This window comes from Typopeltis vanoorti, chromosome 19, assembly GCF_054136105.1.
Source record: "Typopeltis vanoorti isolate ZY-2024b chromosome 19, IOZ_Tvanoo_1.0, whole genome shotgun sequence".
Lineage (NCBI taxonomy): Eukaryota > Metazoa > Arthropoda > Arachnida > Uropygi > Thelyphonidae > Typopeltis > Typopeltis vanoorti.
Genome location: NC_143567.1, coordinates 64,334,689 through 64,453,186, shown reverse-complemented (window position 1 = coordinate 64,453,186; position 118,498 = coordinate 64,334,689). Strand labels below are relative to the sequence as shown.

The following is a 118,498-nucleotide window of genomic DNA, read 5'->3' as shown; positions in this document are numbered from 1 at the left end:
CCATAGACCATGATCACGCTGAGGGTCTCTTTCCTTCTATGTTGGTGTCAATCACCACCTATACTATTAGATCTGCTAATCTAATGTGGTAAAATGGACACCTTTTCCTCATCAGTAGAAAATTTGATATTTATATTAATATATAAATGTAGAAAGTTTTAACTTGGGTATATATTATGGATTCAAGATAACAAGTAAATTTATATGAACTTGGTTTTAATCCTATTTCCCAAGAAAGCAAACAGACCAGAAAGTCAAGTTTGCGCCTGCAAGTACTGCAAGTTTAAGGCAACTGATCCATAAGGTTGTGCCAGTCATGGCAATTCGTGGTAAAGGTGGATAAAACTCCGATCACTTTCCTTAGTATTTTTCCTCTAATGTAACGCACATCCCCTTGCGGAGATAGATGTATGATGCTAAACATTAAAAGCAATGGTCACTACCCATGCCGGTTCCGACCTTTGTTGAGGTCTCGTCAGTGCCTTTAATGTTTAGCATTATACATCACCGCAAGGGGATGTGCTTTACATTAGAGGAAAAATACTAAGAATAGTGATCAGAGCTTTAACCACCTTTACCACGAGTTGCCTCGACTGTCACTACCTTAGAGATCAGTTGCCTTAAACTTGCAGTACTTGCAGGCGCAAACTTGACTTTCTGGTCTGTTTGCTTTCTTGGGAAATAGGATTAAAACAAGTTCATATAAAATTATTTGATATCTTGAATATATAACATATACTCAAGTTAAAACTTTCTCTCTCTCTCTCTCTTTATATATATATTTTTTTTTTTTTTTTGCTTTTCAAATATAGTTCTTCAGTTCGCTATGTTTAAGATCTTTGACTATCGTTTACATTTTTTTCCCGCAAATTTAATTCACAGTAAAGAAGAAAAGCATACGAAGTGGTCTGTGTTTACTTTAGTTAGATGATTTTATAATGAAGATATCAAAATCCAGTAAATAAGTTGAAAATAATTAAATAATTGTCACTTCCATAATACACCAACAGGAGCCTCACCTATTAAATTAACATACAAAAAATTGAATTGTGATTTGACCTCTAAATAGCAATTATGTATTGGCATTCCTCTTCATGGAAGACTATATATTTGGTGAACAATTGATTTAAAGATTTCAAAATTAGTCAAAAGAGTGTCAAATTCAATTCCTTGTCTTTGTTATGTGACATTTCGTGTATACTATTTTTTTTCTATCCTTATACTGTTCGCTAAGAGCGGTGGAAACACATGCGATAATATGAAATTTCATATTACATATTCGGGGTGCTCTGTGTTAAACAAAATTCAATTACTGCACAACAGTAAAACAAAACGTCACATGACTTGAGTAATGATTAAGTGCAAATTGCAAACATGATTTAATGAAATTCATTTTAGGAACTTAAAGAAGTGGAGAGAGCTATAATAATGTTATGATCAAGCCAAAATGAAAAACTATTTCTTAAAAATTTCCATAATAGCACAACTGGGAATTGTGACAAAACTATAAATTATAGATTAGTTTTGCAGTAATTCACTTAACGTATTTTTATTCTCCGAAGGTTGAGGAGTGAAGTATTTTAGTGTGATTTTGAACTGATCTGATCTTATTTGGAAATCATAAGCAAAAGAGGTTTCATATTAAGTGATCATCAATAGCAAAATTGATAGCTATCGATGACCTCAAAGACACTGGATTAAGAGCATGGCTGACATCTGGGACCAACTTGTGATGCTCAGCGGTAGCACTCATTGCATTGTCTGAATTAGTTTCGCTTCTATGAGAGTCTTGAAAAATATTGATTCGAAAATATTGTTAATTCATGTATTTTCTGCTTTGGAGTGTATTTGGTGGAAATTCTTCATAAAAATGTTTTTTTTTTTGTAATTATTTTTTTTTTTTCTATTCCTGTTAAATGCTAATTCATGATCTCGCAACTGAAATTTTTTACTCTCTTTTCTGTCAAAATTATTATTATTATTATTATTATTATTATTATTATTATTATTATTATTATTATTATTATTATTTGAATTACGTTTGCTAGTTAACAGCGAATATAAGATTTCTCAGGCTACGAAAATGAACCAATAGCAGGAGAATATATGGACGCTGTCATAGTGGGCGTGTCTCCTATAAGTTCCGGCTAGGGCCATTCGTAAATACCGGAAGTGTATTCCCGAGCTCTCCTGTCAAATTTCATAACGAACGTTTATAGTTTCTATAAAATCTTTGAAACAATGCTGGATTTAATATCCACGTGGTGATTTTTATAAATTTTGCATCGGCAAAGTGAAGCTTTTTTTTGGGCTTTTTATTTTAGTAAATTATTCATGCTATTTCAGATGAACATTTGCCATAGAAATATTTAGAGATTACACATATAGCAGAGACTAAGCGTCTGTCAGAAAGTGGAGTGAGCTGGTAAGAGATAAGTCATTTATCAATGTAGTTGCTCTCCTCTGTTTTGAGTGAAGCATTTTGAGGGAGCTTTTAGGAGCCCTCAAAATGGATGGTGAGAGGATAAGAAACCATCTACAATCACACATAGTGTGGGTAGAGACAGAAAGCTACCAATCCAATAAGTCCTGAGATAGTCCAAATAGTAGAGTTTGCTTAGTAAGCCTTTGTGCCAGACCTTGTCAAAAGCTTTAGTGATATCAAGTGCAACCACATGTGATTTGCCTATTTTCTACATGGCATTTGTCCAGAGAATCGCTGACAGAGGTGCACCCACGGAGGGGGCCACGGGGCCCTGTTCCCCCAAAAGAAAAAGAAATAAAGACAAGAAAAATTTCCAAAAAATCTTTCCCTAATTAAAATTCATTTGTTTATTTATGTTGTGTCTTCTATTTCTATACTATACTTATCATGTATTGGCGATCACTGCAGATGCTCAGTCATAGGTCGTATGCAATGCGTAGTATGTATTCCTAAATCGTCTACTCAATTGTTTCCCCGAGATTAAATCTTGAAGGCTTCCCACTCTCCCCCAAGATTAAATCCTGAGTGCGCCACTGATGGGTGATGTATGGGAATAGATCTCCTGTTGGTTGTCAGCGATGGCATCTGTACTGGTGGTCGCTTAATAGCCTTCAAGTTAGTGTAGGATTTGAGATTTGATGGTTTTCTTCATCACTTAATATAGGACTGAGGTGAGTGAGATTGTTCGGTAGTTCGATGGCAGGGATCTGTCGCCCCTTCTTTGGAATGATTGAATCGCTGGAGTGAAAAGGGGGGGGGGAATTTACTAATGTCAGTTATGTGGGCATTAAGGGTAAAGTGTGAGGCTACAAGATTAGCTTTTTCTGTGGATGATGATTCAAAAGTCTCCTGGATATTAAAGGACTGGGAATAGTGTTGAGCAAAGGTTACGACCAATTGCTTTGGCAAGAGAACAAAAGGCACGGCAACCATTTGGGAAGACTGCAAGATTCCTGCTTTTTTCCCCATCAAATGCTGTTTTTGAAGCACAGATACTTTTATTGCATCTATTTCGGACTTTGGTATAAGCATTGAAGGAAGATGGAGTTCTTCATTTGAGCTAGTGTGGTATGCTTGATTTTTCATTCGTACAGTTCTGACACATCTTTTGGGGAACCAAGGTTTAGTTAGGTTATGGTAGTTTAGCGATTTTTCTGTGTGAAGAAATCGTTGAAGTGTGAGGAATATATGTTTCCATGCGAATGAGGATTACTTTCGTAATCCTCATTCGCATGGAAACATATATTCCATGTTCGGATTGGAACACTGGAAACAATAGTCCAACCATGGGAATGAAGCATAGAAGTCATGGAGGCTGTCCCACGTGACACTCTTATGAAGCTAAACTACTCTTGCGTGGGAGTTGTTGGAATTGTGATCAGAATTACCCAGAGGGATCACTATGTGTATTTGGAATGGTCATTGGAAAATGAGAGATATAGGGTATTTGGGGAGTGGTTAGGGTTATCTGGTGTTCTGGTTGGCATATGAACAATATGTGTAAGGTTGTTAGTAATGGCAAATGTTCAGCAACTTTGCCTGCAAGATTTTTACAGTTGGAGGAGGTACCAATTGGTGATATGGACATTAAAATCTCATTTAAGAACGATTTCACAGTTGGGAGAGTGGGACTGGAGAAAATCAATATTTAAGGAGAGGAAATTAAAGGGCTCAGAGTGGTAGGTGGTAGTTGTAGAGCGATAGAGACAGCAAATGAACTTGAAATGTGGATGCTCTCTAGCAAGGTATGTTGGAGCAGATGTGTGCACAGACGCCACTCTTGGGTCGAAAGGAGTTAGGCAGTGTATAATTTAGGAAGGTTGAGATTGATAATGTTGGGATAGGTCAGATTTCTGTTTTTGTCAAAAAGGATGTGGGGTTGGTGGACGAAAGTCGTTAGTGGACACTATTAAGGTTGGGGTTGAGTCCAAGGATGTTAGTGAGGTGGATGTGCAAGGTTCTGTGGGAAATATATTTGACTGCAAGGGTCTTGCACATTTCGTATGCATTTCTTGCAGAGTGTTTTTCCTAGTGCTAGAGATGTCAATTGACTTTTGTACTTATTTCACTTGTTTTTCGTTGATGATCCAACTGTTGTCTCCATATCGGCCTGTTTCTTCAAGTTGTCTTCGAAAGTGGCGTCCTTGTTCCCCTGCGCAAATATTAAGTCAGGTCGAGCACTTATGCGAGATTGCGTGCAAGTGTCCTTTAACTTGTTATTTATCGCCGTTATTAATTGGGTTGTGTTTGTCAGTGTGTCACAGGTCACTTTCATGAGACGTGGAAAGTCTGTTCCGTCCTTTCTTTTATTAATGTTCCGAAACATCAAGTTTTCCTCCTCGATCGACAGAGTTCATTAGCGGGGAAGGGTTCACTTGCGATGTGGCGCGGATTGTCGAGTAGCTCTATCATACTATTAATGTGGTGTTAGAGGTTTTCGGCTCATTTGCCTAAGTCCAGTAGCTCTTTAACCGAAGGAAGGCACAGCGAACAGAAGATAGGCTGGTTGAGATTGATAAAAAGCATGTGCACCTCTATTTTTTTTTAAACTATTTTTGCGCAGGAAGCATGTAGCCATTGGTAACAGAAATCGCACAATATACCCTTTTTCTCTCTCCGTAACTTCGATTTTACAGGTGTGGCACTTCAATTGTCGTTAGGTTTGTCGGCGATCGACGGCCCTACGCTGACGAGACACGTTCGTTGTTGGGCTTTACTGCCGCTATCTTTAGTCGTACGGTAGGCATAGCAGGCGTTTTCATGTTTTTTTAATAGTAAGGATAACTGATTTGATGGACAATAGATAATAATGCTCTCACATTTTATGAGAATTCCCCATAAAATGTGAGAGCATTATTATGAAGTTATTTCTTTTATAAACTGTTTTCAAAATTATTTTAGAATAGTTTGTAAACGGAAATAAAATATCAACAAAAATAATAGATATTTTTATTTTTTTTTTAAATTTCTTTCTTTTTTAATTTATTTTTACATTCATGTGAAATGATAATCACTCAGCGTTTTGTTACTGATGTAAGAAATTGATATTTACTCTCTTATTACCAGGAACAAGCTTCTATAAAAACAAGAACAATTTCGCTTAATAACAGTGTTAAAATAATATTTAAAATCAACAAGTGTAAACAAACAACTATATTAATATCCTTCTTCTCAACTGAATGGTGAAAATAAGAGAGAGAGGAGGGGGGGGGGATTACGGCAGTCACCTGAGAAGGGAATCACATCTAGTATGGAGATTTGCATGCAAAGAAATTTAGGAAAATTGAAATGTGATTCTTCTTGCCATATAAGAGCGAATTTCGTTTCGGAATCAACGAAAGTTATATAAGCTTGAAAAGCTTGTCTCGTTTACACTTAAGGATAATAAAGGTATCAGTTTACTTTGGAAAGAGTTCAAGCTTCAATACTTCAAGAAGTACAGTACCGTTTACTAACGAATAGGAGGAATAGAGTATTCTCTGGACAGTTTAATGGCATTTAAAGTTACTCCGAAATTGCTGAAGGAGAGAGAGTGGCATAACAAAGTTGCATGATTTTGCATTTGGGAAAAAAAGAAGGCATTTTTTGAGAAGAAAGTTTTATCTGAACAGAGGAAAATGCCTACCAAGAACACGCAGTGAATGTCTGTAGAAAAAGCTGGTCTGAAAGATTAAATAAGTCATGAAATTCTCAGATTCCTATTCCTTCTGTTGTCAGATATGCAAATTTAGATATGAAAATTGACTTATTTCCAAATGTGTACATCTACATTCATCTTATCACTCAAAATGTAGATTCACAATTGTCTTTAATTACGAGAGCGAATCGAATCATAGAACTAGACTGAAAGATGGAATATTCAGAAGTCTGTGGCTGCTAAATTTGTCTGTTATCTTTTATTATACAATATATGTTTCGTGTTCATCATAAATTTACAAAACCAATGATCCTCGCATGATGAAAGTTATCGGTGTGTGGTGATTGCGTAAGTCACTGGCATTGACATATCCTCAATGCCTTTTGAAGTTAGGAAGATTTTGTGCTTCGACTCATTAATTGTAACATTCATGCATATACTGCTTGGAAGAAGTCAATGGACACACCACGGTGTGTGGAACAAAGAGCCATTTGGTCCATTTTAATTAGATGTAAGACGTCCTTTCTCTACAGGGGCCAGCAATTATATGTTCTTTCTACAAGCGTAAGATAGCGAAGGATGGAAAGTTTGGGCGATTCGTCCTTTAGGCAGGTAATGTATTACTGGTTTGTTTGGGTGCTTCCGTCTCTTGACCTCATTGGACGCATTCGTTTATCACACAGATCTTCAATAGATTTGAGATCAGGACTTGTTCGTGCCTAGTAAAGTATGGCGGCTTTTATGTCCAGAAACCTCGCAGTTTCTGGAGCAATCTCACGACCCTCCTGAAAGAGAAAATGACGAATTCTGTGTGTGTGTGTGTGGTGATTGCGTAAGTCACTAGCATTGACATATCCTCAATGCCTTTTGAAGTTAGGAAGATTTTGTGCTTCGACTCATTAATTGTAACATTCATGCATATACTGCTTGGAAGAAGTCAACGGAGACACCAGCCACAATAGGAAGCGCTACATTGTCCAGGATGTTCAAATACTTCTCGGAGTTTAATATTCGAGGCACCACAAACAGAAGTCCGATGACAACCGGGGAAAACGACGACCCTACTATCACATCGACATCTTCAAATTGCATAGTTCGGGTTATGTAATCTGGTGTGAGATGTTCACCAAGCATTCAAAACAGCCACAGCATTAACGCAAATTAACTCAGCTTGCCATATTTCCACGTCCTACTGCACATGCTGTTTGCACGACTGAAGATGATGCTGCATCTTCATGATGGTTTGGGTATATGAGACCAAATGATGATCCTGGATATTATCCTTCGTTGTACCCTACAGTGACGTTCGGTGAGTGTGATCGGTCTTCTAGTTGATTGTTGATTCTAGTTGATTCTCTGCGCTTCCATCGCAGTATGACATTACTGATTGTTGAGCTCAGATGGTCCAATTTGTCAGGAATTTCTCGAACACATAGGCCTGCAATGCTGCAACTTATTACAACGCCTCTTTTGAACTCCGTCAGTTTCCTTCAAGGAGCAATTTCATCCGTATACAATTGCGCTGACTTCTGTGCAGGGTATTGCTCCAATTGATATCGGCGGCAACAAACAGGTGGCTCATTACATTGTACTCTGCACATTGCCCATCGGGGTATTCGTTATCATCTCTTCAGTCAGTGTACAGGGATATGCATACACTCTCTCCTCAGATAGGCGAAGTTCCAATGGCAGAAGTAAAACGAAATCTTACACATAGGAAAACCTTCTTGTAGTTGTCGTTTATAGTCTGAATATCATAATCATAATCATTTCGAAGGTGATTTATCACGATATTTTTGACTTGGAAAGAACAATTTCCTACGTGCTAAAATGGCTTACACAGAAAATAGAGTAAAGATTTTAATCCTGTTGGTGTGCAAAAATGTTTTGTACACTCGAAGGAATTAGAGATAAGCGAACGTAAGATGGAAATAAACCCGTCCTCACTACTATGATTTGTAGTAGTTTCCTTCTAACGATATTTTTGACTTAAAAAAAAGAACATTTTTCTTTCGTGTTAAAAATGCCTCACACAAAAAATATAGAAAAACTTTTAATGCTTAATAAAAATTTTGCATACCCATTAATAACAGCAACCAACTAATCAATTAAAGTTACCCGAAGGAAAAATGGAAGTTACCCCATCATCACAACGCTGATTTGTTTCAGTTTCCTACTGAAGATCATAATAAGTTTCATTAAAACCTAGTAAATTAAAATAAATATTAATTAAAGTCCTGATCTAAGGGCCTTGATATTTCTGAAAAACATCGTAGCACATTACGTAAAAACAAAGAAGGAATATTTCTAAAGAACTGACAGAGAATCATAGAATGGTACACTTTATAGTAACATCATTGAATAGAGATATCAATCACTGTTTGGTCCTTATTATAGGTAATTTCTCTATAACGTTTTTCCATATATAATCAGGGCCGGCCTTCTCTATAAAGGGATCCGCATGCAAGAAACCTTTTGGGGCCCTGAAATATTTTTCAAAGGTAAAAATTAAAGGACTCGAAATAAACGTATTGTAAAACCTCTTACCTGCAAATGATTTTGGCACAGGAAAACAAAAAAAAAAAAAAACGCATTCGAAATATAACAGGTTAACATAACGTTTACTGAACACAAAAGAAAAGTATTAAATAATTAAAATAAACAAATATTTAACACAAACAAAAGTAACCTGGCTCACCAACTAGCGCACAAAAACTATTTACAATTAATTATTGTTTAAAGTAATAAAAAATTAATTTAAGCACATGAAAAAATAAATAGGTTTACTATTTAGGGGCCTAGTTTTACTAACACGTGTATTGCTTAATATGTATTTATTTAAATATGCGATTTTTTTATTTTTTTTTGCTGTGTCATTAATTATTTCAGAAAAATTACCATTTTTGGCAATTTCCTTTTCGATGCTTAATATAGCAAGTGCATTTAAGCGTTCTTCGCACATACTTGACCCAAGATAATTCTTTATCGATTTTAATTTGCTAAAAGAACGCTCTGCACTTGCTATAGTAACTGGTAACGTAAAGAAAATTTTCAATACAGTTAGCACATTTGGAAATAGTTCATTAGAACTATTATTTAATATTTATTGCAATATGTCTTGCGCGTTATTTACATTTTTTGGTCTAAGATCAATTCTCGTAACAAATCAATTTCCTGGATTAAGTCTTCATTTACATCTTTACTATAATATTTTACAAAATCCCTTGAGCGGTTTTCTAGTTCATTTTTTTCTGATGTTTTTATATCAGTGATTAATTTAAAATAAGAAATAACATTGGGTATATTTTTAAATCTCTCATCTGTTTGTACAATAACAGTATCAATCACAACGTTGAAAAAGTGACATCTAAATTCCTCTACCGGGTTTAGTAAACTTCATCTTCTGCTAGTTCGGAAAATAATCTTTTTCTTTTTCGAATTCTTTTTTCAAGAGAAGTCTTCGGAAATATTCAAGTTTCGTGCTATCATTTTTGCGTCGTCTAAAAATGTGTTAAATTTTGATCTTAAATTTTGGATTTCATTTTTAATTTTATTCACTAAATTAAAAGTAAAGTCAAGAACAATTGTTTTTGCTTGAAATAGTTTGTTGATACTATTAATTTTTGACAATATTGTCAACCACACCGATAAGCTTAAAATAAATGGCATTTCCTGTAACGAATCTAGTAGACTTTTTGCTTTGGATACTGCTGTGTTATCGTTAATTGCACCAATAAATTCTTCTAAGGCATTATAAGTTTGATCAAACTGTGTATACACTGCTTTGACTGCGTCTATTTTGGCTTCCCATCGAGTATCACATAATGGTTTAAGCGTAATATTTAAATGCTTTTGTATAATTTCCCACCTTTTTGTAGATGCAGAAAATACGCAGTATAAACGTTGCAATATTCCGAAAAATGTTTTACAATATATACTACTGGAAGCAGCATCACAAATGATCAAATTAAAAGAATGTGATAAGCAAGGTAAGTAGTATGGGTGGCGGTAGTGACCAGATCAAGATCAAGATAAGATAAGGAATCGTGACGTGATTGGTTGATGACGTCATTGTGTGCATGGCTTCATGGGTGTGGGATGTTTGGAATTTTCCTGTGGGCAACTGTGTCACTGGCTTCTGTTGTTGTGTTTTGGTTCGCGTATGGGATTATGGGTGATGATAGATAAGGATTCGTGTTGTGATTGGTGGTGCACTAGTGACCAGATGAAGATCAAGATAAGATAAGGAATCGTGTCGTGGGTGTGTGTTGTTTTCAGAAGTAGGTAAGTGACGTCATTTGTTATTTGTAAATAAGTGACGTTATTGTTTTGAATGGAAAGTAAGATATATTAGTGGATAAGGAATCGTGTCGTGATTGGTGGGACACTACTGACCAGATCAAGATCAAGATAAGATAAGGAATCGTGACGTGAATGTTTGTTGTTATTGATTTTGGAATGTTTGGAATTTCGCTGCGACCCTCGTTTGTCGGGGACATCACGTGGTGTGTTTGGTGATATTTAGAGATAAGAATCGTGACGTTATGTGTTTGGAAATTTCTGAGGAACATATGTTTCTCTGTGATATCACATGGTATTTTAGTTTGGCTATGGAATTGTGGGCGATGTTTTTGAGATAAGATATCTTAGAACTTTCCCAGAGTGACACACATCCGTCATTGTCGTCATGTTTTGTTTGGTTGTATAAGGATGGGTGTACTAATTTTCCAATACATTTGGGATATTTCTTTCCTGTTAAAGAGTGGGAATACTAAGAATAGAGTAGACTCGAGATGGCATCAGTCTTTCGAGGTTTTCTGAATAATTTAATTATATACTGGTGTTTCTTAAACACTTTTTTTTTTTTTTTCCCATAGCTCATCTGTATTTTTTCTATATTCATATTCTAATCAAGTTCATATTTTATTCATAATTCATCCGGATATTTTGATTTGTCTAAAAGTAAGATCTTAAAGTTCAATAAATAAATAAATAAACAAATCGTGTGTGTATTCACGGTTATTTCAAAACTGTTCTTACTTAAGCATACATACATACATAACACATCAAAGACACTGATTGTTCTTTTAAGTTTACATATTTATTTCACAGATATTATTTACATTGCAATATGCAAGAAATAGGAATTGAATTTACATATATCACCAATGCAAATGGTGTTTTTCTTGGCGTAACATTTCTTTGATGAGACAAGTTTGATTGCCTGATTTTGATACTGCTTCCCAGATAATTATGGCAACTTCAGCCTTCACTAATATTACCAGTACTGCTATAAAAGCAAGTATCCGGCACTTTTTCGATAGTTCTTGATTTTCACCTGCAAAGAAAAAAAAATCATTGATAGTAATGGAAAAGTTAGCAGATTACTATAATCCTAATACAGTAGTTAGTTTTGGAAGTATCAAAGCTTTACAGAAACATACAAATTTGTCACATGAAACCGTGAAAAGTTGGTTAGCAACAAAACCTACTTATGTGAGACATAAGCCCATTAGAAGAAAGTTTAAACGCAATCAAATCAAAGTCCCGACACTTTTACACACTTTTCAATGTGATTTAGCAGATATGTCATCCCTTGCAAAAGAGAATGGGGGTGTGTGTTTCCTTCTTGTATGCATTGATTGTTTTTCCCGATTTGCGTGGGTTCGAACACTGAAGAAGAAATCAGCAGACGATGTTGTTAAGGCTTTCGAGTCTATTTTTAAAGAGGAAATGCCATGTTACATAAACACTGATCAAGGAAAAGAGTTTTGCAACAAGAAAGTTCGTGCATTGTTTAAGAACCATAATATTCATTTCTACACAACCAGGAGTGAAATGAAAGCACCCATTGCAGAAAGATTTATCAGAACATTGAAAACAAAGATCTACAAATAGATGACGTATACTAAAAGTAAAAGTTATAAGAAAGTTTTGCCGACCCTTGTACATACTTATAACCTCACACCACACCGCACTATCGGTATGGCTCCTTCGCAAGTTAACCTTCACAACGAGGATCGTGTTTGGAAATATTTGTACGGAACCCAAGAGGAGACTACCAATCCAAAATTTCAAGTAGGTGATAGTGAGGTTTTAAGTGATGATACCCACAAATTTAGAAAAGGGTATTGGGGTAACTGGACACGAGAATTGTTCACTATTGTTCAGGTTATTAATAGAAACCCTGTAGTATATAGAGTTCGCAGTCGGGACGGAGAGATAGTAGAGGGAACTTTCTATGAACCTCAACTGCAAAAGGCTAACCTTTATCCATGGGTAATGAAATACCAAGTATTTCCTATGGGGCATCCCGAAGTTATTATCGATAATTTCGACTATTCTCCTGGGGTATACTTTGGTATTTTCCATGCAAAAGTGGAAGCACCTACAGATCTCTTTTTACCGGTTTTTCCCATCACAGTTAACGAAAAATTAATCTTCCCCCTGTGTGGAAAGTGTGCTTCCGAAATGGCCCCATTATGCTCTCATACTGACCGATCATTTACAGGTTATTGGTGCAGTCCAGAGTTAGATTTAGCACGTTCTCGTGGTTATAAAGTTGAAAAAAGAATCCAAACAATACTATTTCTCTGACAGTCCCAAAAGATTACAACCTTTTGTTTCCCAAGGAGGCCGCAGGTTTGGGCCTTCTACTGGGTTTTAATCAGATTGGTGTTAAACTGAAAGGTACAATCACAGGGAAATATCCAGTTGATATAAAGAGGGGTGTAGCCGCATATTTTGTTTATTCTGATTTAATCCAAGAACACATAGTTGGTGATACATGTGCACCATTGTTACGAGTTGTTCAGTACAGCACTAAGTGTTCCTTCGTTTTTGCTCAACCTGATTATTATCCGTTACGAAAACAAACATTTCAGTCAATTAGCATTGAAATTCGTTCTGACAGCGGCGAATTGTTCCACTTTCGTGGTGGCAAGACAATAGTTAAATTACAGTTCCGACAAGTGAAGGATGACTGATTATCTCAGATATTACACATTTCAGGCAGGTGGGGCTCAAATGTTTACGGGCCCCCCAACACAGCGTGGGTACGGATTAGGTAGCATTTTCAGAAGTGCCTTCTCCTTTCTAAGTCCACTTTTAAAACCTGCAGCTCAATTTGTCGGTCGTCAAGCCTTAAAAGCCGGTCAGCATATGATAGGAGATGTATTGGAAGGGGTGCCTGTACGTCGAGCCTTTATAAACAGAGCATCAGAAGCTGGGAAAACCATTGCTGAAAAGGCTCAGAGTCGATTACTTCAGAGAGGTCAAGGAAGCAAGAAGAAAAAAAAACGAATACTAAAAAACGCAAGCGAGATGACATCTTTTGCTGAGGATATGATGTCAGAGTTAGATCTTTATTCCCACCCTCGTGTCAACATGTGTGTGGAAAGAAGTTCTTATGTTACCTACCAACCAATATCCAGTACTGACAGTGGAGGTCCTGTGGAATTTTGCATACCAGGTACATCTGAAGAATACTTGGATTTGGGAAACTCATACCTACGTGTTCGTGTGCGTATCACCGACAATGATAATAAACCTATCGAAGATTCTTCAGTTGGTGTTGTGAATAATTTTTTCCATTCCCTGTTCAGTCAAATTGACGTTTTTCTCCAAGATAAACTAGTGAATGTGGCATCAGACACGTATCCTTATAGGGCTTATATTGAAAATCTACTAAATTATGACAGAGATGCTAAAAACACTCAACTCACAAATGAACTATTTGTTAAAGATGATGTGGCTAATGTTAGTGATATGTTTACCAAAAGTGAATGTGGGATGCGTAGACGACAAGCTCGAATTAACCAATCAAAAAGTGTCGAGATGCTTGGACGAATACACGCTGACATCATGCATCAAGACCGGTACTTGATCAATAACGTTACTGTTCGTGTTCGTATGGTTCGCAGTTCTCCCGAATTTTGTTTACTGACTGCAAATGCTGATTCTAAGGCTAAAGTACAAATTGAAGAGGCTACACTTTTTGTCCGCAAAGTCAAAATAAATTCAAAGATTCAACTGGCTCACCTGTCTGTGTTAGACAAGTCAAACATGATATACCCCATCAATCGTGTGCAAGTGTCCTATTTTTCAATTCCCAAGGGTATGTCAGATGCCACACGAGACAATCTGTATCTAGGTGAAATACCATCTAGATTAATTATTGGACTGGTCGCTAGTGATGGATTTAATGGCACTTTCAACAGAAATCCATTTAATTTTCATCATTTCAATCTGAATTTTCTTGTAGTGACCGCTGACGGTATTCAGTATCCCTCACAACCTTTGACTCCGAACTTCAAAGAAAGGCATTACAGCAGGTGTTACATGTCACTGTTCACATCACTAGGTAAATGGAACAGGGACTGTGGTAATGACATTTCTTATGAAGAATACGTAAAGGGAAACGTTCTCTATGGATTTGACTTATCGCCAGATCAAAATGCCGTTGCCCCCCATGTCAGCCTGTTAAGAAGTGGAAGTGTGCGACTCGAAGTTAAATTTGCTCAACCTCTTCCTGAAAACATCACAGTGGTTCTTTATGCAGAATTTGAGTGTACGTTATCCGTAACAAAGGATCGTTCTGTGTTAGTGGACTATGAACACTGAACAATTAGTAAGCATACTAGAGTTAGAACCCACGACGAGAAAAGTGGGTTTAGGAGTTTGTGCTCGTGATGAATTGCCACAATATCCGATCAGAAAACAACAGTCGATGTTCGTCGTGAACACAGATCCGACCTGGTTGCCAGGACAACATTGGCAAGCTATCTATATTAAAGACAAACACGGTGATTTTTTCGATAGCTTCGGTCGTCCACCCGAAAACGATATTGTTAACTTTCTGAATATTAATACTAATAAATGGTATTATAATTCTGTAGCTGTACAAGCTAAGGAATCTGTCGCGTGTGGTTTGCACTGTGTGTATTTTTTAATATTGAGATGTCGTGGTCTTTCTATGCAAAATATTATTAGCAAATGTTATTCTAAGGATTTGTGGTTAAATGATATTGTAGTAACTAATGCTGTTACAGATCATTTACTGAAAATAAAAAAATAATTTAAAAAAAAAAATAATAATTGTTTTTTTTTTTCACTTACCATTTTTTCCAAACCAGTTTCTTATTCCCACGCAGCTTTCGGGGAGATAGAGAGATGAATTTGGTACTCCTTCTTCGAGCTCTCTTGCGGGGAGGGATTGGAGTGGAAGCATTTTCTTCACTGGGACTGGCTGACGTTGATGGTTGATGGAAATGGTTCTGGGTATTTGATTTGTTCAGTAAAGGTTCTGGACGTGGTATTCTATGTTCCTGTTGCTCTCCTTCTGTGAGAGCCAATTGGTTTTTCAACCCTAAATACTTTTGCAGAACATTTAAATATGCTTTTACTTTTTCATCTGCATGTTTATTTCTTATTTTTAAAATAGCACTCATTCCGTCATCAAGTGCATACAATTCACGCTCCTCTGGTGATTGGAGAAGCGTAAATTTTTTAAACATATTCATTTTCTAATAAGTGAAGTCAATAAAGGAACAATGATACTGCCTAATAATGGGAACAGTGCTCCTCCGTGCTGTAAAACCAATTTTCTTCTGGTTATGAAGGGAAGCGATTTGTTACTTAGTGCTCTTATATTTTTTTTTTCCTTCGTAGGCGTGACTTTTGCATGCTTTTTAGTGGAATATTTCCACATAATACATTTTTGCAAATTTCACAGAGTGTGGTGATTTGGCTGGAGGTGCAATGTTTTAAAGCATCACTTGCTTGTTTGGGAGAGGAATGAGATAAGTACTTGATGAGATATTCATAGCGTTTGAGTCTATCAGCCATTCAGGGATAAATACTGTATTGGGTTCTTCTCCTGGCAGAATCCGTGACCTCAAGCGTAAAATATCAGGTGTTTCCTGTCTAAAGTCTAAAACTAAATATGAGTGGGGTTCCCGTGTTGCATCTTTATAAATCTGAACTAACACGTTCGTTTGTCCTGGAAATACTTGGGAAGCTAAATGAGAAAACTGCAAAGAGTCTCGGGGATTTTTAAAAGCAATAACATAATGACTACTGAGAGAAATTGTACGAAAATGTGTACCTTTACAGAATAAATTTTGTGTCAGTAGAATGACACTAAGGTTACGGTGATGTGAACCTTTTATGAATACATCAGCTAGTTCCGTGCTGTCCTTAGCCTGGTGAACCAAATCATCGATTATGAGTAAATTTCTCACATTAGAATCAAATTCAGGTAACTTCAAACCATTCACGAATTCTATATTGGTAAATTTTTTAAATTTATCTTGATTTTCACTGTAACAGTAAACGATTCGTTCCGGTGGTGGTTTGATTAGTTGATTACAATGTTCTATGAGAGACAACACGAATGTTGTTTTTCCTGACTGAGTAGCTCCCGAAATTATACATGTAAATGGATGTATGAACATATTGAAAATGATAACATAATAAGACTGTGATTGTTTTATATAATCAGAGATCATGTAAAAACAAATAGATACTTGTTTTAATATCAAAAAAATCTCCTTGTCAACATTTTTTTTTTATCACAGTCACCATGTAATCATGCCAAGACGACTTTCTTTTTTAATTCTAAGGGAAAAAAAAGCTATTGTGGAATAATAGTAACAATAACATTGATGTAAAAAATTGTACAAGAGAAGGGCGACACTGCAGATCATCGTGTTGGGAAACAACCATGGATTTTTACCTACTAGGTAGAATGTTGTTTAGTTTTCTGTCCCATAGATAGCATCTTTTGCTTATGGGGTATATGAGTGTAAGGAATTATCCTTTAAAATACCCATAGGGAAAAGTGCATGTGTCTGTTGACACTATGCGCTTCGCAAAAGTGTATCCAAATCTTTTTGTTACTGAGGTCGTTTTGAGTTGACAGGTCCATTTGTCTCTGTGGACAGAAAATGGTACAGGAATTTGAATATTTTGTGGCTCACCCCTTACTGCTGCAATCATAGATTCCAGATTAATCTCAGTGGCTGTGCGAGAATTTAAAGTAATGCCTTTGCATTTGGTCACAATCTTACCCCCCTGCGTTCTGTAGGAATAAGATTTGGGGCCTGTGGTAACAAACTCAACAATAAAGTCACCGTCGAGTTCGTCACCTAGCTCCCCAAGGTAGTGACCAATGGACGGTGAGTAATCGCCCGGTTTTTCACTGAAAATGACAGAATCAGTATCTGTGTATAAAAGCCGTCTTTGCAAAGGTTCCATGACCTCGTATAACTTTATCCTACCGTAGGCAGCTACAAATGAGGAGATGACAGCATTTCCTTTCCTATTTTCAGGTTCAGTGCCTTCAATAGGAGAGTAGGCAACCATCATCTGCTCTTCTGAAACTAACCTGGCATCTTGGATAACTTTACTGTTATCTAAAAAAAGTTCTACGAGGTCTTCATAAGAGGAAATCACCTGGGTCTGAGTTCTTAACATTCTCATGCCAAGCCTTCCCCATAGAGAATTCAAACAAAGCTTAGCAAGTGAACGTTTACCAGGGTTTTTACTAATGTGTTCACTATTTAACATAACACCTTCCCTTAGCAAAAACTCGTCTAGATAAGCCTGTCAGTTTTGACCTTCAGGCCATCCAGATGCTTCCTGTTTCAGCTTCAGAAAGGTATCAATATAGTGAGCAAAGAAGTTTTCTTCCCCTTCAAATTTTTGAGAAAAATGCCACACCTCGTAAAATTCAATAACTTTATAACCACGAGAACGTGCTAAATCTAACTCTGGACTGCACCAATAACCTGTAAATGATCGGTCAGTATGAGAGCATAATGGGGCCATTTCGGAAGCACACTTTCCACACAGGGGGGAAGATTAATTTTTCGTTAACTGTGATGGGAAAAACCGGTAAAAAGAGATCTGTAGGTGCTTCCACTTTTGCATGGCAAATACCAAAGTATACCCCAGGAGAATAGTCGAAATTATCGATAATAATTTCGGGATGCCCCATAGGAAATACTTGGTATTTCATTACCCATGGATAAAGGTTAGCCTTTTGCAGTTGAGGTTCATAGAAAGTTCCCTCTACTATCTCTCCGTCCCGACTGCGAACTCTATATACTACAGGGTTTCTATTAATAACCTGAACAATAGTGAACAATTCTCGTGTCCAGTTACCCCAATACCCTTTTCTAAATTTGTGGGTATCATCACTTAAAACCACACTATCACCTACTTGAAATTTTGGATTGGTAGTCTCCTCTTGGGTTCCGTACAAATATTTCCAAACACGATCCTCGTTGTGAAGGTTAACTTGCGAAGGAGCCATACCGATAGTGCGGTGTGGTGTGAGGTTATAAGTATGTACAAGGGTCGGCAAAACTTTCTTATAACTTTTACTTTTAGTATACGTCATCCATTTGTAGATCTTTGTTTTCAATGTTCTGATAAATCTTTCTGCAATGGGTGCTTTCATTTCACTCCTGGTTGTGTAGAAATGAATATTATGGTTCTTAAACAATGCACGAACTTTCTTGTTGCAAAACTCTTTTCCTTGATCAGTGTTTATGTAACATGGCATTTCCTCTTTAAAAATAGACTCGAAAGCCTTAACAACATCGTCTGCTGATTTCTTCTTCAGTGTTCGAACCCACGCAAATCGGGAAAAACAATCAATGCATACAAGAAGGAAACACACACCCCCATTCTCTTTTGCAAGGGATGACATATCTGCTAAATCACATTGAAAAGTGTGTAAAAGTGTCGGGACTTTGATTTGATTTCGTTTAAACTTTCTTCTAATGGGCTTATGTCTCACATAAGTAGGTTGTGTTGCTAACCAACTTTTCACGGTTTCATGTGACAAATTTGTATGTTTCTGTAAAGCTTTGATACTTCCAAAACTAACTACTGTATTAGGATTATAGTAATCTGCTAACTTTTCCATTACTATCAATGATTTTTTTTTTCTTTACAGGTGAAAATCAAGAACTATTGAAAAAGTGCCAGATACTTGCTTTTATAGCAGTACTGGTAATATTAGTGACAGCTGAAGTTGCCATAATTATCTGGGAAGCAGTATCAAAATCAGGCAATCAAACTTGTCTCATCAAAGAAATGTTACGCCAAGAAAAACACCATTTGCATTGGTGATATATGTAAATTCAATTCCTATTTCTTGCATATTGCAATGTAAATAATATCTGTGAAATAAATATGTAAACTTAAAAGAACAATCAGTGTCTTTGATGTGTTATGTATGTATGCTTAAGTAAGAACAGTTTTGAAATAACCGTGAATACACACACGATTTGTTTATTTATTTATTTATTGAACTTTAAGATCTTACTTTTAGACAAATCAAAATATCCGGATGAATTATGAATAAAATATGAACTTGATTAGAATATGAATATAGAAAAAATACAGATGAGCTATGGGAAAAAAAAAAAAAGTGTTTAAGAAACACCAGTATATAATTAAATTATTCAGAAAACCTCGAAAGACTGATGCCATCTCGAGTCTACTCTATTCTTAGTATTCCCACTCTTTAACAGGAAAGAAATATCCCAAATGTATTGGAAAATTAGTACACCCATCCTTATACAACCAAACAAAACATGACGACAATGACGGATGTGTGTCACTCTGGGAAAGTTCTAAGATATCTTATCTCAAAAACATCGCCCACAATTCCATAGCCAAACTAAAATACCATGTGATATCACAGAGAAACATATGTTCCTCAGAAATTTCCAAACACATAACGTCACGATTCTTATCTCTAAATATCACCAAACACACCACGTGATGTCCCCGACAAACGAGGGTCGCAGCGAAATTCCAAACATTCCAAAATCAATAACAACAAACATTCACGTCACGATTCCTTATCTTATCTTGATCTTGATCTGGTCAGTAGTGTCCCACCAATCACGACACGATTCCTTATCCACTAATATATCTTACTTTCCATTCAAAACAATAACGTCACTTATTTACAAATAACAAATGACGTCACTTACCTACTTCTGAAAACAACACACACCCACGACACGATTCCTTATCTTATCTTGATCTTCATCTGGTCACTAGTGCACCACCAATCACAACACGAATCCTTATCTATCATCACCCATAATCCCATACGCGAACCAAAACACAACAACAGAAGCCAGTGACACAGTTGCCCACAGGAAAATTCCAAACATCCCACACCCATGAAGCCATGCACACAATGACGTCATCAACCAATCACGTCACGATTCCTTATCTTATCTTGATCTTGATCTGGTCACTACCGCCACCCATACTACTAAGGTACATAAATTGCATGAGGGTTTAAACTGATTATTCTAGATTGTACGCCTTTATATGTTCCCTTCATATTGCTACCGTTGTCGTATGCTTGCCCTCTACAATTCATAATATCTAAATCAAGCTCACCTATTCTTTTTAAAAGCGAATTTGCTACTCCTTCACCAGTCACATCAGTTACTTCAATAAATCCGATAAATGACTCGTTTATAATTAATTTTTTATCTACAAAATTTACATATCTAATAATTATTGAAGTTTGTTCCTTGTGAGAAATATCAGGAGTACAATCCATTTGGATACTGTAATATATGGCTGCTTTTATATCGTCTTTAATTTTATTAAGGAATTCATTACCTAATGCAGCAATAATTTCCTCTTGAAATCTATGCGCCAAATGATGCACAATTCTTTTTTTTCTCGTATTTTTAATTCTGTTTACATGATCCACTAGCACAGGATCATATTTACTTAATAATTCTATTAAACTTAAAAAATTTTCATTATTCGGCGTTCCTATTGTTTCATGGGATCCTCGAAATGACAGATTATTACTTGCTAAAAATAGAATTACATCTGCAATTATTTGGAATAGTAATTTTTGACGTTCGGTTTCTTTATTTATATTAATTTGATTTGTTCTGTCAACGGTCGAACATAAATTAAGCCTATTTAGTAATTCTTGCCAAGCAACAAAAGAATTAAAGTGACCAACAGAAAGCTCATGATCTCGAATTACAGATGACAGTTTTCTCGGTTTATTAAAACCATATATAAATCGTGTTGATTGATCTTTCCCTCTTCTTTTGGAAAATAATACACAACAAAAGCAAAACACTGAGTCTTGAGCTTTTAAGGAAACTAACCAGCTGCGAAGCTGAGTTTCACAATTTGGCATTTTTTTTTAAATAGTACGATGTAGAAAATGATCTACCTTCAACATTCTTAACGAATCTAACAGATAAGCTTAGGCGTTGCTGGTTATTCATGACTTATTTTTCACGGTATTAACAACACCACAAACACTTTTTTCAACAAGGATGTTTTATTAACGCTAATATTTCGCTGATTTTCAACTCAGCATCATCAGAGCACAACACACATGTAAACGCGACAGTGAGTGAGTGAAACAATATAATTGCAGAAAGACAAAAGATCCAAAGTCCTATTTTTGGCGCCCTCTAACGAAAAAAAAAAAGGCAGCAGTTATCCAGGAGTTTTTCTTAGGATAACCGTCTCCCAAATTTTTGGCAAATTAATGCTTGGCTTCTTCAGGTCGTAAACCTATCGTCGGAAACACTCACTGAAGAAGCCAAGAACGCCCTCAGTTTAGGACATAACTTTGCCATCGCGCCCAAACAAATTCCTAAACTCGAAATTATGATGAAAGTAGAACGGGGTATCCGCGATCTTCCGCCAGCAATGGCCAATAACGTGCGACTAGACATAGCAAGTATTATAAACAAAGCTAAGCCTCCAAAAAGTAATATACCACATAAGCAAATAACTGCCCTAAAAAGTTATACAATAATAAAAATATTATTATTACAAAAGCAGATAAAGGAAATGCAACAGTTATCATGAATAAAGAAGAGTATAACAAAAAAATGCAAGATCTCATATGTGACAATTCTACGTATCAAATTATACATCGAGACCCTACAATGTCGCAAAAGAAAAAAGTCCGAAAATTACTAAAAAAAGTGACATCATGGCCCAAAGAAATCATCAGGAAAATAAAACCAATTCATGTTAAAACACCCCGTATTTATGGATTACCAAAAATCCACAAAACTAATGTTCCCCTACGCCCCATAGTTGATAGCATAGATAGTCCCACATATAAACTGGCCCGGCATTTAGCTAAGTCGCTTGCCCCTCTTACTGGCAACTCCTCTACTTTTGTAAAAAATTCTATCCATTTCAAAACACTGGTTAAAAATCTAATCCTAAAAAATTCAGACATAATGGTTAGTTTCGATGTCACCTCCCTATTTACCAATGTACCACTTATAGACACTCTTGAATTAATCAAGTCTAAATTTCCCCCAGATATTTTTGAATTATTTCAATTTACCATGAATGCAGGTTACTTTACATGGGGGGGGGGGAAATTCTACAAACAGATTAATGGTACTTCTATGGGTTCCCCCCTCTCCCCCCCGTTAGCAAATTTTTACATGGAACACTTTGAAAACAAAATACTTACCACAGCTACATACAAGCCACCAGTATGGTTGCGCTATGTAGATGATGTGTTTGCCATGTGGCCCCATGGACAAGACACTTTGGATGCTTTTGTCACCTACCTAAACAGCCAACACCCTAAAATTCACTTCACAGTAGAAAAAGAATCAAATAACTGGTTACCATTTCTTGACACATTAGTCACCCGCCTGTCAGATGGATCACTATCTTTTTCTATTTACAGGAAGCCTACACACACAGGAAGATACCTACATAAACAATCACATCATCATCCAGTCCAACAGTACGGCATTTTAAAAACACTTACACACAGAGCCAGAGCCATTTGTTCTAACGATACAACTCTGACCACTGAACTCCAGTACCTGCGCCATACGTTCTTAGCCAACGGCTACAATCCCTACAAAATAGAAAAAATACTACATAGGCCCATTACTGTGCCCCCCCACCTAATACACAAGAATACAACATGACCATTTCTATTCCCTATATCAGAGGTACATCGGAAAAGATAGCCAAAGTATTATTGAAACATGGCCTTCGCACCACCTTCAAGCCTCATGTCAAGCTGGCAACTCTGATCCGCTCACCAAAGGATAAACTTCACCCTTTAGCACACCCAGGAGTGTATGAAGTTCCATATGACTGTCACTTGGCCTATTATGGGCAAACAGGCAGATCAGTGAACATCCGCCTGGAAGAACATGAAAGATACATTCGCTACTATTATTATGGCAAGTCGGGACTGGCAGACCACGCTTTGGACACTCCTTCACACAGGATTAGATGGAGGAAAACGAATGTGCTATTTAGGAGTCGTTATAGATCTGAAAGACTATTTTTTGAGTCAGCAATGGCTTTGAAGAATTCTCCCAACCTTAACAAATATGGTTGCATTAATTTGCCAAAAATTTGGGAGACGGTTATCCTAAGAAAAACTCCTGGATAACTGCTGCCTTTTTTTTTTTTCTTCGTTAGAGGGCGCCAAAAATAGGACTTTAGATCTTTTGTCTTTCTGCAATTATATTGTTTCACTCACTCACTGTCGCGTTTACATGTGTGTTGTGCTCTGATGATGCTGAGTTGAAAATCAGCGAAATATTAGCATTAATAAAACATCCTTGTTGAAAAAAGTGTTTGTGGTGTTGTTAATACCGTGAAAAATAAGTCATGAATTCTTAACGAATGCATCTTGATGATGTTGTTTAGGTCCGGTTTAAATACAAAATAATCTAAATTTATTAGTTATAATATTTGGCCACAAACCTGAATCATTTATATTCACTTGATCACTATTATTATTGTTTTAATCGTTATTTGCTGTATCCAAAACGTTTGTATAATCAGACGCATTTTTTTCGACGAATCCCCCAGTTTCTACATTTTCGTTTAAAAGTTGTTTGGAGTTTTCTTCTTCAGTTGAAGTTTGAATCGCAACTGCTGAAGTCGTAGCAATTTCGTTGTCAGATTTATTTTGTAGCCATGAAAACAAATCTACGTGTGACTTTTTGAGATTTTGCTTTTCTTCTTGTTTCTTTTCTGCTGATTTCCTTTTTTGACACGAGAGAGATACTTTCTTGGCATGGACACTATGGGTTAGGCTTTGCCGTTCGAATAAGTAAATAATATTAAATATTTTTATCCCATAAATTAACAAAAAGTTAAATATGTACATACTTTTTACAATATTACAAAATTTTAGAAACACTCAAGAAATGTGTTTATTTTTTTCGTTTGCTTACTTCAGTACTTCAGTTTCACCTTTATCTATCACTATTAACTGAGTTGAAATTAACGTAGTGGAGATCTAATCACGTGCAGACAACACTTCATAATCCTAAATATTGATAATACATTTCACATAGCTTTAAAAATAACTTACCGTATTTACTGGAATATAACAGGTCCTTGCCTGTAACTCGCACCCCTGATTTTACTTAGCGAAAAATAGAAATTGAAAGGTTTCGCGTAACCTCGCACAAAAAAAAGTTTAATGACGTTCACCTCATGGCAATAGTGACTCGCTCATGGCAATAGATCCCGTGGCAAACCACGCGTCCTCCATACTAGCCAATACATCTGCAGACGCAAGTAAAAGCAGGTCGTTTTATTGTATCACTGAATAAGGTACAAACATTTGCAGTCTGAGTAATATATTTCTCAACAAATAGTGCAATTAGAGACAGATGGGATAAAAATGGCACTAACTAATGAATCACATATCCCTTCCCCCAAAAACTGTGCTATTTAGCCACAAGCAAAACACATGCTGCACTGGCAAACACTAAAAATTAGATGTGTTTAGTCTGTCCCCCCCTGCTCAAATGCATAGCAACAATAAAAATCAACAGAAAGTGTTAAAATTCGTAAACGTGTTAAAGCTAGGAAATATATAGTGAATATTGTTATGGCACTTTCAGATATTGAATTTGGTTGAAGAGAATTAGCATTTCAATTAAAAAATTGTCTGCTGACTTTTATCTTTGACTCGCGCGATCTTTTGTTAATATCGCACCAATCATATGCACATATCTTTACTGGCCTAGTACCATGGCTGTCTGTTCATTAGTCATTCGTGAAGGATTGTTCACCAATGACTAATGAACATCCGAAAATCAATGTAAAGGAAATTTGCTTTCCATCTAATAAGTTAAACATATTAATTGACAATAAATACTTCCAATCTATATTTTAATGAGTTACGATTTAATAAAATCCAAATATATATACACTTTAGAAAACGGATATGTTCTTTACGAAACATCAAAAGATATATCAAATGATGGTAAAGGAGTCATGCTACGTCTGGATGCCTGATGCATAATACAACAACTGAACTGGACAAAACTTGCACATCAGTATATCGCGAAGATATATCGATGGCTTGGAAATAGGATGTTTGTTTCTAATTTTCTTATTACTTATTATTATGGAAAAGTTGGTAGAGTTTAATTAATTATTGTTTTTATTTGGTATAGCTGTCCTTAATAAAATTGTATTATATTAGGTTGAGATATGTGTCAGCGAAGATGTTTAAAATGTATTTTTTTATTTAATTATTTTTTAAGATGAGCCCTGGGTTGTGTGCCGGAAAAAAGTCATTGGCATGCCACTTTTGGCAGGCATGTTAAGGGTTGTCCACCCCTGCTCTAGACTAACCAAATATGAAGAATATAATAACTATTTTTTCAACGGTTTCGATAACAGGCCAAATGATATAAATGTGTAACAGATTAGAAAAAAAACTAATGATGAATCAGACATTTTAGCATTTTAGGGTAAACATGTTTGTTAATTTTTATACACTGCATAAATGCCAAAAACCCTAATATAATAGAGAAACACAAATATATTATTATTACCGGGGACCCTAAAATCCTGTCGAAGAAATCCCTTTAGTTATAAGCAAAATTAGAAGAAGAAGAAAAAATACGTTTTTTCTGCAAATGTGTACCGACCGTGCCCACTCGATCGTGGGGTCCGGGTGCATTGCACCCATCGTACCCCCGAGATGGCGGGACGTGCATATAATATAAACTCCTCTCAGTTCCGTAATTTTATCTTTACAGCGGTCTGGTTGGTATGACAAATGTTAATAGTTAACTAATAGTTAACTGAAATATGATGGAAATGCATCAAGTTAGTGACTAATTTTATAATCATTTCAAGCAGTTTTTGATAAAGAGGTGCATCCCTAACACAGTAGTAAGGTGGTCAGGAACTTTGCTTTTCAGAAGCAAATGGGAAGTACCCGATTCGAATCCCACAGAAAACGTCAAGAACCTTTACAGGTTTTCTCAACTGAAGAAGCGTATTCGTTGACCTCATAACGAGTGGCATGTTTTTGATCGTATAAACGGAAAATCTATGAATCGTGAAGTGGATGTGTGTTATTATAGAGTTTGGAATGTTTGGAATTTTGCTGGGGCCCTCGTCTGTCAGGGACATCACGTGGTGTGTTTGGTTCGCTTAATGAATTGTGGGTGTTTGTAGAGATAAGAATCGTGACGTTATGTGTTTGGAAATTTCTGGGGAATATATGTCTCTGTGATATCACATGGTGTTTTGGTTTGGCTATGGAATTGTGGGCAATGTTTTTGAGATAAGATATCTTGAAATTTTCCCAGGGTGACACACGTCCATCATTGTCATCATGTTTTGTATTTGGTTATCTATAAATGGGTGTACTAATTTTCCAACACATTTTGGAGTATTTCTTTCCTGTTAAAAGGTGGGAAGTCTTAGAGTAGTGTCGTGATGTTGGCAGTGTTCAGGTTTTCTGAATAATTTAATTATGCTGGTGTCCCTCAAACACTTTTTTTCCATAGCTCATCCATATTTTCTTTTATATTCATAATCTAATCAAATTCATATTTTATTCATAATCTAATCAAATTCATATTTTATTCATAATCTAATCAAATTCATATTTTATTCATAATTCATGCGAATATTTTGATTTGTCTAAAATTAAGATCTTAAAGTTCATTAAATAAATAAATAAATTGTGTGTGAATTCACTGTGATTTCCAAAGTGATCTTACTTAAATATGCATAACACATCAATCAACGACACCATTTGCTCATTTAAGTTTACACATTTTATTGCACAGATATTATTTCCAATATAATAAGCAAAAATAGGAATTTACAGTCATCACCACTGTCTGTGGTGTTTTTCTTGTAACATTTCTTTGATGAGACATGAGCGATTGACTGACATTGATACTGCTTCCCATACTAAGATATAAATTTCACAGTCAATAACAAAAATAGCACTTGTATAAATATACTCAGTTGATGTTTTCATGATGGTTCTTGATTTTCACTTGCAAAGATTAAAAAAAAATCATTGTGATGGAAAAGTTAGCAGATTACTATAATCCTAATACAGTAGTTAGTTTTGGAAGTATCAAAGCTTTACAGAAACATACAAATTTGCCACATGAAACCGTGAATAGTTGGTTAGCAACACACAGCCTACTTATGTGAGACATAAACCCATTAGAAGAAAGTTTAAACGCAATCAAATTAAAGTCCCGACACTTTTACACACTTTTCAATGTGATTTGGAAGATATGTCATCCCATGCAAAAGAGAATGGGGGCGTGTGTTTCTTTCTTGTATGCATTGATTGTTTTTCCCGATTTGCGTGGGTTTGAACGCTGAAGAATAAATTATCAGACGCTGTTGTTAATGCTTTCTGTCTATTTTTAAAGAAGAAGTGCCATGTTACATAAACACTGATCAAGAAAACGAGTTTTGCAACAAGAAAGTTCGTGCATTGTTTACGAACCATAATATTCATTTTTACACGACCAGGAACAAAATGAAAGCACCCATTGCAGAAAGATTTATCAGAACATTGAGAACAAAGATCTAGAAATGGATGACGTATACTAAAAGTAAAAGTTACACGAAAGGTTTGCCAACCCCCTTGTACCTACTTATAACCTCACGCCACAGCGCACTATCGTTATGGATCCTTCGGAAGTTAACCTTCACAACGAGGATCGTGTTTGGAAATATTTGTACGGAACCCAAGAGGAGACTACCAAACCAAAATTTCAAGTAGGTAATATGTGGTTTTAAGTGATGATACCCCCAAATTTAGAAAAGGGTATTGGGGTAACTGGACACGAGAATTATCCACTATTGCTCAGGTTATTAATAGAAACCCTGTAGTATATAGAGATCGCAGTCGGGACGGAGAGATAGTGGAGAGAACTTTCTATGTACCTCAATTGCAAAAGACTGATATGCCCAATGAACTTCCGGAAGACGTGTATCTAATCGAACAAGTACTTAAACACCGCAAACAGAAAGGAAAGGTTCAGTATTTTGTTAAGTGGCTCAGTTATCCCTCATCGTATAATTCTTGGGTTCGTAGCGAAGATATTTTACTTAACCCTGCCCAGTAACGCCAGTACGAAAATGTTTCCTACAAATACGCAAACGAAATTTCAAGTGGAATTACCACACGAGATCAGACTTAATGTAAGTGGGAAGTTTCTCTTGCCGAAATTCATCTTCCGGGAGAATTTAATAACATCGATTCCGGTTACAATGAGTTTCATATGAAACGTGCAGTTGGAGGAGAAGGAGTAGTCAACAATATCGACAACAAAAACATAACAGGAAATAAAGTTTTCGAAAAGTCTAAAGAAGGATTTTACAAAGTGTACAAGATTGCCAAAGTGTTTGACTCACATCAAACACTTCTTCAAGCAGTGTTCGATGTGAGTTCTGTGATTACAAAAAAATAAGAACCCAAACAACACCATTTCTATGACAGTCCCAAAAGATTAGAACCTGTTATTTCCCAAGGAGGCCGTTTGGGCCATCTACTGGGTTTTTAATCAGATTGGTGTTGTTGAACTGAAAGGTACAATCAGGTAAATATCCAGTTGATATAAAGAGGGGTGTAGCCGCATATTTTGTTTATTCTGATTTAATCCAAGAACACATAGTTGGTAATACATGTGCACCATTGTTACGAGTTGTTCAGTGCAGCACCAAGTGTTCCTTCGTTTTTGCTCAACCTCATTATTATTCGTTACGAAAACAAACATTTCAGTCAATTAGCATTGAAATTCGTTCTGACAGCAGCGAGTTGCTTCACTTTCGTGGCGGCAAGACAATAGTTAAATTACAGTTCCGACAAGTGAAGGATGACTGATTATCTCAGATATTACACATTGCAGGCAGGTGGGGCTCAAGTGTTTACGGGGCCCCGCAATACAGCGTGGGTACGGATTAGGTAGCATTTTCAGAAGTGCCTTCTCCTTTCTAAGTTCACTTTTAAAACCTGCAGCTCAATTTGTCGGTCGTCAAGCCTTAAAAGCCGGTCAGCATATGATAGGAGATGCATGGGAAGTGGTACCTGAACGTCAAGCCTTTATAAACAGATCATCAGAAGCTGGGAAAACCATTGCTGAAAAGGCTCAAAGCCGATTACTTCAGAGAGGTCAAGGAAGCAAGAAGAAAAAACGAATACTAAAAAGCGCAAGCGAAATGACATATTTTGCTGAGGATATGATGTCAGAGTTAGATCTTTTTTCCCACCCTCGTGTCAGCATGTGTGTGAAAGAAGTTCTTATGTCACCTACCAACCAATATCCAATACTGACAGTGGAGGTCCTGTGGAGTTTTGCATACCAGGTGCATCTGAAGAATATTTGGATTTGGGAAAATCATACCTACGCGTTCGTGTGCGCATGACTGACAATGATGGTAAGCCTATCGAAGATTCTTCAGTTGGTGTTGTGAATAATTTTTTCCTTTCCCTGTTCAGTCAAATTGACTTTTTTCTCCAGGATAAACTAGTGAATAAACTAGTGAATGTGGCATCAGGCACGTATCCTTATAGGGCTTATATTGAATACCTACTAAATTATGACAGAGATGCTAAAACAGTCAACTGACAAATGAAATATTTGTTAAAGATGATGTGGCTAATGTTAGTGATATGTTTACCGAAAGATAATGTGGGATGCGTAGACGACAAGGTCGAATTAACCAATCGAAAAGTGTCGAGATGCTTGATCGTGACCGGTATTTGATCAACAATGTTATTGTTCGAGTTCGTATGGTTCCCAGTTCTCCTGAATTTTGTTTACTGGCTGCAAATGCTGATTCGATGGCTAAATTGCAAGTTGAAGAGGCTACACTTTTTGTCCGCAAAGTCAGAATAAATCTAAAGATTCAACTGGCTCACCTGTCTGTGTTAGACAAGTCAAACATGGTATATCCCATCAATCGTGTGCAAGTGTCTTATTTTTAGATTCCCAAGGGTATGTCAGATGCCACACGAGACAATCTGTATCTAGGTGAAATACGTCTAGATTAATTATTGGACTGACGGCTAGTGATGAATTTAATGGCACTTTCAAAAGAAATCCATTTAATTTTCATCATTTCAATCTGAATTTTCTTGTGGTGACAGCTGACGGTATTCAGTATACCTCACAACATTTAACTCCGAACTTCAAAGAAAGGCATTACAGCAGATGTTATATGTCACTGTTCACATCGCTAGGCAAATGGAACAGAGACTGTGGTAATGACATTTCTTATAAGGAATACGTAAAGGGAAACGTTCTCTATGGATTTGACTTATCCCCAGATCAAAATGCCGTTGCCCCCCATGTCAGTCTGTTAAGAAGAGGAAGTGTGCAACTCGAAGTTAAATTTGCTCAACCTCTTCCTGAAAACATCACAGTGGTTCTTTATGCAGAATTTGAGTGTACGTTACCGTAACAAATGATAGTTCTGTGTTACTAGACTATGAACACTGAACAATTAGTACTAGAGTTAGAACTCACCACAAGAAAAGTGGGTTTAGGAGTTTATGCTCTTGATGAATTGCCACAACATCCGATCAGTAAACAATAGTCGATGTTCGTCGTGAACACAGATCCGACCTGGTTGCCAGGACAACATTGGCAAGCTATCTATATTAAAGACAAACACGGCGATTTTTTCGATAACTTCGGTCGTCCACCCGAAAACAATATTGTTAACTTTCTGAATACCAACACTAATAAATGGTATTATAGTACTGTAGCTGTACAAGCTAAGGAATCTGTCGCGTGTGGTTTGCACTGTGTATATTTTTTAATATTGAGATGCCGTGGCCTTTCTATGCAAAATGTTATTAGCAAATGTTATTCTAAGGATTTGTGGTTAAATGATATTGTAGTAACTAATGCTGTTACAGATCATTTACTGAAAATAAAAAATAATTTTAAAAAATGTTTTTTTCGCTTACCATTTTTTCCACACCAGTTTCTTATTCCCACGCAGCTTTCGGGGAGATAAAAACATGAATTTGGTACGCCTTCTTCGAGCCCTCTTGCAGGCAGGGAGTGGAGTGGAATCATTTTCCTCACTGGGACTTGCTGACGTTGATGGTTGATGGGAATGGTTCTGGGCAGGGCCGACGGAAGCGGGCATGCAGCCGCCGCTACGAGGGGGCGCCGGGGCACAGGTCATAAGTTCATTTTTAAGAAACAAAATTTTTATCATAAAAACAAAAAATTCTTAGAATGATCAATATTAATATAAATAAGGCCGGATACACCGAATAAAAATGTAAAAAAAAATTGTATATTGCCGGCTGTTTACAATTTTGCAGCGAGAGCAGGCTAAATGCTTACCTCCAGAATCTAAAGTGAAACAGTGGACGGATTTTATGCGCAGAAACGAATTTTTGCACAAAACATTTGTTGCTATGTAACCATTCATATGGTACTGTAAAAACTCGATTGTAGCTTAAATATTCCAAAGAACATTAGATTCGATGTTTACTTAGGTTAAGTCCAATGTGAACATTGTAAAAATAAACTTTGTTTGTCTCTGTATAGTTTGTTTTAGATGTTATTGTAAATAACACTCTGGAAGTTAACTGTGTATACTGCTTTAATAAGAATATGTTAGAGTGTTAAAAACAAAGGCAATGTTTATATCGCTGAAGCTGCATGTAATAGATCTACATGGCGGCATTAGAAAGATTGTTATTAAAATTTGTTTGTATGAGAAAGGCTTGCAGGCTCTAAGTGTAAACATCTGCTAAGTCAGTCAGAAAGGTTCAAACAACTTTCCGATGGCCGGCAACTTACAATTAAAAGAAAGTGGAGGAGAACAAAAGGCATGCCGAACTTGAAACTTAAGATGAAAGAAAATCATACTGATTCTTTCGGGTTGCCAAACTTCATGCAAGGTCCCAGAGAAGGTATAATAAAAAAGGGACTGAAGCAAACAGAAGGGGCTGCACGGATTAAGAGATTGCTGCAGAAGTAGGGGGGGGACCTGTTCCAGATACTTCCACAGAGAGACAGGAGAGGCTGCCCAGTTCCAGACACTGTCAAAGAGGAGGCAGCTCGGTTCCAGACATTGCTAAAGCTGCCCGGTCCCAGACGTTGCCGAAGAGAGACAGAACTGCTTGGTTCCAAACATCGTCAGAAAACATCCCAAATCCAGACGTTGGTTGAGAGAGGAGTTTTCCGCTTCCAGAAAGGAGCTTCTCAGTTCGAGACGTTGCTAGAGAGAAACGACTTCTAGGCCACAGACAGGGCTTTCAAATTGCCGAAAGGAGAAGTCTCACACGCCGTAGAAGAGAAAAGTTTCCAGTCCAGAGGGATCCTGATTGACAATTGACAACAGTTTCATTTTTCTTGGGGTTGGCATTTTCAGTTTCTTAGAGGCGGCAATTCAAGCTACTTGAGACGTCAGTTGTCCAGGCATTTTCGGAGAGCCCAAGTAGAGGAGAAAAGGCGAGGCAAATTTCCCGAAGTACCTTTGTTCGTAAGTTTTTCTTTTCGCCGTGGGAGAATAATATTTTTCCGGAACTGTACGAGTCCCGCTACCTTCCAAATTGATATAGCCGAAACCAAAATTCTAGATAAAGATCTGAGATGAAAGAATTGCCATAGAACTTTTAGTGAAAGACTTTTGACTAATTGTGAGATGCAGAGCCTTTGTAATTCAAAACGTTTATATAATTCCTCTTATAGTTGTATTAGAAAGACTTTTAAGATATATGTTTAATAAGGTTAAGAAGTGTCCTTAAGAGAATCAATTGGCATGTTAGAAGTTGATATCAAATTTGTAAAGGTAACAGAGAGGTTTAGGTAACCGCTTTGCGAGTAAGCTTAGAGTTTAATAAGTAAAATTTGTAAACTGAGAGTAGATAACGTTTTGTGGTAAAGAAAGAATTTTAAAGTTTAAGAAAAAAGGTTCTAAATTTGCTAAAGAGTTTTTATAGAAGGATAGAGAAAGCAATCTCTGTAATGTTTAAATTCGTGTACATTTCATAGTAATGTAAATAAATGTCATTTGACTTTCTTGTAAACATAGCACGTAATAATATAAACAAGAGAGATTCTGAGAGAGAGAAAGCGCGCACAGCTACATTAGAATAACGGAGAATAAAGTATAAAGTAAAGAAAAAAGACATCACAAGTAATTAATAAAATTACAAGTATACAAAGTTAAAATAATAATAAAATTTTACAATGTCGCAGTAATGTCAGGATAGCAACAGTAGATTTATAACAGTAAGCATCTCAATAGGTTACTGACAGTAGCGCAGTGTGGACTATTGTTTCGTCTCTGTGTTGTATTGTGTTGTGTAATAATTTCTTGTGGGTATAAAATAGAAATGAATCAAAAATTAAAAGAAAGTTATCTGGTGTACAAAATCGTAAGCCTCATGCTGCGAAAGAAGCAGATATTAAGAAACAAACTGGGGCTCTTAATAAATTTGTTAAAATATTAAAATATTCTGACGCAGATTGTAACCAACACGATACATCAGAAATCAGAGTTGAAGAACTGTGCACATCATCCAGTTTGAATGAAAGTACTATTACAACTATTGAACAAGATAACAAGACGCAGGATTTAAGTGAAAAACAGTTAGGAGAAGATTTAGTTGTAGTTGACCACGAAACTAACACAGTGTTAGTCTCTGTAAATTTAGAAGATCCAGGTGAATGGGGAAATATTGATAAAAATTACGAGTTGTTTTAATTGAAATGGGGCCTGTTCAAAAGAAAAATATAATATATCCCAGAGATACATATGGTCGTAAATTTGGGGACACATATTATAACAGAAAAATGGAAAACGGTGAGTTCGTGCCAAGAACATGGCTCATTTATTCCGAAACTTTAAATTCTGTTTTTTGCTTTTGTTGCAAACCTTTCGCACCTACCGAATCAAGTAGTCTTGTAGAAGGTTATAACGATTGGAGAAATGTAAGTATAACTTTGCATAGACATGAGACTAGTTTAGCTCACATGAAAAATTTCTTAAAATGGAAGGAACTTGATAAAAATTTAAAAAACAAAACTACTCTTGATTACCAGACTCAAAGCATGTATGAAATGGAAAAGAAACATTGGACGAGTGTTTTAGAACGCTTGATTGAAATTATAAAATTCCTTGGTAGCCAAAATTTAACTTTTTGCGGATCATCTGATAAATTATATGAAAGGAATAACGGCAATTTTTTTTAATTAGTCGAACTGTTTGCGAAGTTTGATCCCGTTATGAAAATCATGTTGAAAGGGCCCTACAAGGAAACAATAGAGTACACTATTTGAGTAAAGACAATCTGAGTAAAGACAATTTGAGTAAAGACAATCAGAGACTATTTGAGTAAAGACAATCAGAGACTATTTGAGTAACGACAATCAGAATGACAGTCAAAATGAAATATTGGAAACTTTAAGTAATGCAACCAGGGATACAATTTTATTATCAATTCGAAAATCTAATTATTATTCCATAATTTTAGACTGCACACCTGATGCAAGTAAAACAGAACAAATTACCATTATTATTCGCTTTGTTTCCTGACAATGGAATTGTCAAGCTCAGGGAAAACTTTTTAGGTTTTGCAGATATATCAGATTCCACAGGACGTGGTTTATGTGCAACAATAGTGGAACAACTGGAAAAATTGAATATTCCCTTTGAAGACATGCGAGGTCAAGGGTATGACAATGGGACAAATATGAAAGGGTAAAAATATGGGTTCCGAAATTTGCTTTTGAACAAAAATCCTCGAGCATTTTACGTGGCATGTGCTGCTCATACTCTAAATTTAATCATTAACGATGCAGCCAAAGTGAATGCAGATACAATTAGTTTCTTTGCAATTATTCAAGAAATATATAATTTCTTTTCATTTTCTTACAAACGTTGGGCAATCCTTTTAACGTTCGTAAAAAATTTAACATTGAAACAGCCATCAGAAACGCGATGGGAAAGTAAAATTAATGCAATCCGCCCTCTACGATATCAGTTAGGAGAAATTTACGATGCACTTTTTGAAATTTTAAATAATGAAAATTTTAATAAAGAAACTCAGCATGAAGCACAAACGTTATGTGCTAAAATAAAGGACTACGAATTTATTTGTTCTCTTATAATTTGGCATGATTTACTTAACAGAATAAAGCCTGTGAGTAAAATGCTTCAAGACAAAAATGTGAACATTACACTTGCTTTAGAATCTATCGAAAACTTAAATATATTCTTAGAAGAGTATCGATCAGATACAAATTATAAAGAAGTTCTAAAAACGGTAAAAGAACTGAGTGAAAAGGTGAATGGAGAACAAGAATTTAAAACTGGTAAGGAAGTTCGACGACGAAAGAAGACACGACAATTTGACTACGAGCATCATGACGAAACGCCACAATCGCCAGAAGATAAATTTAGAGTGAATGTGTTTTATACACTTCTAGACGTTGCAATGTGTTCGTTAATAGAACGTTTTGAACAACTAAAAACATATTGTGATAATTTCAATTTATTGTATAGATTACTACAAATTAATAACGAAGATTTATGAAAATATTGTGACGATTTAGAGATTCTCTTGATGGACGGCGACAATAAAGACGTAAATGCAATAGAAGTATATGTCGAGTTATGTGCTTTCGGGATATTTTTCGAAAGGATAATTTAAATATTCAAAACCCTTTCGATATTCTTAATTTTATTGCGTCCAATAATTTAACTTTCCCTAACTTTTCAATTGCTTTTAGAATACTATTAACCTTACCTGTTAGTGTAGCGAGCGGTGAACGTTCCTTTTTCCACGTTGAAATTGATTAAAACCTACTTAAGAACAAGTATGTCACAAAAAAACTTGCTAGTTTGGCGTTAATAGCTAAGAAAATGATGTATGTGCGGAATTGACGTTAAGACCATTATTTCTAATTTGGTGAATATGAAATCAAGAACCCGAAAATTTTAATAAAAAATTTCAAGTATATTTATGTAATTTAATTTATTTCTGTTGTTCTGTAAAGATTTTATTTTTTGAATACTTATATTAATATTAATAAAATGTTCTAATTATTATTTCTGAATTCTTTTCTTATTTTCTCATCTATCTTGAGTTCCTTTTATTTTCCTAAAAGATAGTTCCACTTATAAAAATTATTAAAAAATTTTTACAACTTGCTAAGAATTTAGTAAAATGCAAGAATTTTTTAAACTTTAGTTCAAATAAATTTTAACTTTAATTAAAATTCATTTTAATTTTGTTAGCGATTCGGGTCGGCGAGAAGGCTATAATTCCTGTATCATTATATTCAACGATTAAAGTGAAGTGGCTTTATCAAAATTTGCTTTAACTTTTGAGAATAACTTTTGAGAATTTTTTGAATATTCGGGTTTTAATGATTATCCTGCCTAGTCAACACCCCCGATTCGTTACATTTAGCGAACCAACGTGTGGCTGTTTTGTCAAAATTTATTTAAGAAATTTCAAATAATTAAAATTTTTATTATCGTAAAAGAACCACACACGCCTGGATCGTTACAGGGACGCTTATATAGACATTGCATGCGGGAGGCAAAGACCCTAGCGCCGGCTCTGTATATTGTCCCGATTAAGTGTTTAACGCTGATGAAACAGGATTGTTTTGAAAGAAAATGCCAAGTCGAACTTACATCGCAAAGTGTGAGAAAAAAGCAAGTGGGTTTAAAGCAAGCAAAGATCGACTAACGTTGTTACTTTGCAGCAAGCATCAGGAGATCTGATGTTGAAACCCCTCCTAGTAAATCGATTTCTAAGACCACGTGCTCTAAAAGGCAAAGATCTAAAACAGCTGCCGGTAGATTGGATGGCTAATACAAAGGCCTGGGTAACAACTGTTGTATTTACTGAATAGTTCAATAATTGCTTTGTACCAGAAGTGGAAACATATATGAAGCAAAAAGCTTTCGATTTTAAAGTTTTATTAATTGTTGACAATGCACCAAGTCATCCGCATTTAGAACATCCAGATGTGCAGGTAGTGTTTTTTCCACCCAATACAACAAGCATTATTCAGCCATTAGATGAAGGCATAATTGCTACTTTTAAAAAATATTACGTTAAGCACACTTTTCAATATATATTGGATAAACTAGAAAATGAATTATTAACAGTAACTGATCAGCTGAAATTATCAGCTGAAATCATTACGTTCGCACATGAAATTGGTGGAGAAGGTTTTGATACATTTAGCCAGAACGATGTAGACGAATTGCTTGTGGATAATGCCTTAAGTGACGATGATATTATTGGATATCGATTAACTTTAGATATCGTCGAAGATTCCGAAAACGATAGTGAAGCGGAAGAAAAATCTGTCCTCCTCACTGCAAATATAATTCGAGAAGGTCTTGAACTGTGCAATAAATTGGAAAATCATTTTCTTGTTAATGACACAAATTCTGAACGAGCCTTTAAATTCCAACGTGAGCTGAAGAACTGTATGTCTGGATATCGCGAGCTGTATAAAAATTAGTGAAATCATCATCGCGATGTTTAATCACTGATTACATTGTCAGAAAAAAAAATTCAGCACAGAACGAGGGTGAAGCTAATTCTGTTTGTCAAGAACCATTGCCTTTACTTACAGATTTGATGCACTGACTATCTCTTCTGGTGATGAGAGTGATTTTGCACCAGTTCGCAAACGTTGCCAAATATTGTCTAATACCGATGATAATTCTGATGACAAAATGATAAAAAAAATATTACTTTTCAATAAAATTAAATGAATAAAGCTTTAAAACCAACTTAGGCATTCTTATTTTCCTGAATTTTCATAAACTTTTTTATACGATTTTAGGTTTATTTTAATTCATTGCTTCGGTTTTATGCGGTTTAAGAAAATTATGGAACGTATCCCTGATTTTTCAACGTAAGTTAGGCCTTTTTTGTGCGATTTTTTATATGCGGTTTTCTGTGGAACGTATCTACCGCATAAAAAGAGATCCGACGATGACTTAGCTGGTGTATTACGGACGAAAAGGGTTTCCTCCAAGATAGCAGTTTTTGTTGTTGTTGTTGTTGTAAAGCAACAAGGCATTCCAGCTTTCTAGGTTGTTTTTACGGATAAAAATATATTACAAACAATAGTAATAAATTGTTTTCAGAAGATAGTACCGAATGCGATTATGATTATCCCTACCGGTGTATGAATATACGATAACAAATACTAGGATAGGAAAAGTCAACAAATACCGCGATGCGTGATTTAAATTATACGAGTTAGATTCGGTCTAGCATTTTATTTTAGCAAAATACATTTCATGTATTCAGTACAATAGAGTTTCAGTACAAATACATTCCCTCCTTTGAATAGCCGTGAGGCAGTGGCAATGTTTTACTTCAAATAGGTTGGGAAGTTTATGGTTCAAATTTCATGTAAGATATAAGTGGACTCGCTTTAAATGACTTTTGGTTTTCGTTTATAAAGAATCATATAACTTTATTCTTCTCACAGCAACCCAGGTAACTGTTATATCTGATTTATCGGAAGATATAGCAGAATTTAAAATAACAGAAGAGAGAGAGAGAGAGAGAGAGAGAGAGGAGTGTAGCCAAAACGGTTAGCAGTAGTCTTTGTTAAGGGAATGATGGAAAAATTGAAAGTTCTTAGGTTAAAAAAAAAAAAAAAGAGGAGGAATGTGGGGAAGAATGGTGCGCGAGAAAAATGTTAAACAGCAAGGAGATTATATAATATTTCAGTGTTCTTCTGTAGTAGAGTTGCACACAGTGATAGCCTAGAACATAGGTTCCCAAAGTGGGCGGTACTGCCCCCCCCCAGTGGGCGCTGAAGCCTTCTAGGGGGGGATATAGTGGGATCAGAAGCATTTGGGGCGTTCAGGCGGTCTAGGGGTCGATGGCTGTTTTTAGAAGAAATTAATAACATATATTTAAAAATTGATTATTTTCGTGATTTTGCGATTAGATAATCATTTAAAATTTAAATATTGAATTTTAATTCATCTTATTCCCGTCTTGCACGATCAATTTTTTATCAATTTTCTATTTCAATTATTTAATCATTTGAAAATTTACCATGTCAGATAGAAATAAATGTCAATTTTCTATGTCAATGAGAAAATTGAACGTGTCATACAGGATGTTTTAACATCTATTTTTGATATACTTAAAAAATGTATTCATTTTTTGCTATTGTAAAAATTGATCGTGCCATGCAGGCTTTAGTCTATCAACGCAGCAGACGAGTCTTAACTAGTAGTAGTATGCTGGTCAACTATTACGTAGGTAATTCACTCAATTCAGCATGTTTTTGACAGGAATATGGGTGCTTGCAGTGACTTGTTCAAAGCACGAGTACGATGGTATCGCAAACAAGTCAATGCATGCAAGTCGATTCGGGCTAGATTTCAAATCTCTAAATACCAGTGGTTTAGGAATAAGTTTCATTATTTTTTGTGTGCTTTGCCAACAATCATCAGTCGAAAGTGTGATAGATAAGTGGAGTCATACAAAGTGTAAATTAAATCTTTTATTTTGTGAATATTTTTGCAAATTTTGTTACTTTATTATGTCTGAATATAAGAAGAAATGTCGACAGTACAGTATTGAGTTGAGTATTTAAAGTATGGTTTTATTCAAACGGTTATAATAGGGGGCGTTACAAAATTCATGTCTTGCAAAGTGGGCGGTGGCCCGAAAAAATTTGGCAACCTACAGTCTAGAATATAGACCGATTTGTGATACTGTTTAGTAAAATTCGCGAAACACAGAATCTAATATGAATGAACGTTTTAATTTTTAACTAAATATTTAAACCAAACTTACTTGGTTACTTAATTAAAAAAATTGAATATCATAAAAATAAACTTTTATCAAAAATAATTATGGGCTAATTATCAAAGAATAATTATGAGCAATGCAATGAAAAGAAACGGGAACGCTATTGTTATATTCAACAGTCTAAAAACCACTTACTTCTTCTCCATGTATGTGCATTTGTTATGTACTGCATATCTTTGTAGTACTGCATATCTTTTTATGTATTTCGTAGTACTGCATATCTTTCGTAGTACTGCATATCTTTCGTAGTACTGCATGTATTTCGTAGTACTGCATGTATTTCGTAGTACTGCATATCTTTGTGAATCATAACTATCGTTATGATTCACAAAGATATGCAGTACTACGAAATACCAGTAGAAACAGAGATAACGATTTGCATTATTTCTTTGTCGAGCACCTTTCTTATTTATAGAATCATGTGACAAGTAATCAACCTCCAGATGTCTCATTTTGGGAGTTATGGTAATAGTAATAATAATAGTAAGAAGAAGAAAAAGGAGAAGTAAAAGAAGAAGAAATAGAAGAAAGTAAAAGAATAAGAAGAAAAAAGGAGAAGTAAAAGAAGAAGAACTAGAAGAAATTAAAAGAATAAGAAGAAAAAGGAGAAAGTAAAAGAAGTAGAAAATAGAAGAAAGTAAAAGAATAAGAAGAAAAAAGGAGAAGTAAAAGAAGAAGAAGAAAAAGGAGAAGTAAAAGAAGAAGAAGAAAAAAGGAGAAGTAAAAGAAGAAGAAATAGAAGAAAGTAAAAGAAGAAGATGAAAAAGAAGAGAAAGTAAAAGAAGAAGAAATAGAAGAAAGTAAAAGAAGAAGATGAAAAAGAAGAGAAAATAAAAGAAGAAGATAATAGAAGAAAGTAAAAGAGGAAGATGAAAAAGAAGAGAAAGTAAAAGAAGAGGTAGAAGTAGCTATTAACAGGATTTTTAGTTTTTGAACTGAACATGCAGAGAATAAATACATACACATATTGTATGTATTCTCCGCAATGTCATCATATAAATTAGATTATTGAAGAACTAAGATACCTTTCGTGACACATCATTGTTCTTGCCATTTGAACGAATGATGAAAGAATATAGAACACGCACGATTGTCATTAAGTGGAAAACTACACTTTTCTGAAAATTCCAGAAAGTAGCAAACAAAAATAACGTAAAATCTGCACTTTAAAATATAAACACTAAATGATTCGTAAAAAAATTAAAAATATTTTAATCTAGGAGGTGTTTTTTTCCTTTCTTTTTTCCCGTTTACATTCCAGTGAAATGATGTAGATGTAAGAAATTGATATTTACTCTCCTTTTTTCAGAAACAGTTTCACTGAAGAACAGTGATGGCTTTAAAATAATCTTTAAAAATCAACAAACTACATAAACAAATAACTACATTAATATATATTTTCACAACTGAAGAAAAAACGTTTTGGTAAAGTTTTCAGGTAGAAGGTGGTTGAGAGACTGCTTACTTCAACAGCCGTATGACAAGAAATAATGAAAAAAAAAAGAGAGAGATAGAGAAAGAGAGGGTATTTACTACATAGTTGGAAAATTAGAAATTGAAGGTGTGTTTTGCTGTATTTCGAAAATACCTAATTTTAACCCCAGAGGTAGCTCCGATATCTTGAGCATAAAGGACAATGACGCTACAGAAATGCGTCGTTGTCCTTTCATAACATAACACTTCCGTAGTGTCTGAAGAAACTACAGAAGTGTTATGTGTATATCAAGAAAGGATAGCAAAATCAGATCTTGTACGGAGAATTGCACACAATAAAATTTATCAAAATTGAAATCAGATGTTTCTTGGCAGATATAAGACAGAATTGCGTTTTCGAAGCAACGAAAGTTATCCAAGGCTGAAAAGTTTGTATCCTTTACACTGAAGAACGATGAAGTTTAAGATTGCTATCAGTTTGTTTAGTTAGGAAAGAGTTAAAGATTCAATACTGTAAGGACACGGATTCTAAAGAATAGGAGGAATAGATTGTTCTCTCGACAACAAAACTACAGTTTGATCTTCTTGACGAAACGTCATTCAGAAATTGCAGAAAGAGAGATAATGAAAGAGCAAAGCCTTAGGCTGTTGCATTTGGGAGAAAAAAATTTATCTCAACAAAGGAAAATGTGTACCATGAACCCAGAGTGAACGTCTGGAGAGACTGCTGTTGTCATCAGTTGCAAACAGTGAAAGACAAACCTCTATTGAGTGTCTCGAAATAACAAACATGAGCATACAAACTTATCCACACAAATGCATGTTTTGAATTGTTTTGTTTAGCTTGAAAAATATTGAAGAAATTTAGTATCCCGAATTTCAATAAACTTTGCCCAGATATCTTAATTTTAGCTTAAGTGATCATGTTTAGTGGCAAAATAAGAGAAAACAAAATTCTCTATTAATAGATTAATCTTAACACGCATGGACCGTAGATTCAATGGTTGTAATAAGACTATACATGATACTACTATTCAAGAATGGTATTAAGAAATGTACATTTTTATAATCGTCTGGATTGTTGTCTTACTCATTATTGACTTTCGTCTTCGTCCACCTTTCACGCTTCTCACCCATGTTAAAAACGTAACCATCTGATTTACAATGTAACGCAAAACATGTAATTTCCAAAGAGATATAATAATGAGGGATTTTTCTTCACTTCGAAATCTACTCAATTGTTTATCCTTCAAAACGTTGCAATCCGTAAAATTCAAATAACTGGTTTATGAAATGAGTACAAATTGTGTATTTATTCTATAAATCACACAATAGCTCTACTTAATATATTAAATAGTTCATGACATTCTCAGGTTCGTACTGCTGTTTTCTGATAAGCATCAGTATTTATGAAAATTGTGTTATTTCCATAAATATGTCCATCTGTAGTCATCTAATCCTACTAAATTTAAATTCACAATCGTTTTTAATTAAGAGACCGAAAGCAGTCTTACAACTATATTGAGAGACAGAGTATTGATCTTAACAATACTATTGAGCAGTCTGTGGCTGCTAATTTTCGAGTATATTTGGTATATTATCGTCTCGACTAAATGATTTTCATTATGTATTTGATTATAAAATATATAGTTTTAATTTAGATCATAAATGTAGAAACAAATGACCAAAGTTCTTATAATTAAAACTATTCAAGATGTACTATGAATCACCTACAATTATATCGATTTACTCAGATTTACTCAATTGAATCGGCATTTCGCAAACTAGAAATTCATCATTTCAATGAAACAACTACAATAATATAAAATTCTCACGCGTACATTTCAGAGTTCGTCAAATTATTTGCACCCTATTAGCTTCAGTGATCTATTTGTTTTCAATGCAAATGTATTCTGATTTGAAAAATGGGTTAGAAGAACGCACGTTCATTTCTCCAACTGCATTTTTATAATTAGCCACCATGCAAAGGCTTTTTTAATTTTCTGAAACTTTGCTAACTAATAAGTATTCCCAAACCACACATTTTAAAGTATAGTATCACTAGATTACTTATATTTAATACATTTTATTTTTATATTTTCAAACTTTCTTCGTAAAGTCATGTACAAATACGTCACTGCACTTCCATGGTATGGTATCACTGATTGTTGCCCTGAGATGGTTCAATTTTTCAGGAATATCCCTAACACGTAGGACTGCAATACTGCATCCTATCCCAACGCCTCTTTCGAAAACTTCGTCATTTCCCCTTCTCGCAGCCATTTCACCCGAACATGGTTGACAATGACTTGGGCGCACCATATTCCTCCAATTCATATCGACCACAAACACGTGGCTCCTTACATGCACCTTGCGCATTGGGGGCTGTCCGTTAACTTCTCTAGAAACAGTCTACGTGCATACACTCTTTCAAGATAGGCGAAGTTGCCAGGTAGAAAAAAACCTTCCGCATAAGTGAGTCTTCTCCTTATAGTTTGGATTTATATCATCATCATCATCATCATCATCATCATCATTTCGAAGGCGTTTTTTTCACGATATGTTTGAATTGTAAAGAACATTTTCCTTCGTTATGAAAATAACTGGCTCACACGGAACATGCAGCAAAACTTTAAATCCTTAAACAAATTTTGCGTACCCATTACTACGCCAGCCGACCAATCCATTAAAGAAAAACGAAGACAAGAAGGAAGGAAGTCCACTATCTTTACTATGATCGATAGTAGTTTCCTACTACCGATAATAGTAGTTTTCATTAAAACCGAGAAACTATTAAAATAAATATTATTCAAAATCCTGCTTGTTGTGATCGTGGATGTTTGGTAACTTTTTTTTTCTATTTTTCATACGATTGTAATGTCATCATTTAAATTAAATGCGTTGTTTTCACGGATGATATTTTAATCACATATAACTGTGCAGATGTTTTAGATTTTGGTTAGGGTACGAGACGATCTCACACAGCTGCGCACTATAAACGTTGTTACCACGATTAGTTGTACAGAAGGACGGGGTAGGACGTTTTATAAGATACGTGTCTCTATTGCTACTGTAAGTGATGTTATAGTTGAAACGATATTGGTTTGTTATTTCTAAATTTCATCAGTGATCCCTAGTTGTTTCATTTATTTCGTAAATTCCATAATACATGAATTTCTCTACGTTTGTTGGTATCAACCACTTTTGAAAAACTTTTGCAGCAGTGGATCGAAATTTGTTAAATAATGTTCCATGTGTTTAGCCTATTACACACACACACACACACACACACACACACACACACACACACACACACACACACACACACACACACACACACACACACACACACACACACACACACACACACACACACACACACACACACACACACACACACACACACACACACACACACACACACACACACACACACACACACACACACATACGAAGGTGGTCTGAAAAGTTCTCGGCCTCAACCATAGGCGGCAACACTATCGGCCAGATTTTTCTTTTCTAAGTTGGAACATCTGTCATAAGCATCCATGTGAAATTGCAAGTCATTCTATCAAGTAGTTTGTTTTATACAGCTGTCTGAAGCAAAAGCTTTATCTGTATCCCTTGAAATTGATAAAATTGAGTATCGTGCTGTTATAAAATTCTTTGTAAAAGAAGGTTTAATGCCAAAAGAAATTCAACGTTTAAAGTTTATAAAAGTTTATGGGCACTCTTCTCCTCCTTCGTTTTCGACAATTAAGAAATGGGCTGCCCAGTTTAAACGTGGCTGTACCAGTCTTGAAGATGATCCACGTGAAGGATGTCCAAAAATTGTAAAACACCAGAAATCATTGATCAAGTGCACGGTATGGTATTGGATGATCGGCGAGTCAGAGTGAGTGAAATTGCTGAGTCTACAAGAATTTCAAAAGAACGTGTAGGATATATTTTGCATGAAGAATTGTAAATGAATAAGCTTTGCGCAAGATGGATGCTGCGCTTGCTCACAGCAGATCAAAAACTCACTCGCATGAAAATCTCTGAACAGCGCTTGGAACGTTTTTACAAGACTAAAACTGATTTTCTGGGTCGATGTATTGCTGTGGATGAGACTTGGATTCACCAGTTAAACACCACGATCCAAAGAGCAGTTTAAACGGTGGAGAGAAGTCGGTTGTTAAACGTCAAAGAAGAAAACGTCGGTTCCATCAGCAGGAAAGGTCAGGGAATCGGTGGTTTGGGATGCTAAAGGCATTTTGTTTTATTACTTATATTGAAAAGGGTAAAACAATAACTGGGTAATATTATTCCGATATTTTAAACAGACCAGACTAAAAACATTGTGAGAAAAGACCCGGTTTGCAGAAGAAAAAAATCATCTTTCATCAGGACAATGCACCTTCCCACAAAGGTGTTTTGGCAATGGGAAAATTAAGAGATCTATACTATGAATTGTTGGAAAACATCCACCCTATTCCCCAGATTTGGCTCTTTCTGACTTGTATCTCTTCCCAAAACTTAAACTCTTCCTCGCTAGTCAGCGTTTTTCTTCGAATCAAGAGATTATTGCAGCTGTAGAGGGATATTTTGCAGATCTTACTGAGAACCACTACAGGGACGGGATAATGGCGTTGGAACATCGCTGGAATAAATGTGTATATATATATATATATATATATATATATATATATATATATATATATATATATATATATATATATATATATATATATATATATATATATATATATATATATATATATATATATATATTAAAGTCAGTATACACATGAATATATTAGGGATTATGACTTAAACTGGTCAAAAATAACCTCTATATAGTATTACAAACAAAATATAAACTTTCGTCATCCTCTCCATTCAAAAATATTCCCAAAGAAATTTAATCCTTGTATCGATAATTTGCTTGTGAAATTATGAAGTGCGTTACCTAAACATTTTTTCTAACAAACGGCTAATTTGCACCAAACAATCACAAAATATTTGATAATATTTATTCGTCTTTTCATTTTCAATTCCAATCATTGCGTTGGCTGCAATCATTTCCATGAATTAGCAGTGTCCCCAAGTTCTTTGTTATTCTACCAGAATTCCCAGTACACACATGCCCATCGTATTCTATTACAGTAAGAATATCCTCTTCTGTTAACCAGGAAACACTAATGACTGCTAATTCATGTTAACTCGAATAAAATCCGAGCGCCTACATATTTTAATCCATATTATAGATGACCTTTGATTGGAAAAACTCGGATTTTATTCCCGTCCTGGAAGCGAAGAATCTTTCAGATTTCTTTCAAAATAGGATGGATTTGCTATTTAAATAGGGAGAGGTTTTTTTTAATATATATTTTAATCCTGAAAATCCTGTTAGGATAACACTCAACAATTTTCAAATCTAGCATACGAAGCAGATTCGATTAACGGAAATTTCATTAGTAGCAAGCAGGTTATTAAGAAACTAAGTTACAACCCATTGCCTAACAAGTCGTAATCTTCATCCTATGATTCTAACACCCATCCAATTCCAATCCAGATTGTCCACAGGTCACGGAAAATGGGTTTGCGGTGGATGGGAATGCACCACTTAACTATTTCTCCAATGATCGCGTTATCGTTCTTGCAGAGACAATATTTTCCTCCTATCAGCTGCGTAGGAAATTTTTCCAAATTATTTTTATAGACCTATTCATTGAAACGTTAGTATTCCTAAAATTGCATTAACCTTTAGGAAAGGCTGATGAAGATTGTAGTCTCTTAAAGTATTTAGGAGTAAGAATGACATCAAATTCATGTATTAAAGAGTGACGTTTATTATGACGTTGATATACTTTTTGATTGTTTTGTGTCTTTTTGGATTTTACACAATGTAAACCGCATTACCTGGATATGATTCCGTTGATTGTGTTATTTTGATACCGAAACAAATTTAATTTAAATTTAAATTGGTTTAAATTTTAAATGTTAAAAACTAAATTGATAATAAAAAATACTCATTAAAAATTAAATTCGTATTTTTCAGATTTTATATCAGTTATGTAACCTATTTCTATTCACATTTCTTAGACGAATAGAAGACTTAAACGAACATAAAGACAAGTGAGTATTTGTTCGAAGAAAAGTGAATGAAATTTGATAGCTGAATAGTTCAAAAAGCATTTTTGTTTAGTTATAACAGGTTAGTCCATAATACGTATCTGACACAAAGCCATTGTTGAATTTAAGTTTCATGACGATCTTTTGCAGCAAATTTCCAATGCTACACATTAATAATTGCTTTGATAATGACAATTTGAAATCTGGTAACATTTAACTGTTTTTAATTTATTTTAATTTTTTATTTCTGGAGTGAAAGGAATGATTCTTAGATATTCAAAGTCTTATAGAAAGTGTAAACAGAGCAAACTCCTCTTCCGTGAAATCTGAGCCAGACAAAGAACACTCAGGTGAGCTTCTAGTATGTCGTAGAGGTAGAAGCAATTTAACACTACCCTGTTGAATCTATTGCTAAACATAATATGTTCTGTAATTCGGTCAAAAGTAAGTTCCACACGGTATTAAATTAAAGTTTGTAATTTGGTGGCCGTTATGTGTATTTACAGTACGTGTATGCAAAAGTGCAGTAACAGGGCTTCAGGTTATTTCTGTAAGAATCAGTTACAGAAATTACAGGCAAATATGCATTTTAATATGGGATTATTTTAATGTAGGAAGGCTGCGTCCTTCAATACTTAACTTTTCGGCTCTCGTAGTAGTTGCGAATTATACACCTATGAAATCACGAAAGAATTTAAAAAAAAAAAATATCAGTGCGCATGACCATAATATTTATGATATGTTGTCGATTTCTGTTAATTAAATTATTAAAAATTTTGTTACATTTTTCATAAATACGAATTATAATAATAATAATAATAATAATAATAATAATAATAATAATAATAATAATAATTATTATTATTATTATTATAATTGATTTCTGAAATTTTTCCGAAATATTTACACAATTACAATAGTCGTCTTTAGTGACATTCCAACTTGTAATTTTTACAAAATTCAGCACTAAGTGTATTTATGATTCATTTTCTACATTGCATTTCAATTAAAATTTTGATAATAATACTTTTTTTGCATCTATATTTACAACACGTGTTCTTCTAATATTAACAATGAAGATTACACGGAATGTTTGAATAATGCAAATAATAATAATAATCTCAGATAAATTACATACATATGATTATTGCAGGCATTTGTTCGCATGTTTACACATTATGTATAAAATAGCAGTTTTTCTATTTTCATCGTACAGAGTATTTAAATATTTACAATTAATGCATATTACACTTGATTCTCTGTACATTATACTGTATGCAGTTTAAGGCACATTATTTCTTTTCAATATTTTTTTCCTTTGGATACAAATTCATATGCTTTCATATATATTCAAAAATTCCATTATTCATAAAATTCATAAAATCCATTATTCAAAAATTCCATGTAATCTTCGCTATCTGATGTGATCCATAGAATCATATGAGTTGTTGAAGGATAATATTAATATTTTGTTGAATTTTGACGTTACGCGTCAAACTAGATTACATTTTTACTGTTGATATTTTTCCAAAATTTCCAAAAAGCAAAAGGGTCTCATCTACTCCTTACAATGAAATAAAAGGCGTTAGCAGATTTTTTTTCTTTTAATTCCCGGCTACAGCACAACGTACGTACCCTATTTTTAATTTTTTTTCTCCGAAGTCTAGATTTTCGGTGAACTATTTAACATACTTGTTTACGAAAGGAACTCTTTTACATGCTTAGTTCTTAGTGAAGAGGAAGGTATAATAAAATTGGCATTGCGTAAATTTTTTTTATAAAATAATGCTGATGAGAAATACAGATAATTTTCTTTAAGGTTTTGAATATATATTTATTATTTATTTTTTTAACACTGAAATCTAATGCTACTATAGTAACACGTATCTTTTACTGATTTTATTCTTTACAAATAGCACGTTCAATATATCACTCTTATATCTTCTGAAGTATTTAAAGAAAACTGCGAATATGTAAGGAGCTTTAATAAATAGAATAATAATTAATAAAGTGACTTTGTTAAATAGAGAACTTCCTGGAAATGGGGAGATTCTAAAGAGATTGAATGTGATTGACATCAGATATTTCTGTTGCTGTTGTGGTGTTGTGTTTGTGAACGTGGTTTCTCTTTTCTATACGACAAGGATATCCTCAGTTAAACAAAAAGCATTGTTTCTACAGTAGATGCTTAAATCACCTATAACTGTGCAGATGTCTTAGATTGCGTGGCAGAGTGTTGAGCGATGTAGTTGTGCTGCGATATAATTTCACACAGCTAGCATTATGAAATTTGTTACCGCGCTTAATCGTATAGGAGGTGTTATGAGAGACGTGTCTCTATTATTACCGTAAGTGGCTTTTGTTGTAATATAGTATTAAGAAACAACATTTCAGATATAGTAATAGTGGCTCTTAATAGTACGCGGTGTCTTTATTTCTTTTGCTCAGGTTTGAACAGCAATGTTCAACTACACTGATTTTTGTGTGGCTTCATATTGTATCTGTATTCCCTAGAAATAATGATAGACTATTTTTGTTCTGGTTTACATACATCGTGAGCAGTTGCTGGTGAACAATCGCATGCCGTTCCACTCCAAAGTCGCCAAACAAGCTTTTAATTTTTTCTTTCTTTCATTCCATCTCTCTTTGGAAGAGTTTTCTTAATAATATTTTCAAACCCACGTACGTAATTGTCGTTTTAATCATCTGGCTACCTCTCTATATGAACTTGATAAAGATTAAAATCAGTATCTTGAAGAAGAGATAATACATATGAAAATAGTAGAGATTAAAAATGAATTTTTGATCAAACAACATATTCTATATTCTATATACCATATTTTATATGGTATATAAACAGAATATCAACCTTGGCCATTCTCTCCGTTAAAAATATTCATATAGGAAGGTATTCCGTCTTCTGTGGATTTTTGCAATTCTGAATAGCCTCACCTAATTATGTACTTTATCTAAACAACTGCGAATTTACCTCCAAACAATCTCAAACTATTCGATAATATTAACTCGTGTTATTATTGTCATTTAAAAGTCGCTGCAATCATTTTCTGAAATTAGCAATATTTCCACCTTTGTTATTCTGCTTAACTTCACTGAATACTCTGTGCTCATCGTATTCTTTTACAGTAAGGATATCTGTATTCTGGTTAACAGAAGAGGATAACTATCCTCGTCTGTTAACCAGATATCATTAATGACAACAAATTCTACTTAATTTGCGTTTACTAGTGCCTCCATAATTTATTCAACATTGATGATGGCGTTCGGTTAGTAAAATTCGGGTTGGATAAACGAAATATCTTTCAGATCTTTTTTTAAAGGGAGGAGATGACTTAGCTTTTCAAATAGGGAGACATTATTTTATGATGCAAAACAGGCTAAGCCTGTAAGAAGAACACTCGAAATGAACAAAAAATGAATGATGCCAACTTGATAGACCTAAAGCGGGAGTCAGAATGGATCGGTGATGTTCGGTACTCAACTGATTATCTAATTATCCAATAATCCAGTTATTGTTTTTCTTTCTAGGGAAACGTTTCCCTCTTCCTGCTCTTAGATACGAAGGAAAACACAAATTGTTAAAACTCATTAATTGAAACCCACTCTAGTATTCCAAAAATTGTATTAGCTTGGACTCCCAGTGCACTCTACATGTAAGTGGAGTCCCAATGAGGCAGGTGGAGAAGTTTAAAAACCTTGGGTCCATATTCACGAATGATGGAAAATGGGACATAGAGCTAGATACTCGAATTGGCTTAGTAAGTTCAATATTGCGGGAGCTTGGCCGTTCGGTAGTATTGAAGCAGGAGTTAAGCCAGTAGGCAAAGCTGGCTGTCTTCAATAGTCTATGTCCCCATCCTTACCTATGGTCATGAGAGTTGGGTGATGACCGAAAGAATGCGAACACGAATCCAAGTGGCTGAAATCAGGTTCCCTCGAGAGGTTGCGGGGCTGACAAGACTCGACAGAGTCAGAAGCTCTGCAATTCGGGAAACCCTTAATACCCAACCACTGCTTCTCCGTTTTGAGAGATCACAGTTACGTTGGTACGGGAACCTGGTCAGAATACCGCAAGAGAGGCTCCCTCAGTAGGCCCTCTTTGCCAAGTCAGAGGGTGGGAGGCCACGTGGAAGGCCAAGGACTCGCTGGATAGATTATATCCAAAACCTTGGGTGGACACGTTTGGGAATCCCACCAGAACACCTGAGCTTGGTGGCAGAGGATCGTGACCATTGGAAGTTCCTCTTGCAGCTGTTGCCCCCACAACCCCAATTAGGAAAGGTGGGCCTTGAAGTATGTATGTATGTATGTACATCTACTTCTAAATAGAATAACTGAGTAAAAATTCACTGTAATGTAACTTAAATATGGAAAACATTCCAATGACACCGAACTTTGTTCATTTAGATTTACAACTGTATATTGTATTTTGCGGAAATATTATTTACAACTGTATTCACAGAGAATAATTCAGAACATGTAATTACCTACAAATATTTCACAAGTTTTAGTTTACACTCTTAATATTTTCCAATGAGTTTAATATTAAAAATGTCCGTTACTCACCGTTTTGTTTTTCGTTTATTGTACATCAAAATAGCTGGTCACGAAAAATAATCTTAAGATGGGATATCACAGGAAGCACAGCTCCAAAAATATTGTATGGTGTTAGACTCAAAATGATGCCATTCCTGTTTAATGATTTTGTATATTCCTTTGTCACCAGATATACAAACAGTCTCGTATAGTGTTCATAAATGTCCCAAAATAAAGAATGTTTATCGAATTGTATAAAGTCTTGAAAGTCTAATTTAACCATCAAAGAGTTCAGATGAGTGGCTAGAATTCTTCCCATGATTCTGATAATTTTGATTTGAAAAATAGTAAATGACTATCAATGTCGTACATTTTTGGTGAAAATCGCTCAGCTTCTTCGCAGGTATTACAGAAAACGTTGCCTACACCATCTTCTGTTTCATCGATGATTAGTTCACCATCTTGGCAGTTGATAATATTACAGTCTCCTATGCCCAATTCGTAATCTGCTCTTCTTTGTAAGTTTCCAAGGATATCACACCACTGCCTGCATAATCTCTGCCATGTGCTTCTCGATAATTATATCACAATGTATGTATCTTCCGAAATAACAATCAGCTTCCATATTGTTAGAGTTAGGTAGTGTACTTTGTGTCGTGCTTCCTGAAGAAAGAAAATTTCACAGGCTTTTAGGACACACTCATTATATTTCTTTACTGGAGACACACACAACACACAAAATGATCTCTGGCCTGAAAGAACGAATAGCAGTAACTGAAAAATGCACTCGAGACTTGTATCTTATACGATTGTTGACCCTGTTTGTTTCCTTCAAAATATAACAATTGCACAAATGAATCATGGGCATGTTTTCGCATGGTTGTGGATGACATTGAACTGATATTATCCTACTTTGTGAAGTCACCGTGGGTGAAGCTTATTCATCCTTGGCCTAGTCCGGGAAATGTTTGCTGTAGCAAAATTGTGGCATACATTTTTATTTATTTAGAACCATACATATATTTTTGAGCATTGATATTAGCACAAAATCTTTCGTTATGTTTCCAGTAACATGAGTATGTGCACACTGTATCTTCACGTTTGGTCAACCAATATCATTTATATTAATAATTTTTCGAAAACAGTACCTATTTTTCTCTACCTTTGGCGAGTAATATATTGATATTTGCATGTTGATTATATTATCCAATCTCTTAGTTTGTCTAGACTTCAGAGAAAGGGAACCAATGTCCCATTTCAGTTGGTGGTTGTATTTAATTAACCAAGAATTCTGTTTATTAACTTTTCCGGTAATTCATTCCACCTATAGAGTGTTTTTGTCATGGTATCTCTTATAATAATTCCTTTTGAAGTACAAATGTTTTTGGTAAATAAATTTGAGTCTTCATCATAAAGTCATTTCTGAAATGTCGTTTTTTTTTCAAGTATATTTCAACGGTTTTCTACTTTCTTCATCTTATTATGTTATATATTTTTTTCACCACAAATAAATATTTATTTATTATTATTACATCTGAATATTAGGTCTAGTACTACAATTTTCAACTTAATTCCTCTGTTACAACTTCCGAAGATTATACTTTAGACCGATGTGTTTATCTTTTGCATTAGGAAGTGTTGCCAAAAGGAAATGAGACAAACAAGGGATTGGATTCTGCATTTTCGTTTTCTTGTTAGTAAATTCACCATTATCCTGTTCTGTTAATTTCACACTGTTGTGTTAACGGGTGGCACTACGACTTATTAATTTGTACTTGCAAATATATTTTGCATGCATAATTAAACAGAAATCTTTATGTTTCCAATAATCTTTTAATATGTATTAACTGACCATGATATTATAAGCAATTATAATAATGGGTTAATTTGTCGACTTTAAGACTTTAAATTTAACAAGTGTCTGAAGGTAAGATTACCGTATTTCTTGAAAACAATATATGATATCAATGTCAACCATAAAAAAATTGTAAAAAAAATGAATTGTTTACCTTTAAATAAATATTTATTCACTTTAATCGTACCATTCATATTTTTCAGAGGAATGAACTTTCTTTTTTTAAAAAAAAGTGTGCCATTTTTATCAGTTCATAGAACTCTGAGGAATTCACAACTGAATTCACTTTTTGGCATTCAATCTCATTTTGTTTTCATCATTTTGAATACCGCAACCCGTAAATTACCAACATTCGATGTTGGCTTCTGATATGATTCTATATTTCATAAGTCTGATTGCTTATTTTTCTAAATTTTATTTTTAAATCTTGCAATATTATTTTTATAATTGAAACCTCATCAACAACTTTGCCTATTTCAATAACTGGTTTTTCGGAGTGAGCTATGGAATTAACAAATTCTGCAGATGCTTCAACATCTTGGCACTGAACCTCAAAATCACGACTTTATTGTATCCAAAAATGTGATCTGCAGCTTTGGGATTGCTTCCCCTCATTTCTAAATAAGGGACACTTTTCTCATAAAAATTCAAAATCTGCTTTATTTACTTCTCATTCGATATATCTACAGATATAGTAACAAAATTGTCACCATTTAATTAATTTTTGTACTTTATCCATTACAAAAGACACAGTTATGTTATTAGTTATCACCACCGTCTTTTTTGTTCTGCCAAAGGAATAGTATGGGTAGTAAAGTTTTGAAACACGTTTGATTAGTGGTCACATGCTTTTAGACTTTTATCATGTACAACTGTGTGAAAAGAAAATGTACCTTCTCTTTATTTTTTAAAACAATATTGTGAGTTACTAATATTACTTACAGTCTTTTGATCACCCCCTCTGTTCAATTTTTACAGTTATCACTGGCTTGTATTGAGTGACGAAGCAAAGCAGGATTAGCTAGATGAGGGTGATGGGATAGTTAAGAGGGTGACTGCAGTCTTCCGTACAATGACTCCTTCTGCTCCAGAAGACGTCTGGTCAGTAAAGGGGAGTTGAGTAACGTCACGAGCGACATTCCCGTTTGTAGTTAACAAACGTCACTCAAACTGATAAACACGCTGTTGTTATCAGTGTGAGTGACGTCACTCTAACTCCCTGTTTGCAGTTATCAAACGTCACTCTAATTGACCAGACATCTTCTGAAGGAGAGGGAGTATGGAGTTGGAGTTATTGTAGGGAAGGCTGATGTTACCCTCTCAACTATTTGGTTCCATCGCTCATAACAAGTTGGTGATAACTGTAAAATGGAACAGAAGGGCGGATGATCAAAAGGCTGTAAGAGCAAGTAATATTAGTAACTTATGATGCTCTTTTCAAAAATAAAGAGAAGATACATTTTCTTTTCTTTTCACACAGTTGTACATGATTAAAATTTAAAAGCATGTGATTGCCAGTCAAACGTTTATCAAAACTTTATAACCCATAGTATTCCTTTTGCAGAACAAAAATGACAGCAATGATAACTGATAACGTAATTGTGTCTATAATAATGGATAAAGTAAAAAAATGAATTAATTAGTGACAATCTTGTTATTATATCTATAACAGAATAGTATATTTATTCATCAGTTTGGAATTAAAGTACGACTGTAAGAATTTGTGATTTTACAGAGAGACATCAGATAATTTACCCCAAAACATTACTTAAACTCTTAAAAAAGTTGGTATAGAAAATAAAAATGTATCGTACTGTGAAGATGACACAAATACAAATGGTGGGAGGGATGAGAAGATAGGATAACTAATGTTCGTACAAAGTAACAACAAGGAATGGGCAGAAATGTTTAGGAAATGGCTCTTACATTTTCACATTTTGACAATAACAGTAGAAACATCAAAAGAAATTTGCGCGTTTGCTGACATTGAGTACAAAAAAGGTATAATTACACAATACTATAAGATGATTAACTCTGGTACTGCAAAGTATTATTTTGATTTGGATGAGAATGAAATCATTTCCTTTCAGAGTGTGAAATTTCTTACTCCAAACTAATCAGAGACTGTTTTTTAAAAATAAAATACACTCAGTGAATTATTAGCCTCATTTGTTCATGCCAACCTTCAATGTTTTCAAGAAACTGTGTCAATATTTGAAAAAAAAATGAAATTTTAGGAACAGAAGTAACTTTGAATACAAAGAATTGAAAATAAAATTAATAGCCAGAAAAGAAAACAAGTTCATCCCCACAGTTTTGCAAGCAAAAGCTGTCTCTGTATGCCAGCGAATGAGAAGTAAATAAAGCAGATTTTGAATTTTTATGAGAAATGTATCTCTTATTTAGGAATGAGGGGAGCAGTCTCAAAGATACAGAGCAGTTTCTTGGATACAATAAAGTCGTGATTTCGATATTCAGTGCCCAGATGTCGAAGAATCACAGAATTTGTGAATTCCATAGCTCATTCCGAAAAAGCAGTTGTTGAAATAGAAAACGTTTTTGAGGTTTCAATTATGAAAATGATACTGAAAGATTTAAAAGTAAAATTGAGAAAAACAAGCAATCAGATTTAAGAAATATAGAAGTATATCAGAAGCCCACATCGAATGTTGTTAATTTACATGTTGCGGTATTTAAAATGATGAAAACAAAATGGGATTGAATGTCAAAAAGTGAATTCAGTTGTGAGCTGTTCATAGGTTCATGAAGTGATAAAAATCACGCACCTGTTTTTTAAAGAAAATTTATTCCACTGAAAAATATGAATGATAATTAAAGTGAATAAATATTTATTTGAAGGTAAGCATTTTATTTTTCTTTACAATTTTTTTATGGTCAACACTGATGTCGTATATTGTACTTTACTTTATAATTTACTTTTATTCTTTAGAATTTAAAATATAATCTTTGGAAGTTGTAACAGAGGACTTTAGTTAAAAAGTATAGTACCAGCCATAATATTCAGTTGAAAGAATAATAAATAATTTCTTATTTGTGGAAAAAATACATAACATAATAGGGATGAAGAAAATAGAAAACCATTTAAATATCGATGAAAAAAACGAAATTTCAGAAATAACTAGCATTATAGATGCGCAATGTCTTTATGATGAAGACACAGATTTATTTCTTGAAGAAATTTGTATTTCGAATAGAATTATTATCAGAGATAATATGACAAAAACACCTTGTAGGTCGAATGAATTATCTGAAAAGTTAATAAACATAATTCGTGGTTATTTAAATACAACCACCAACTGAAATGGGGTATTGGTTCACTTTCTCTGGACAAACTAAGAAATTGGATAATACAATCAACATTCAATAGCGATATATTCCTCACCAAAGGTAAAGAAAAATAGATAATATCTTTGAAATTATTAAGATACCTGTTATTGATGTGAACAATATTGGTTGATCGATTGTGAAGATATAGTGTGCACTTACTGGTGTTACTGGAAAAATAATGAAAGTTTTTTTTTGCTGATATCAATGATCAAAAATATATGTATTGTTTAAAAAAAATAAAAATGTATGTATCAATTTTACTACAGAAAAATTTCCCACTTCAATGTCACATTCACAGCCATACGGAAACATGCCCATGAGTCATCTGGCAGATGTTTTATCTTGAAGGAAATGCACATGATGAACAATCCTATAAGGTACAAGATTCAAGTGCATTTTATCAGTTACTGCAATTCGTTCTTTCAGGCCAGAAATCATCTTTGTGTGTGTGTGTGTGTGTGTGTGTGTGTGTGTGTGTGTGTGTGTGTGTGTGTGTGTGTGTGTGTGTGTGTGTGTGTGTGTGTGTGTGTGTGTGTGTGTGTGTGTGTGTCCGGTAAAGTAATATAATGAGTCAGCCCAAAATCCTTTGAAATTTTTTTCCTTCAGGAAATGTGCATGTCACAAAACATTCCACAAATTTCTAAAAGGGCGGAAACCGATTGTAATTTGTAAGATACATACATTCTGATGTAATTATTGAGGAACAAATGGGAGAGATCAATGAAACAGAAGATGGTGTAGCTAAAGTTTTCTCTATTACCTGCGAAAAAGCTGAGCGATGTTCACCAAAAATGTACGACATTGATAATCATTTACTATTTTTGAAATCTGAATTACCAGATATAAGACAAAGGGAAGAATTATAGCCACACATCTAAACTCTTACATGGTTAAATTAGACTTTTAAGACTTTATAGAATTCGATAAAGATTCTTTATTTTGGGACATTTATGACCACTATACGAAGACTGCTTGTGTATATCTGGTTACAAAGGAATATACAAAATTGTTCAACAGACAGGGTGTCATTTTGAAACTAACACCATATCAAATTTTTGGAGCTGTGCTTCCTATGATATCAGCACTGAATATTATTTTGTATTACCAGCTATTTTGATGTACTCTAACCCCCCCCCCCCCCCCCCCCCCCCCAAAGCAGTTTTAATATTAAACTCATTGGAAAATGTTAAGAGTGCAAACCAGGTCTTGTGAAATATTTGTAGGTAATTACATGTTTCAAATTTTTCTCTGTGAATATACCTTGTAAATGGTATTTCAGCAAAATAACATACGCAGTTGTAAACCTAAATGAAGTAAGTTTGGTGTCATTGGAATGCTTTACATATTTAAGTTACACTACATTGAAATTTGTTCTCAGTTATTTTGTTTAGAAGTAGATATATAAATACATAAATATCAGTATATAAATAATGATTAATTATTGTAAAAAAAGTTGACATTTAATGAGGAAAAATAATGAACTTTTAAAATCTATAAAATGACATCTGTATGAGATCGCTTGTGCATATTTCTGGTTAATTATGCATGCAGAAATATTTAAGATTTTTTTCTCACTTATTCTGTTTAGACATTAGATATATAAATCCATAATTTTTTTCCCTTAATACAATTCTGTCACTAACAACCCCAAATAGGAATTTTGTAAATGGTGGGGATGGAATGTCACTGTCATCCATGTCTGTTCATATCAGATATAGATGTAAAATACCAAACACACTAAAAAACCAAATCATACTGCTATGTGTTATCCCTACTCTGAAAGATTCATCTTACTTTTGTATAGTGTAGTGTCATGTAGCTTCTATCCTGTATACATGTCAGGATAGAAGCTACATATGCATCACAGTGCATATCTAGTAATTTGGTGAGCATCAGGGACACAACCTTGAAAGCTGAACAAACGAACAATACGAATTGCAAACTAATCGCACGCTCACTTTCCCCATGAGCATCCAGGGAACGTTAAAGAATTCATACTAAAGTATCTAATATGCATTCGATTCGAATTGTTATTTGATTTTTTTCGCTCGCGAAAATCGAAATCCACAGGCAAGAACACAAAATCGCACTGCACGCTGCATGCAGCCTGCAGGCAGTGCTTTGGACAGCCCTGGTGTGAATTAGGGATGACATATGACACACTTAAAATACCAAATTTGTACTGCCACCTGTTGACACTACATTGAAATTAATGCAGGAAATGAAAAACAAATGTGTGTGGGTGGGGGAAACCACCGATATTCAGTATTTAATTATGTTAGAAAAAATGTCTGCCTGTACCTATTTACAAGAAACCTTGAATGTAAAAAATTGTGATGGCATCTCTTGACACTAAACTAAACATTCCTATAGTCTAAATTAGGATGAAATATCACACACTTAAAATACTAAATTCGTACTGCCATCTGTTCACAGATGGCAGTACGAATATGCATAGAAATTAATGCAGGAAACGAAACAAAATTGTGTGTGGGGGGGTGATGGGGAACACCACTGATCTCCAATAGTTAATTATTTTAGAAAAGTTGCCATAGTCGAAATTAGGAATGAATTACCACACACTTATATTGGAAAATTCGTGATATCACCTAAAGACAAATATTCAACCATAGTTCCACTTTCAAGCCAAACACCCAAATACATGACCAAATATCTTCCCAGAAATCCAATCTCTAATCATTACCCATAATGCAACACACGAATCAAAGGCTCACCTTACATCACTAACAGATGGGCACAACAGACCATGTCTCAGAATTCCATACTCAAACCATTACCCAGAATTCCATACTTGTACCAAAAGACATAGCGTTACATCATAGGTGAATGGGTACCCCAGGGAAATTCCAAGGATTCCATACTGTAAGCCACGGTTTTCCAAATTGTGTTCTGCAGAACACCAGTGTTCCACAGAAAGTGAATAAGTGTTCAGTGAAATATTATTCAAAATTAATATTAATATGAGCCTGGAATGTTTTTAAATGCTGTGACTCTAACCTGGTTGTTCCGTTAAAATTTCAGGAATTTGTGAAGTGTTCCATCATAGGAAAAATTTGGGAAATGCTGCTCTAAACATCTCCCATAATTCCATACGTGAACTCATACCCATAATGCACCAATGCAAACAAACAAAAACAGGATACAGATAGATATTCCCCCCCCCCCCCCCAGTGAAATTGCAAGGATTCTATATGTTAATCCTCACCCAGAATGCCCGAACAATTACTCATAATGCACCAATGCAATCAAACAAAAAAGAGGACACTCACAGAACTCATGAATCCAGGATACAGAATACATCACTGATGCATTCCATACATTCCCCATGGGAAATTCTAAGAATTCCATACTCTAACTATCACCCAGAATTCCATTCACGAACCATTATCCATAATGCACCTCTGAAAACAAACAAAAGGATGGCATTCAGACAACTCATGAATCCACAATACAAATGACGTCTCAGATTTTATTGCTGATTTTCCTATCAAGTTTATTAAAGCAGTTATTCAGTTTAGTCCGAGCATCCAGTAGACTTATACTGGATTTATTCATAAATCTAATATAATCTACATCTTCTTCAATTTTGGTAGAAAATAATACAAGTTCCATATCATTTTTGAAGCTTCTTACTTTGACGATGCCAATCGTAAACTCTTCTGATGTTGGGTTGGGATATTTTCTGATGATTTATGACTTAGAATGACTTGAGGACTTAGTTTCTCCCTGTTGAGTATAAAATGAAAAAAGTATGCAACAAAGTTGTAAAATTAATTTAAAAAAAAAGGAACTTTTAAAAGTTATATTTTTATTATATAACATTACATCACATAATGCTCGTTTGTTGCATACATTTATCTAATCGATGTGTATCCATATAATTCACAAGTATCCATTTTTTATATCGTTTTAGCGATGAAGTTCTTAATTTTGGCCTGCATTCTTGGCATCTCTGCAGCTTCCTCCCTCCGCGGTAAGTAAAATATGCATTAGCCTAATTTATTATAAAATAATGAATGTTAACAACATTAACCACCTCTTAATATTTCTAATATTTGTTTCTTGTAGAGAAACCTTCTGTGGGAGATGGAAGAGATCAGAAGCGTCCTAAGCGATCGGTGTAAGTATAATTTTGAATTACTAAAAGTGCATAAAAGGAGTATGAGAAATAGAAGAGATGTCGCTGAGTGACTTGTAGTGTGTTGATTTCTTTTGATAAATGCATACCTATTTTGTGTCACTGTTCAACAAAGGTGACTTCTTCTTCTGCAGCTTGTCCCACTTAAGTGGGGTCGCTGTTAATGATAAGTCTCCTCCACATCCTCCTGTCTTGGGCTGTCACCACATCCAAGTTCCTCGTCTTCAAGTGTTCTTCTACCAGCTCCCTCCATCTCTTCTTTGGCCGCCCACGCCTCCGCCTTCCTTGCACATCCATCTGCATGACCCATCTTCCCACATATTCGTCCTCCCTCCTCATCACATGACCAAACCATCTCAACCTTGCCTCCTGTATCTTCGCTCCTAAGTTCGTAACTTTCACTGTTCCCCTGACATAGTCATTTCTCAGACGATCCTTTCTGGTCACACCGCACATCAACCTAAGCAGTCTCATCACTGCTACCTCCATCCTGCTGATGTTATTTTTCCTCACGACCACAGTTTCCATGGCATACATCATAGCTGGCTTCACCACTGCCCTATAGATTTTGCCGTTCAGATTGATCGGCACTCTCTTATCGCATAGCACTCCAGCCATCTCTCTCCTGTTCCTCCAAACCACCTGCATCCTGCACCCCACTTCGTTTTCAACCCCTCCATCTTCTTCCACTGTTGAACCTAAGTATCTTAAGTCCCTCGCCTTCCTAATGACATTTCCTTCCAGCTACAGATCTGTCTCCTGCCCGCCGTCCACTTTGCAACACATTTACTCTGTCTTACTTCTGCTCAGTCTCATACCTCTCTCTTCTAGTGCTTTCCTCCATCTTTCCAGTTTAGCTGCCACTTCTTCTCTTGAATCTGCACACAGCAAAATGTCATCTGCATACAACATTGTCCAAGGTGTGTCTTCTCTCACCTCATCCGTCACAATATTAAACAGAAACGGACTTAATGTGGACATAAGAAACAGACGGATAATATACTTTGAGAGAATTTTGAATGAGGAAAATGCGAGGACTCACAGAGAAGATGGGCAGCTTTCTGAGAGGATGGTGCAGAACATCAGGAGTGGAAGTGACGGAGGCCATGAAGAGGATGAGGAATGGAAAATCAGTGGGCCCAGACAGGATTCCAGTGGAGGCATAGAAAGCACTGACGAAAGAGAGAATTGACCTGCCGTGGGACCTGTTCATGAAAGTTTGCCAACAGGAAAATATACCCGAGGAATGGAGTGAAAGTACTCTTGTCCCCGTCTACAAGGGTAAAGGGACTCTTGATGCAAGCCAACTGCTACTTGAAAACTTTCTGTCTGTCCCAGACAGATCCGAATACTTGTCTTCTCATTTCTGTACATCTCCTGCACCAACCTGACATATTTCTCCGGCACTTTCTTCTCCCTCAGACACTTCCATGCTTCTTGCCTTGGCACTCTATCGTATGCTTTCTCCAGATCAATAAACACCAGATGTAGCTCCCTTTGTTTCTCTCGAAACTCTTCCATCATCTGCGTAACACAAAGATAGCATCTGTCGTTGATCTACCAGGCATGAAGCCAAATTGTTCCTTTGCAATCTCCACCCCCTTCCTCAATCTTCCATCAAGAACCCTTTCTAGAATTTTCATTGTGTGCGACATCAACTTTATTCCTCTGTAATTCTTACAGTCTTGTGCATCCCCTTTACCCTTGTAGACGGGGACAAGAGTACTTTCCCTCCATTCCTCGGGTATATTTTCCTGTTGGCAAACTTTCATGAACAGGTCCTAAGGCAGGTTAATTCTCTTTTTCGTCAGTGCTTTCTATGCCTCCACTGGAATTCTGTCTGGGCCCACTGATTTTCCATTCCTCATCCTCTTCATGGCCTCCGTCACTTCCACTCTACTGATGTTCTGCACCATCCCCTCAGAAGGCTGCCCATCATTTTCCTCATTCAAAAGTCTCTCAAAGTATATTATCCATCTGCTTCTTATGTCCACACCCTCCATAATACTCTTCCTTCAGCGTCTTTGATCTGCTTCACATGTAACATGTCGCTTGCTGCTTTATTTCTACATTTTGCTAGTTGCTAGTTGGATCGGTGAGAGTCATCTTTATTTTCAACAAAGATGACTCTCACTGATCAAAATACGACAGAACAGTGAAATGTCTTTCGATATTATGACAAACCTGTATGTATGTATCTATGCATTGCACCATTAGATGGTACAAAATTTGTGTCTCCGGTGTATTACTCCCAGTTTCCTTATTGGAATCCATATTACAGTCTTTGACCTCTTTGATCTGGAAAGACTCATATATAAATTCCATCAGTCCTTCCAGAATGCTGTATCTAATTTTCCAAATTAGTGCAGGCATCATGGAATATCTAGAATAACCTTGTTTTGAAAATACAGCTTTAAGGAAGTTTTACCACAGACAGACAGTTTGATATTATATTGGACTGATCATAATGACAACAACTTAAATGGATTTCAAGTCAGCTAGAAAATTATCTTGTTGCCAGTATTATATCAGGTTTGCTTGTAAAGTGAGAAACCAAGTATGTGGGAGGAAATGTCTAGGTCACGATTTTCAGAGTAGTTGATCGAAATTATTCCTCTTTAATGTAGTAAATATTTAATGTAGTAAATATCCAATTACTGTAAATTCTGACTCCTCTTATTTCAACTGCACTTAAATAACAAAGGTGAAAAGTAAGACAGGGACAAATCGACAGCTTACGTATGCGGATCGATGCAACCGGCCCAAATAATTTCAGATTCATTTCCCAAATATAGAGTCTTATTTAAGACCTCAGCATTGCTAAATGACATCTGTTTAGTAGAAAAACACTACTAACCTTCATTTTCCCGTTTTTTTTACATATTGACTTCACGCACGATATATCAAGGGACCTATAATACAACAGTATTCTAGTCGTTCGTTATACTATTATTAATGTTTGTCTTTGTCTAAAAGATAACGTTCGTTCAAATACTATGATATATCATGGATAATGCAACTAGGAGTCGTATTTGTTCATTTTACTATCATGTTAGTTTTTGTCTTACAGAAGTAACTTTTATATGTATGTTCAAATTGTCGTCTGTTTTCTGTTTTTTTTTTTTTTAACTTTTCTTTTCCAGCTGCACAGATCAAACACGCAGAGATGCTGAGGCCTTTTATATCAGCAATACTCGTCCACACATTATTCATTGCTTATTAGAATATCAGATAACCTATACCTAACCAATCGCTAAAAACTATACATATCTTCCTCAGTGGTGTCGCTACTTGTATAGCGTGTTGTTATCATGCAGACATTTAAGCCTACAAAGTGTTATCGATGTTTTCTGCCAAGAAGCAAATCTAGTAGAGTTACTCTCACTCGCGTATTAAGAATATCAAGTGGGAAGATCATTTCTTTGGTTGGATTGTTGCTTTCAGTCGTCAGATATTTGTGACAACACGTTTGCTTCCGCCGAGTAGGCTGTCGAAGCCATTCTTATTCGTATTTAAAAATATATTACTCATTATAATATCCCCTAGAAAGAGAGAGAGAGAGAGAGAGAAACGTTGAACGGCAGAAGTGTTGCCCCTAGAGGCCTCGGTGAAAGGCCAGAACGTTTTGGTGGTGTATCTTCAAAGTTGGATTTAGACTTTATCTTTTATCATTGTACATCCTTTACCATTGGATAAAGTCCAATGATAAAGGATGTAGTATAGGCCGAGATTTTTAGCTTAACTATTTGTGATATACCGAATTTTATACGGAATTGCTTTGGGATACCAATACTAGAAATAAAGCAAACACACGGATATCTTATTTTGGACCAAGTGGGAAATAACAGTTAAGTACTTCAACAAGAAGTATTCCAATTATTCATTCGTAGCAGATGTTTGGATTTGGAGAGTTGACCAATAATGAAATTATGAGAACGAGGACTGGAAATCACAGAGCTAATCCGAGTTTGATACCATTATACTGTAGTATCAATGGATAAGATTGCAAATGCCTGATTGGATAGAAAAAATGAAGGCAAACGAAACAAGTCTAAGAGATTTCTAACTAGTGACATCAAATCTAAGAAATTCTAGGCTTGCTATTTTCAACATGGAATGCTCAGTCTTATGAAAGTATACATGGCACGTCCTATATATTTATATATAATATATATATAATATATATATATATATATATATATATATATATATATATATATATATATATATATATATATATATATATATATATATATATATATATATATATATATATAAATAATTTACAAAATCAACTTCAAAAGAAAGTTGATTTCTCAAAAACTCGTACACAAAAAGAAACCAAAATACCCATAAATGTACACTGAAACAAGCACGCACACATTAGAGACATTTTCGACACATCCTTCACACAGGGACTGCCAAAACAACTTTTCTACCTCCATCCAAAAATACATCTTTTAAAATAAGCAATCTCTCCCACCAACAAACACAACAACTTCCATGGGAAACAGGATACGGACTCCCCCAAGAAATAGCGGAAATACCTAGAACAAACGAAATCGTTTCTTATTCTCTCCCTTTCCTTAATATCAAGTTCTAACATGTTTTCTGAATCTGATGAACATCGCGTGAATTTTCTTACCTGCAATTAATTCGGCAAGAACTTCCCACTTCAGAAAGAGCATATTTTCAGCATGAGCATCTTGGATGACTGTCTTGATACCGTAATCGCTTCCTTCTTTGAGTGAACCAAATGTTTTCAAACATGTATTAATAATGTCTATAGAGTAACTATTTATATTGCTTTTCATGACGTACTCTCTCCGTCATTGGGCACTCCTTTGAGCATATTTTTTTTTACTTCTTATCAGTATGGAAAGCCCTCAACAACGTGGTGTAAACAATATTTTATGGTGTTTTTGATTGCAGTTATTTAATTTTTGATACGTAACACCGTCAACGCAGCAATCGATTAACTAAACGCAGCGTTATCCATCGTCACTAACAGCATTTTTTTTTGTCTCTAAACCGATCGTGTACCAATGCTGATTTGTCTATGTCCTGAGAGTTAAAAAAACATGTAAATGCCGTATGAGATCTTCAAATTCACCTTCTATTGAAAAATATCACTGTTAATATTTTTTTTAATAATTACGGTTTTACAATAGATATTAATAATTTAATAATAATTTCTTAAATTATTAATAAATATTAATCTAATCTATGTATTAATAACAATTGTTAAATAATAATAATAATAATAATAATAATAATGATAATAATTCACAAGGAAGTAATATTAATTACTTACTTGTGATTGATTTTTTTATGAATTATAATAAATAAATATATAAATACTCTCAAAATAACAATCTGCTGTTTTGTTAATTTTGTTAATCAGCTGATTAACAATCAGCAATTTTGTTAATCAGTAATTATATTGGCAATACGTTGACAAAACTCATCCTTTGTTACTTACATAACAAGTAGATTTTCTACGATTCTTTTAATGATTTTTACATTGGGATGTGAAGCAAAAACATTTATAATTCACGTTCGCATTCTGTTATATATTTTTAATGATTTTATTTTTATTTTTTGATTGATTTATTTTTATTTTTAATTATTTTATTTATTTTTTTTAAATATTAAGTTAATTATGATTTGATGCATGATGAAAACAGTTAAAATTTTTTAAAACTCAGAAAATCATGAATATTAAATAGATTTATCTAGTTATTCTGAGGATGTACTATATTTATATTTACTTAAAACGTTTATTGTTCACAAAAAGACTATTCTCCTTTTGGAGTACTCCAAAAGGAGAACAAACTGTCACTTTCTCATTTCTTTCTTAGAAAGGTGGAAGAAAAAAATAGTATGTGTATAAGTATAGTATGTAGTATAGTTATAAGAAAATGTAACTGCTCTTATCTAGGAACTATACAAAACGTACCTTTAGAAATATACGTCGCCAACCAACAAAGATATATACCTGAATCCTAGATATGGAAATATCCTCAGGAAACAAAATTCTCTGACTCTTTTGTGATCACTATAGGAAGAACACTTCCCTTTTATAACCCTCACTTTATTCTTTAAGAACTCCTACCATATCTTGTATACTTTTAAAGCGTACATTTGGTGCTGAAGGAGAACAGTGATTTTTTTTAGAAAACATTGATCTAGTCTACTGAACTGATTCTTTTAATCTAATATTGTTATATATTCCTGTGAAGTTGCTTTTATTTAATGTATTTTATATATCTAAAATATTTTTCATAATATTTTCATTGTCATCGTAACTAAACCCTGTCTTACTGGCAATGTGTTTGAACCTGGCAGCATTACATCGTTCATTGAGATGAAGCTAAGGGACACGCTGGAATATGTGACGGGTAGAGTTGCATCCCATAGCAGAGAACCCAGTGAACATAACGTGAATGCGTTATCAGGAGTAGTGGATATGGTAGGTTTCATTTGAGAAATTCTATGAGAAACCGTAATGGTAACATTCTGAAATATCAAAATTAAAACTTTATTATCTCGCTTTAAGTAAAATAAAGGTTTATACATAAATGCTAATTTAAATAAAAATATTATTTTGATTGTCATTAACAGTGTGTTTGCTTACCCCCCGGTGAAGGCTTTTTAAACCTTAAGCAAAGATCGATTCGAATTCTATGGAGTAAATTCAAAAAGTGGTAATGAAATATTAATACACAGATGTCGTATTGCATGACGAAAATATACATTTACGCACATCGATTACGTTTTTCCAACCCCCCATTGTCTTCAAAGTTTCCTAAACGGATTTCCAGGTACCATGATTGCACTATCTTTTACAATCGTATGTGAATAACTTTCTCTTCTCATTCCTATTTATCAGAATCAACGGTTGGAGAATGCCTGATAACTGATTAATTTATTTATTTAAATTACGGAGTGGAAGAGGAAACGTTTTTCCAAGAAAACCAAATGTAATGTGATATTTTGAAACAAGTAAGGTTGAAAGTGCTTGATATCTCCAACGAGGCATCTCTTCTTGTTTGTTGTTCTGGATTTTATCGGAGGCAAGGAAAAGATAAAAATGGGATTTCTTTCCATGAATCAAGATTGAATTTCAGTTCATGCTGAAATTTGGTTTGAGGAAATCAAACTTTCTGTCATTAAGTATATTTAAAGCATTTAGGTAATGCCCCATTTTGTCAGAAGGATTAGGACATTGCGAATCGTATCATATACAAATGAAGGATATGATAAGATTCTCATCTAGAAGATAACTTCTGTTATGAACAATTATTTTCTATGTAATACTATTATCTCTCTCCCTCTCTCTCTCTCTCTCTCTCTCTCTCTCTCTCTCTTTCAGTAAATCATTTCATTCCTTATTAGAAATATATTATATTATGTGCTTTTATTCTTTTTTCTATTGTTGTCTGCGGCCTTTCCCCACAACATCAGAAAATCTTAAATGATCTAGATTCCTTCTTCACTCTTAAGGAGTGAAGACGTTATGAGTCAACTACTTAATTATCAATTAGCTAATAAACTCGTACATTTTTCATTTTCTTTCATGAACGTTTGTTCGTGTGTACGCAGTAAATATATTAGATGTTACCTTGGGAGTAAGAAAGAAATGGACTCCTTGATTGCGTAAAAGAGATTGTGTGTGTGTGTGTGTGTGTGTGTGTGTGTGTGTGTGTGTGTGTGTGTGTGTGTGTGTGTGTGTGTGTGTGTGTGTGTGTGTGTGTGCGCGTGTGTGTGTGTGTGTCCATTGTATTTTATAACAGTGATGGTGTGTGAATGAAAATCTAAAAATTCGACCTGATTGGCCGAATGATTAGTGAATCGAATCTTCGACCAACCGGATGTTGGTTACGGTCTCCCAAATAAGGCTTGCGTGTTTGTGGTTGTCATTAGTGGAAGATCAATTTCATCCCCCGGGTGTTAGACCATCCTCCCAATAACTGGAGGCCTGAAGTGGTTTAAATCTTCATGTTTGATCTCTAGAGAACGGTTTCTGGACTAAGGAATAAATCATCAAAAATTACAAAAATATATATATGCATATATAAAATCATTAAAAACAGATAATATAATCCTTAGCCCGACCAGAGTACGAATGTATTAAGAGGCTTAAAGAAACCTCGCGTGTGGAAGCTGCATAAACGGAAATGAAATATACCCAAATAACTGACCAGCTGATATTGACTGACGTATGACTTGCTTTTCTTTCGTTTACGAGTTGATCGGTCTAGAATACCGTATTAAACCACAGCGTGAAGCAAAATGAATAGAATTCTCCTCCTCCTAGAACTTTACTCCTCTGTTTTCATATTAGCTTTGCTTGTAGAACAGCATGGGGATGCTTAGACGCTGATAGGAGGGAACTACTCCACGAACAACACAAACTGTAATTCATAGAAATAAATTAAGTTAACGATTGTGCAGGTAAAACCTTCAGTGCCATATCCAGGTTAAAAGATTACATTAGTCTATTGCAGGTCATATATAAATTTCAAAACTTATCAGAGATAGACGAGCATTCTGAGATCATTCAGGAATAGATTTTTCATAGTGATATCCCTCTACTGTGTTAATGAGATTGACCGAACTTCTATTATCTTCTTTAGTCTCGTAACCAGATATTTCAAAACAGATTATAAAAGTTACCCTTTATTCACTTAGTTAAATATTTAATTTGATACATATGAGTTTTTTCCTTCATAATTCTGGTGTCCGAATGCATAATTTTTAATAGTATCAGTTAATGTTTTCTCTTGTTTCATTCTTTTTCCAACTGCTGTGCGCAGCAGTAGGTTAAATGAAACAGATTTAATTACATATCGAAAAATTATTTATTGCAGAGTGTTTGTTTATTTAATTTATTTAAGAAAATTATTTAAAAAAGCAGCGAATTTAAAAGTCAGAAAAATTGCAAACACCTGATGAATGAAATGCAACCATGATGAATGTAACGTCGGCTAATTTGAGATATCTTAACTATCAATGAGAAGCCAATAGAATCACTTAAGTGGTTACCATTAATGCATGAAATATCATGCCAATGTTAACATTAGGGAAGAAGCTTTCCATATGGTAGGAAATTTTTTTTTCAAGTTTTTGATAAAAAAATGGTCAAGTATATTAATTAAAGTCTTACATTCAAATTGATAAAGCACACCTAGTAAACCAAGTACTTGAAGACGTTATTGGATATAACGTCTGAAATTGGATTGGAATAAATAAACTATCGGAGATCTTGCGTGCGGGTTTGTTGAGACAGTGTTTTTAAAAATCCCATTGAATCAGCTAGAAAATTATTTAAAAATGTTAAAAATGCTCGTATGCAAATTTCGTCTCAACTCCTTTACACTTCAGTAGTTAATTAATCAGTTTACCTTTCTATCATTCTCTCGTTCAAGAAAATAGAAATGGTTTATCCAAAGTTTACAATTACGAATTTAGCACTAAACGTGTACATTTATCTATTCACTGCGGTTAGTACAATGTGTATCGCTGCATCCCACAATTGTAATGTATTTCTCGGATTTGAGTATTATTTCAGTTGATTACAATTCTTGTCTTCTAGCATATACAGTTACTTGTATTGCTAAAAGTCATTTATCTAAATACATTGATATTTTATTTTATTTTATTTTAACAGATGGTTCAAAGTTTCAAGACCGCCATGATCCTTCCATCAAGTATAGCTAAACAGTTTGTCCAAATGGGTAACGCAACAGTAGGAAAAATAAGTGTGATGATAGGTTCGGTCAGCACGACTCTAAAGAATAAGCTAATAGAAAGTAAGAAATATTAATAAGGGCTGAATCAATTGGGATTCCTCATTCCTTATAAATAATTGAAATTATTTATATTTAAAAATAACTAATATTCTTTAAATATTGACAAAATTTAATAATTAGAATTATGCAATCCAAGTATTTAAATATTTCAGAATAGAAAGTTATCTATTATTTCGTTATTCTTGAGGGCTTTACGTCATCCTCTGACTGGACCTAAAATGTCTAACTCCGATCCTAAATTCAGAAACTCATAAGAAATGCCAATCGCTATGTCAGAAATGTCAGTGCTCACAGAGATCGCTGTGTAGGCAGACGGATTTACGTGCGCTGTATCGCCTCTCCTGGTTTTATAGGTTTAAAGTGATTTTTAACTCACGTTCTTAATTTGAAAGTGCTGCTATTTAATTCTACTAGTCAAGCTAAAGACAAGGACTTTTAAATTACCAAAATCGGATAAGTAATATTCAAATTCTCAGAGTTGAATGTCATATAGCGAACTGCAGTCACCAACCAACGAAGAACAAAGGATGTCGCCATTTTAAAAATCTCACGATAGTAACGGGAAGAAAGTGTAAAGGTCACCGAGAAGGTCAAGCACAATGACCTGTAAAAAGTGCAATAAGCCACTAATTCAGGGATCGCAGAAAGCAAAAGGAGCCACAAAACGGACCAAATGGCGATGTCTACAATGCCGTGAGAAAACGAACAACAAAGAACAGACACCAAAGTAACGACGCACATCAAGGTAAGGCGCATCCTGATCCTAAAATTACAGATAACATTGATTCATTCAAACTCATTGTGAAAGACTTGTTAAATATACATATGGAACAAATCAACAAAAATTTTGAGGAGTATGGACATTACATACAGTTCAATAACGAGACCTCTGAAGAAATGTTAGGAACCGTTCGAGAAATAAAGACAAAATTAACGGTAGCGATTGAAACACAAGAAACACTCAAGCGCAAAAATGAAGAACTGTTGAAAGAGGTAAACACACTCAAGTGTCAAATGGAGCACATGCTACAAAAAGAAAGAAAAAAAAGGCACTTCAAATTGAGGGAATAACAAAAGAAAATTCAGAAGACTTAAGCAGCATAATGCAACTGATCGGCAGCAAAATTGGAATTCAAATCGCAACCACAGACATCACGTCTATTAACCGAGGTCCACAAAGAAACAAAGAGAGACCGCCACTAATCATCGCTCATTTTACCAACAGAAGTCTGAGAGAGATTCCATTCTTGCAGCAAGAAAGAAAACAAGGCCGACAACAACGATCCTAACTGACAAGAAACTCCCAACACCAGTCTATATAAGGGAACACTGGATTCCATACTTCAAAAATCTTTTATAACAAGCAAGGAAGACAAGAACAGAGAAAACCTACAAGTTCCTGTGGACTAAGGATTCACAGATATTTATGAGAAAGAATGAAAACACTGGTGTTTATATAATTACAAGTGAGTCCGACTTACACACCTACCAATATAAAACACCAACCCTTCACATCCTTAAGAACAAGATTAGAAATCACTTAAAAACTAAATAATCGAGATCTCAAACACAAGCGAACATATCCAGTCAGACAATATAAACTTCAAGTCTTTGACTCTTTGAAGAAATGGTCAGACAACACTTCCACCAATACCAACTTCACTATCGTACACACAAACATAAGAAGTATAAAAAAAAACTGGCTTGCATTAATAACACAGCTGTCCGCACGGTTAGCCTAGTGGCTTTGCGCTTTGTAACCATATGCTTGGGGATGGAGTGTCCTGGGTTGGATTCCCGTCGCCGACGTGAGGAGCTTAAGAATCTGCCATAGCCAAGTTATCCGGTCTTGGGGGTAGACAGCAGGTTTTTTTTTTCAGTTTATCTGGGATTTTTTCATCCCGCAAGCAGGCAAACCGGCCCCCTGAACACACGGATCTACAGCCATAAATACTTAACCACCCATGAGGGGCTCATCTCCCCCCAATAGCGACGGGGAGAAAAGGGAGGAAACTCCATATGAATAAATAAATAAATAAATAATAGAGCTCAACTATACCATGATAAACATACATGCGCTAATACTGACCGAAGTTGCAATAAACGACACAGAAATTTACCCATACAACATAAATAATTACCAAACCTACAACTTATGTCGACCAAACAAAAAACAAAAGAGAAGGTGGTATCGTAGTATTTTTTAAAGAAAAATACAATGTGACTGAAAAACAAACTCATTTCGAGCATACGGAAACACTAATTTTGGAAATGACAAATAGCCACAATAGCATCAAATACACAATAAACACAATATACAGACCCCCAGATAATAATCCACTCAGTTTTCTTCACGAGTTAGAAACATGGCTAAGCGGCATCGAACCCCGTACAACACACAGGCTCATCCTAATAGGAGACATTAACATAAATACTCTTGACCACGCTTCTTCAACCACTAACACATATCTTGATATACTAAGTCAGTACAACATGAACCTACCATCAACTTCCCAACAAGAGAAGAAATATTCAATAACTCACTAACCGTATGTTGATATGATGAATTGACAATAAAATTGTGCATTGATCATATCAACATACGGGCTCTCATCCATACATATGCATCATCAGTAATTAACATCAAAATTGCCGATCACTACTTTATCTCAACTTCATTTTATTACGTTACCCCCCCCCTCCATCCCACCACCACAATAGTCGACGAAACGTGATCATACTAAAGAACATTGTCGATAACCATGTAAAAAATACAGACTGGAATTGCCTACTTAAAATAAATGATCCGGTAACACTATACTGGAATTTTCAACTAAAGTTCACAAATATTACAAAAAAGCAACAAAGCCTACACAGACAGCAATCCATGGATAAATGACGACATACTAAATAGTATTACTATAAAAGAAAATCTATGGAAAAAACTCAAAAAGTCACCCAGTAACACATATTTTCAAACTTTATACCAAAACACAAGAAATCAACTGACATCAAAAATTCGTAGGGCAGAAAGACCCTACTACTTGCAAAAATTAATGAAATATAACGACATGGGCTACACTCAACGAAATAGTAACTCGAAAGAAGTAAACTTCAGCACAAGATTTTATTTCAAAAAGCTTCGGTCAGGACACAAACCAAGAGGATCTAGCAAACTCATTCAACCATGCCTTCACAAACCATATCACACAACTCAAAAAAGACGAACTACCAACGACCACCAAAAATCTACCGACACAAAATCAACAACAATCGATGTATTTTCCACCCATAGCAAAACAGGAACTGAAAGAAGCACTCTTACAACTAAAACCAAAGACCACTCCAAGAATAGACAAAATAAGTCTCACAGACGTTATAACACACTTAATAAATAAATAAATCCAACACTTTTGAAACTCGTGAACAGAATATTCGACACAGGAATTATTCCACAACAACTAAAAACTGCAATAATTACGCCAATATACAAACACGGTAAAAGAAACTACAGACCAATAGCTACAATACCAGTCATCTCAAAACTTCTAGAAAAAATAACACACACCAGACTACAGAACTATTGACAGACGTACAACATCATCTCACAAAACCAATACGGCTTTCAGAAAACAAAAAGCACCATCACTTTGTTAGAAGATATCGTTGACGCAATAAACAAAGCTCTCGACAAAAACAAGTACGCCATCCTTATACTGTTTGACTTAACCAAAGCATTTGACACACTTGAACATGACATACTACTCACCAAACTATACTCAATAGGTATAAGAGGAACACTGCATACCTGGTTCAGGAAGTACTTCTCAAACAGAACACAAGTAACAAAAATAGGTAAATGTCACAAGTAAATATACAAATAAAACCCAGTGTTCCTCACGGTGCCATATTATCACCCACTCTATTCAACATATATATTAACGATGTTTATAACATATCCATAATAAGTCAAATGTTTCAGTACGCAGATGACACCGCACTACTAGCAATCCACACAGACATCCACACGTCTCTCTCCAAAGCACAACAAGACTTAAATGGAATCACAACATACTTCTGCCAAAACGCAATTCTATCTATAGACACCGCTATCTATACACTGTCACACATACCGCTGCATCAACTACAAAATTACCTGCGAATGTCCCGAAATCTAACCTGTAACACATGCAAAATACCTTCGTCTCTATATAGATTGCCACCTTAAATGGACAAAACATATAGAATACCTACATACCAAACTCCGGATCATTGCAGCAAAACTCTTCAAAGTAAAAGACATTATTTCAACTAACATAAAACAACTCCTATATCACGGTATCTGCGAATTCTTACTCAGATAAGGTATAACATTTCTATGCAAACACATCGAACAGTCCCCTAATAAAATTAGAAACATTACACAGTAAAATTGTGTCAACAGTGATTTGGACACCACAAACGCAAGAACCAATATCCGACCAGCACATGGCGACACACAGAATCCTGAGCATTAAAAACCTGAAACGCTACATGACATTAACAAGGAATTACTTCAACATTACCTATCGAAACAACAGAGACACATATCGTATAACACGACCTACAACAACTCTCTACATTCCTACACCCTTCAACAACTCATGCGGTTCTTTTGTGAGATCACACCAGATACCAACGCACCTCAACAACCTACCAAGAAATTTAAAACATATAGATAACTACAGAACATTAAAAAACAAACTCTGGAAAATATACCAACAAAGTTAAGAAACCATTAACACTAATATACACATCACAAATCACCAGCATCCAATGCCTACATTCCATACAACAACATAAATAGTGAAGGCTAAATCCCACTCTCTTCATAAAAGCTAACCCAAGCTTCGAAGTGGGTGGGATTAACTTGCCTCACTCATCTACACGTAATCCTCATTATTAAAAAATTATGTAAATAATGAGTTTACATTGCATATTTATGAGAATTAGAAAATATAATATTTTAATTGCATATGTGTAAATACTGTTGTATAATCACACTTTCTCAAACTTTTGGGGAAAAAAATAGTAAACTACAACATGTAATATTATGTAACTTGCGTAACTCTGAACTATATAATTGTAAATTATTACTGGGATTGTTATTTTAAAAAAATAGCAAAAAAAAACGATGTTATCATCATTATTATTGAAATTTCATTATATGTAGCACTTAGTGCTGAATCTTGTAAAATAATATAATGAATGTTACTCAAGGTGATCATTGTATATATGTAAATATTTGAGAGATCAATAAATTATAAATATCTGATATCTGAAAAAAAATTACGTGTCTTCTTGAAGGAGTTCAAAGATTCATTCTGAATATCGTACGAATAAATAAGAAACAGAATGTTATATACAGTGGATTATGTATATCAACAACGCTTTACAACAAACGTTCAAAATAATTACCTCTTTTCCTTAAAATAATGATAAATGTGTACTTTTTATGCATAGGCTGAAATAAAAACTGTTATAATGGAGTTTATTTTGCTGGAAAAAGTTCTGTATCAATTGAAATAATATCCACTAATGCTTAATTTTTCTTTCCATATAGGTTTCCTGAGTATGGTAGTGTAGATCTAAATCCATGGTCTGGTAAGTTATTTGATTTTTGAATACATGCATTCAATAGATCGTCTTCTTATGTATTAATTTTCTGAGCAGTACTTTATTTATCAATTTTCTCAGGTCGTCCCCCATTCCATGGTCTTATTCGGTCACATTTTATTTCCATTTCATTTTATTGATTGGTAACACTATTTCGATATTAGTTTGAGAGACTCCGTAACTCTATCAGAATAGATGAATCCCTTCGGTCGGAAGAACACTGCGTGAATCCCTTTTAGGAAGAGAAGAATCTTTATCCATGCTTATCAACTGCAGGTGAGTTACCTGGTTTTATACAGAAGAGAAGGGTTTCCTCCTGGAAATTAGGGTTGTTCGCAGAGCAGCAAGGCAATCCGGCTTACTTGATTTTTCTAATACCACAAATATATTACAATCAATAGTAATATACTAATTTAATATATTATCCGGACGGCTGTATCAATATACGGTACACAAATCCTATCCACCCCCACCCCCCTCCCCTGCAGGATTTAAATCATACGAGTTAGATTGGGAGCCTTTCATTTTAGCAAAATGCATTTCTTGCATTCAGTGCAACTTATTCCATTCTTAGTGCAGTCGCGAGGTGGTTTCAACATGGGACTTTAAATCAGGTTGGAAAGTTTAGGGTATATCTTTCGTCTAAGATCCAGAATACTCGTACGCACATTTGTGAACTAACTGGGAGTTTGTTATTTTCTCGGTACAGAAATTGCGAGATTTTTCATCCAAGAAAATAGGCAAAGTGTGTTTAAAACCAGCTTAATTAGCAGAAGAAAATACTGACTTCATTCTCTTAGTTGCTTTGGTAGGCAGTTCAAAAAGACAAACTGATTACAACTCCAGTTATTCAAAATTTCACTCAATTCTTTTGGTCTCTTTAGAGATACAATGATGTCAAAATCATGTGATTAGTATACAGCACATGTACGTCCTATATTCATTTTTGGGACGACCCATATAGCAGTCGGCAACTAGAGGTTCTATAGTTAATGTCTTACATTCTGAAAACCATGAAAATTCATCGGAGCGGAATTATCTAACTAAAACTAAAATTCCGAAGTTCCCAAGCTACCATTGTCTTCTGGACTTTTTCACAATTTATGATGTGAATCATTCAAAAGAGACGCATCCTTTTGTTTTTAACTCAGTAAAGATGCTACTGCGATCTCGTTCCTGTTTGCTAACCTTTCAACGAAGATATCTTTGTCGAACCAGAAAAGTAGAAGCAGAATCGATTACTTCAATGCAGTAACTTCTCATTAAGAAAGACTGAGTTGTTCAAAGATTGACAAATTACTGCTCAAAGGACAAAACAAATGATGACGTTCGTCTGAATAGTTTCACTGATTTAGATCAAATTGCAGGCAGTGCTATGTAATCTCAAACTAATATTAGTAGAATCATTGGATTCGGTGTATAAATTCAAAAAAGAGTATCAGAGAAGGGAACTGTTATAGAATTGCAGGAAAGTTTTTAAAAAAAAAACGCTTGAAGATTCCGTATTACGACATGTGTGGTTTGGAAAATTCAGAATTCTCGGAATTTACTATTACACTAATGCAACTTATTTTATGAAGGTTCCGGTAAAAAAAAAAAAAAAACTGCTACTCCGGTAGGAAACAGACCAGGGTACTTACCCTTAAAGAGATTGAATGTTTCTCATATCACTCACTATATTAAACTATTACTATTATATAAATTTAGGGACACAAAAACGCAAGCGATTTTTTCCCCTTTTTATAAGTAAAAGAATCTAGAAAAAATAATTAAATATAATTTTGTATTAATATATTTGTTTAATATGCCTTATAATTATAAATTATAATTATAAATGGAGTAAAAGGGAAGACATTTTGCACGCCCGCAGAGTACCCACCAGGCATCAAGACATCAAGCCAGTTATTATTCAAATAGAAAGCAAAAATATTAAAAGTAAATGGATTACGGAAGAAAGAAAACTCAAGATTACAGCTCAACAATTTGATGAACAGTTAAAACCGGTGCCCGTCTACATAAACGAACACTTGACCAATAAACAACTCCTTTATGAAGCAAAACAAAAGAGAGCAAGTGGATGCAGGTATGTATGTGTAAGAGAAAATATTCATGAGAAAGAATGACAACACAAAAGTGATACGGATAAAAACACCGGACGATCTCAACGAACTCAGTCAAAGAAGGCAGTAAATCTAAATGTTACCTATGAATAACTGGAACAAGGAACACCGAAATGGATTTAAGATTCCCCATGAGTAGCTTAGATTCTGATGTAACTGTAAAAAGCTATATAATCTAACCTCCGTAAAACACATTTTTCACACTACTACAAACTCATCCAAGAATTTCAACACATATCATGTGAACATTGGGTCAATAAGGTCAAATTTTGATAGTTTAATGTTAGGTTTCACAGAAATCGAATCATATATAGATGTACTAGTCTTCAGTGAAATATGGATCAAACAACTTGAGGTTGATTGTTATTCTCTCACAAATTACGACACATATTATGATTGTCGTGATTATAGTCTTTCAGGCGGATTTATTCTGTACAGGGCAAAATACTTTTAATTTTCATAAACTGGAATCAAATATGCAAAGTACTGAAACTGTGATGATTTATGAAACAGTAATGAATATACTCGAATTTGCTATGTATCGTGCACATGATCGCCCAGTTTATATTTTTCTATGAGCTCAATAATGTCCTTAAAACATGACAATGTCATACTAGTGGGGAATATAAATTTGGAGCTTTATAAAATAATAGTAAAACTGAAGAATATAAAACTATGCTATCTACTCATGGGTTTCTTGCTTACATCGATGGCAATAAGAGAGAAGCGATCAACGCAGCAAGTTGTGTTGATCACATATTCATAAGAAACAAAATGGCCTATGAGATATCCTCTGCAATATACTTGAGAAAAATAACAGATCACTATTCGATACTGTTGAATCTCTCCTTACCTAATAGCTAATAGCGTTGACATGAGCTGTGAAGGTAGATAAAAAATTCGAAATTGGCACCAGTTATAATAAATTTTAGAAGTACTTAAAATATTATCAACTGCCTCAAACCGTCATATTAGACACAAATCAGCTATACGAGGAATTTATCAAAATGATTAAGTATGCAAACAGCAAATCGCAATATCACAAAAGATTTACTATAAAAATGGGTTGTTCACACACAGTGGATAATAGACGAACTAAAAAATATAAGGAAAAAAGAGAAGATCTACCATAAGCATAGGAAAAATCCCTACAATTTAATGTTTGAACACTACAAAAATTTCGCTAAACACTTAAAGGAAAAAATAAAACAGGCAAAAGAACATTATCTCCTATCGAAATATCTTTCTTGTATAAACGACAAAAGTAAAGAATGGAGGTTGGTTAACGTGGACATGTGGAATGAGTTTGATGAGCGAAAGGATTTATACAAGATGGATGGCCTGCATTTAAATGGATTTGGCGTGCGGAGACTGGAAAACGTGTTGCTGAATGAAGTGAAAATGGATGTGCAGAACCAGGGAAACTAGAACTATCAAGGAGGGGGGGGGGGAGTTGATATGCGGACATCAGTGAGACAGTTGAGTGTAAAAATGTATATAATGTACCTGAGCCAGTACTAAAGACAAGTAATCGGAATGGGACAGTTAGAAATAACGCATCAAAATAGGGGTGGGACAAAGGGACCTCTGCATTTCATGTATACTAATACCAGGAGTATTAGGAACAAGAAGGAAGAATTTTTGGCCTTGGTTGGCTCTTCCTGGCCACAGGTGAAACATGGCTGACGGAAGATGATATAGTTAGTGGGATAGAATGTGTAGGTAATAGTGTGTTTAGGAGGGACAGAGAGAAAGAATAAAATCGGGGGAGGAGTGTTATTGATGATAGCTGATGAACTGCAGCCAAGGAGAATTGAAGTTGTATTGCAGGATAGTGAAAAGAGCTCATTTGAGGCTATTTGGTGTGAGATTGAGACTAACGGAACAAAATGTACAGTTGGGTGCTGCTATAGAACAGGTGATGGAACAGATGGTGGAGATAGTATGCATAGGCAAATTGATGAAATGAGTACAAGGAGGGTAATTATTGTGGGGGATTTCAACTATGGTAACATTGATTGGAAGGAGGAGGAGAGAACGCATGTGAGGAAGGAACTGGATTTTATTCAATTATTGAGGGATAACTATCTGAGACAGCATGTAATTGAAAATACTAGGGGTTTGAGAGTGCTTGATCTGGTAATAGCATCTGAGAATTTGAATGAATATGACCATGTTGCCACCTATTGGTGAGAGTGATCATAAGTGATCATAAACACCTGGGAGGTGGCTAAAGGTGTGTAACTTTCGATTAAATGAAATGTACATTTAATTTTCCTGGAATTACCTTGCTGGCAAGTATGACAAGCTTAGAAGATTGCTTGGTTCATTGCCATGGCATGTAAAACTGCAAGGGCTGGATGTCGATAGAGCATGGGATGTGGTCAAGGAGCATTTACAAGAGGTTATGGCTGATTGTATACCTAGGGTCCGAATAGTAAAACAAGTAAGGGTTAAATGGATGAATAACACAATTAAGCTTGAGCTGCAAAAAAAGAAACAACTGTGGAGGGAATTTAAAGAAAAAGGTGACCTGCAGGCACACGAAAGGTATAAAGCCCAGGCCAGAAGGGGAACGAGTGTGATAAGAAAAGAAAAAGGGGATTATGAAAGGAAACTAGCTATGCAAGCTAAAGAGAATCTCAAAAAGGTCTTTAAATATGCTGCAACCCCCAAAAAAAAACTGTATACGGCAGAATGAATTTAAGGAATGCCGATGGTAAGGCGGTCACTGAATCACTCGATATAGTGGAATTACTGAGTGAGCACTTTGCAAGAGTGTATCACCTGGATGATACACTCTTGCAAGAGTGTATCATCCAGGTGGCGACACTGAAAAAATGAAGGAACCATTTGTTTATACGGGAATTGTGATGAATGAAGTGGAGGTGAATAGTCTATTACATAAACTTAATGTGAATATATCTGAGGGATTGGATGGTATACCGGCACGGGTTTTACATGAAGAGGCTAAAGAATTATCAGTGCCCTTGACCATGTTGTTTAATCTGAGTCTCGGGTCTGGTTTAGTCCCGAAGGTGTGGAAAGAGGAGAAAATAGTTCCACTGCATAAAGGAGGATCCAAGACTACTGTTGCAAATTACCGACCGATCAGCATATCAGGAGTCGTTGTCAAGGGCTTGGAGAAAGTAGTCAAAGGAAAATACACGAATGGATTGATGAAAATGAGATACTGTACGGGGGACAGCATGGCTTTGTGAAGATTAGATCATGCCTCAGTAACTTGCTCAAGTTTTATAACACAGTGACTGCTGAAGTGAATAAGAGTAATGGGTTTACAGTGATACTGCTGGACCTGGCAAAAGCCTTTGACAGGATTCTACATGGAATTCTAATTCGTAAACTGCAACATATGGGAATGGATATAGGATTGGTAAGATGGATAGGTGGGTGGTTGATGGAGAAATATCAGAGAGTAATTTATAAAGGAGTAGAATCAAAAAGACTGCCTGTGACTAGTGGTTTGCCGCAGGGTTCTGTTCTTGGACCACTGCTGTTTAATTTGTTCATTGACGATATAGGGAAGGATCTGAGAGGAACGGTTCATTTGTTCGCTGATGATGCAAAGTTGGGTAGGGTACTAATGAATGCAGAAGATGTCAAAATCTTGCAGGATGATTTGGATAGATTGGAGTCCTGGGCTAAAGAGAATGATGTCAATTTAATGTTACAAAATGTAAGGTTATACATTTTGGGGTGAAAATATTAGCAGCATTATACCACTTTGGTGGAACAGCACTCCAGGAGATTGATGAGGCCAGGGACTTGAGGGTGTTGGTGGATAGGGAGATGAAGTTTAGGGGACACATTGCGAAAATGGCTAAATCAGCTCATCAAATCACTTGGTTGCTGAAAAATACTTAGACGAGCAGAGACAAGCAAGTTATTGTTCCTCTGTACCGAGCCTTGATAAGACCTCATCTCGACTACTCTGCCCAGATTTGGTCACCTAGGTTTCTTCTTGATGGGGAGGAGGTGGAGAGGTGGCGAGTGACCAAGATGATAGTAGGTCTATGGAATGAATCTTATGAGAACAGGTTGAAGATTTGTAGGTTGCAGAAATTAGTTGATAGGCGGAAAAGGGGAGATGTGATTGAGACATTCAAATTGCTGAAGGATTTCTATAGGATTAATTCAGAGGATATTTTTGAGATCAGGGCTGATGGTGGGAGAACTAGGGGAAGCTGGGCAAGAGTGTGGTTAGCAAGGGTGTTATATTTCGGTTCTTTACTTTTAGAGTAATAAATGAGTGGAATAAGCTGCCAGAGTCTGTTGTGGGTGCTATGACAGTGAATGAGTTCAAGGCAAGATATGATAGATACTCTGAGAATGTCGAATAGTTGTGTGGACATCATGTTTAGGGCCTCCCTCGATGAGTCTAAGGACTCCTTGGAGTCGCCCATAATAATAATAATAATAATAATAATAATAATAATAATAATAATAATAATAATAATAATAATATGCAACGCAAAGCAGAAGACATGCGAATTCCCAGAGGGAAATGACATCACCGATGTACTCAACAAAATGAACAACCATCTTACAAACATGGTAGTTGTGATTTCGACCCTGCAGAAAGTACAAAGTACGTGAGTCACCTTCAGTGGATTAAGAATTCCATGTATGTATCTATATGCAGTAAACGAAGATGAGCGAAAGAGTGTAGTAGTCGGATTTTAAAAGAGGCGGAAAAATGGGACGTGACAATATAAATGTCTAAAAATTAACATTATCAATAAACACAAATTACAGTTATCTATAAATATCATTAATAAATCCTTCTAACACGGTAAATTTATAGAACATTTAAAGGCTGCTTCAGTTGTACCGCTATTTAAAGGAAGTAACAGAAATGAAATAAAAAATTACAGACCAATATCTATACTATCCACAATCTCAAAGATTATTGAAATTCTAATTAAAAAAAAAAACAAAAAAAATCCTTAAATAGATATTTAAATACCATATCCTTTTATGCAACTAAATATGGGTTTAGATCTGGATACAACACCGAAAATGCGCTATTGGAGTTTCATAAAACGGTCTGTAGCAGAATAAATAAAGGAATGCCCACAGCAGTCGTTTTCCTCGATATATCTAAGGTGTTAGACTGTGTTCATCATGACTCATTGCTACTGAAAATGTTTAAATATGGCATTAGAGGAATTACTAATGACTGGTTCAGATCTTATCTGAATAACAGAAAACAATATACCAGCTACGGCACATTTAAAAGCGCAACAAAAAAAATAAAATACGGACTCCCGCAAGGGTCGGTACTAGGACCCATCCTATTTATAATATATGTTAATGATCAATGTAAATACAAACGGAAAAATCGGATTAATCGTGATATGTTAAAACTAAATAAATGGTTTAGCAATAATGGAGTTAAAATTAATACAGATAAAAACGAGACATGTACTTCACGTTAACAGATAAGCTAGACCACGATATAACCATAAAATGGCATGAAAGGAAATGTAGTGACATCCTAAGTTGTAATTGTAGCTTAATCAAAAAAAAAAAAAAATGTCAGTCAAGTATTTGGGCCTTCATATTGACAGAAATCTGAAGTGGAACTCCCACACTACTTTCTTAACAAATAACTTTAGGTTCATAATTAGCTGAATATATTATTAAAAAAAAATTGTAAACGCAGCGATCTTAAGATGCTTATACTGTTCCTGGGTAAATTCCTCACTGCAATATGGCATCACTTGTAGGGGGTGGAGATTATCACAACAATCTGCTTCCATTAATACGAATACAAAACAGAATAATTAGAGCCATAACCACTACTGACTTCGCAAATTGAACCAGCGATCTGTTTGTCATTCATAATATTCTGTCACTACAGAAACTATATCTCTGTGGTTGTCTATTATGTGAAAAAAAGAACTCTGAAAGTTTCTTGGTATATAAGGTAGACTATGGATTACGCTGCGGCCAGAACATGCTGGTAGTACACAAGGCTAACAAAGAAATGTTTCATAAATTCTTCGAATACCTAGCGACAAGAAGCTACAATCAACTCCCAAATGAAATCAAATCTATAACCTCATCTTCTACATTTAGAAAAAGATTGAGAGACTACCTCATGGGACTAAAGAATGTTGACAATTACTTTAAACGTATAGTATAAGGGATTATTATAACTCACATATCATATCTAATTAAGGTACCAATATACTAATTAGTTCATTCACTAAGGAGAGTAATATATTAACATGTACATCAAATCAAACCGTGTAAGGTGAGCCCTCATAGATAAGGTCAGTGGACTCGCAGTGACTGTTTCGAACTAATATAATTCTTTAGTAACCAGTATGGCTACCGGCGCTTGGTTACGCATAAATACATAAACTAATTTACTTTATCACTAAAACCAGTAACTTATTATAAACTACACAAACTATCCGAAATGTATTTTACTCTATTTGTATATATAAGAAAAATTTTATTAACTATAACAAAATAAATAGCCTAAAATAAGTGTAATTACCAACAGAAAATGATAGTAATACTTGAACTGTATTGTATAAAATTGTACGTTGAATTGTACAACTTGTATTGTATAATATAAATATCTTGAATACGTGATGGGAATGATAATAAACTGATAAAAATTAATTTTATTTAAGGGTTATTATTTTCATTTTATTTTAAAATGTAAGTTCTAAGCTCACCACCTGGTGGTGTCGGGAAGAAGCCAAACCGTATTCATATCCAGAAATTAATTTTGCACTCAGCAAAATAGTTCAAATCAGCAGAAAGTGCGAAGGCACTTAATAGGTATAATACACTAACATGACAATTTTAATCTACACAAAAAGATGAAAGAGACCTCAGGTATATATAAGAAAAAACAATTCTGTATCCTTCGAAACAAAAAGGGAGAAATTATATCCAAAAAGGATGACAAAATACAAGAATGGGTTAAATATATAGAACTCTTTACTGATAACAGACAGAACCCAGAAAATACTTATGAACATATGGAAGGTCCATGCATTCTAAAATCAGAGGTAGAATATGCATTAAACTTAGCTAAAAATGGTAAAGCCATAGGACCAGATAGAATACCAGCAGAAATAGTAAAGTTATTAGAAGGTGGCAACATTAACATATCAGTAAAGCTATTTAATTAGATCTATGATACAGGCATAATCCCTCAAGACTGGTTACAGTCGACCTTCATCATGCTACCTAAAAAAGTAAATGCGAAAATTTGTAATGACTATAGAATGATCAGCCTAATGAGTCACGTTCTCAAAATGTTTCTGAAAATAATTCAAAAAAGAATATACAGAAAATGTGAAGACACCATCAGTAATACCCAATTCGGCATTAGAAATGGCTTGAGAACAAGAGAGGCCCTTTTCTGTTCTCAGATCTTATTTCAAAAATGTGTTGACCAAAACAAGGTAATATTCATTTGCTTCATCGACTTCGAGAAAGCATTTGACAAAGTCCAACATCCTAAAATGATTGTACTATTAAAAAGAATTGGATTAGATGGTAAAGACATCAGGATCATTGAAAACTTATATTGGAACCAAAAGGCATCTGTTTAAGTTGATGACATTATTACAGACTCCATTAACATCAAACGAGGAGTAAGGCAAGGATGTGTGCTGTCACCTCTTCTTTTTAACATCTACTCAGAAGCCATATTTCAAAAAGTCTTGGAAGGAAGAAAGGATCATCATCAGTAACATCCGATATGCCGATGATACAGCTCTTCTGGCTGACAATATTCAGGATCTTCAAAATCTTTTGGAACTAATAAATGCAGAGAGTGAAAAAATGGGATTAAAAATAAATATCACCAAAACTAAATTCATGGTCATAAGTAAGAAACCAATTCTTAATTTAGCACTTTCTTTAAATAGGAAACAAATAGAAAGAGTAGCAAAGTTTAAATATCTCGGATGCTGGTTAAATGAAGATTGCAATCCAGAAATGGAAATAAAAGTTAGAATTGAAATGGCAAGAAAAAATTTTTTCTTGATGAAATCAACACTGTGTAACCGCAGTTTAAACTTAGAGCTTAGAGTACGCATGGTTGAATGCTATGTATGGTACAGACCATACATACTGCTGTACGGTGCAGAAACTTGGACCTTGAAGACAACATCAATAAAAAGACTTGAAGCCTTTGAGATGTGGTTATACAGACGAATGTTAAAAATCCCATGGATAGCAAAAACGTCCAATCAGGAAGTACTGGAACAAATGGGGAAAACACGCGAACTTTTAGATACCATAAAAAGAAGGAAAACTGCATATCTTGGTCACCTACTTCGTAATGAAAAATATAAGATACTTCAATTGATTATAAAAGGGAAGATAAATGGAAGAAGAGGACAAGCAAGACGAAGAAAATCTTGGCTGGCAGCTATCAGACAGTGGACTGGTATGAACTCTGAGAGACTGCTCAGAATAGCTGAGAATTGCTCAAAATTTTCCAAAATGGTCGCCGACCTCCGATAGGAGATGGCACTCAAAGAAGAAGACACTAACTTCAGAGATTTAGTTGCTCTGTCGTTGTAGGTTACTTCCTTATGATTGTATTTACGCAAAGACGACTAAGCGCATAGAGCGCCATGACTAATATTCAAGCTCTATACAGAAGGTAAATTTAGCTTTCAACAGATTATCATCCAAGAAAACAAAGTTCACCATTAATGATAGTTTATAACACTTTGAAATACATTGGGCAATATAATGCATCCGAAATTAATCGTCCCATTACAATCCAAGTTTAACCCTTTTTGTATAATTCCTGTTTAAATTACACAGCACTTTGATTGTTAAAAACTTTTGAATTTATTCGTTAAAACAAAATTATTTTTGTTCAACAAAACAAAATAAGTGATTGACATTATTCGTTATGAAGCAAAATAGCAATGCCGCTTTTTGACATTATTATTTTTGTTTCTAATGAATATACAATATTTAATTTTCAGAAGCGACTAGGAGACAGTTTAAGTACTTTTAACCATTGTTATGCCTCAATGAAACAGCATAAAACTACATTTTTAAAGTTGGCTAAGTAACTAAAATAGAATTTAATTATTTATTCTGGTTACTCTGAAAAAATATTCAAATTTTCATTATCGTAAATTAAATGAATCAATGGTATTTCTTATTATTCCAGTTTTTGTATTTAATACTCAATTTCCCGAATGTATTTCTTTTGCACTTTGATGACGTTCATATTGACTACTGTTTGTATATTAAGCTCAGCGATAGCTAGTTTGGTAACATGATGAATTAATGCGCGAATTACATTTTGCATGTCATCCTTTAAGGAAACAGTGTTTATGTTTCTCTGATGTCAGTTTAATTTCCTAATATCGTTGTCTGCATTATCATCCCCGTTTTTTCAGAAACTGATGGATCTTTAGGATATCTTAAAGTACTATAGCTTGAAGAGGCTGACTAACGAAGATGTAGATTCAACAAATTTAGAAACAACCTCTTAAAATGTTTCAGGATGATAATTCAAAAATTCCTGAAGTATAATATCATGTAATACAACAGGACAATAAATAATTCACAAATAATCGAAGTTGGTTGTGAAGTTATTCTTTGACTTTATATGGTCAGTAATGATATATACTTTAAACTAGAGATTTATACAACGATGAATGATAATAATAATAACAATTTTAAAACCTACTTATTAGACTGCAACTGAAGATAAACCGATGAATTAAAACGTCAAACAATATTGCACTGTTGAATACATTGAAAATATAGAAAAGAGTTAATATTGACAAGCTCAATTAAAATATTTAAACAAATTAGCATGTATAACGTAAATGATTATCTTCAAAATTATACTCCTTAAAAACTGGAAAGTTGTTAATCTATCTTTGCTATCTAGAAATGTCGTAAGCTAATTTTTCTTATGTCTGAAATATTGATCTATAGAATTCAGGTTTCTTGCTTTTGCATATTATACGCACAAGAAATTCTGCTTTTAAAACAGTATATGGCATTATCTTTTAGCAGACTTCGTTTATCATTAGCTGTATGAATATTGTACGATGAGTAAGTTAAGAGCTGTAAGTTGTTTCTCCAAAATCAATTTGATAGCCGCTGTGGTTTTCATCCGGCATGTAGCGATAATTAAATGCGAACAGATGATGGTATCGATATGTACTTGAATGCCTTTTAACCTGGCTTACATAAGAAATACTGAAGACGTAATTTTGTTAGCGTTCTACTTGAGTTCAGATGTCTTGTATCCGTCGTTTGTTTGAATTGATTGTGTTATTGACGAATTCCCACCAGCAAAATGTAAACGTTTTAATTAACATTGAATTTTACATTTAGAACTGTAGGCGAAGTAAAGTATGCGAGCTCTAAGGATTTCGAGAGAACTAAACATCATGTAACAGATTGAGACTCCTCTTTAACTATATATGACTGGAGTTTCTATGAAAAACAAGCATTTGACATCGTCGACAAACTTACAGCCTTTCTAAAGACCAGTGATGTATTATTTAAAGATTTTACTACCTACTCCACTATCGTTACAAGATGTTGAGGAATGCCCTGATGATGAAATTTCTAATTCCCGTGTGGATAAGAAGTTATGATTCTCAAATGAAAGGATCTATGATGTTGTCTTTAATCTTCACGTAATTAAAAGACAGGAAATCAACGATCTTGTTAGAAATTTGAATTTATCTGCACAATAACCCGGACTGTTCATCTTCAACAATAGAAACGGAGTAGCTTTAGGAGAGGATTTCTATTTTTTTTTTTTAGAATTCCTAGCTTCACATTTTGAGACATAAAATGAAACATTTGTACTGCTGTTTGCGGACTCTTCCATAAACAAGATTAAAACAGTTTTTGTTGCATAATACTGTAGAAACAATGTACCTTCCTTACTTCTCGCACATACGAATAATATGAATGCAACTTTTGAAAAGACATCCAAGTTGTGCGTATTAAGCTACACTGAAAATTAATTGCATTATTTTCTGGTGAGTAAGGCGAGTTTATAAAGGCATTATTGCTTTTTTGTAGTTATGGACGAGAGAGAGAGAGAGAGAGAGAGAGAGAGAGAGAGAGAGAGAGAGAGAGAGAGAGAGAGAGAGAGCTGATTCATACTATGTTAGTGGTCTGTGTGAATGAACTAATCGTTAGATAATCTAGAGACGAGACCAATATGGAACTTTTAGAAAGCATCTCATGACACTGGGTGGTCTCACACCCGGTGATGAAATACATGTGCAATATATAAAGCATTGGACGAAAGTCATCAGTGAAATTATACAAAATAGTCACGTTTTTTTTTCTCTCATTTAACATGTTTTTCAAGTTATGATTTCATACTTTTGAACTGAAAGCTCATTCAGTGTGAAGAGTGAGATGTATATCGCTGCCACCATTACTTGTGCAAGGAAGATATTCATGTGAATCATCGAAATAAATAAGATAATAAGATGATGTATAACATTTTTCTTGTTTGAACACAAATGACGGTTTCTTATTAAAGAGGTGTGATTAACTGTCTGATAAAGATAAAGAACAGGAATTTGAAGTAGATTATTACAATAAAATTAGCAAAAACGTTCATTTTGCTGAAGGTTAACCACTTAATTTTCGTTGATCAACCTTATTATTCTACTTATAAATTTTTAAACGTGCTCAACAGGTTTCATTCTTCGAATTCATTGCTGTTCATAATATTCTTATATTACTTAATAAAGTTTAGAAAAAGTTAGAAAAACAACGCAGCACACTAGCAGAATAAGGATTGATAACTACAAAAAATATTAAAATTTGTCCATTAAATCAAATGAATTACTTTTTGGAAAACGACGATCAACATACCAGTTAGGTGACGTAACAAGGATGAACAAGAAAGAAAATTAAGACGAATCGTTAGCAAGTTTGAACGTCAATTTAAGTACATTGAAATACGGACCAACTGATAAACATCTTAACAGGTTTTGAGAAGATCGGCGAAACTAAACTTAGTAGTTAAGGTAATCAACGTTCGAAGTATCATTAAAGTGGACACACAATAGAAAAGTGACATCTGTCGGATAGAACGCAGAGCAGAGTGAGTCAGTGAGAGTAAAACAATCAGTAGCTGAAAGTGAAATTTGAAAGTGCGTGGTAGGAAACTTTATAGAAAGCGAAGGATTATGAGATACTTACATTATTTCTCTTAAGAACAAATTTTAAATAATGGGTTAAATCTAAACGTTTTAAGATTGTGTAAACGGATAACCATTTTAATACCGACTAGTTTCACCAAATGTAAGCTGTTGGCATCGTCAGGGTACAAGCAATGAGGTTAAAACATATCACAAAATAGATCTTAACTGTAAATTCTAAAAATTATAGTTACAAACTAAAATAGCATTGAAGGTGAGTAATACACGGATCTCGTGTACATGATTTACTAGTTGTTGCTAAGGAACGTTCTATAGTTAGCATTAAAGTTCATTTCTTGTGTGTTCAGAGATCTAATTAGGGTTTTCCATATTTCTGGAAGTATTAAACTGTTAAGGTTATCTGTAGTGCGTGCTACTGTGGCTGCTTCTTTAAACATTCGAGAGTGGTAGTCTTCTTCTATGTAAGGGGTACAACTTTTGTCCCACTCAATGATGAGGTTTGTTATGAAGAAATGTGATGACAGGCCTGATATATCTTGTCAGCTGTTTTTAACATGACCAATGTGTTCCATCTGTCTAATCTCGAGACTTCTCGAAGTCTGACCAATGTAACTTGAACCACACGAGCATGGAATATTGTAGACTCCAGCATACTTATAGAAAGGATGGGTATCTTTTGGAGATCGTAGTAGTTTACGAATTGTTTCTATAGGTTTGAATGTCACTCTTATTTTATGTGGTTTGAGGAGATTAGCGAGCTTGTTTGAGATACTGCTCACATACTGAATGGCGATTGTTGTAATATATTGAGTGTCTTCTCGTTCTCTTTGTGGTAGCTCAGAGAAAAGGATTTTGTTGACGATTCTTAGTCAACAAAAGTTGACTAAGGCTCGTCAACAAAACGAGAAATTGACTAAAATTAGAAGTTGACTAAGAAGTTGTTTTGTTGACTAAGACTCGTCAACAAAACAACGTAGTGGGTAGCCATTCAAGGCGAGGTTATTAGATATCAATTTTAATTCATCTTGGAGGTCATTTTCATCTGTTGTAATGCGGACAGCTTTTTTTTTTAGTATGTGTACTATGCTGAGTTTGTGAGAAATGTGGTGTGAGGAGCTGAAATGTAGATAACGTCCTGTATTCTTAGGTTTCCTGTAGACTGATAGGTTAATAACGCCATTATCTTGCTTCTCAATAAGATGTCTAAGAACGGTAGTTGTTTGTCTTTTTCAAGTTTTAGACTAAATTTAATAGAATGATGAAAGGAGTTGATTTTATTGAGAAAATAAATTAGGTTAATTCTTAATTCAAATTCAATTCTTAAATTATCGGATCACGTTTTAACCAAACCTGAAATCGCCATCCTCAAAAAAGGTTTCAACTATGCTATAACACCTGAACAGATACCAAAAGTAGATTTCATCTACAGTTTGGACAAAGCAATCTCATTATTATCACCACACATAGCAAATGATCTCAGATTAAAAGTTGCTTAATACTCTTACGAATTACGAAAGATTACGAATACAGGACGTTATCTAAATTTCAGTTCCTCACACCACATTTCTCACAAACTCAGCATGGTACACATACTAAAGAAAAAAGCTGTCCGCATTACAACAGATGAAAAGGATCTCCAAGATGAATTAACATTGATATCTAATAATCTCGCCTTGAATGGATACCCACAAAGACTCGTCAACAAAATCCTTTTCTCCGAGCCACCACAAAGAGAAGGAGAAGACACTCAATATATTACAACAATCGCCATTCAGTATGTGAGCAGTATCTCAAACAAGCTCGCTAATCTCGCTAAACTAATAGAAAGGTACCCATCCTTTCTATAAGTGTGCTGGCGTCTACGATATCCCATGCTCGTGTGGTTCAAGTTACATCGTCCAGACTTCGAGAAGCCTCGAGATTAGACAGATGGAACACATTGGTTATGTTAAAAACAACACACAAGATATATCAGGCCTGTCATCACATTTCTCCATAACAAACCACATCATTGAGTGGGACAAAAGTTGTACCCCTTACATAGAAGAAGACTACCACTGTCGAATGTTCAACGAAGCAGCCACAGTAGCAAGCACTACAGATAACCTTAACAGGAACCAAGGTTTAATGCTGTCAGGGATATGGAAAACCCTAATTAGATCTCTGAACACACAACAAACGAACTTTAATGCTAACTATAGAAAGTTCCTTAGCAACAACTAGTAAATCATGTACCCGCGATTCGTGTATTATTCCCGTTTAATGCTATTTTAGTTTGTAACTATAATTTTTAGAATTTACAGTTAAGATCTATTTTGTGATATGTTTTAACCTCAGTGCTTGTACCCTGACGATGCCAACAGCTTAAGTTTGGTGAATCTAGTCGGTATTAAAATACTTATCCGTTTACACTTGATCAATGTTCCCAAATAGTTATTTACATTAGTTTTAAGATTGTCTTGGATTCTGAATCTCTTAGAGATGTAATTTCGAGTCTAAATTCTATACAAACAATGAGAAAAACATTCGGCATATAAATAAGAATATAAAAAAGAAGTGCCATTTGATGAAGTGGAGGAATGTGTACAAGACCTGAAAAATTAGAGTAGAGTTAAATGACTATATATATTTCAAGGGAAAATTACTTTAATAAAAAGAACCTTCTTTTTAGAAACAAAAATAAGTGCAAATGGCATTATGGAAGGAATATGCAGCATATTCCACTAAAATAATCACCCAAATCCAATTCATATTGGTTTCTTTCCTAAAATGAAAAAAAAAAAAAAGAAAAACTTCGTTCAACAACAGTAATCTGATTTCTCTGCTAATCCTCTCCAGCTCTGAATATCTTGATCTATTCTGAAATAGGCATCCTGTAAACTATACTTTCAGCTTTCCTTTTGGTAACCCACACCATCACCTAATCCAAGTCTGCTTCTTCTAGAGATCTCCATGTAAGCTACTGCTCTTGTTCGTTTGCACAACTTGTACTGTTTTACTCCAAATTTCTACTCTTGTTTTCCACGTAACTGCTTTCTAATTCTGAAATGATTCAGAATTAGAAATATAACTGAAATATGCTTATTGAATTGAGCGGCTTCATCCCCCATTCACCGCATATGCTAGTTCAAATCGTGACGTCAACTAGATGCGATATCATAACATGCACAGCGAGGCAACAAAAATGATTTGTTCTGATTTGATTTACGGCCAAGAAAGGAATTTGTTGAGTTCCCACCTAACATATAACTCGGCCTTATTATCCGATAGGTTACCTGATCTGTTCTGAACCATGAGGACGGGATTCAAATCCCTGCAGGTATGAACGCTTTTAATTGGTTTTAGACGGTATGAATATCATAACTCAGTGTGAGACCATTACTTCGCTAATTAGATTCCTGAAGTGGATTGAAAATTTCCACTTTTGGTATCTATAGAAGGATTTCGGAACAACGTAACACACACACACACACACACACACACACACACACACACACACACACACACACACACACACACACACACACACACACACACACACACACACACAAAAGAAAAAAAATTCTGAGAATCAGTTTGGAATAATAACCTGGCTATGTGATACGAAAAAAAAATTAAACAGCCATCGTTCTTTATATAACGCCATCTGCATGTAGGTAACGGCTAAAAATAGCAGAAAAACTGTTAAATTTTCATTCATCCCGATAAAGTCGTAATTCTTATGTATAACAACAAATTAGGCCTTAACGTAATTTATTGCAAAAAATATTTCCATAACGACAAATTAACTGACCTTAATTATTATTTTATTTTATTTATTACTATTTAGCACAACATGAGGAACGCCTAGGAAGATTCTTCCGGACGGTAAACTGTTGCCATGATAAAGGCGTCTAGAAGAGTTTATCTGGACTTTGTAACACAAACGTGATAATAACAGGAAATTCATTTTTTATATTTTTGGTTTGATTTAAAGCTGAATAGGTTTAAAGATGAAGAAATATTCCAGGAAATGCATAGATTAGAGTGTTACACATCACCATAAATATGGTGATGAGTAACACTTTAAATAATACTTTAAATAAATAAATAGGTTGAATCTATAAAACTGAGCATCCCCGTCACATAACATCGAATCTAAATCAGAATTGTATATTGTGAACAGATTATTCCCAATATACGGTATAAATCCCGTATAAGAATAATTGTCATATCACTGCATGGAACAATACGTACCAGAAACATAGGCATCGCTGCCTATTGTTACTGGAACAGAAATAGATGACAGGATAGAATGGAATAGCCATATTCCATCACTATCAATTTCCTGATATGTACCCTCAAGGTGTGTTCACGTTACTACGACAGCACTACACGACCACGTTTACATTATTATTATTAATCCCCTATCTACAGTTTTTCACAAATTTTTTCTAAAAATCAGTTTGTTACTTGTTAGCTCTCCAATGTGTAAAATTTCGTGCTTCTAACATTTCTGACCTACTCAATTCAACTAGATCTACCTCTGGGTTTCTTTCCTGCCATCTTGTCATCAAACCGTTGTTTTGCTAACTTTTCCTCACTTATCCTATTGAAGTGGCCATAACACTTTATAATAGCTCTACTAATCTAAGGTGGTAGTATGGCTACCTTATTCCTAATACGAAAAAAAATTATATTTATATTAAAAATAAATTTTTTGTTTAAATTATAGTTTTATTAATACTTTATGTTTAAGATCTCTGATTATGATTTATCGTATTTTTGTCGCTACTTTTATTCACAGTCATAACGAAGGAAGTGATCACTGATGACTTCAATTGGATGATTTTATTACGGAAATAAATAGATATCAGTGAATCATATTCACCTGATTTTCACCGCAATAATATGCAATTTTTAAAAGAATTGCGTATTATTCGATACACCAACAAGAGCCTCACTTATCATATGAGATTACTAGCAATTGAACTGTGATTTGACACATAAATAGCAATTATGAGAAAACTAATTTTTTAAAGAATTTTCATAATAGCACAGCTTATCATTGTGACAAAAGTATAAATTATGGAAAAATAAATAACAGGAAGTCACTTAAACGTATTTTATTCTCCAAACGGCGAGAGCTGAAATCTTTTATGCTTATTGTGAACTGAATTGATCCTATTCGGAAATCTGTAGCAAGCCAGGTTTCAAATTAATCAGCATCAAGTTGCATAGTTATGAATGAACTTAGAGACACTGAGGTAAACGTGTGGCTGACAACTAGTGCCATCTAGAGAAATTTAGCGGTAACATTCACTTGAAATTGTGTTGCTTATACGACAGATTAAACAAAAATATATATGAAGCCGATTTTTAAGAGAATTACAATAAATTGATGTGATCATTTTATTGTAATCGAAAACAAATCTTTCATGAAGTGTAAATAGAAACACTTCATGAAAGATTTATTCCGGTTTTCAATTACCGTCAAATGTTAGTTACCGATTGTCTTGTTGTTTTAGCTAGCAACTGCAATTTGTTACTCTATTTCCTATCAAAAGTATTATTATTATTATTTGCGTTATTTTTGCTAGAGGACAGTGATAGTTTTAAAATTATTCATTAAAATCAACAGCAAATTAAACCACAGATAATGATTAAACCATTATCTAGTAAGTTAATTGAAACTATTAATAATTTTATTGGAAGATAGAGCAGAATAAAAATAAATAAAACAAAATAAAAAATAATGAAAATAAGAAAGAGAGAGAGAGAGAGTTATTTAATATCTGTTTAGGGAGACAAGAAATTGAAGATGTATTTTGGTGTATTTGGGAAATATAATTTTACCAGCTGAAGTACAATTTAAAAACGTTATCTTGAGCCAAAAGGACAAATCTTTGTAGTCGAAGAAGATACAGACGTGACATATGTACATGAAGAAAGAATAGAAATTAATCCAGCCACCACGCAAGAAGTAAATCAAATCTTGTAAAGAGATTTGCGTACCAGTAAATTTAGGAAATTTAGGAAAATCTAAGTGAGATCTTTCTCGCGACATGCAAGACAGAATTGCGTTTTGGAAGCAACAAAAGCTATCCACGCCTGAAAATCTTGTTTCGTTTACACTGAAGGATGAAAACGTAATCTGTTTAAGATTCAGTTATCAATTTACTTGGGAAAAAAATAAAGCATCAATACTTCAAGTACAGTAGAGATTTCTAACGAATAGGAGGACTGAATTGTTCTCTGGACAGCAAAACTTCAGTTTGATGTCATCGACCGAAAATCATTCAGAAATTGCAGAAAGATATATAGTGAAATAAGAAAGTCTTAGGTTGTTGTATTCGGGAGAGGAAATTTTAATTTCAAGAGACCGAAAATGTTAACCATGAATACTAAGTGAGGACTGGAGAGAAAGATGGTTTAATCAGTTGCAAACAGTGAAAGGCTAACCTGTATTGTATGTCTGAGGCAGTACCTAGAAACACCACACGTAATTATACAATCGTATCCTATACATAACTATACAAACTATACCATCGTTAGAATTGTTTTGTCTAGATTGAAGAAGTTTGAAGAAATTTAGTAAGTTGAACCTGACTAAAGATAATCCAGAAATCTTCATTTTAGTGTAAAGCAGATCATGTTTAGTGACGAAATAAGAGAAAAAGAAATTGTCTAATTCTAGGTTAATCTGGACATAAATTGATTCTCGATTCAATGGTTGTGATAATAAATGGTGCTACTAATTAAGAATGCCTTTAGGAAATGCACTTGTTAACGGCAAGTGCATTTCGATCGTCTGGATTGTATCCATATTTATTATGTTTGGATTATTGACATCTCCACTAAAAAGACATTCTTTTTGGTTGTCTTTCGTGTAGGTTCCGTCTCGCTCAATTCTTACCACATGTTAAAAAAACTTAACCGATCGGATTTACAATGCAGCGCATATTATGTAATTCTCGAAATAGATATCAAAATAATCAATGTTACTTCAATTCGAAATCTCCTCAACTGGTGATCCTTGACAATTTTGCAAGCGAATCCGTAAAATTCAAGTACCTTGTTTACGAAATGAGTAAATATTTTGGATTTATTCTATTAACCACACAGATCTCCTGATTATATTAAATAGTACATGACATACTCAGATTCATATTCCTTCTGTTGTTTGATACTCATCAGTAGTTCATCTGATGAACAAATGTGTTCATCTATATTTATCTTAGCCCACTAAATTTAGATATAAAATCGTCTTTCATTAGAATAGCGAATATAGCTTACAACTAGACTAAGAGAAGGAACACGATATTGAATACACAAACAAACAAATATTTCGAGTTTCTTTCTTTTTTTATTTATTTATTGGTATATTGCCACCTTTATTAAATTGCTTTCCTTTTTTATTTTATTATACAATGTATTTTGTAATTCAGATTATAAATTTACATTATATTTTTAATGCTCATGATTCTCTCTTGGATATTAATTATTCATAGATGTTTTGCTTAAATAAAAATGATTAAAACTTAAAATGTACTATGAATCACGCACAATTATATCGGTTTAATCAACTTGAAATGGGAATTTGCTACACTAGAAATTCATAATTGCAATGAAATAAACACAAAAAATAAAATTCTAACTTGTTTTTTTCGCCCTTCTTCATATTATTTGCAGACGTATTAGCTTCAATAATGAATTACTCTTCTATGTCCACACGGTTAGCCCAGTGTCTATTCGCTTCGCAACGATATGCTTAGAGAAGGAGTGTCCTAGCTTAATTAAAATTATAATAACGGAATTAACTGACGTAAAATATTATTTATTAGTAGAATTTTAGCCTGAGTATCACAGGTATCTTCAGTACATGCATAAAGCTAATTAAACAATAACTGACAATTCCAAAACGCGCCACCTAAGTAGCTAGTGTTAGATAACTAAAAAGGTCAATAAATTTCCTAACCAAAAAAAAAAAAAAAAATATATATATATATATATATATATATATATATATATATATATATATATATATATATATATATATATATATATATATATATATATATATATATATATAAGCTGAATTATAAAGTACTATCTCCCACAAAGGGGATAGACGTAAACCATCGGATCTGTTTAATGTTTCTTTATAAAGCCGTTCCATAAGGATCCGACTTTTGTAAAGGACTCTTGTCTTGTTTCAATGAACTCTATGTCTAGCGTTGATGGCATGTTCTGCATGTCCAGACTGTTCCGGTTCAAGGTACTAAATATAAGACTGGTGTTCTTCTAGTCGAATAAAGGCAGATCTTCCTGTTTGTCCGAAATAAGATAATCCACAAGAGCAAGGAATCAGGTAGACACTTGGATAATTGAGATGTGAAAGCATGTCATTTGGAGAAGTGAAAAAGGTGGAGATGTTTCTGAATGCTCGACAAAAATCTGGTTGGCGAAGAATTAAAAGATCTAAAAAGGCTAACCTGCTTATTGAGGGAACTGGATCCTTGGATGAAGTGCATTTAATTTTGAGATGTTGTAGTTTATCAGAAGAGACATTCTAGATAGCAAAAATGTCATCTACATATCGGAACCAATGAGTAGGTTTAGGTGAAATGTTGTCAAAGTACTTCATAAAGAAGTTAGCGATAGCAGAATAAAGAAGATTGCCCATTGCTGTTCCTTCGATTTGTTGATATAACTTGTTTTTAAAGGAAAAATAACCAGAATGTATTACAAAATCAAATATTTTTACAATGTTTAAAGGAAATTCTTGTTGCAGTAATTCAATGCTCTCAGATAAAGGAATATTAGTAAATAATGAAACAACATCTAAACTAATTATAATATCCGAAACGTCCAAATGAAGTTCCGAAATTTATTTTTGAAATCCAATGTATTTTTTATACAAGTATCAATTCTTCTAGTTGAAGAAGTGAGTAAATTTGATAAAAATTTAGAAATTTATAAGTTGGACAACCTATACAATTTACAACTGGTCTTAATGGAATACCTAGTTTATGGAATTTTGGAAGACCATACAATCTAGGTGGACGACCAAAGGATTTTTTTCTTTTGATCTTCATCCCATGTAGATACATTATCTATAAGAGAATTAAGTTTTTTTCAATTGACTCCCGGTAGGATCCGATGTGAGAGGCCTGTAGGTTGAATAGTCGCGGAGTAATAGAGAAATTTTTCTCTCATGTTCTTTTCTATCTTTAATAACTACAGCCTTCTCTTTGTCAGATTTATTAATAATTAAATTATTATTATTAATATTCTGTGATTTAAAATGATGTAAAACAAAAGTTCATTGTCTGTTAGTGGACGTCTGGAAACATTGATAACTACTCTATCTGTATCACTAACATTAGTAATGGATATAGGGAGGCTCACCAGTGATTCATCCTTACGCTTTAACTTATCACAAGAAGCATTAAAAACCTTTGGATATGAAGTCGAAGATATGCACAAAATAGTGTTAAACGTTTCAGCCACTAATACAGATTCTAGAGCGTTCTTGATATCAAGAATTTCTTTATTTAAGAGGGCGAGAGAATTTTTACCTTTGCAGCTGATAATTTAAAAGTGACCTAGTGGCCTTTAAATAGATCCAATGAGCTCTTTGGGACCAAAAAACTCCTTTTATTTTACAGCAGGTAGGAATAACCTGAGCCATCTTACAACGCTTTAGGAATATTATTCTGTTAATGCATTTAGCCTTATTTACCAATACTTTACTGTATCTAGCACATTATAATTTTAATCATTATATCTACTCACGGTATTTCCTTACTAAAACATAGTGTCCTAGGTTCGATTCTCTTCGGAGACGTGAGGAGCAGAAAGATCTTCCTCAGCCATAGCCAAGTTAAACGGTCTTGGGGTGGACAGTAGGGTTTTTTCCCCAGTTAATCGTGGGGTTTTTCATCCCGCAAAGCAGCAAACCGGCCTTGAGAACTCAACACTACGGACATAGGCTACACCGGGGCATAGGGCTGACCACCTTATCCTGTGAACGGTTTGAGGTCCGATGATTAATAAACCCTCGACACCGCAAGGTAAAAAGAGGGTAAAGGGAAGATGAGATGAGAGATGAGATCACTCTTCTATATAATATTACTGATTTTTGATTTCAAAGCAACACAGTTCTATTTTCCCAATTGATTTTTCATAATTAGCCAGCAGGCACAGGCCGTTTTAATTTTCTGAAACTTTGCTAATTAATAAATATTCTCAAACCATTATGCATTTGAAGGTACAGTATCACTTGGTTACTCTTATTTAACAAATTGCATTTCAGTATTTTCGAATCACTCCATAAATACTTTTACCAATTTCGTGTTATTCAATTTGCAGTGTGTTCATTTTTAATTTGTCTGCATTACGTCTTTTTATCGTCCAGTTGTTAGTAACAAAATGCAAACTCTAAACGCTCTGTCATCGGTGTGAGGTGATTGCGAAAGACTCTGGCGTAGACGTGTCCTCAGCTGTACTGAGATGGAACATTCACCGAAATGTTACTGTAAGTTTTCGAGGGAACGTGAGATATTTTTCAGTTCATTAACTCGCAAATTTGAAATGCTCACATTCGCCAACACTTAACTAATAAGTATGTGTATCTAGCAATTCGCTTGAAATAAAAAGGCTTCCATTCCGAGAGACAAATACCGAAATATTTGTCTTTCGGATGGGAAATACCCTATTCGCATCCCATATAGAATGTAAAGAAACTTTGTAATGCTTTTCGATGACAGAATTCATAATTGTAATCACAATTTATATCGAGGAAGAGTCATTGATTGTATATGCAGCCAGTGGAAGTGATGTTTGTAATCACAGCGGCACGATATCTAAAGAAAGTCATTCTTATCTCGATTCTAAATATATCAGAAGAAGACGAAGATGCTATGAAAAGGCTTTTTTAGTTTTTTAATTGTACATGAAGCGTGTCGAAGTTTTCAACAACACAACGTAATCTGGTCGTTGAATGCACAGATTATGTGTATTCCCTACCATAAGTTATGTTTTAAAAAAGCTAAGATAGGTTCTTGACATACCATTGTTTATTTCCCCAATTACACAGGCTTATTTCTCCAATTGATATTTTTTTTAATTAACCACCATGAATAGGTCGTCTTAAAACAAACTGCATTTTTAACTCATATTTAACAAACTGCATTTTCACATTTACAGAATCGCTTCATAAATACATCCACGTGTTTCCTGTTTTGCCTTTAGCAGTATGAATATTTTAATTTTATTGCGTTATGTCGTCTATGCTGAATGTTATTAGTAGCAAAATGTAACTTCCATACGCTCTGTCATCCGAGTGTGGTGATTACGAAAGTCACACTCTCTCTTTGACGTGTCATCAATGCACTTATGCATGTAGAAAAGTGTTCTCCTTTGATTTCTTAATTCCATCATTCATACTTACACTGTTCGGAAAAAAATCAAAGGACATCATTGTGTGAGGAACGAACAGCCAGGTCGCCCACCTAAATACAAAATAAAACTTCATTTCGCTGAAATGTGTACAGTATTCCTACGTTCTTTTTGCAATCTTTCTAAATGTTTACAATTGTGACTAACTTGAATTTTGGATCAATCTTCCTGTAGACATGTAATGACATGTAAAAACTAGTTTTGTGAGAATTCCAAGCAGCGTGAAAGAGCATCATTATGAGATTAATAAATTTTTTCAACTCTTTAAAAATTATTTTACAATGATCTCTAAAATAAAATAAAATTTCTAGTGGCGATAAAAAATATCAATAATTTTACAAGGAATGGTGAGTTATCAAAACATTTTTAGACAGATCACTAATGACTTTGTTTGAAAGTGTTCTAAAGTTAAAAAAATGCTGAATAGGTTTTAAGAGAAGCAACAAAGCTTTGTTGAATCTGAACAACGTTCAGATTCAACAAAGTAGAATCTGAACGTTGAAGTGTGAACAAGAAACGCAAAAAAAAAAAAATTAAATTAAAAAAAATATTGTAGTCTAAGAGATTATTTATTTTTTTGCTTTCTTAGTTCAAAGCATTAAGTGATAATCACTTAATGCTTTGAACTAATGTTAGCAACTAATTTTTACTCTTCCTTTTTACAAAAAAAATTACTGAAGAATAGTGGTAGAAAAGAAATAATGAAAATAAGAAATATGGAGAGAGAGAGTTATTTAATATCTATTTAGGAAGACAAGAAATTTAAGGAGTATTTTGGTGTATTTGGGAAATATAATTTTAGCAGCTGAAGTACAATTTAAAAACGTATCTTGAGCAAAAAGGGCAAACTTTTCCAGCTGAAGAAACCACAGACGTGAAATGTGCTCATGAAGAAAGAATAGAAATTAATCCAGCCACCACGCAAGAAGGAAATCAGATCTTGTATAGATTTGCATACAAGAAAATTTAGGAATTCAAAGTTAGATCTTTCTCGCGAAATGTAAGACAGAATTGCGTTTTGGAAGCAACAAAAGCATCCACCCCTGAAAATCTTCTCTCATTTACATTGAAGGATGAAAACGTAATCTTTTTAAGATTCAATTATCAATTTACTTAGGAAAGAAATAAAGCATCAATACTTCAAGTACAGCAGGGTTTTATAACGAAAATAATTCAGAAATTGCAGAAAGTGATATAGTGAAATAGGAAAGTCTTAGGTTGTTGCATTTGGGAAAATAAATTTTAATCTCAAGAGACGGAAAATGTCCACCATGAATACTAAGAGAGGACTTGGAGAGAAAGGGTTTAATCAGTTGCAAACAGTGAAAGACAAACCTGTCCGAGGCAGTGCCTAGAAACACCAAACGTAACTATACAATCATATCCAAATATGTACAGTAGTTAAAAATTTCGAATTATTTTGTCTAGATTGAAGTTTGAAGAAATTTAGTAAGTTTGAACCTCACTAAAGGTAGTCCAGAAATCTTCATTTTAGTGTAAATCAGGTCATGTTTTTGACGAAGTAAGAGAAAAATAACATTCCTCCATTAATCTTGACGGAAATGGATTCCCGATTCAATGGCTGAGATAATAAATGGTGGTAATATTCAAGAATGTTAGTAAGAAATGCACTTCTTTAGTGATCTATTAGATTGTATCCGTATTCATTATGTTTGGATTATTGACTTCTGCACAACAAAGAGATTCTTGTTAAGTTGTCTTTCGTCTAGGTCAATTTCATCGCTCAATTCTTACCACATGTTAAAAAAACTTAACTGATCTGATATACAATGCAGCCCACATTATGTAATTTTCAATATAGATGTGAAAATAATGTATTTTACTTCAGCTCAAAATCTTCTCAACTGGTGATCCTAGACAATTTTGCAAGAGAATCCGTAAAATTAAATTCAAGTACCTTGTTTACGAAATAGAGCCTGTGTAGCTCAGTGGATGTGACATTTTACTCCACGACGCTTGACCGCACGAAGGAAGACTTGCTTTGGAATCTAATCGGCAACTAGCGGAAATTTTTCTAAGCCTTTTTTCTACCGGTTCCCTAGTTGGTTGATCTCTGTCACGGGCAAGCGGTTTTGCCTCCCGGAAAAAATCGACCGCAGAACCCACACTATTTTCAGACATTAAAAATATTGTGTTAGGGTGAGGGACCAAGAGATGGCGGCACTTGTTGAGCAGCCTCTTCACTGCGTGCCGCTTAATTAGTGATAGCCTTGGGCCAGCTATCTCTGATTGGCTGCGAATGGAGATTAAACTGCCCACTCAGTCTCCAAAAGGTTAGATAGGGCTAAACGGCATCGCCTAACTCCCTATAGGGGAACAAAAAGGCATTAGCTGATTTTTTTTTTTTTTTTTTTTAAAATGAGTCAAAATTTTGAATTTATTCTTAAAACCACAGAGATCTACTGAATATATGAAATAGTTCATCAATTTATCAGATTCACATTCCTTCTGTTGTTTGATACACATCTGTAGTTTCAAAAAGTGTCTTATTTCCAAATGTGTTCATTTATATTCATTCTGTCCCTCTAAATTTAGATCACAATCTTCCTTAATTAGAATAGCGAATGTAGTCTTACAAGTATACTAAGAGCCTTCTCTTAGTATACACGATATTCAATTTGCCAAAAGAAATTATTTTTGTATATTGCCGTCACTATACAAAAATAATATGAAATTGTTTTCATTTTATATGATATTATAAATTGTATTTTGTAATTTAGATTAAAAATTTACATTATATTTTTACTCTCATGATTCTTACATGTTCACTAAAGGGTCATAGATGTTTTGCATAAATCAAAAATGATTAAAACTATTTACATTGTATTATGAATCATCGAAAATTATATCGGTTAATTCAAATTGAAATAGCGATCTGTCATACAATTAATTCATAATTTCATTGAGATCAACACAATAGACACAATACTAACTTGTTTTTTTCGATATTCTTCTTCAAATTATTGACAAACGTATTACTTTAGATAATGAATTATAGTTCAGTATAATAATAATGGATTCTGATTTCAAAGTTGCGACTGACAAACACAGTTTTATTCTCCAACTGATTTTTCACAATCAGGCAGCATGCAGAGGCTTTTTTCATTTTCTGGTACGTTGCTAACTAATAAAAATTCTGAAATAATACATTATATACATTATTATCCATGATATATTGGAAGTTACAGTATCGCTTGGTTACTCATATTTAACAAACTGCATTTTGATATTTTCAGAATCGCTCCATAAAAACATTTACCAATTTTCTGTTATTCGGTTTACCCTGTGCTTAATTTTTATTTGTCTGAGTTATGCGACCTCTAGAGACAGGCACTGCTATCTGTGTGTGGTGATTGCAAAAGTCACTGTCATTGAAGTGTCCTCAACTGAGACGGAATTCACTGATATGTTACTGTAAGTTTTGGAGGAATGTGAAATATTTTTGAGTGCATTAACTTGAAAATTTGAAATACTCGTCTTCGCCAACATTTAACTAATAAGTATGTCTACCTAGGGATTCATTGAAATATAAAAAAAAAAACTCGGGTGGAAAAGGACGTTCCTAGGAAATGGGGAAAATAAAATGTAGAAGGCATATTGAATAATGTAAGCAATCCATTCATAAAGCAATAAAATGCAATCATTTGAACTGCTTTACTCTCATAGGTATTTAAGCAAGTTTGATTCCCTTTGTATATTTATTTCTAGGAAAGTATACGACATAAAGCAACAGAATCTATATATTGCTAAATAAGCCTTTGTCAGTCCAAGATGTATGAGGTTTCTTAAGATGCTCAATGATTCTCGCATGGCCAGAATCATTAAGTTCTTATAGATCAGTGGTTCTCAAACTTTTTTGTCTGGCGGCACACTAAAATCAATAAATAAATTTCACGGCACCCCTAGTATTATTTGCTTTTTATAGAGAGTAAAGTGCCGATTAATTGATTCTGAAAGATTCGCATATATAACCCATAAATAAATTGATATTACAGATACCAAAGATATGAAGGAAAGCGTGTTGAAAAGAAAACAGATTTTATTTAAACTAAATTGATTTATTTTCAAACAACCCAAAAACATACAAAACAAAAGCTATTAATAAGGCTTCAGATAATAAAATATGAATTTAATGTGAAATATGTGCCTGGTGTTGTTTGCATATTTCTTTGATATTAGGCCTTGTTCTTGAGAGACATATTCTCATCTCATTTTCAAGGGCCTTTAGTCTTTCTATCTTCGTTGTTTTACTATTTACGAGTGCAGAAAAACCCAGTTCACAAAAATTAGATGTAGAAAATTGTAATAAGATGTTAAGTGCTTTGAATCCTATATTGGGGTACTCCTTCATAGTTGTTATCCAAAATGAATTCAGACACATTTCTGAATGCTTCAATCTCAACGTACGATCGTTACTTATATCAATTAATTACTCGGCGTCTATAAGACTTAACTCACTCACTCACTCATTGCTGATGTACTCTACAAAGGAATTTCGAATCCAATCGTATAAATTGACTGATGTGTCTGGAAAATAATGGTCAATTTTTTCTTCTAACGATGTTAAATGACTGTAAATAAGCTTTTGCAGATCAGTGTTCTTACATTTTCTGAAGGCAACTTTAAGGAACATTTCTACATTGTTGGCGCTTAATTTTATCTTTCACATTTTTATTTTATCTTTAAATGCTTTAATTGTATTTGTAGATGTCAAAATATTCTCATTTCTTCCTTGCATGTTGGAGTTCAGCTTGTTCAGATGATCGAATATGTCTGTTAAATAGGCTAGTTCGGAACACCAAAAATCATCTTGTAATAAGTTATAGAATTCTGGTTTGTCTTCATTTTGGAAAAACATTAATATTTCTTCTTTAAGTTCAAAAAAACGATCCAATACGCGACCTTTTGAAAGCCATCTTACTTCGGTATGAAGAAGAAGATTCTTATAATGAGATTGCAAGGGAATTTGTAGGACTATGTGAAGAGATGCAATCTCATTCTTGTAATGAGATTGCATCTCTTCACATAGTCCTGCAAATATTCTAGATTTTAATGGTATGACCTTGATATAATTAACCATCTGAATGATTTCTTCTAATACACTTTTTAATTCCAAGTCTTTGCCATCAATAATTCACGACGAATGAAGCAATGAGTCGTTATAATGTTCTCATTTTCTTTTCTAGCAAAGGAAACAAGCCCTTTTGTAATTCCAACCATAGAAGATGCACCATCTGTACATATACCCACACAAGTTTTCCAAGATAGACCATTTGTATTAAAGTATGTGTTCATTATATCAAAAACATATTTTCCCGTCGTAGTTTTTTTGAATTCCTTGCAGCATAGAAATTCTTCGATAATTTTATCATCTTCAATGAATCGAGTAAAAACAAGTAAGTGTGCTTTACCACCGATATCAGTTGACTCATCTAACTGCAAACTGAAAAATTTTAATTCGATTATTTTGGTCATAGCTGACTTTTCAATATCGACTGACAGATCATTAATATGTCTACTCATAGTATCATTTGATGATGGAATCTTCTTTATTTCTTCTTCTGCCTCAGTGCCAAAAATTGTTCTCACAATTGCTGAACAGGCCGGACGAATCAAGGTTTCGCCGATAGTATGAGGCTTCATTTCCTTCGCAATTATATCAGCGACTAAATAACTAGCTTCTTGAACTCGGTCGGAAATCGTAAACTTTCTTACAAACTTTTACTTTGTTTTTCTTGTAATCATATTAACTCTTTGAACTATTCAGGATTTTTATTCGACAAGTTGTCATGTTTTGTGGAGAAATGTTGCAATAATTTGCTAGGAACCATAGCCTCATTTGATAGAACCAAACCACACAAAATACACTTAGCTTTGGGAATTAATTTTATCACCACACCACGTAAATCCCATTTTTAGATAGCTCTCTTGATATAAACGCGTTTTTACATTCTTTTTCATTGTTCCCTTTTTACATGAACTTATTCTTTCTGTTTCTATTGTTTTATTAGTGCGTTTTTGTTGCTGAAAACGTTAAAAATAGTCAAATCTTCATTAATCCAAGTATCAGTTTTTGATAATTTATTAGTGCGAATTGGTTCGTTAGCTTTGCGACAAGTAGACATTTCTTGATCGTCAGAATCTTCACTTTTTTTTTTTAAGTAAAACATTATTCATGATTTTGAAGGGCATACGTAACTTTAATATTTTTAATATTTTATTTTAAAATTTATTTCAAGTAAATTTTTTTTTTCCGGATGGAAAAAGGAAAAACATTTGTTTACGGTGTCTCTCGTTATAGTTGGAATATATAACAATAAGAAAAACCTCTACTCACTGAATTTAACGACTTTAATATCGTACGTAATATAAGAGTGATACAAAAATGATAATTTTTTATATACGCTTCATCCATTAAAATCAAAATATATCATTTTTTTGTTGTTGATTTAATTATATGTGGCAGTTGAATATTTTGCTTTTTCCAAATAAACGATTCAAAATTTCGCGGCACCCTTGTGGCATCCTAGGGTGCCGCGGCACCCAGTTTGAGAACCACTGTTATACATGATCTTTAAATCACACATGATTAAAAACAATTCAAAGACATATTATGAATCTCCTCCAATTACATTCATTTACTCAAACTAAATAGACCTTTGCGAAACTAGAAATTCATGATTTCAAAGAAATATAAACAAATCCGCTAACGGCTTTTTTTAAATTCCCATATAGGGAGTAGGCGAGGCTGGGTTTTAGCCCTATCTAACTTTGGAGACTGAGTGGGCAGTTCAATCTCCACTGGTACCCAATCAGAGATAGCTGGCCCAAGGCTATCACTAATTAAGCGGCACGCAGTGAAGAGAATGGCTCAACAAGTGCTGCCATCTCGTGGTCCCTAACACAATATATTTAATGTCTGAAATACTGTGGGTTCTACGGTCGATTTTCTTGAATTTACGGGACGAAAAACCCGAGTTTCCGGGAGAAAAAACCCGCTTGCCCTTGCCAGAGATTGACTAACTCGGGAACCGGTCGAAAAAAAGCTTAGAAACGAAGTCTTCCTTCGTGCGGCCAAGCGTTGTAGTGTGCAAACGCCACATCCACTGAGCTACACAGGCTCTTGAAATAAAAACAATAAAATGAAATTCTAACTTTACTTTCATAGTTATTCAAATTATTTGCTGACCAATTAGCTTCGGTAATGTATGTTTCTTCAATAGTAATATAACATGAATTGAAAGATAGGTCTGAGCAACAAAGGTTTATTTCTCTAGCTGATGTTTTTTTATAATTATCATCATTAAAATGCCGTTTAAAGTTTCTAAAACTTTGATAAATATTAAAGGTAGAGTTGAATATTTTTCAGTCTATCGATACCCCGATGTGTTATGTGCAATTAGGCGTATTTTATCTATGTTCGGTAGTACATATTTATGCGAACAACTATTTTCAAATTTAAAGAATAATAAAACTGCGGAGAGATCAAGATTAACAGACCGGCATGTGCAAGCAATATTGAAAATAATTATAGCTGAACAAATTCAACCAAATTTTGAAGATTTCGTTAATGGAAAAAGTTGTTAAGTTTCTTCAAAAAAATTATATGTATAAATTTATTTAAATATGAAAACTATTTTTTATATGTATTTTTCTAACATGGTTGTATTTTGTACTTATATACTCTAATGTTAATATTAAAAAATCTGTTTCCTCTTCATTTCGAGATTTTTTTTTCTGTTGCGGCCTGCTGCTTGATGTATAATTCTTAATTTCGCCCTTGGAGGTAAACGAGTTAGACATGCCTGTTTTATGGGTTTTGTCAGTGTCTCAATACAAGAATTGCAAGGGAAAAACGTGGAGGCGCCAGAAAAACTAATATTAAAAATTGATCACACATGGAAGAAGGTTGAGAAACACGGCATTAAGTAAAAAAATATATATATCTATACTTTTGTGAGAATTCCCGAAGCCTGTAAGACTATTATAATAAAATTAAGGCTTTCATCCGCTGTTCAAAATATTATCTTAAAATAATAATTTTTAATTAAAATTAATTAATTGATGTTAATGAATTAACGTTAATTAAACATTAATGTTTAAAACATTATGATTCACGCATTTCATTCTTAAGGCATTTAAATGCAGTCCTTTGAATTACTTTACTCTCATTGGTATTTAAGCAAGTTTCGTCTCTTTTGTATATTTATTTTTAAGAAAGTACAGGACATGAAGCAACAGCATCTATATATGCATCTCTATATTGCTAAGGAAGCCTATGTCAGTCCAATGTGTAAGAGCCTCACTAAGGTTTGCACGATTTTTGCTGCTAATTATTCTCGATGGCCAATAAAACTTCCTACAGGTTCTCCTTAAATCAAAAATGATTAAAAATAATTTAAAGATTTATTATGAATCCCCCACATTTATATTCATTTATTCAAACTGGAAAAAAAAGCCTTTGCCAAACAGGAAATTCATGATTTTAATGAAATAAACGCAATAAAATAAAATTCTAACTTTTACATTCACAGTTATTGAAATTATATGCTGACCAATTAACTTGAGAAATGTGAAAGATTATTATCTCAACGCTTTAACATTAACGCTTTTCTCAACTGTGTAAAAATTAATTTTACAAGGGTCTCTCTAAAATAAAATAAAAGTTCCACTGGAGCTAAAAATATGATTAAAGGAGAGATTAAAGGAGAGTTATGAAAACATTTTTAGACATCACCCTGATTGCTGTTTGTGATCGTCTGAAATGTATTAAAGAGAACAAAATCCAGAGTCGGGTTTTCGTAGTATCAACAAACTGTCGTAAAATCATTTCTTTGAAGTGTAAAAAATAAATGCTTCATAAGAGAAAATGACGACAGTATTGTAACACCAGAGGTGTTTTTACCTTGTCATATTTCTCTTTTACAATCTTCTCTGAAATGATAATCACTTTACGCTGTTTTGCTAGTAAAATTATAACCGATTTTTCTCTTTATTTTTCATATTTTCAATGGAGAGGTAATAGTTTTAAAATCCCTTTCAAAGTTCAACGACGTACAAACGACTATATTAATATCTTTCTTCTCAACCCAAAAAAACAATATGTTTTTGTAAAAGTTTTAAGCAAAACTTGGATTAAGGACTGCTTAATTCAACACTAGTGTGATAGAAAATATCAGAGAGAGAGAGAGAGAGAGAGAGAGAGAGAGCTATTTACTACCCATTTAGGAAGACAAGAACTTTAGGGTGTTTTTGTGTATTTGTGTATTTGAAAATACATAAGTTTACCAGTTTAGGGACAACTTAGAGGGAGTATCACAAGCAATAAAGTTTGCATTATTAATATCTGCACTAAAAAAGCCAATCGTTTGTCAAAGTTAGTTGGAATGAAAATACTTTGGACAAGTTGTGCACTCGTTTTGGAAGAACCCCTCGTTTATATGGTCTCCCGAAAATTCATAAAGGTTATCCATAAGACCTATCATGAAATGTATTGATAGGTCCACCTACAGAACTGCCCATACTGGACAATCCAGATTGATCATCAAGATTTCCTCATATTTTCTTGAAAAAATGAAAAATATTCAAATACAAGGGTTGGATTTGCTAGTCAGCTCTGACATTGTTTACCTCTTCACTAACATTCCATTATCTGACTCAGTTAATTTACCATATGATGATTACCCTCCTGATATTGCAAAGATGTTAATTTTGTTATAAGAATCAGTTTCAAGCTGGAAAAACAAGATCTATAGAAAATTTGCAGGCACTGCTATGGGTGGTTGCTCTCTGTCTCTCTACGTTTGGCAAACTATTTTATAAACCATCCATAACATACCTTGTTCTCATTCATTCATTCCCAACCCTCTCATTTGTTTCGTTATGTGGATGATGTCTATTTGATCTCATTCTGAAAATGAACCTTACAACTTTCCTACAAGAGATCAATAGCCTTCACCCTAGCATTCTATTCCTGATGGAAAATGAAAAGGCTGGTGGTTTACCATTCTTGGTCATCCTTCTTACGCGCACAGCCTCCGGTAATTTATCAACCAGTGTTTATCGATAAACTACCTTTATTAGCAGATGCATTCATCAAACGTCTGCTCGTCACACCTCACAACAATTGGTGTTATCATATCTTTAATTAATACAGAACATAATGTATGCTCCTCTCTCTCTCTCGAGGTACTTCTCACTATGAAAACGTTAATGGAATTAAATGGTTACAATCCTAATCAAATCCAGCACATAATTCTTCTGAATTTGAAGAGAAATACTGTAGTACGGACTAAGATTTTCAATTCTTTCTTCAAAAGGTTGAACTGTATTCTTTATCTTCCTGTCAGCTTTGTACAAGTCAATATTTCCCTCTTGTAATTCTAGACGTAGTTTACTAAGTTCTTGGAGAGCATCACACATAAGGTCAAAATCTAGAACAAACTCGTATGACATTATTTTTCTTCAAAAGGCCTCATAAGAAAACGATCTGTTTGGCTTCTTCTGCCGTTTTTCTTTTGCCTCCAGAAAATGATGGACGAGGGCCTGAAAGTCATGCCACACTGCAGAAACAGTGCGAAAGCTAGATGATTTAGAAGTTGAAGTTCTATATTCGCTGCAGATTCCTGAAGTTCCCTAGCATTCTTAGGTGAAGCATCATAAGTCACATAAAGTGTATCCATGAAACTTTTAAAGCGATTCCCTTCTGCCACATTGTCCTCTGTGTCACTAACAGACAATTCAAGGCGATGGCTAGCACAGTGCCAGAAAATAACACTAGAAAACGTCTCTTGCATTAGTCTCTTTACACCATTACGCACACCAAACAACACGGCTGCACCATCACAACTTACAGATAATAAATACTCCTTTAAGTAATCTTCAGATAATCCTAAACACTCAAGATGACTAATTAAATAGTTTAGAATTCCTCTAGCAGATACATCTGATAATTCGATGAAATCTAGGAAAGGATTCACAGGAGCCGAAAGTTCAGGAAAAACCACACCAATAATAACAATCGATGTTATTATTGTTGTGTTACTCACAGTTGTGGATTTATCAAAAATGACGATATTTTGTTCTTGGAGTTCACTATATTGTCTATTTGTTTCATTTCATTTGCTTAATTTGCGATATGGGTAACAATGGTAATGCAAGCATTTCCAGAATGAAGAATATATCCCATGTCTAGGCCATTAAGTTCCTGTAAATAATTTTCGCCTTCAAAGTTGTTAAAGGATTGATTTCTTCTCGCAACGTTGTAAGCGGTTCGAAACACTTTTCCTGTTAAGTCTTTATTATGAGACAAAGTATTTAGGAAAACTTTCTCTAATGTTTCGTTTTTGCTTCAGATTTTATTTTTTGGCACGCTTTGTAGCTGCCCTCTCCTTATGATCGTTAATCTTCTTTCTTAATGACATTAACTGTTGTTTGCGAGATTTTCTCCAAAATTAATTATTTTACTATTTGCCCACTCCGCCGAAATTTTCGTTTCCATGTGTTTATCAACGGCAAGACTTCCGACATCACGACAAACTTTACAGCCCAAAATGTTATTCTTGACATACAGCCACTCGTTTCTCTCGCAGAAGTCATTTTTCGGTATCCGGAGAGTTCACCGAAAAATAGTTAACCGAAAGACTATTCATTGAATGCAATTCATCGAACGACAATTTATCGAAAAAGCAATTCACCGAATAAACAATTAATCGAATATCAGTTCATCGAACAACAGTTAATCGAAAAAGCAATTCCTCGAAAAGCAATTCTCCGAAAAAGCAATTCACCGATCAGCAGCTAATCGAAAACACAATTCATCGAAACGCAATTGATCGAAAAACAGCTATTCATCGAAAAATCACAATTCATCGAAAATGCAGTTAACCGAAGAATGAATTATAAGGCGTGTGTGGTGAAGATGTGTGTGCAATTTGTTTTTGTTTTGAATTGTTTTGAGAGGGATATATCTTTCATGTCACTTATATACGGTAAACTACTATTTATCAGACTTCGTTCGGAAAGCGATATTTTTGAGGGCATACTGGTTGCAGTGAATGATATCCACCGAGGCGGATATTTCATAAAGGTATTTCATCCTCGTGAAAATAACCTCCTACAGAACTTGAGATCAGTGGGGAGGGAGGCGGAACACTGGTTTATATGTTTATAGGTTTGTTTTTTTTAAGACTGTTTTCATCATTTCTATTTTATTATTTTCCTAGAGAATAGTTTAACACATTTTTTTAACACACGGCACCGATCACCTCCTCAAAACACAGAAATACACCCAGGCATATACTCATCAGTATTCTTAGCCTACTCCTCCCCTTATTAACTGCAATTACTTGCTTTCGAGATTATTCGGGAGATAAGTGCATGTGGCACTCCTGTCGTTGAGGAATAACAGAAACAGGAATAAATAAGTGAAACATGATTGAAAAATATTCGGGAATGATTTTTTTTTCACGTGTTCCAATCTTTTTTACTATGAATTTCTGAATATTTTATTATTATATTGTGAAAAATATTTACATCAAAGAATCAATTTATTATTATTATTATTATTATTATTATTATTATTATTATTATTATTAGTAGTAGTAGTAGTAGTAGTAGTAGTAGTAGTAGTAATGATTAATACTATTTTCTCTCACCTCCTCAATATAATGATTGTTGGTATAGCAATGCTACTTTACCAAGGAATAATTATAGAACAATATGGATTCTTATTGTCTTTCTTGTCCGATCAGTGGTTTCTGTCTGTATATATGTGTGTTCATGGGACTGATTTGCCTATTTCCAGGAGGAAAAGCCTAGTCATCTCCGTATTAGGCCTTCTAACTTACCTTCAGTTGAAGAGGACTGATAAAAATTATGCTCCTCGTACATTCATTAATGGACAAATTTTACTAAGATTCAGTATTTGAAACTTTTACAAAAAATTGTCGAACCGTTCCAGTTTTCAGTTCAGCTATATTCCGGGATACAAAGAAAAGGGTCGAAATTATGCATTACAATAACTCGCTGACTTATAGAATTCGTAGAAGTTTTCAGTACAAGAAGCTGTCAGCACGGTTCAGTTTTAGTTCCAAATCGATCAAAATCATAACATTTCCAAATCATAACATTTCCGTAAAGAAGTTCCGAAATGATCTTAGCAATTCCGCTCTGGCAGATGAAATTTAATGAAATTTTTAATTTCAGTCGGACTAGAGTTATTCTGACAAAATTTGGTAGAACGAAATATCTTCTCTACAGATAAATCGCTATCTGCACAATGAAGCAGTATGTACACTTACATTAAATCTTCTAAAATGCAAGAAAATAATTATTAAGTTTCAACGACCACTTCCATATGTTGTCTGTATCATGAGTAACGTTCCGTATTGTTACTTCGTATTATTTAAACTGAACATTTTAAAACAATACCTTGCAAGAAAAAAGACTTTTCGATGAATTATGAAAGAATTCATCGAAATATTTTCGGTGAATTGTTTTTTCGATGGATTGCGTTTTCAACGAATTGTCGTTCGACGAATTGGTCACTCAATGAATTACCTTTTCGACGAATGGCATTTCGTTAAATTATCGTTCGATGAATTGTTTATTCGGCGAATTGCTGTTTCGATGAATTGCATTCGATTAACTGTTTTTCAATGAATTTTCTTGTAACCCATTTTCTTCCAACTTTCGGGCCAATCATTATCAGAATCTGCTTCCTTTTGACCACGTGGATCTTCGGTCTTGATTTCGCGATCCTCTTCACCAAGTGTATTTTCGGTGCTAGGTTTCTGTTTCACAGGATCTCAAGTAGATTCAACAATTTCTGCCTCTTCAGCCTTCCTTTTTTTCTCATTGACATAAAGTAACTACTTATTTTACTCATTTTGAACAATAATTGCACTGATTTATCTTAGATTAATTCAAAACTCACGTGAACACCTTCCTGTTTCAGAGTGAATATAGAACTGATAAACTGATATTGGAAACAATCGGAAGTGAACACAACTTCCTGTTTCGGGTTGCGTACCAACCTATGAAACAGGAAAGCAGGGTACCAACTTATGAGTAATTAAAACTGAAAATTCAATTCGTGAACACAGTACCATCTAACCGGAATATTTATAATACATTTTGCTGTCAATAAATCACAAATTTTTAAAAACGTAATAAAAAAAAGATGCTGGTATACTGCGTACCGCTAGAAAAAAACACTGCGCATGTCTAGTGTTCCCGAAAGTGTGTTTTTATTGTAATATGCTCTTAAGAAACAACATTTAAGATATGGTAATAATAATTCTTAATACTACGTCGTGTCTATATTTTTTCATGCTGAGGATTTTGTGTCATGCTAAGAGGTTTTTCGGATAACGAGTGGTTTATGTCTGTCCTCAAGAACACGGTTGAAACGATTCTTTGGTGTATTATTTCTAAATTTTATAAGTGAGTGTTTGCTGTATTTACGGAGTCAGTTATACTGTAGATTAGTATTGTTTCATAAGTTCGGTGATATATGAAATTTTCTAAGTTAGTTGGCATCATCACTTTTGCTTAGAAGACTTTTGCAGAATGGTAGGAAATTTGTTAAGAAATGAATGATATGTTTAGTCCATTTGAGGTAGTTGCTCATGTAACGACGGACAATTTAGATTATGATTTCGGAACAGTGGCAACTACAGTTGTTGATTCGGTTGTACGTGTGTCTATCTCGTCAGTAGGGTATGATGGATACATTTTTTGTTTTTCATATTTCGTATTTGTATTTTAGTGTAGTTTACAGTCACTGAATTGGGTTAGAAGTATTAATGCGGTATCGTTTGCGTATAGATATATTTGGCTTCATTAGGCTAGTTGCAAATATCATTTATGTATATATCGAAATAGGTAGGTTGAACAACAATGTTGAACAATATTACTTCTTGAGGGGCTTCATCTTGTACCTGTATTCTCTAGAAATTATTTATGCCTACTTTTGTTACTTATGCCCTGTCCTACGGTGTATGTTGAGCAGGTGCTGGCCAACGATCGCATGTTGTTCCGCTCCAAATTCACCAAACTTCTGTACTTTTTCTTTCTTTCTTTCATTATCCTTTTCCGTAATAATTTTTTCCAAACGTGTAAAACTTCAATTTCTTCAAAAAACACATCATGGGGTTTCTATCTTCTCTTTAATCACTGGCCCACGTATGTGATTGTCCTGTCAATGATCTTGGGAGCGCTCTTGTGTGCAGTTGATATATATATATTAAACTCAATATGTTGAACAAAACAAAGGTTCTATTATACACATTAAAACAGTAGAAATTGAAATTTAAACTAGTTATGAAACAATCTGTATTATAGGATATCAACTTTAACCATTCTCTAAATTCAAAAATGTTCATAAAGTAAGGCAGTCCTTCTTGTGTCGAATATTGGTCTTTACACTTCTGAATAGCATTACCTTATGTACTGTATTTTGTCTAAAATACTGCCATTTGCCTCAAACAATATCAACATAATTGATAATATTGTTTAGTCTTGCTTTC

General features: G+C 34.4%; 1 protein-coding gene and 1 long non-coding RNA gene across 5 annotated transcripts; one reads left to right on the top strand and one right to left on the bottom strand.

Annotated features, from left to right (window-relative positions):
* Positions 1-8,493: 8,493 nt before the first annotated feature.
* On the bottom strand, positions 8,494-66,440 carry LOC150096190 (uncharacterized). Its single transcript, XR_016549942.1, has 3 exons — positions 66,388-66,440; positions 31,405-31,599; positions 8,494-8,605 (listed from the first exon to the last, which is right to left on the bottom strand). It is a non-coding gene; the product is annotated as an uncharacterized LOC150096190 (long non-coding RNA).
* LOC150096189 (uncharacterized) lies at positions 47,951-95,656 on the top strand. 4 transcript variants are annotated; one of them, XM_090409289.1, is made up of 7 exons: positions 47,951-48,176; positions 61,518-61,577; positions 61,673-61,724; positions 68,091-68,214; positions 71,416-71,557; positions 77,160-77,200; positions 88,752-88,929. In XM_090409289.1, exons 2-6 carry the CDS (start codon positions 61,520-61,522, stop codon positions 77,180-77,182), a joined length of 399 nt encoding a protein of 132 aa, XP_090265415.1. In that variant the 5' UTR covers positions 47,951-48,176; positions 61,518-61,519; the 3' UTR covers positions 77,183-77,200; positions 88,752-88,929. The 4 variants fall into 4 exon arrangements, with proteins under 4 accessions (XP_090265415.1, XP_090265413.1, XP_090265412.1 ...); XM_090409287.1 differs by lacking the exons at positions 47,951-48,176; positions 88,752-88,929 and adding exons at positions 48,306-48,376; positions 95,335-95,656; XM_090409286.1 differs by lacking the exon at positions 47,951-48,176 and adding an exon at positions 48,306-48,376.
* The last annotated feature ends 22,842 nt before the right edge of the window (positions 95,657-118,498 follow it).

Excerpts from the sequence above, each read along its gene's own strand:
- LOC150096189 (XM_090409287.1), top strand. The coding sequence starts at position 48,319 with ATGTGTATTTACAGTACGTGTATGCAAAAGTGCAGTAACAGGGCTTCA. Across the intron at positions 48,377-61,517 it reads CAGGGCTTCAGGTTATTTCT|CGATGAAGTTCTTAATTTTG; the intron begins GTAAGAATCAGT and ends ATATCGTTTTAG. Across the intron at positions 68,215-71,415 it reads TATCAGGAGTAGTGGATATG|ATGGTTCAAAGTTTCAAGAC; the intron begins GTAGGTTTCATT and ends TTATTTTAACAG.